Genomic DNA, 144,179 nt, shown 5'->3' with positions numbered 1-144,179 from the left:
AATTGCCATACTCTACCATGAAGAAACAATCCACTTCTTGGTTGATAGCAAGGAGAACTGTAGGATGTTGTATGTCTGTCTGTCCCTGTGTATACTACACTGCTGCTGCCTTGTGTTTATTTTCATCATAACTTTTAGAAAGGAGCTCAGAACATAGCAATCCAGGTACTCAAAACGACAGGAATAGGTCTGGTCTACAAGGTAGCATGGACAGAATTGCAAAAAAACGTCTTTCTTTGGCTGAAAACGCAACTTTTAGGTCGCGACTCATAAAACCTCTATTTTTGGATCTCCACTACTTTTTCAACTTATTTTAAGCCTACCCATTCATTTTAAGCTAAAACACATAAATATAAAACACTGATGTTAATAAAAATCTCAATTTTACTATTCATAGACAGCCTATCTGTTATTCATTAATCTTTATCAAATACGTCTTTAGTGTATTATTTGGAAAAAAGAATATATGTTCTCTGTTAATATCTCAAACTCATTCATATAAGCTCTATTTAATAAACTATTCAACAATCTTTCAAATCGTGCTAAACGAAAGATATGCCCTACTACATTCTTTACTACATTCTTTTCGACTTTAAGAACTTCAAAGATTAGTCCTATTACACCCCCGGCCTGCGCGAATGCTTCTTTCCCTGCGCAGCTGCTCAGTGCCTTCGCCATCGCCATGCTTTTCTTCTTTTGCTTCACACTTCTTCCCTTAATTTACCCATTGGGCGGCCTTTATCTCATAAGGTTTTGGGCGGATGGCCCTTATCTCATAAGGGCATACATGCCGGCCAAGGCAATGCGGTAGGCATTAAATTTGGCGTACATATTGATTAGGGAATCGCCAAGCAGTATAGCTTCTTTCATTGGTGGCCACATTAGTGGACGACCTTTAGGTTGGCCTATGGTGGCTGGCATTATCAAAGGCACCACACTTGGCATACAATTCGCCAGGCAATGCTAAGCAGCAAATAAAAGGCATCATGTTTGGTACACATGTCGGCCAAGCAATGTCAAGCAACAAATAAAAGGCATCATGTTTGGTACATATGTAGTCCAAGCACAATATTTTTCTCCAGTAAGCCTTGACTAACAATATCTTCGAGAATCTTATTGTCCATAACAGCATCCCGAATAATGCAAAACTTACCAAGCTCAGCGTGTCAACAACTGACACCGGACTTTGCCTGCCAAGCCGTAAATCCCATTAGACTTCTTAAAATTCATAAAATGCATACAAACCCTGTTGAGGTTGTAAAATTGCCATGTGGCACTCCGATCAAGGTGATCAAACTGGTACGGAGCCGGACCCCGTTGAATCTTTAACGGGCTAATATCTTGGCGACCAGAACTCCGATCACCGATCTGAAAAGACCGACGCGCTCCACAAAGTGAGCACTTCAAGCCCATGCATTCATTTTATTTTTTTCACCTCAGCTGTTGCAGCTGCCCAATCCGGTACGGATCTGCAACAATCGACTCAAACTTCGAACTGCCATAACTTCTTCACCATAGCTCCAATCGACGAGCCGTAAAGACAGACTGATAGAGCACTTCAATCACTACAGTTCTACATCATAAGCTCACATATTTGATTACTACAAGAATTCTCCTTTTTGGCATCATTAACACTAGGTTTGTAATGGGACACTTTTATGTCCTGTTAAGTGACCATTTTCCTTGAATTATGTCAAGAGTTTCAAAATGGATTTTGAGGTGCTATCTATCTAGAAAGTTGTCTCATGAGCTGAAAAAAATTCGACATTTTTTTGGAATATCAATTCCATCTTTAACATTGTCCTTGCACAACATTTCACAGCCTACACTGTGTGAAAAAACGGGTCCTGTTTTTGGCTTTTTTCAACTTTTTGCAGCTATACCACTCTAGAATTCATGTTTGTGAGGTCTATAATTCTAGGGAACTATCTTTAGTATTCCTCAACATGTCCTGATGCTTCTAGGGAGAAATAAATATTAAAGTTGTAAGTTATGACCAGATTACAAAAATTGTCAAATCCTGTTTTTTAGCCAATTTTAGCTCTTCTATGATTTTTTTGGTGGATTTGATGATATCCAAATGCATTTTTTATTTTCTATGTCACATATTGTAACAGAAAGCTAACATTCCTTGAGTTTTGGGGCACCTAATACCCTATTTTTCATAGTACACAACGATGGTTGATTTTTTCAATTATAGAAGAAAACAAAAAATTTTAGTATATCAAGTATAGCTTTTTCAATATTGTTAGTTTCTTGTGACAACTACATGCATTTTGTAGGTAGTAACCATATCTAGTCATAAGGATCAAACTTGGCTAGATATTGAATAGTTTCAATGGGATTCTACAACTCATAATGTTGAACCCAATTTTTTCATGTTTGTTGTAATAAACACTTCATCTTTGTCTCCTAGATTCCCCTTGGTAAGAGATGTATTATTCTTTTGACATGCTCCATGGATCCTTATGAACATAAAGGAAAATAGGGAACTAAGAAAACATGCATATATTATTTGTATTGAACGTGGCTATAGAAAATTTGATGATATGTTTGCAGAATGGTAAAAATTCAACTTTTTGTACCTATTTATTTTGGCAAAACCAAAAATAGTGAGTGGAAAGCAATCATATGTTTTGATAACCAACCCATTGAAGTTAACTAGGGAATTTATCTCAAGTCCTACAAAAATCCCTAATCTTATTTTTATGCAACAAAACGTAAGAAATGACAGTTTTGATGAAAATGCATTGGTCCATCAACTTTGGAGGCTTGGTGTGACCAAAAAATGAGAAATTTTACAAGTTTCTTATTTTTTCCATGTGTAGTAGGCCTTGAGCTATAATCTCATGAAAGGATTTTACAAAATGAGTGGATCTACTATGGTTTTGGAGGTTTTTTTCAAAACCCTGAAAGGACACTTTTATGTCTTGTTAGGTTACCAACCTAGTGTTAAGGTATCAATTGGCCCTTTAAAGCCGCATCTGGCATACATTAATCATTAAACTTGGCCTGTTAACAAGCCCTGATCATTGCTCACTAAATGTCTAGGCTTCAAAGAAGCTTAGCTTGCATTTATCTGCTCGTTTTCTATTCATGCCAGTGGAGCTGCACAACATCCACCCCCTCTTAACTTGCACAGCCTCCGGTGTGTGCCAACTGCACTTCAATCTGTATCTGCTAAAGTTACCTTAAGTTCTTTCCATCATCAGACTCACGTAACTAGGAAACTTACCCAGAAAAAATGAAATAAGGCTTATACCGTATCATCAATGTTCTAGCTTAAGCATTAGGTAGCTCCCCATAAAAAATCTTTGAACTGTATGTGCCGTATCTTCAAAACATTTAATCATGGATAACTTGTTTAGTGAACCCTGCTAGACTCAAGTGCTCCAGTTAATGATGCACAAGACTTGACCATTAAGATCTCTTTAAAGAACCCTGTCAAGCTCAAGTATGCCTTACTTTGTCTGCACACGGAATGGCTATCAAGTCCTTTACTTCAAGTTCTGGTAGCAGAACCAACTCAAAAGATGTGAAGACACTTCATCAATTGTCCAAAGAAGTCAGTTGGAAGCCAGTCATATAATCTTATTAAATGCATAACCAAACACTCTTCTAACTTCGCATAATCTAGAAAACAAAATCTTGCATCATGCAGCCTGCTACATCAGGCATCTGGTATCCTCTGCATCTGCAACTTGCACTTTAGTAACCCCCACGATCAAATGGGATAATAAGGAATTGCCCACACATTGGGGCAACATAATATCCACATGAGCATACATTGCCTGTATCAATTAGCATCAAGCATTTCTGGTGAAAATATGCTACCTCTGGTTCAAATAGTACGCAATTGCTATGCATACTTAACAGTACCCATCCATATTGAATCTGCTTACGAACATCCTTAGAATCTCCTGGATCAAACACCATCGAGATCACATAACATTGATGGGCTCCGCAATATACTAGAGCTTCACCTGAAGCATAGTGCAACACCCACATACTGTAAACTGTTGGCAGCTTAAGCTCGTTACCAGAAAGCATTAAAGAAATTTGACTCCCTTTTACTGGTAGCCAAGACATCAATGACATAAGCATCAATAGGAATAGCATCCAAATCCAGCCACATTTGGTACATTGTCCAAGCAAATGAAAAATCCTGTGCATTTTATGCCGTATCAAGGATGATTCATCATCATCACCCCCTCTAGCTTCATAGCCATCAAGAAAAACTTTGGGAGTCTCTCGACCTGTATCATAAGATGAATTTTCACCTGTTGGGACTTCAGCTTGATCATGAAAAACAGCTTTATCCTGTAGATCTTCATACATAGCATTCTCGGGAAAATCACCCTTGGAAGTCTCAACGTTCATCAAAATTTTAGGAGTTATCTCCTCATGCAATCCATCTACAATCATAGATGTAAAATCCCTGTCGATAACCTGTTCACAATCAATATGATCCAAGCAATCTTCATACTCATCGATATCATCCTCTGCTTCCTCATATGCATCCATGTTACTTAGCAATACATTATAGAGCTATAAAGGCTCATGTGGCACCCCCTCTGAAGAGGTATATGCATCAGAAAGCTCTTCTATACTGTCATAAACATCTCTTTCAGATCTAGACAGAAATTCATCGGTTATAGCATCCTCTTCTGTGATAGCATCATCTGTAAGCATATTGTTAGTAGCAATCATAGGTTCATTGACATCCTCAGGCTCATCCTGTGCTGGGTCCACAATCTTAGTCACTTCATCACCTACTATGTATATAATAGCTTTGTTTATGCAATCATCTGCAACAAACATGTTAACCTACTCGGCTATAGTGTTGATAGTTTTAGAAATATCCTGTAGAGGCGCATCTGCTTGATGAACTCCTTCGGAATAGCCCATGTCAAGGTCAACAACTTGTGAACCACTTGCTGTACAGTCTATGTCTTCACTGGAACCGTTATTAGAGGTAGTGTCCATGGGAGAAATCTTTGAAAAAAAATCATATAAGCCTGCTCCAGCATCAAACTCATCGTTTACCTTTTCTTCGTTGCTCGAAATAAGCTCCTCTTAAACTGAATCTGCTACTTCGAGCTCAACATTTTCTTTGGCTTTACTTCTTGCAGAAATATGCTCCCAGAATTCATCATAGTTGAGGATCTGCATCTAATCCCCTTCACCTTTACTGAAGACAATCTTATCTCGTTCAGTAATCTCCTTTATTTTCTGATCTAGAATCTTTGAGCTTTCGTAAATAAATTCCTCTGCAAAATACTCCCACCGTGTGGGATATTCTTCTGCCAGTTCTTGAACCTGCTTTTTAAAATCCGAGTTTACAACCTCCTCAAAAGATGCAATCATCCGATCTTCTGGAACATTTCGGCTCTTCATCTCAACATTTGGCATGGCAAATAAAGAATCAATCCTTCAAAAACTGACACCCGATATGAGAGAATGGTCTAGGGTGGAGATGACTGTGGAGGCAAGGTACTACCATGGTGCTGCACCATGGTACAACACTCCATGTGGATTGATATCTCAACTTGTGTGGAAGGTGATACCTACTCTACATGTTGGGTAATTAATGTAAAATTTTATTATGGTTTCAATACAGTGTTTTGTATTAGGATGAGTTCACTGCATTTATGTCCAAAGAAAGAGCAAAGCTAGATGCACTTGGACTAAATGATGTTGAGAAGAAGAAGAGACTGGACAAGGCCACAAAAGTAGAAGAGGAATGGTTGAAAGATAGGGGCTACAAGTACTTGTCAATCTCCAATACTCTTAATGGTGATGAGTTCTTCAAGTTGCTTTTTAGCATTAAATGGGATGAACCTGGAATGCTAACGATCACTAGAGATAAGCTCTATTGTTTGACAAGCTCTAAAATCACTCCTGAGAGGTATTGAAGCTATTAGTTTCTCATTTTTAATTGTATTCATTCAATTTTGTTTTTCTATATGATTAAGTGGTATGTTGTTCTTATTGCTTGTAGAAAGAAGATAATTTTGCACCTCATGAGCCTCACTAAGTCTAAGGATCCACAATATCTTCATTTTGGTGATTACAAGCTTTTTAGAAGTTACATGAAAAAGGTGACTTATTGGGCTCACTTGCATGGGGAGGCTACACTTATGATTGAAAGGATGCAAGTAGAAGGTCCACAACTTCCTAATTCTTTTGACCTATTCTACAAGATGAGCATGAAGAATCATATTTTGCAGGTAGACGTTTGACCATTGTTTTTAAAATAATATAGACATGTTTTAATTTACACAAGATCAAGTTGAGTGTGCTTTTTGATTGTTACTATGTATGTAGGCTTTTATGTATCTAATGGATGTGGTGAAGTCTTCCGACTCTAGTGAAAAGATGCCGGAGCTTGTGTTGTCGGCTAAGAGAGTGATTTACATGTTTGCATCTTCCACTTGCACTTTTTGCAAAAAAAGAGCATTTCATTTTTTTGTCATGGTTTGGTGACAGTGGGTCATTTTGAGAATGATGAAATTTCATTTTGTGTTTACAAAAAATCCTTAAATTCCTTTTGGAAGCCCTGAATATGGGGTGGATGGTTCTTTTGACAATATGCATGTGTATAATGTCTATGTTGAAAACACTTAAAATCCCTTGTGGGAGCCCAAGATAGGGTTTATGGTTTATTTTGAAAAAGTATTCTCCATACAAAGGAGACTGCCATTTTTTTTTGGATACATGACATATATTATGCCATTGCGTTTATATGCTTTTCAAAGTGGATGATGCTCTAAAAATTGTGTAGATGGGTTATGCAATGCGTTGAGGCACAGGAATTGAATGAAGCCCCATTATTCACTAGAGAGTGGATTGATGTACATGATGAGAATACAATGTTCTCTCCCTCTTTGATTGAAAGGAATCTGACAACATGGGAAGCCAGGGTTTGTCCTTGGTGGTTGGATTATCCACTAGGAGTTATTCCAAAGCAAGCGTTGGAATTACGTAGGAGTAATTATCTTAACACTAGTGGCTCTTTTATTTTGAGAATGTATATATCTTAATTTAGTACTAATTTATGTGATATTGTGCTATATGGTTGTTGAGTGAAGGGTTTCAAAATGAGAGTGATCAGTAATTACAGGAGACACAAGAAGAGTCTCTCCCTCCCGTTTCTCAAGGAGTTACTCAAAACACTATTGAGAGTGGCTCTCAAGGTACTCCACTAGCAAGCAATGTACTCAAGAAAGGTAAAGGGAAAATGGAGCCTCCAAGTACATCAAGGAAATCCACTCCTTATTCAATGCCTCCCATTGTGCCATCTGCAGAGCCCAGCATGTCCTCTTTGGGAACCACTATACCCCATATGGCACCCTCTTCTATTGTGCCCACTACATCCTCATTGGTGCACACTACTTCGTTTGTTGCAGAGTCTTCACTTGGGCGAGAGGCTTGGGAGAGAAGGCCGATCACACGATTTGTTGGTAAGTTTAAGAATATTGTTAGCATATCTGTCTTCCATATTTCCTAATTCAAAGCTAATTTGAATAATGCTTGCAGGGTTCCATTACCAAACTATTGTAGATTTTTTGCTTGTGGATATATCACAAATTGATAAGTTTGCCCTTGATAGGTAGATATCACAAATGAACATAATTCATGTTTGGTTTTCTTATAGCATCACAAATTTTTTGCGACACAGAATACAAATCTATATAGCAAAGATGGTGTGCCATGTCGTGAGGTTGCTAGGCTTATCTTTGCAGATTTTCCTACAAGTTTGCTTGTGGATAGTCTAGGACCAATCCCATTGGGTAAGTAAATTTTCTTTGGACTAGTACCTACAACTAACTATGGTATGCTTACATTTCATCATTCACTTTTGTAGAGGGCATGAGTGTTCCCAAGTGGAACACATTTTCCAGGGGTCTAGTGACAGGGTGCATGGATGTTGCTCGTGAGTTTTTGGCCGATGAGGGGTTTTTAGTGACCATGTGCATGGCCGAGCATATTGGATATTTTATTGCAGATGCAACTAGGGTAGGACTTGTGCTCTTACGTACATGGACTCTCATGTGTAATAAGAAGGAATATCGGCATCCACTCACTAGAGAGGCAGTAAGATAACAAACTTAGTTTCATAGTTTAATTTCCTAACTAAAAACATTGTAGCTATGCCATTCATTCTTTGAGTTTTTTATTCATGCAGGTACTTGATCTTACCATGTGTCTTTGGTATCATATTGGCCATCCTGTGCCACACTATGATAGAGAGGCAGGGGAGAAAATTGCTGAGAGATTGTTTCCAGCAGATTGTAGCTACATGACAGATGATGTAGTCTTTCCCATTGAGATTGATGGTCTTATTCTTAGAGGCAGGGCAAAGCGGTCTTCTTTGTTCTTTCGGTAAGACTAGTCCAAAGTATGATACTAGTGAATGTTATGGTATATGTGTGTTTGCATTCAGTTTCTAATTTATTTTTTATATGGTTAGGTGGTTGCTGGCAACATTTATTGAGCCTCATGACTATTTTTTGGACTTGTTTGCGGGGTGTGGTGGTTTGGGCCGAGCTGCTGCGGAAGATATGAGGCATTGCATGTGTCTAGAGCTAGATCATGTGCTCTATGAAAGATGTTTGACCGATATTGCATGTGGACCTGTGAAATGTTGATTGCGGATGCACATTTGATTGAGGAAACTCTATTCTGATAGTACACATCTTCATGTTTTGATTTATGTTTTTATGTACATGGCAGCCATATGACATTGACATGGCATTTTGGTATGCTCCATACATTTCATTTGGATACTTCATTTGTATTTTTTTGGTACATGACCGCCACATGATGTGGAGATGACTTTGATTGGAGCTTTCTTTTGTAGTTAGATTATGTTGACACCATTAGCTTGTGTGTTGATTTTTGTGAGATAACAAAATCATTAACACTAGAATGGTAACCTAACAGGACATAAAAGTGTCCTTTCAGGGTTTTGGGAAAAAATTCCAAAACCATAGTAGATCCACTCATTTTAAAGAATCCTTTCATGAGCTTATAGTTCAATAACTACTACATATGGAAAAAATGAGAAACTTGTAATTTTTCTCATCACTTGGTCACTACAAGCCTCCAAAGTTGATGGACCAGTGCATTTTCCCCAAAACAACAATTTCTTACAGTTGATTGCATATAAATAAGAGTGGGGATTTTTGTAGGACATGAGAGAAAATGCCCCGTTAACTTCAATGGGTAAGTGACCAAAACATATGGTTGCTTTTACCTCACTAATTTCTTTTTGGGCAAAAAAAATAGGTACCAAAAAGGTGCATTTTTGCCATTCTGCGGACCTATCATCAAAGTTTCTATAGTCACGCTCAATACAGATACTATATACATGTTTTCTTGGTTCCCTTTGCGACTTTGGATTCAAACGGAGCCATGGAGCATGTCAAAAGGATAATGGATATCTTAGAATTGGAACCTTGGGGGCAATGATAAAGTGCTAAATACAGCAAACATGAAAAAACTGGGTTTATCATTATGACCTCTAGAAACCCATAGAAACTACTCAATATCTACCCAAGTTTGTAGTCTATGATTAGATTTGGTTACTACCTACAAAATACACACAATTGGCCTAAGAAACTAGCAATATTGAGAAAGTTATACTTGCTACTCTAAAATGTATCGTATTCTTCAACAATCAAAAAACTCAACCATCATCATATACTATGCTAGATAGAATATTAGGTCTTCCAAAACTCAAGGAAGATTAGCTTTATGTTATACATTACACATACACAATCAAAATTGAATTTGGATATCACGAAAGCCACCAAAAAAATCATAAAAGTGCTAGTTTTGGCCAAAAAACAGGATTAAATTGGTCATAACTTTCAATTTGAACACTTAGCTCTCCCTACGAGCATCAAAACATGTTGATAACTATGAAGGCCCAACCTCTAGCCATCTAAACCTCACAAACATGAAGTTTAGAGTGGTATAGTTGCCGAAAATTGCTAAAAACCAAAAACAGGACCCATTTTTTCATAGAGTTTAGGTTCAAAAAGGTTGTGCAAGAGTAAGGTTAACGGTGAGATCGATACTCCAAAAAAAATTCTAAGTTTTTTTCAGCTCATGAGGAAACTTTGTGGATATATAGCACCTAGAAATTCATTTTCATACTCTTCAAATAATTCATGCAAAATGGTCACTTAACAGGACACAAAAGTGTCCAAGGACATAAAAATCTCTTGTTACCATTCTAGTGTTAAAGTGATGGAAATAAGAGTTTATGTGAAAGAAATCCCATGTGGGAGCCCACATTTTCAGTACAGCCTCAAAAATACATACAAATGGTGCTTTTTGTAAAGTTTCATTTTGCATAAGCATAGACATGCTTCCATATTTCTTAAAAGTGTTTGGTATTAAAGGATTGTAATGTAAGGTTTTGAGTTTTTCCACTATACAATGATATTTAAAGATATCATTGGTGTAAAATTTGGGTTTAAAAGCTTCAAAAAACAGTTCCAATTGTAAAAGCTCGAAACTGAAAGCTCGCAAAAATAAAACCCCCTGCTGCATCCATACGCACACCTAGCACTCAAATTTTTCCAATAATGCATCCCGCCACCACGTGCAGTGGCCCCAAAATATGGTCCTCATGATGACCTTTCTGCATAATTATCACAAGGAAACACCCACGTTGTGTCCTTACTTCTCCACGTGCAAGTATTGACCCCATTCGCCCTCCTGACTCCACTAGATGCCATCTGACGCACCTGCTTACCTCATGTCGTCGGCCCGCGGATAGCTTCCTCGAGAATTTTTACGTGCTAAAAACTCCTCCTTATTGTAGAAAAAACACACTGGTACTGGTGATAGTGAAAATCGATGCACTATGTACATGTTGTCCTACTTGTACACATGTGGGCCCCACGTAACCACCTGGCTATGGAAAATGGGCAATACTTTATTCGATGCACCATGCATGTGTATGTACATATGTGCAATCCCTTGCTCCAAAAAACTCCTGACATAATTTGCCCATCCCCTAGCCTGCTAGAGCATTCATGCTCAGCAGAAAGCTGCAACACTAGTAGATACTCATTCCACCTGGATCCCACACAAAAACACTTTGCATTCCTTGCCTCAAAAATTTAATCAAGCTTCCACCTCGTTCCCAAAGAAAACTTGTAGAGATGCTATATATCAACCTTGTATCAACAAAACCATCAATTACTTTGGCATAGACCTGCATTTGCAAATATATCTCCTTCTCCATAGCTGAGAGGTCTCCACTGATCATTTGTGTCATCAATTCCTACTTCTTCGACAATTCATCCTTGGTTTGTATCAGCCCTTCGGTCACTTCATAAGTCCCTTCACTTTCATCTTCAACCTCATTTGCAAATGCAACTAAACTAGACTCCTGGATTCCTTTTTCCATCAAAAGAAATGAAACATCAGCATCCTCATCACTGCTGGTAGTGCTATCACTGTCCTCATCAGACACTGTGGAATAGTCTTCATCACTAGACTCATCCTCATCTTCATAAAGCTCCTCCAATCATTTACTTGTGTCCATATTATATAGCTTCTTGGCACCTGTCTTCCCATAGAGACTAATTGTACCACGTCTCCAATCTTGAACAGCTCCAATTGCACGCAACCATGGTCTGCCCAATATAATAGGATATGCTCCCAATCCCACTGGCATCACATGAAAATCAACCACTGCCTTTGCATCATATGCCTCCACTTCTAATCTCTTTACAACATCCAAACATTTTACTTTTTGATGGTTTGCCAATCTTATCCGGAAACTTGACACCCCAGTCACTGTCAGACCCATCTTCTCAACGCATGAGTGTGTTATCACACATATTTGGGCTCCGCCATCAACATAACCTTGTCCCATATTTTTTCTTTTGTGCCACACATCTACTATTGGGCAAATGTCTGGTAGCTCATCCATCGCCAACACCTTCATTGAGCCTCTCTCTGGTTCTTTCTCCATTGGGTTAACCATCCTCTTCCACTGTCGCTTTAGCTTAGGCACCATCTCTATAAGCTACCCAAAAGTAACATCTGCCTTCCTGCGTCAGATCCTCCTTCAAGTCATAGCTTAATTGCCCATCCCCTAGTGGAAAATCTGAAACATCCTCCTTTTCCTCTTGGCCTTGACATCCTCGCCTTCATGGCTCTTTCCTTTCTTCTTACTAGGACCTGGGACACTTCTTCCTTCCTTTTCCTCGGTGGTCCTCTTCCCAATAGGCATCACTAATGTATCCTCTAGCTTTGATGCCTTCTCCAAGGTGACTACACTTAACACTTTTGTGTTTCCCTTTTCCTCTTGGGTTAATCCACTGGTTCCTTCATCTCCTTTAATTTCGATGCCATAATCATTTGACCTAGTTAACACCTGTCTTGGCAATGGGTACATGTCTCCCCCCATCCTTGGTGGCTTATCACATTGCGGGCTGATGTGACCCAACTCTCCACAATTATAACATGTGGGCGTCTGCTTCCAGTACCTACCATTGCTTTGTCTAGCACCATTCCTAGGTCTTTCTTCACCTCCTGGATGATTTGCAAACCTCCCTCGACCTCGATTATTTCCCACTTGACCTAGCATGTTTAGGCTGATATTCTTCATCAAATCTACCACTTGCCTCATGTCTTGCCTTAGCCCATCATCTTGCACTGCTGTAGTGACCACTGTTGGCAGAACCTGAGGAGTAACAGCAACCACTGGTTCATCATGAACCCCTGGCATGAGACCTTGTAAAGACTCTATAGGCTGAAATTCAGACCTCATGGGCAAAGACTCTACTCCTAGCTGGCTCATTTTCCTCAGCTTCCACTCTTTGTTCCTTGCTACCTCCAATGCATCTTCATATGTCCTAGGCTTCTTTAGCTCCACTCTCCAACGTATATTCTCCCAAAGACCAGCCAAGAACCTGTCCTTCTTTATCATGTCAGGTGGAGGTACCTGTGGTGCTAAGGCCTTGCACATCCTCTCCCATGCCAATGAGAACTTACGTATGTACGCATCTACTGGCTCACCTTCCTTTTGCACCAAACCTTGTAGTTCTTGCCACGCTTTGTCACGATCTTCTATCTTCACAAACTCCACTTCCAATCATGCCTTAGATTGTCCCAACTCAATCTTACAAGTGGATCAGCCACACACAACTCCTCTTCAAATGCTTTGGACCAAACTCGTGCATCACTCTTCAAATAGATTTGGAGAAGGCATAAAATCTGTGTAGGGTCATGAATCTGGTTGCTAATGCAGGCAACATCCATCTTTCCCAAAAAGTCTTCCACATCTTCATCACTTCTTCCATGAAATTCCGGCTACCCAAGTTACGATGCTTTGAGAATGCCTTCGAACACACGTGCAAGAACCCAAAAGTTTTTACTGACTCAATTCCCAGAAACTTCAACGAAGCTCAACCTTAGATAAGGACAAACACATGCACATCAAATGAGTTTTCATAGTTAATCAACATTGGAATTACAACAGACAAAGGGCATTCCAGTATCTCTCTTAATCTTCTTGGCCCTAACATAAAGACTATGCGCTGCTAGTATATCACTGTACTCCAGCTACCTGTACCTGTGTGAATCACTTGTACCTGTACCTGTACCTGTGCCTGTAACCTGTAACCTGTAGTCTGCAACCTGTAATACCGAATCTCGAAGCTTGAAGCCCGAAGTAGAAGGTACTCGAAGAAGATCGTCACTGAGGGTACCAAAAGAATGTGAGTGGGATGGAAACACACAGAACGCCTCTATAACAACTCGACACACACTCTTGGGAAGATACACACACACACACACTATGGGGCACCACTCGGCTTACACAATCCACCAGGCCGAGACAGAGAATACACCAATGGAGTGAGAGAAGAGAGACTTCCCAATCAACACAGAGACGCACACACACGCACACACCCAAAAAACTCAGTTTAAAAGAGGATAATTTCTAATGTTTAGATACAAATGATCTTGAGCCAACACCAATGGGGCAAATAGTTTACACAGTATTGAAGAAATACACCAGATACAACCACAAAGTTAAGTAGAGGCTTCACTCACTGGAGAAGATTACACAGTAAAAACAGCAGAAAAATAGTGAGAAATTTGGCAAAATGGATAGCTCCAACGCGTCCAGAACGGCCCAAAACCCTAGTCTACAATGTCAAAGTGCTCAAATCCGACGTCGGATGAGTAGTTTACAGCCAAAACAGGCTCCAAAAACCCTAAAAACAAAGTTGCGGCTGTTTCTCCTCTCTTCTCCACGTTTTTTCTGGTCTTCTCTCTAGTTTTTCAGTTCCCACACTTAGCTTTTTTAGTTGGGCACCCTTGGCCTTTTAGATGACCTCAAACGGACCCCGAACAGTCCAAAAACTGACCTCGCAGTGCATAGTTATCACCCTGCTGCATTCATGTCACACCTAGCACTCAAATTTTACCAATAATGCATCCCGCCACCACATGAAGTGGTCCCAAAATATGGTCCTCATGATGACCTTTCTGCATAATTATTACAAAGAAACACCCACGTTGTGTCCGTACTTATCCACGTGCAAGTATTGACCCCATTCGCCCTCCTGACGCCACTAGATGCCATCTGACACACCTGCTTACCTCATTTCATCGGCCCGCGGATAGCTTCCTCAAGAATTTTTACGCGCTACCAACTCCTCCTAATTGTAGAAATAGCACACTGGTACTAGTGATAGTGAAAATCGATGCACTATGTACATGTTGTCCTACCTGTACACATATGGGCCCCACGTAACCACCTGGCTATGGAAAATGGGCAATCCTTTATTCGATGCACCATGCAAGTGTATGTACATATGCGCAATCCATTGCTCCAAAAAACTCGTGGCAATGCCATTGTAATTTCCAATTATGGTAGAGAGAGGTTACCCTCTCTCCTTATTGCCTTACAGCTCCCTTATCTTGCTGCTTAACCTCAGGCTCCTTGAATGCTTTCCGATTACGACGTCTCAGCTTGCCGACCTCCAGCCTTTGCCCTTGCCGGATTCCCCTCTCCTTATCTTTCCCTTGCGGAGATCTGCTTACTCTCAAGTGAGAGAGTTTCTCTTTATTTATGCTCGTCCGAGAGAGAAACACTTCATGTTGCTTTCTTGCTTACCAAGGATGAGAGAGATTCAAAGAGAGAATACTCTTTGCTTTGTTCTTATTCAAGATCGAGAGAGAAAAATCAAAGCTCTTTGTTCAAGCTCGAAAGAGAGAGAGCTCGAGCCTCTCTTGCTTTTGTTCAAGCTTGACCGAGCCTCTCTTGCCTAGTTCCGAGAGCGAGAGACTTTCCTTGCCTCGGCTTCAGAGAGAGAGAGCCGAAAACCTTCTTCCTCTCGTGAATCTCTACTCCTTGCTTGCTTCCTAGATATCCGAGAGAGAGAGCGCAAAAAAAAACCCCTCCCTTTGCTTCTCCCCTCAAGCTCCTCAAATGTAATGTCCTCCTCTTTGCTTTGCTTGGAGTTCTCCTCTCCAGTCTCCCTCGTTATCTCTTGCCTTCGGGCGTCTAACCCCCTTCGTTCAGCTTCCTTCGTTTCATCGCATGCAATGGCCCCTTTTCTCATGAGAAAAAAAAACGCTATTAATAGCACCCTCCCTCCCTTAGCAACAACAGCGCCGTCGTTGCAAGGGAGGCGTAAAAACCTCCTCCTGATGACATGGCAGCGGTTTTTCCTACTGCTCCGTTCGCGGAAAAATTGGGCCCAAATATTTTTGCCACAGCCTCCTGAGGGAATGCCGTTTCTTAGTCGACGTCATCATTTGACTCCCCCGGCCTGTATGAATGCTTCTTTCCTACGTAGCTGCTTGCTGCCTTCGCCATCGCCATGCTTTTCTTCTTTTGCTTCACACTTCTTCCCTCAATTTACTCATTGGGCGGCCTTTATCTCATAAGGTTATGGGCGGGCGGCCCTTATCTCATAAGGGCACCACATTAGGGCAAGCCTTGTTCAGCGATCTGCTCAGCACAAATCAAGTTCTATGTAATATTGGGTACATGCAATACATCAGCTATGTACTTTAGTTTACGATCATTCATCGACAATTGTACATTTCTTGTATGCATAATGAGATATGCAGTATCATCCCCAGTCTATACGTAACTAGAAATTTGCAAAATCTACATTTCCTTAAACCACACATGATGAGTGGTCATGTGTTTGATGCACTAGAATCCACATGCTAGATTGTCCCTTGCTTTTTCCACATTTGTAGACATAGTGTTTGGCTTTTGCTACACCACATTGATCTACATTCTTGCTATGGTTTTGATAGTTATTTTGTTGCCTCATATCTGGACATTCACAATCAAAGTGACCATGGTCAGGTTCAAAGTGATCATGTCTCCCATAACCCTAGCATTATGCTACATTTCTGTGTTGACCTATATTTCTACTCTGTGCATTTCCAGGAACTCTTGGACTCCCCCTATCTTGAAAGTTTTCTCAACCACCCCTATTCTATCTCTGATTGTTATTCTATTGTTGTGCATGCGGCTGCCTCTTCCTCGACCTCCTCCATGACATGTACCATGTCCTATTCCTCTTATTTTGTTGTTGAGAAGAACCTCTTCAACCTACGTAGAGGAGTCTTCCTCAAGTTCCTCCTCTTCCACAATCAGTAATAAGAACACCTAATCTCTAAATGAGGGGATGTTCTCTCAAAGATGGATACGAGTTTTAAACTGTTTGTATTTTGGACACAAATCTTACAATAAGTTCTTTATCTTCAATGTGTAGTCATTGATAATAAACAAGTTTTTCTTCTGCATTGTATTCATCTTAGTCTTCAAATGTAGCTTCCTTACCTTTGTGTTGGTAACATCCAATGGATTTAAGGTGTCCCCCTCCTTAAGGGTGTGAGAATCTTGTATGTGCCCAATCATAGTGTCCAACACACCCACAAAAAGCCACTACATGACCTTATGATCTCCCTGGTTTCAATATTTAAGCATCTTTATCTATGCAACAATTGCACCTTCCTCTGGTAATGGTGGTGTTGTCTCATGCTCTTCATCAATGTACTCCCAATAACTTTTACCCATGAGTCATTTTGAACTTCCAATCATGGAAGTTGTTCTTGTCCATGTTCTTGGTTAAGTCCATCATTGTTGGATGACATGTTTTTAAACCTTCACCAAGTCTTTGAGTAGCCTACTAAAAATAGTTAGTTACCACCTGTAATAACCACAATATGTGTACATACACTTGTTTCTGCACCACCAATATGCAGATATATAAAATTTTGAACCTTAGCTCTTCTCCATGCAGACACACTCTAACTCCAAAATGGGGATCAAAATGCGCCTGAAATGGAGTTCAGACTGCATAGTGGTCGTCCAAAGCACTATTTTGATCCTTGATATACACATTCTCTAAAGAAATCTCCTCAATTGGAGATCATTTTTGACAATGGCTCCCAAGAATCTCGAGACCGCTTTCTTTGCTGCACTTGCTTGATGCTCCAAGCCCTCAAACACAACCAAGCTTTGATACCATTTTAAGAGAGAAAAGGAGAGAGAAGTCTTAAGGTCTTGCAAGCACACACACACACACACACACACACACACACACACACACACACACAAATGGAGGAATTTTTTTGTTCTTCTTCTTTGGTAACTCAAGATAATAGGTCTACATACAAACACAAGGAAAAATAACAATATAAAAGGAAGCTAATACAACGGTCTAATGTGAACGGCTTGTTAAGGAGGTGAATGGAAAAGTGTGCACTCCACTACGTAACTTGGTGTAGTACAATTGTAATATCATCGCCGAAGATATGCGTACGCACCAAGTAATGCTAGTGATGATGACTTTCATTGATAGTCATCCAAGAGTCGTACATGTTGAGCTTGACATCTCCACAATTGTTGTGGACGACATGTTTTCAACACTTCACAATATCTCTAAGTAGCTTGCTAAAAATATTTAGTTAGTACTTGTTGCCACAATATGCATACATACACTTGTTTCACAATATTAAATAGTATCTCTAAATTCTACAAACAAACTAGATTTTTTTGCACCACTGAACAATATATCTGCAAGAAGCCTAAAACTCAAGGTTCTTGTATGAGAACACAATCCAACTCCATAATGGGGGTCAAAACATTCCAAACATGCATGGAATGAAAATGTTTATAAATAGATGTAGTCCAAAGGACTGTATGTAAATCGTGGACACACAATCTTCCAAAATGAGCACCTCAATTAGACATGGTTGGAAGATTGTGGACACACAATCTTCCAAAATGAGCACCTCAATTAGACATGGTTGGAAGATTGTGGACACAAAAATATTCCAAAATGAGCACCTCAATTAGACATGGTTTGATGATGGCTCCCGTGAATCCCAAGATCACTTCTTCGATGGGTCCTGCTTTCTACTTCAAGATCCTCGCTTACTTAGAATAAGAAGTATGCAATGCACAAAAGAGAAAAATCCAACATAAGTGGAAACTAGTACAACAGTTTAGTGTGAACCACTAGTGAGTGAGCTCGATGGGAAAAACATGCTATCACTCTAGTAGGTAGATCAGGTGAGTGTAGACCAACAGTAGTATCACTAGAGAAGATATGTGTATTTGCCAAGGTACACCCGTGATGAGAGTAATTTAGGAGTAATGCATGATAGTAATTTAGGAGTAGTGCATGTTGAGCTTGATATCTCAACGAAGTTGCCACACTTATAATTGTTAGTCTCAAGAGAGATCAAGAGGTATAAATTAAGGTTTTTTCATCAATGAGAATAAAATTATCTTTTCCATGAGTGATGTTCACAAAAGACATAGCAAGATCTTCTACCAATAAAAAGAAGCCTTTTGGATAAGTAATCTAATCCCTCCAATATCAATCAACCTTCAAAAGGCTGCAAAGGGCTATCTAAGATTAGCCTCAGTGAGGAGGACAAAAATTGGCACTTCTATGAGACTAATAAAGAATGAGTTCACAAGAGAGATAGGAAGCTAAGAAACTAATAGCATAAGGGTTATTGGATGTGAGGGTTCACCCAAAGTCTGATGTTAATGGATCTTGACTATTCTATCTAGACACATGCATTGAAGAGGAGCTTGAAATTGAGCTCAATGAGGATGAACCAGCCTTACTAAGAGGGAAAACAAGGTTTCATTGTGAAAAATGTAAGACATCTACAGGGGACGGGCGCTTGTCCCCTCCCCCCCCCGCTCCTCGGCCACGGAGCCCTTTCTCGACACAGCGGCACTGGCCACGCCCCGGCCGCAGAAGCCGATCCCTGCGGAGGGCGTACCTCGTACTCGGGGAGCATAACCACCCTTGCAGCGGGGGTCGTCGCACGGTGCCATCAATGCATTTCAGCCGACCGCGGCGACGCGCTCGCCCCTCGGCTGTCACCCCCCCGCGAGGGGAGGCGACGCGTCGCGGGAGGCGCGCTCGGACGGCCATCTCCGCCGCACGCCCCCCGCCATCCCGAGAGTGGGATGGGGGGGAGGTGTCGGCGTGGGGGTCGTGTGGACGCTCAGGCAGACATGCCCTTGGAGTTTCAAGGAATAAGAGGTCCCCTTTTATAGGTGAAGGAAAACCCCAAGGGTTTACACAAGAAGAGAAGATCCAGTGTAAACAGAAATTGGAAAAGTTTGAAATGGGCTATCCTTGCATGATGTCGGCAGACTGGGGTCCACCATTTTGATGATAGCTCGTCAATCGTGGCTCCAAATAAGAAAGTAAAAATATGTGCATAAAATTCACCTGATAAGCTAAAACTCCCATTTTATATACTTTTTCCAAATCAGATTAGAATCTTGTGTAGAAATAATCAAAATAGGGTCCATTTTTGGCAGGAACAGTCTTCATGTGGTCCCCTTAGCCTAGACTTTCATTTGATTCCAAAGGACACCTCATGCAATACAAAAGCTTGGCATTTTTCTTTGACAAAAGGTTTGTAATCATCCTTGCAATAATGCAGTAAAATAGGTGTATCTTTGAATCATGACACTTAATGTCCCACTAGGATATGATTTCTTCCTAGTAGCTATTAAAAAGAAACATAAGGAATATATGAAAACTACATAGAATATATATATATATATATTAGAAGTTATCCTAGATATAGGATCTAGCTAGGGTGTGAGATGATGTTGAGATAGTAGAAACAAAGAACCAGTGCTTTTTTCCCCAAGTTGAAGAGGTGGAGCTATTAATGCTTTTCCCATAGTATTTTTTGATAGTAAATTAAAGTAAGAATATATTACCATTGAGATAAATAATAAGATGAGATAGAAATCGTATTATTATACTTAGATATGCATATGTACATTATAGGAAATATATTTATGTATCTAAAAAGTTGCAAAATAGACCTTGTAGCATTCGTTCCCAATAAATATGTGTAAGATCACGACAACGTTGATTGCTCCTGCTTTAGTGAAGAGAAATATGTTTTCACATTGGTAAAAATGACATCCCAGAGCTATGGTCCGATACTTACAGGTAAAGAGAGTCCTAATGAATGGATGGTGGATTTCAAGCTATATACATTGTCACTACAGATGCCAAACAAGGACAGAAAGATGAAAACTTTTCTATTGGTGCGCGACAAGGAGAAAGTGTGGTATGGAGCATTGGATTGTGAGCCATGAATTTCTTCGCCGGCTCTAAGAGCCCATTTATTACATGATTTTGGAAGGGAATCCCCAGTTAAAATGGATGTCAAACTAAAGGAGCTAAAGCAAGATTTAGGTGAGGATCTTGGTCTGTTTTATCATTTTGAAGCTTGTTGGACAACGTTGGTGGTAGCCATGCAGTTGCCGAACAGATTCATGGCACGTTTACATCCTAAGGTGAGGGAAAAGGTAGATTTTGAAATTCCGAAGAACTATAATGGTGCAGTAGCAATTGCGGAGGCAAAGACCAAGAAAATTAAAAACAAAATTGAGCAAGGAGTGTCCGACTATAAAACAATGTCTCCTACTCAACCGCAGGGTCCGAGGGATGCCTATCATGAGGAGAACCATCGAAATCGAGATGTAGTGGTGGTTGTGCCATAGACTTGGTGTGAACTGTGCAGGATTTGTCCAAAAAAAATGTAGGAACTGCGGTTTAGCATGATGGATAGAGGGTAGCCAAGAGGGGCAAGGGGCAAGGAAAGGCTGCTGCCTATAAAGTGCTATAATTGCATTGATGCAGGGAAAGACTGCTGCCTAGAAAGTGCTATATATTGCATTGAATAAGTATCTACCCATTGTTTGGTAAGGGAGAGGTCACGAACAGTGTAAGCTAGCTCGTACTCATGACCAACACCTCAAAGTCACCAACTTGAAAGAAAAAGAGTAAACATAATAACAATAGATTTCGGATTTAAAAAAATAAAATAAAAATAAAAATTGGGACAAATCGCAGCACTGAAGTATATCCACGTGACATTTTTGGTTGATGACTTGGAAACAGGGACTTAGCCAATGCATAAGAAATTAGCATTTTCCTTCAAAAAAAATTGTAAAGAAAAAAATAAGGATGAGGATAAAGGGAAGATAAGGATAAGATAAGTAAGAACTTATTGAAGAAGTTTTGAAGGGTATGAAAACTTATCTTGATACGGTTGAAAAGCTATCAATGATAAACTAAAGCACTTATCAAAAAATCATAAAAGGAAGCCTTTGTCCACTCTTCCACTACTTTCTCTCTTTTATTTTTTGGGAGAAACGCTTGAGAGTAATCTTGGAGAAATTCATAGAGTTAAGCCTTCTTACACATACACCATCTACACACACTCTTCCCTCCATTAGTTACCATGGCCAGAAATCATAATTGAACTTGTCATTACGCTCTCCCACTTATCTCCCCTAACATTCAAGATTTCCATAGCTTGAATCTCCCTTATCTTCTGTCCTCGTCTCATTCCAAGTAGAGAATTGGTGGTCTTCATCAAGAGAAGGAAAGAAGTGGAGAGAGCCATATACAACAAACATACTTCTTCAAATACTCCCCACAATCAAGGAGAAGACTATCGCACACACCGAAGTAATTTTTTGCATATTGTCTTCATTAATTGAGTTATTTCTCATTCTAAATCAATTTATGCTTAAGATATTGAATTTCCTAAGCAAGATTTCTCTTTGTTTTGAAGAATAAATTACAAAATAACCACATTGCTATTCGGAAATAATCCAATGTTATTTCAAGTTTTGTTCTCTAGATTACCAGACTAATATGGCATAAAGAGAGTAGCAAGCACTCTCTTTAACCATATGTGACTGGGGATCACACTTATATTTCAAGTTCTCTAGATTACCACATTCATATAGCATAGAGAGAGTAGAAAGCACTCTCTTTAACCATATGTGATTGGAGATCATACTTATATTTCAAGTTTCATTGTCTCAAGTTCTGTAGATTACCAGACTACTATGACATTAAAAGAGTAGAAAGAACTCTCTTTAACCATAGGTGACTGGAGATCATACTTATATTTCAAGTTCCGTTGTTTCAAGCTCACTAGTTTACCATACTAATATGGCATAGAGATAGTATAAATCACTCTCTTTAACCATAGGTGTAGCATGCATGTTGGATGATGATTAATATATATGCGTACCCTTAAATCCCACCAAAAATATATATTTCTATATTATGATGCAGGAGGTAATTGCCACATAATCACGAGCAATTAAGTATCGGAAATTTTTGAAACTAACCATTATATTCAAAGTGGCATTACAATTTACTCTAAAAATAATTCTCTAACGAAAGTTTCACAAGTTTGTCTTTAAATTTAAGAAATAGGATTTTTCTTCTTTCAAAGAGAAAAAGAGCATGTGTGTAAGATTTTTTTAGTGATACAAAAAAGTTAATACTAATTCTCTAAAAGAGAGTTCAGTTTCAAATGGTAGCTCTATCTTAATCAAAGGAGTTTTCCGTTGGAAAGATGAATTTCCTTCCAATTAAGGCTATCACACCCTCTTATCAATTGGAAAGTCCTGAACCATAAGCCTCTTCTAGCTATGTCATTGATCCTCTCCACAAAAACAAAGGTAATCCTAAATCCCATCGTATAAGAGTACTTTTTAAGCTTCCATAACATGCACATTTTTCCCTACACACTCCTAGGAATGTCTCATTTTCTTGTCTTACACTATTACTCATAAAAAGGGTCTTGTTGATGCATGAGCACTCATCATCTCTTGCATAATCTATCAAAGAAAGTTTAAGATTATTTCTGTTAAGAATTAAAGTCGTGCATTTTAGATTTGAGTATCAACAACTCAAGAAAGGATCAATGTAGAAAGCATATGCATTGTTCATGTCAAGTTTATTTACTTTCAAGTTTGTTTTGCGATTGGGAAGGGGGGAGTAATGGGATAGCGTCAGTGATGACCGTATTGCTTAAACATAAAACTCACGGATTCCATGGAGATTCCCCATAGATTGCAAATGATGTAAAGAAAACCAATGGGACCCGTCCAAGATGGGGTTAACTTGAAACTTACGCCAACACAAAACTCTAACTCTCAAGAGACTAGGCATTTTTTAAATGATATTTTTTATTAGACATTAAAAGGATATAGAACCAAAGGATTTTAATGCAAAGAACCTACTCTAAATTTCACCTAGGACTAAGAATTTACCAAAAAGGTTAGAGGTGGATATCCCTAGCATAACATAGAAGTTTACGTGTATAATATCTTTTATTAGTTGGTTAAAAGGCTATCAAAGGTGTTTACCCGTGGGATACAACAAGAAATGGTCCTTTCCAGATAGGATTGAGAACCGTTGGTTTATATTTTGAGCTCAGGATCATTCAATGCCCTGAATTGGAACTGAATGGGAGTGAGTCCTAGGCAGGTCATAGGGACCCTTATATACGTGCTTGATGCCGATGAGATAAGGAAAGAAGGAAAGGATTCTAGAAATGGATCAGATAAAGAAGGGAGTTGTGACTAGTTAAAGAACACTTCTTTTAAAATTTGCTTGGTAAAAATGAACCTTGGAAAGGTTAGGAACCTTAATGGGCTATCTCGCACTCATCCACATCAGCAAGACAGTGCTCTACTTCTCAAACATTTTTCAAAAAGGAACCTAAAGTAGATTGGTTTAAAGACTTTGCCAAACAAAACAACTAAATGGAAATTGTGTGAAGGCACCGCCTCAACATGTGGTGGAGGAGAGAGGATACCCGAGTACTGGGACGAGGATTAGAATATTCTTAAGAAACTATATGTGATTGCTTGGAAAAAAAACTAAATATCCTTATTACTGCTAAAGGAAGAAGGAAATAAAAATATTCAAAATGGTAAAAAGGTGGGAACAACCTAATAAATGCACACTTGCAAAGGTATGCAACAGTTTGCATGTTACTTTCAATTACTTGAAATGTATTCTTTCATTGACATGACTGGCATATTGGTTTCTAGTATCATAGTACTACCTTCAAAAAGTGCATTTATCTAACAATTCAGTGGGTGGGTGAATTCCGAAGGGTAATTTGTTGTGGCTGAAAAGTTGAACCCAATTTTATGTTGTCCAGTAAGTTGAGTCAAGTATGGGGAAAGGGAATCCAACCTACGGAGTGAGAACCAAACTTGGAAATGAGGGATTCATGTAGCTAGTAGTTACAGTCATCTTAGGGGAATGCACTAATAGCTGTGCTTGGTCCTAATCGGAGGAAAAGAGTCAGTGATCTTGAACCAAGGGTGAATTAGAGAAATCTCACCAATTCACCCTAGAAGGTTGATGTTCTAATTTAGTCTGATGACTTTGAATGGTAAGTGGAACCAATAAGGAAAGGGGTTTCTAGGTTAAGGGATCCAAATGACAAAAGGGAATGTTTACACACCCTTGAGTTGGCATTGGCAAGCAGGGGGAATTTTGTCTTGGTGTTAGTCTCAAGTGGGAGGGATGTCAAGAATCGTGATGTAGTTGGTTGGTGATAACTAGCATGGCCCTTACAAGTGGTATCAGAGCGCGGTTTCTTTCCTTGGATAGATAAAGGTTTTATATGGCTCTTTGAAGAGAAAAAAGAATGAGGTATTGAAAGGAAAGTTCTTAAAGTACATGAAATTTTTATAGTGCAAGAGTGAATGGAATTTTCTCCTTTAGAAAAAAGAGAGACCACGCTGAAACACTTTTTCCACCTCATTTTTCCTAAGAAAGGGGCAACTGGAGCTGAGGAAATGTGGGAAACCCAGTGTAACATAACTAACATGGGCCATGAGCACATTTAAAATAATCGTTGTTTGGCAATGATAAGGGAGAAGTTGGGACTAGGTCCCAAGTGCTATTATATTTTTATTTCTTATGCCTTGGAATATGAAGAAAACTTCTTGTGTTAATAACCAATATCCCCCATGATAAGATGTTTATCTACCCATGAAAGAGGACACCACTTACTTGACCCTTTACACATAACCCTTGGAAACAAGTTGGTGAGGCTATATGGGCTCACAAGTCACTTTCTTCCAGAGTCCACAGACTTGTAATTTTTGTCATTGGTAACCTTAGGGCTTTAAAGTCAGTTCTGTCAAATGAAGAGATGTAAGAACTTGATGTTTAGTAAATACTAAAGATGTGAGAGCCTACATCAATAATTATTCCCTCTAGATGTTAATTTTTTTTTGACATAATAGAAAAGAAAGAAGTTTTAAAAAAGAAAAAAATAAATAACAAAGATTCTACCTTTGAAATGCCTATCTTTAAAAGAATCTAAGTCTAATCTTATATATCTAAAGGGTTTTTTACTTGATCTCGCTAAGAAGAAAAAAGAGGGATTTTTTTTGCCACACAATGCCACGTCATCTCCCAAGGGATATGGCTAGCCAAGATTCGCCAGCAGCTAACACTTCAGATTCAGTGCTCCTTGATGTGCAAGTGCCGCTAGCACCTCAAGTTGTCCCTGTACAAAACCCAAATCAGATGCCTCTTACTGTAGTCCTTGTAGAGAATTTTGGACGTCACAAGGATCTCAAGGCCCTTCTCAAAATTGCTCAACCACATCCATTCTAGGTACGGATGATGATGTGCATACTTTACTAGAAGAATGGATAGTTTAGATGGAAGAATACTTTGCTCTTCATAGCTACAAATTAGTAGCTCAAGGGATAATGGGGAGAGACAAACTAGAAGGACCAGCAAAAACATGGTGGAAGCTCAACTGCCAGTCTTGCCAAGTAGCAGAGGTGAGACAAACTTGGGATGAGCTATGACATCATCTCAAGGAGAAATATCTCCCTCTCAACTATTCTACCACTAAGATGAATGATTTTCTTTCTTGCAAGCTACAAAATAGGACTCCCGAAGCTTATTATTAGAAGTTTGTCTGACTATCCTGATATGCTTCTATCATGATTGAGGGACAAAAGATCAATTGCTTTTATCCTTGGCTTGGAAAAGATTTGGCTCTTGAAGTAAATTCCATTGGACCTATCTCACTTGTAGATGCTCTAATCCGGTCCAAGTCAAAGCATAAGAGCCTTTTCAAGAGAGGCACTACAGAGCCTTCTACCCAACCCCAATCACCACTGCGTTTTTTCATGTGAATGCCCTTCTAGTCACTCAGAGTGGAAGGAAAATCCAGTGATATAAGTGCCTGGAATTTGTTCATAAGAAGTCTTCGTGCCTTAAAGGAGATAATCCTAGTAATCCAAGCCCGCATGTTAACCTTTAGACTCCACCTAGATAGGCAGGACAATTGAGAAACCTCCGGGCAAGAGGAAGAAATCTAGCACAAGAAAGATCCCCTCCTACAACTCATTCTTGTGGTCAAAAGCCAGCCAAAAACCCACGTGGAACATCCACTCTGAACGTTGTTCCAGTAAAGGGATGAGATAGAGGAATAAGCTCACATTTATGCTGCCTTGCATCCCAATGGCCAAAATCAACAATTCTCCATTCTTGAGACCAAGAGATAATCGAAGGACAAACCTCTTTCTTTTCTTATTGATTCTGGTAGCTCACATTTGATTTTGCCACCTAACACTGTAGAAAGATTGCAAGTCACCTCTCAATTCACAGGCCGTAAGCTACGGGGTTCTTTAGCAACGCAATCCACCATCTTGACAAATGAACAAACGGTAGATCTATCCTTTTAGCTAGATGTTTATTCAGCCCCGCAGAGATTTAGAATCCTAAAGATTGGCCAACTTGAAGGAATCCTAGGGATGGATTGGCTATATATAAAAAATGTAAACATACATTGTAGTGAAGAAAGCATATCTTTTTCAAATTCAAACGGCGAACAAGTTTTTGTGCCATGCAGAGCAAGGGAAGGTCCCTTGAAGGTGGTTAAAGCCAATCATTTAGTTGAATCATTAAAGAAAGGATTGCCCATCTATGTTATAAAACTCAATAAAAAACAAGAAATAGAATCAAAAGGATCAGAACCTAAATTGCTAAATGAGTATCAAGATATATTACCTTAAGAATTGAAAAATCTTCTCCCATCTAGAGAACTAGAGCACGAGATTGAGATAATTCTTGGTGCCCAGTAAATAGCCATGGCCCCCTACAAGATGTTGCCTTCAGAATCCATAGAGCTGAAGAACCAGCTGACTTAGTTTATAGACAAAGTCTTCATTAGACCCAATGTCTCTCCTTGGGAAGCTCCTGTGATATTCTAGAAAAAGAAAGATGGGACGTGCAGACTTTGCATATATTTTCGAGGTTTGAATTAGTCTACTGTCAAGGACAAGTACCCCTTTCCTCGCATAGATGAGCTACTTGATCAACTTGGTGGTGTCATGTATTTCATCAAGATCGATCTCAAATCAAGTTATTACCAAGTAGGAATCATAAAATGTGATATTCCTAAAGTAGTTTTCAATACAAGGTTTGGACATTATGAGTTCATCGTCATGTTCTTTGGCGTGACCAATACCCCTTCCACATTAAACCGTCTCATGACTGATCTTTTTAGGACAAAGCTAGATGATTTTTTCTAGCCTTATTTGATGACATCCTTGTGTATTCAAAGGCCAAAGAAGACCATGAACGGCATGTCTTGGAAATTCTTAAAAAAGCCCAACTCTACGCCAAGCGGAGTAAATGCTCTTTCTTTGTAGAGAAGGTTGCATATTTTGGATTTATAGTCTCTAGAGAAGGTTCTCTCTCCAAACCTAGCTAAGGTGGAAGCTATAGTGCAGTGGCCCATTACCAAGGCTAATTTTGATGTTTGGGGATTTCTCAGCCTCACATTATGGTCTAGAGTATTTATAAAAGACTATGCACTCATCGTATGCCCTCTCACAGAACTCATCAATAAAGAGGAAACATTTATTTGGTCTGATAAAAGAGATACGAGCTTCAACAAATGAAAGGAAACCTTGGCTAGTGAACTTGTCCTCAAACTCCCAAATTTTCAAAAAACTTTTGAGGTGATAGTGGATGCTACCATACACGGAATAGGTGGAGTCCTCTAGCAAGAAGGATATCCCATAGCTTATGAATCACCATAGCTTAGGATTCGTGAGAAGAATTATCCCACCCATGACCTTGACTTACTAGTTGTGGTTCATGCCCTCAAGAAGTGGCGACACTATCTTTTAGGTCGGATGTTCAAGCTTGTTTCTAACCACAAAAGCCTTATGTGTATTTTCACCCAATCAGATCTCAATATGTGATAAAGGAGATGGGTTGGATTTTTACAAGAATTCACTTTTGAAATAAAATTTAGACTAGGCAAGGAAAATCAAGCTACAGATGCTCTCTGTCGGGTAGTGGCTCTTCCCATTTCACTAGCTCAATCAACCGTGCCAGAAGAAGTTCAAAATGGCCTCGAGACTGATGAGCAATTTGATCCGTTGATTCAAGAAGTTCAAAAAAGATACCAAGAATATTATTCTATTCAAAATAGACTCTTATTCTTCAAGAAACGACTATGCAAACCTACATGCTTAAGGATGTAAATTCTAAAAGAAGCTCATGAATCTCCTCTTGCAGCTCACCCAAGTTATCACAAAATGTTTGCTTCCCTTAAAAAAAGAAAATAATGCCCTGAGATGAAGAACGATACCTTAGATTATGTCAAGAAGTGATTTATATTCCAAAAGGTGAAAGCTAAAAGAGACACAATATGTGGGAAGCTACAACCATTAGATATACTTGCAATGAAGTGGGAATGCATGATTGCGGATTTTGCAACAGGATTACCCAGGACTACTGGAAATTTTCATTCAATTTTTATGGTGGTGGGGGACAAACTCACCAAAGTAGCTGACCTTATCCCAATCAAAAAATTGCAAAAAATTATATTTCTCAGATCTTTGTTAATAAAATTATCATATTACATGGAATTCTTGTTGGGATAATTAGCGATCGTGATGCCAAGTTTACCTCTAAGTTTTGGAAGGCCATGTTCCAATCCTTAGGGACTCAAAAAACCTAAGTTCAGCCTATCATCCAGAGACAGATGGACAGACTAAAAGAGTTAATCAAGTTATAGAAGATATATACTGAGATCATATTGCAGTCAACAGTAGCCTCACCTTTGGATCAAATATCTACTTTTAGTGGAGTTTGCCTATAATTTTTCTTCCCATGAAAGTTGGGAATGTCCCCCTTCAAAGCTCTTTATAGACAAGATTATCTCATTCCTCTCAGGATGGCTGATCCAAGTCTCCCTGTGTTTGCAGGAAAGAAAACCCTTGAAGAAATGGATCTCCCAATCAAAATAATGAGGGAGAACCTTAACACTAGAATGGTAACGTAACAAGACATAAAAGTGTCATTTTAAGTTTTTGGGAAAAATTTCCAAAACCATAGTAGATCCACTCATTTTGAAAAATCCTTTCATGATCTTATAGTTCAAGGACTACTACATATGGGAAAAATGAGAAACTTGTAAGATTTCTCATCCCTTGGTCACTACAAGCCTCCAAAGTTGATGGACCAGTGCATTTTGCCCAAAACAACAATTTCTTACGGCCGATTGCATATAAATAAGAGTGGAGATGTTTGTAGGACATGAGATAAAATGCCCCATTAGCTTCAATGGGTTGGTGATCAAAACATATGGTTGCTTTAACCTCACCAATTTTTTTTTGGGCACAAACAATAGTTACAAAAAAGTTGCATTTTTGCCATTCTGCGGACCTATCATCAAAGTTTCTATAGTCACGCTCAATACAGATAATCCTATACATGTTTTCTTAGTTCCTCTTGGGCATTTGGATCCAAAAGTAGCCATGGAGCATGTCAAAAGGATAATGGGTCTCTTATTAAGTGGAACCTTGGGGGCAATGATAAAGTGCTAAATACAGCAAACATGAAAAAACTAGGTTTAGCATTATGGCCTCTAGAAACCAATTGAAACTACTCAATATCTAGCCAAGTTTGTAGTTTATGATTGGATATGGTTACTACCTACAAAATACACGCAATTGGCCTAAGAAACTAGCAATATTGAGAAAGTTATACTTGGTACTCTAAAATGTTTCGTATTCTTCAGCAATCAAAAAACTCAACCATCATCATATAATATTCTATATAGCATATTAGGTCCCCCAAAACTCAAGGAAGATTAGCTTTATGTTATACATTACACTTACGCAATCAAAATTGAATTTGGATATCAAGAAAGCCACCAAAAAAATCATAAAAAGTGCTAATTTTGGCCAAAAGACAGGATTATGCAATTCTTGTAAGTTGGTCATAAGTTTCAATTTTAACACTTAGCTCCAACTACAAGCATCAAAACATATTGAGAACTATGAAGGCTTATCCTCTAGCAATCTAAACCTCACAAATATGAAGTTTAGAGTGGTATTGTTGCAAAACATTGAAAAAAAAGCCAAAAACAGGACCTGTTTTTTCACACAGTTTAGGTTCAAAAATGTTGTGCAAGAGTAAATTTAGTGGTGAAATCGATACTCGAAAAGAAATGTCAAATTTTTTCAGCTCATAAGGCAACTTTGTGGATATATAGCACGTAGAAATTCATTTTCATACTCTTCAAATAATTCATGCAAAATGGTCACTTAACAGGACACAAAAGTGTCCAAGGACATAAAAGTGTCATGTTACCATTCTAGTGTTAAGAGAGCAATTGATAGGCAAAAGAGTTATGTTGAACTGCATAGATCTCTCAGGATCTTCAAGGCAGGAGATAAAGTTTTTCTTAGGGTCAAGCCAAAGAGACGTTCGATTAAATTGGGAAAATACAAGAAGCTAGCAAATAGATAGTGTGGACCCTTTGAGATTTTGACAAGGATAGGGGACCAATCTTACAAACTTTATCTACCCCCTCATTTGCATGTGCACAATGTCTTTCATGTTATCTTGCTAAAGGAACATGTTGCAAATCCTCTTCATATCTTAAATGATAAGGATACTATTCTTATCACACAAGACGAATTCCAGATGGAGCCTGAGCAGATTTTAGACATAAGGGAGCGAACACTACGCCAATAAACAATTCAAGAATTTTTTATCCATTGAAAGCGTTATCCTATTGAAAATGCCTATTGGGAAGACTGGGAACGTCTTATTTCCTAGTTTCCTCACCTTTTTTCGATAAGAACTTTCCTCTTTTTTTCTCCAAACTAAATCTTGCTAGCCCATGTAAATACAACTACAAGCTCTACCTTACTAAACTTTTGGTATCACTCAAGCAATGTAGACTTACCGTTTTATTAGCGACAAGATTAATTCTATCATTAATCTTGTAACTGAGAATCACTCTATAGAATTGAAAAATAAATATATATCTTATATCTTCTTGTCCTTATCTTGAGTTTTTCTTTCTTACTGACTTCATATGATGAATACAACTCATGATTACAAGGAAAAACTATAACAAGCAGAGCCTTGGTAATCACAAAAGCTAAGAAATAAAAGAATAGGAGAACAAAGGGAGTTACTTGGATAGCCTTCTACAGCAAAGAACTGAAAATTAAACCATATTCTTTAAATTCATATTAAGAAGGAGGACAGACTCGAAAATCAGTAGTACCTTTCATTGCATGGTCACAATAGCAAGAGTCACAAACTAGACACATGTTAGGTCTTTCTTCAACCATCAAAATGACCCGACAAGACATGACTTCACTAATCTCTCTAGTATGAGGAGAGAAGACAAAGGGACATCTAAGGGGTAAACCAAAATGCGGATACAACTATATCGTAGAAGAAGGGATAACTTGTGTCAACAAGAATAACCTTTTTGAGAAGCCAGGATCGAGCGATCTAATTACACAATAAAAATTGGTGACCAAGGCCGAAAGCTTCAGCAACCTTGAACAAGTAGACGTTGTTGAGAAAGTGTTCTCAACCCTAGAGAGTTACGCTTATGCTATTTCTCCAAGGCCTTCATATCATCTATCCAGACAAAGAACTGTGCTCTGGGAAGAGTAGATGTTTGTAACTCTCTAAGAATTCCATCTTGATAGCTTTGCCTGCATTTTGCAAGTGTGAAATGCTTAAGGATAAGACCAAATCGTGTTTCCAGGATGCCGTAAAAACAAGGGTAAAGGAAGTAACAAAAGGATGGGGTTGCAAGGAGATAAATTCTACAAGGAAGTTGTAGACTGTTTAAAGAAAGAGCAGATATATCGTAACTTTTATAGGATGATGGCTGATTGATAAAGCCAAACCAAGACCAAATATTTTATATCAAATAGTGGTAGTTTGTGGGAGAAGCCTAAACGCCTTCATTTAATGTTACAAGCTGAGGGAAGCTCTTTCTTTTTGTTGGGGAGTTTGTAAGGGCCTCCTTCTAGCTTGTACGCATGACCACACCTCAAAGTCACCAAGTCAAAAGAAAAAGAGTAAACATAATAATAATATATATTCGGATTTATTAAAAAAAAACAGGCCATCACGGCACAAAAGTATATTCATGTGACATTTTTGGTTTACGCCGTGGAAACATAGACTTAACCAATGCATAATAAATTAGCATTTTTCTTCAAGAAAATTTGTAAAGAAAAAAATAAAGATGAGTATAAAGGGAAGATAAGGATAAGATGAATAATTAAGTAGCTTATTGAAGAAGTTTTGAAAAGTATAAAAACTTATCTTGATAAGGTTGAAAAGCTATCAAATGATAAACTAAAGCACTTATCAAAAAAGCATTAAAAGAAGACTTTCTCCCCTCTTACACTACTTTCTCTCTTTCATTTTTTGCAAGAGTAAGTTTAGAGAAATCCATAGAGTAAAGACTTCATACACATACACCCTCTATACACACTTTCCTCTCCATGAGTAACCATGGCCAAAACCATAGTTGAGCTTGTCATTATGCTCTCCCTCTTATTACCCCTAACATTCAAGCTTCCCATAGCTTGAATCGCCCTTATCTCCTTTCCTCCTCTCATTTAAAGTAAATACTTGGTGGTCTTCAAGAAAAGGAAATAAGTGGATAGAGTCATGTACAAAAAACCTACTTAGATTTCTCTTTGTTTGGGATAGTAAATTATAAAGTAACACGTTGCTAACCGGCACTAATCCTATGTTATTTCATGTTGGGTTCTCTAGATTACCAGAATAATATGGCATAGAGAGAGTAGAAAGCACTGCAAAACGTCGCGTAAAAATCGGCTCAAGTACCGAAAAAATAAAGTTATTTTTAAAACTAAAAAGCGTTGAAATAGGCCTCGGAAGAGATGCCGGTATCGTAGCGTTGGAATACTTAACGTCGGAATAATCCTTTAAATAGCATCGGAATAGAATACAAAATAAGCATTGGTATTTCTATAGTATATTCGAACGCTTATTTAGAAGTCTGTACCGACACTCATATCGTAGTCTGTACCGACGACCAAACCTGTAATTTTTTTTTGGGCAGAGAGGGCTGGGAACTAATGATGCATGTACTGCAGCAAAATAAAATAGCTCTCTCTGCCCAAAGGAAGAGTGCACAAACAACCTCACTCCACCTACAAGCTGACGCTAAAGAACTAGTGTATGGCAATTAGCAAAATTGTAAGAATAACATAACCTGTGTGCCATACCATAACTTGTTACCATAATTAAAACATGAGTTGAAAATTGTAAAAACCATAAACATAACCTTTTTGCCATACCATAACCATTACCATAACTTGCTTGTCATACCATAACCATAAGAGCCATACCATCATTGCACAACCATAACCATAACCATCACATAATTGCTATACCATCATAGCAAAACCATAACCATCACATGATAGCCATACCATCATTGCACAACCATAACCAGAACCAAAACCACAAACATCACATGATTGCCATACCATCATAGAAAAACCATAATCTTAAGTTGACTGTCAAACCTTAACCATAACATTTGTGCCATACCATAAACATAACCATAAACCATAAACAAAAGCACTGCAAAACTGTACATATGCAAACAATCACTGAGTGACGTCCTCTCCCTCCTCCTACAGCTGGGTCAAAAGGGACACAAGTCCATGCTTGTACCCATACTTCTCCTAGTAGCGTGTTGGAAGGCGCTTCACGGCAACTTCCTACAAAATTATGGTTTGATCAGTAGTAGATAAATGTTTGCATAACATATATATTATCAATAATTTAAAGCATATGTATAACACTTACAAACTCATGTCGAAGCATATCGTAGCCTCCACTCCCAAGATGTGATACTCGAGGAGACTCCAAACGTGCTCTGGTTGCATCTCTCAGTAGCATCTCTCATGATTGTCTTGTGTCTCTCGTGCATCCCCACCCACTCCTCTGCGTCCAACCATGTCTATATCAATCTGTACTTCTACGAAATCTACTTCTTTGTCGCTCTCCGCATCAACTTCAGTGTTTGACACCTCATCTCTAGCTTCAGCCAATTGCTCAATGCTGACATCCACCTCAAAATCTAAACTTAAAGTTGGATTCATTCTTGCGCTTTGTTCATGGATCACCTCTTCAACCTCAATATCCAATCCTTCACACACTTGCTTGCTACATGGAGCAACTTGAACGACATAGAGCCAGCATAGTTTAGACAGATCTTTCTCAGCATTTTTTGTCCATAGTGGATTGTGTATGAACACAACTTGTTCACAATGCTACGGAATTATGAATTTATCACGCACATCAGTCCACACCCGCCTAGAGTTCACTTGAATCAATCTACTCTTGTCTTTACGCACAGTTGCATTAGGGCCGCTGGTAATAACTTTGAACCACTTGACATCAAAGATAAACATATCAAACTTTCTACAACTAATCTTCAAGATGTCTTCGATGTAGCCAATGTATTCAAGCTGGCTAATCTCTGTATTCTCATCCCTCGCACTACTCCTACTTTCTTGGACAAAGCTTACCCTAACACCACTATCGAAAGTGACTTGAACATGCTCTTTATTCTTGGAATGATAGGAAAGTGTCAAAGGACCTTTGTAAAGATAAATTTTCCTTGTGTGTCCTCCTTCTACCTGTTTGATCCACAATTGGGACACTGCTCCAGGTTTGTATACTCATTGTGAAAAAGTATACAATCATTAGGACATGCATGTATGGATTCTATGTTGGAAGCCATGTCAAAGAACGATGGAGAGGGGGAATAGGGAAAGCACCCAGCACACAAAATATTTGGCTCTCTATAGCCCTGGGATTCCACAACACCCCTAACCTCTTAAATAACACCTTCAAATTGGCTAATTTGCACTAACAACTCCACTTTAGCATACAAAACAACTATCTCACACCTTACAAAAAACACCCCACAGCACAAATGCACCCACACTGCTCACCTCACCCTTTTCGACTCACAAAACACTCCTAATCTGCCCTCTTGGTAGCACCTTTTGAGCTGCAGGCAAACCCTTTGCAAGCAATGGACAATACACGAAGAGCGAGAGAAAAGGAGGGGAATGGGAAGAAGCAACACAAGAGATTGGGGCAAATAAGTGGTGTTATTGCATAGGGAGTAGTACAATCAAGTATGCAGCTTCAATGGAAAGCTTCGAAACACGCAAGCTTCGAGCTTCCACTCACACACTCAGGCAAAAAAGCCCTCAAATTTTCGCATTTAAAACCTTTTATAGGGGTGCCCCTAGGAGGTCCAAAAAAGAAAAAAAGATGAGTTTCTCCTCCCGTGGCTTCCCCTTAAAGCTTCTTTTAGAATTTGTTGGCATTGCTAGCACTTGGCACATTTGATTTTTGGAAACATTTGCATGGTGTACACCTTGGTTCTTTGTCCCTCCCATTTGGCCGCCCGGAGTTCCCCTTAGGCCTTTGAGTATTCTTGGCTCTCCCTTTAAGTGTCCCCTCATCACCTCTTGGCAACAAGACCACTCCCTTCCTCAAGCAATAGCGATGTCGCTATTGGGAGGGGGGTACACCCCTTTCCTAAAACATTTGGACCCTTAGCGGGCGTGGGCACCGGCCCTTAACTGCCATGTCATCACTGTGAAATTCAACCCCACGCAGGCGCCGCAGGCGCGCTACCATCTCTACACCGCCAAAAACACCACAAAACCGCCACGCAGCGCGCCTTGCAGGACCGCTTACACGCACGCCATAGCCAACGTGAGGAGAGCTCCCCTCTCTCTCCCCTCTTGTGAACACTATAGAGCTCACGCTCTAGAATATATATCGCGGACCTCGGTCCATCCCTTGCGTATGTGGGATATCTGCGCGGCGACGTGGCAGCCCCTCACTGACTTGCACCCCCAAGGGCCACAAACCCCTTCCAAAATATTTAGAAAATAACTTTTTTTTTTGGTTCTCTTCCCCTAGCTCCCATTCTCTGCTCCAAGGTTGGACTGCCAAGACGTAACAACCTACTGAAACTCCATATTCTCGGCTCCAACCACACTCTCTCTCTCTACATTTTCATTCCTGGCCACCCTCGAACCAAGGCCCTCAAAAAATGAAGAATCATCTGCGACTAACTTTGGACAAAGGCACCCCATTTTCCGACTGCTGTAACTTCTTGCTCCGGACTCCGTTTGACATGCAGTCACTTCCTTCTAGCTCCGTATGATGCACACCCTGCTCCACAACTTTGTCTGTGCTCAAAAGATGTCAGATGGCACATTCTCTAATGTGGTCAAGTGGGCTCAGACCTAGCCGTCGCCTTCACACATACACAATATCACTCTAAACACAAGATTAGGTGGCGATTCCGCACACCTCACATGGGCAAAACATTGCAAGAAAACATACTCACAAAACCTCAAGATTTATTTAGAGAATAAAGCGATGAAATGGGGAGCATAGGGTAGGGGAATGAGAAGGGAGAGAGTGATAGAGCACATGGTGGATAGGTGGGAGTTGATGGCGAAGACTCGCACGAGGGTTATGGCCATCATCCTTCATTTAGTTGCCGTCATCTTTCATAGCCAAGGGTGTAGAGGTCATTCTCAAGACAAGCATGGTGATTGCGGTGATGGTGATGGTGTGGGTGTGTGTGTGTGTGCACTAGGCACACACAGTGCATAGTGTACTCTTTGGTGATGGTTTGTGTGTATTTAGTGTGATGGTGACCCCTCTTTATAGGAGGGGGGAGAAATTCTAGAATTTAGAAATGAAGAAATCATTATCTACATAGGCCATGTGACTGTGGGCCCCACTTGTCTCGTTGTGTGTGTATGTGCCAGAACAGTAGTCTCATGAGAGAGAGACTAAGAGAGAGAGATGGGTTGATGAAAAAAAGTGAGAGGTGACATGGAGAATAAAGTAATTACAAGAGGGGAGAGAGGGGAGTGTGTTTAGAGGTGAATCTGTGTGCAGATGTGTGTGAACACAAGAAAAATCAGGTAACCACCGGGTGGGGATGGGTCTGTGGGCACCTTTTTCAGTGAAACTGAGTGTGGGAGAGGTTATTTAGCTACAAGACAAGAGACATGGCGCCCTTTAGAGAGAGAGGGGAATATTTGGGTCATGGGATATGATAGGAGAGAGAAAGAGGGGGTGGGGTATACTATTTTGGAAGATAGGGTAAGTTGCATGTCAGTTAGGGTGCATTATTGGTGAGTTATAATGCATTATTGGTGAGAGGTGGGGTAGCTTGAGGGGAGAGAGAAAGGAGAAAGGACAAGGGGAAGAGAGAGGGGGTTGACCTTTTGAGTGGAGGAGAGGAAAAGGGACACCCGGCGGGGCAACAGTGAAGAAAAAGGAGGCAAGGTGGGGATCTCCAAAAGGAACATACGGAACCCTGTGATCCTATTTCCATAGGGCCATATGTTCATTTTTGAGATCCTATGGCTTGAGGACCATAGGATCTTCAAAAGGAACATAGGGCCACACTATGGCCCTTGGGCCACAAGGTCTCCAATAGGTCACCCTTTGATCCTATGGACGTAGGTTCTTTATGTTTCTTTTGGAGATTCTATGGCCCTAGTGCCACCCTATTTCCAAAATGAACATAGGGAACCCTATGGCCCTTGAGATTGTACATTGCCACCCTAAGGCCCTTGGGCCACAAGGTCTGTAGATTGGACATAGAGAACCATGTGATCCTATGGCCATAGTGCCATATATATGTTTTGGAGATCCTATGGCCGTATGGCCATAGGATCTTCAAATGGAACATAGGGAACCCTATGACCCTTGAGATTGTACATTGGCACCCTATGGCCAGATGGGACATTGGTCACCCTATAGTATGATGTGAGACCACCCTATGGCTTTATGGTCATAGGGTGCCTTAGGGCCATATGTTACTCTTTAGTATAAGGTGAAAACCTATGTAGCCACACCCTGTCTGCCCTTCTAAAGATTCAATGTCTAGTTTTATATTAGTGACTACAAATGAATTTAAAGAAACTATATTACACCATATCTTACAAGCACATATAGTGTACACTTTCTTTCCCACCTTCTTGCCTCCTTTTTTTTCCGATCCTCCTGCAACTGAACCCTAATCCATCCTCATACAACAGTGTGCTCTACTCGTCCTCTTACAACGTGTGCCCAACTCCCCACAACCCAATTACACGTATCCATAGTTTCAGCATTTTTTGTAGTTATTGTCTTTTGCATTTGCAGGTTTATAATTTTTTGTTGTAATTAGAGATTTTTGCAGTTAGAGTTTTACAATTTTACAGTATTAGGTCACTTATGAGGAGTTTTCTGTTTTACAGATTTAGGTCCCTAATAAGAGTTTTTCGTTTTACAAATTTAGGTCCCTAATTAGTGTCTTCTGTTTTATATTCTTAGGTCTCTAATTAGAGTATTCTGTATTACAGTTTTAGATCTCTAATTAGAGATTTTTCTGTTTTATAGTTCTACAGTGTACAGTTTTACAGTTTTAGAGATGTAATTAATGATTTTTGTTTATTGTTCTAGAGAGAGGTGATTCACAACTAAGCTAAAAACGTAATTAGATTAAGAACAGTTAAAACCGAATTAAGCAAAAAGATTAGGGTTTCTGCAGGTTACCTCTGAGTAAATCTGTGTTTGATGAAAACCGGCTGCAGCAGTAGCAAGCAGTAACTTAGGTGTGTTGAGGCCGCGATGATGATGGTAACAGATCTGTGTTTGGGAGGTCGCGACAGCAGTCCTTCTGTTAAAGGTTGTGGCGATGGCTTCACGTAGATCTGTGTGCGCATCGCAACTATGGCGTAGAACTGTATGCGTAGGGAGAGAGGGAGAGAGAGACAAAGAAAGACAAGCTCTCTGCAGGTTTCTGTGTAGGTTTCGAGCAAGAAACGAGAGAGAGAAATAGAGCGACAACACGGAAAAAATTGTGGTAGAGAGAGAAAGAGAGAGATAAGGCTAGTTACGTTAGGTTAGAAATTCAAAATTCGAATTTTGAATGTAGGGGTTGTTATCACGGGTTTGCAGTCGAGATTACTAGAGTTCTAAGCTTTGTAGTACGAGTGGAACGACACCCATGAAGCAAAATTTGACTTAAGAATCAAAATCTACATAGTAAAAATACACTAAAACTAGCTAAATTTTAAAAAATTATCCCGAAAGTTGTGCGCTATTTTTTTGTCCGATATCAATAAGTATATTGGAAAACCCATTATGAAAAACTTTGTCATAGCAAAAAAAAAAAAAAAATTTTTTAAATTACTTTTTAATTATTATTATTTATTTATGCCACTTGCGGATATCCCTTGAATGGCGGAAATTATTATGAAGACACCTCAGCCACCCCTAGGCTCACACCATAGGACGGCAATGTTGGAGGTCAAGGATCAAAGCGTGCACTCATTTCCGTTTGAAAATCCTTGCGGCCCTACGGTGGCAATGTGAAAGCTTGTGGACCTAGGGCCATAGGGTGGCAATGTATAAGCTCAAGAGCATAAGTTGCCCTATATTCCATTTGGAAATCCTAAGGCCCTAGGGTTTAGGGGCGACAATAGATAAGCTCCAATACATAGCCCTATGTTCCAGTTGGAGATCCTATGGCCCTAGGGTCATGGGGTGGCAATATGTAAGCTCAAGGTCCATAGGGTGCCACATGTCCCATATGGAGATTCTACAGCCCTAGGGCCATGGGGTGGCAATGTATAAGCTCAATGGCCATACATTGCCTATGTTCCATTCGGAAATCCTATGGCCCTAGGGTAATGGGGTGGCAATGTATAAGCTAAAGGGCCATACATTGCCTATGTTCCATTTGGAAATCCTATGGCCCTAGGGTCATGGGGTGCCACATGTCCCATATAGAGATCCTATGGCCCTAGGGCCATGGGGCTTCATTGATATCTTGGCCACCCTTGAACCCGCACCCTTGAGCTTAGGGGCCTTAGGTTCTCTTATTGTATGTTGTGAGATGTTAGAAGTGGCTAACGGCTAAACCAATTATGCACCAAGCAATGGAAATGTGCCATAGTGTACAATATTAACTTTTCATTGTATAGGGCTTGGGTTCATTTAGGAGTTCCAAAATTGTATGAGTCTAGGCTAGAGAGCTCACTTTATCCCATAGTTGAAGGGTTTGAGGTCCTAAGCTATAAAAGAGCCCTATGCTTAATGAGAGGGCACTCTTGAGTGGTCCTTTTGAGAACTCTCTCCCTAGAGGAGGTCTTGATGGCCTAGCCTTTGAGCTTAATGCCCGTGCTTAGAAGGCTAGTGCTAATCACATGTAATTAGTGTAATCCTCTCTTAATTAATCTAGTATTCATTATGTTGTCAATCATGTTTATCTACTTTAATTCATTGTTTTGAAGTGTTGATCTTCTCTTATCTAACGCTTACTTATGCTAAGCTACTCCGATTAGTGGAGTCCTTATCTAACTCTCTCGATTAAGCGGAGTGGGCGTACTCATGATTGAGGGATTAGAGTTGTCCTCTAATGGTTTGCTTGTGTGTGTGTAGGTTTAAGAAGCCTTGAGCTTAATTTGATTATGTGTGACTTGATTTGGACACCATGATGGACATGGTTGGGGTGGCCGACTTGAATGCGATCTTGTGTGCTTAATCGTCAAAGCATGTAATTAGAGTTGTACTTGAGAGATTCCAAGATTAGTGTGTTTCACTTCGTTGCTTGATGTGTGTAGATGATTGCTTGAAATTGATGCTTGATGTGCGATTAGCATTAGTTGATTTGGGATGATTTCTATTTGCATTGGAGGATGCACGCTCTTGAATCCTCTCAATCTTTACATCCGATGACGCTCTCGCACATTCTTTGTGTGATGCCTCCAACAAGCCCTAGCCGGGTCATGCTCTTTCTACCCGGATTGATAGATTTTGTGGGAGATTGCCTATGCTATGGCGAGCCTCCAACATTAGCGCCGCTGCCGGGGACGGGTTGCCTATGCTAGTGGAGTTGAGGTTGCAAAAGATAAGAGTAATTTGATTACAGATTTCTTGTAATTAGGTAGGATTTGATTTGTGTGTAGTGTAATTAGGTTTAATTAGATGTGTATAGATTCATTTCACCCCAAAACCCCCTAAAATCTCTTTTGATTTTGCTAATTTTTCACTAACCTTCACTAATTTTGCATCCCATTCATGCTAATTTCGTGCGAATTGTACTAATTTCAGGCTAATTGTGCTAACCTAACCACTAATTTTGATTTGGAATGTATGCTAAATCCCCTTAATCGAGGAGGATCATCACTCTTAGATGCTCTAATCTATGCCTAATCATGTGATTGAGTGTTGATTTTGGTCAATTTTTTGATCAATTTTGGACCGAATCGGAGTGGCACACATGTGTGTGTGCAATGGAGTGTCTACGCGAGGAGCAAGGACTAAGCGAGCAAGCAATCAATTGTAAGTGGATTGACCTACTCCGTTCAATTTTTTATTGATTAAGTTGATCCCATTGAGTTGCTAAATCATCGCTAAAATTGGGTGTGTGTGCCTAATTGATGGGATTTATGCCTAATTTGATGAAATTGGAATGAATTGGATGCCTAGATGCTTGAGGAATGGTAGTTTTGCATAAATTGTGTGTGCAAATCACTAAATTGATGTGTATGTGAGGCTATTCCGATCATGGAGGAGGCCTAATTGCCAAAATTAGGGCAAGATTTGAATGTATGTGCCCATTTTAACTAACTTTGATGAGAATATTTATGGTCAAATTGAACACCTAAATGCTTGTAGATTGATGATTTTGCAAGAAATGTGTGCAAACATTAGGAATTGGCCTAATTTCGTTGCTAATTGAGCAAAAAATTGGATTTGTGTGTGTGCAATGCTAAATTGAGATAAAATTTGATCAATTTTTTATAAAAATTGAGTTAATTTAGCATGTATATACTCATGTATGGGTGATCAAGTGTGCAATTAATGAAATGCAATGAGTGTTTAATGAAATTTTTGCACAAATCTACGGCCTAAATTTAGGTGTGTGTGCTTAATTAATGGCCAGTTATGCCTAAATTGTGGATGATTAATTGGTATTTTACCAATTATGATGATTAATTTGGCCCAAAATATCGGTGTGTATTTGATTGATTGACTTTGGATTATTCAATTGGTACTCAATTGAAGATGATTTATGTGATTACCATTATGATCGGTGTGCCAATTTGATTGAAAATATCCAAAAATTCAATGATTTGTGCATGTGCAAATGCCGTAATCAATTGTGTGTGACCGTACGAACCAAATGACAAATCCGATTTGATTTGGATGATTAGGGCTTTGGGATATGAGCAATTCAAAATTGCAATGATTGAAATTGGATACAAATTCACATTTCAGAAGTAATGCACTACATTCATGTGTGTATGCAATGCTTGATGTAAACCGCCTTGATAACAAATTTTTGATATTGCATGATGAATCAATTGAGGAATGTATGTCCTAATTGAATGTATGCGTACTATGCTTTGGATTGAATTAGCTTTCGGATTGGTCATCAAAATTCATGCTTAAATCGTTTGAACACAAAGAAATCAGGAACATTTGCGTACACAATTGTGATGAATCAATCAATTGACCAATTTTTGGTCCATATGTCCTATGCGCAAAAAGACATTATTGAAATTACATTATAAAGATGGAATCGAACACCAACTTTGATCATGTGTTCTTTTTGAGTGAGGATCAACGAAGAATTTAGTATTCATGAGACTGTTTTTAGTAGGGAAGCCATGTCGCATGATGTGTTTGTGGGAACGGACCCATAATGGATTTTTTCAAAAAAAATAAAAATACAAAAACATTACTTCTCGTTGGCTGCGCTTTGGCTTGTAGCTCTCAAACACCACAAAAAATCACACACACGTGCCATGTCTGGCTTGCCCCCGTGATTGGCGCTCCTGGCGTGCGACACTTGCTCGAGATTCTCTCTCTACTCTCTCTCGCCAAGCAAGCGGACACATTACCCATACGTTCTCTGTCTCTCACACACCACCTATTTACACTTGCAACTTTAGTTGGCCGATGCTTTCGCCCACCCCGCCCTTGTTGCACACATCTGCTTAACGCCTCGACTTCAGTCAATAACCCCACGACGCCTTTATGATGACCACGCTTTTCCAGGACTCTTCAACTGCAGCCTTTGTTTCTCTCATGCCCACTTGCCCGGGGCGTAATAGCTCTTAGCCAACTGCTATCATGCTATGATGACAAAGAAAGGGCCCGCCTCGGATGCGTTAATAACTCCAGTTGCTTGCAAACGTCGAGACCATTAACATGGTGATATCATTATCAATTGGCTTGGCAATGAGTGCAAGGACACAATTGAAAATCTAATTTAGGGCTCAACTACGAGTTTGTGACATTTCCAAGCCCTCGACTTGCCTCAACTCTCTCTGTTTGTGCATGCTGTTAGGGCTTCTTCTGGTGTTCAACTGCTTGTGATTGGAGGAATAATTTCGCCAAGGGGCTACAGAGCAGAAGCACTCAAAACCGAATCCCATTGAAATGAGTGGCGCTTGCTACGTGCTTGCAAGTTGCACACCAAGCATCCTAGCCCAGATCCAAGTAAGAAGATGCCCGCCATGTCCCAGTGTCACCTACTTGGCTCGGCACATCATAGACATTCACATCATATAGCACATACACACAAACACCAACTCATTACCTTAGCTCGCCCCAGCTCCCTCTTGTTCAAACATTGTCGTCAGCATGCCGGCCTGCATTGGTTTCAAGTACAAATTCTACATCTCTACTGCATTGTGGGCCATCAGAATCCATACTGATACCCCACAAACACACACACACTGCCCTTCCCACCGCTCGACTGCCACTACAACGCTGACCGGCTCTGTCCAAACACACACACACACAGGTTTTTGATAACGCCGAAGCCCCAAACCAGGCCTCAATGCTGCTTGCGAGTTCCCAGCTGCCGTCGATGGCAAGACCAACCAATACCAATGCATCTTCATACATTTCCATCAATTGCAAACTTGTTGAGCCCACGTCTCTTTCTTGTTGACCCCACCCACTGAATTCCCCATGCTCCGGCTTTGTCTCCCATGATCCCTTTGCTTCGGAATCCTAGCTAGCTCTCGCCCGAGGCTCATCACCCTCTCGAGTCCCGAGCCCAACGATAGGCAGTCTTTTGTAATCCATTGATTTGGCATGCCAGATTTTCTCTTGCTGCTACACAACAACTGTTATCAACTCGCGACATTGGCCTCACGGTGCTACTTGCCTCATCAATCCTTGCATCTCACCTAAGTCACTCTCTCTCTCACACACGCAGGTTGCAGACGTGCCATGGCATTGAATTTATGTTTTTTAAAGTAATAACAACAAAAATGAATAAATAAAAGAATTTAATGAGGCTTGTTCCTACCTCTTGCACTCACACACACGCTCATGAGCCTCACCCACGTACCCTACCCCTCGAACTCGCTTTTTTGGTTGTATCACCTCAAGAGACATGAGATTATACAAAGAGAACAAAATCATTAAAATTTTATGAAGACTCATAAAAAGGGTTCGCATCTCTCTAATCACTTCACGATGCCCAAAGATGATGTATATTTCAAAGTTCAAAAACTTAAAATGTTCAAGACAATACCTTCAGCCCTGTGATTGATTTTTGGCAATGACGATTGAGTCGTTTGAGGTGATGACAATAATATCCAAAGAGGGATCCATATGGCAGCATATTTTTAGCGATCGGAGAGTTGTTGTGCATGGGTGCCTTGATTATATTTCTTTGTATGTCAAAATATGATACATGACAGTATGTGATGCACATAAATTCAATATTTGTGCGATGGGTGCCCAGTTTCAAGGAGTTACATAAAATATGCCAAATTTGTGGTGAATGCGATAGATTTTAGTGCCTGGTTTGATTGAAATTCTCATTGCACTAAATGAATAATTTCTTGTGACATGCATAAGGGTTTGCGAGAGTTGTTCTTGCTTGGTCGTACGTTGTGCTTAAACTTAACATTGCTTGTGCATTTTTAATGCTTGAATTGAATGAGAAATTATTTGAAAGCATTAAAATTGCACTTGTTTTGATGGACAAGAGTGTGCGTAAAAATTTGAACTTGGCTTTGTGAATTTTTTAGTGCTTTTATTGGATGTTCAAAAGCTAAAGAGCACCAATGATTTGAGTCTTTTGTGAAGAGATGTGGCAGGTGAGTGATTCCAAATGATCCAAGAAGGGGTCACCATTGCAAAATTTGCAAAATTTGGCTAATTAGAGCCATTCCATGTTTGGATTAAAGTTGTAATGCTAGCTCATAGCTTGGTCTAAAAATGTAAATTTTTTTATTTGAGCTAGTGTTTAGCCAACTTTTTGAGCTTTTAAAGTACAAATTTGGCTAGTAAGGGCCATTCATTTTCATTTCATCAAGTTGCAGTCATCTCTAGCTCATAGATTGCGCTAAAAAAATATATATGTAAAATTTCACATGAGCTAGTTGTTAGCCAACTTTTTGGAAAGCTTTAAGTTGTAAAATCTGGCTTTCGAGAGCCACTTCATTTTTTATAAGTTGCATTATTTTTAGCTCTTGGCTTGTTTTTTAATTCCATATTTCAAGTGAGCTAACACTTAATCGACTTTTTGAATCATGCATGAGAAGTGGTAAAAATTGTAAAATTTGCTTATGTAGAAGCTCATTATCTCTCTCATTGTTGTTGTGTATGCATAAATTTGCTACGTTAGAGCATTATGTGCATAACCAAAGGCATTTTTTTCCCTTGGGTTTTTTCCCTTTGGCAAATTTGGGTATGCAATACCCTAGCATTAGGTTTTCAGTAATGGTTCTTGTGTGCTTTTGGCTTTCAATAATTGGCTTTTGTAGCTTGTGTTTACACTTAGCTTCAAAAGGCTTCCTTCTGCAAATAAAAATATCAAGAGGCTTCTCTACACAAAGGATTCTTGCTCAAGGATGCACAAAGAGCATGAATAGGTGTAATCCTTCCATGATTTGGCTCTTTGTTCATCTCTCCATTCTCTTGCTTGGTTTAAGTGAAATTTTGCTTCTAAGCTATGGTTTTTTTTTATGTTCAAAAGCTAGGTATCGTAAAGTTTCAACACTTTACTTTGTGAAAATTAAACTCACCAAAAAATTAGGTTTTATGTATGCTAATCATAGGAAATTAGGGATTGACCTTAGGTTAATGTAGGTTCATTTTTTGCTTGTCCTAGATTCTTAGTGATAGTCTTAATACTACATTATCTTTTAACATGACCTAGGGCTATGAATAGGCTTTAGTCTTTTTTAGTCCAATTGCCACTAGTATCTCATAAAGGAAGCAATAAAAATGTGCTAAAAAATGAACAATGAAGCAAAGAAGTTCCCCAAAAAAAAAGGGTAGAAAAAATGCTACTAAGGCACATAAAAATAAAAATTCTATGCTGTGTTGTGTCTATGTGAGGCCTAGTGCCTTATTGGCACTTGGTAGGTGAGGGCAATCACCTTGGATTGCTTGGTCAAGGCCCTAAACCGATGCCCTAGGTTGATAAGGGTTAGCCGTCGCCTTGGTAAGCGAGTAGGCTTTTGGAACACCTTCTTGAGGGTTCAAGGAGCCGAGAGCCGCACCTAGACTTGCCTTGTGGTGGTAGCCTTGTGATTGTGCTTTAAGTTTTCAACGAATGACTAAATCAAAACTTCCATGAGCTTCAAAAAACGTTGACAGTGTACTAATAGATTAGGAGCTTTTTATAGGCCATAGACATGATAGATTTGAATGATTTATTAAGATTGTTCACATAGTTTCTAGGCTAGTAGGTGTATGAACTTGCATTAGCCTACAGTCATAATTGATTGCTTGTGTTTCATGCATAAAACTGAAATTTCAAGTGGTTTAATCTTCACAATAGTTTGAGTATTTTTTTGCTTTATGTTATCTAGTTTTTAACTATGATTGACCCATCTTTTAGAAGCAAAAAATCACTTTTCATGATTGTTCATTTGTGCTTTATGTTTTATTCATTCTTGGTGGTCTTTGTTCTCATTACTTGTTCTTATTTTTTACAGCTTAACATTTCTTCCAAGGACTTTCTTTCTACCATGTCATCGTGTCTTGCTTCACCAGCACATGAGGACGTGCGCCAAATTACGAAAGGTGGAGTGTTAGCAGCGGCTAACCGCTACACCAATTATGCACAATATTTACTTCTCATTGTATAGGACTTGGACTCATTTAGGAGTTCCAAAGTTGTATGAGTCTAGGCTACAAAGCTCACTTTATCCTATAGTTGAAGGGTTGTAGGCCCAAAACTATAAAAGAGCCTTGTCCTTAATGAGAGGTCATTCTAGAGTGGTCCTTTTGAGAACACTCTCCCTAGAGTAGCTCTTGATGGCTTAGCCTTTGAGCTTAATGCCCTTGCTTAGAAGGCTAGTGCTAACCACATGTAATTAGTGTAATCTTCTCTTAATCAATCTAGTCTTCATTATGTTGTCAATCATGTTTCTCTACTTTCCTTCATTGTTTTGAAGTGTTGATCTTTTCTAATCTAACTCTTACTTATGCTAAGATACTCCGATTAGTGGAGTCCTTATCTAACTCTCTCGATTAAGTGGAGTGGGCGTACTCGTGATTGCGGGATTAGAGTTGTCCTCTAATGGTGTGCTTGTGTGTGTGTATGTTTAAAAAGCCTTGAGCTTAATTTGATTATGTGTGACTTGATTTGGACACCATCATTGGCATGGTTGGGATAGCCGACTTGAATGCGATCTTGTGTGCTTAATCGTCAATGCATGTAATTAGAGTTGTGCTTGAGAGACTCCAAGATTAGTGTGTTTCACTTCGTTGCTTGATGTGTGTAGATGATTTCTTGTATTGATGCTTGATGTGCGATTAGCATTAGCTGATTTGGGATGATTTCTAATTGCATTGGAGGATGCACGCTCTTGAATCCTCTCAATCTTTGCATCCGATGATGCTCTCACACATTCTTTGTGTGATGCCTCCAAGCTCTCTCTCTCCGGATTGATAGATTTGTGGGAGATTGCCTATGCTATGGCGAGCCTCCAACATGAGATCTTGTGGCCCTAGGGCCCTAGGGTGGCAATGTATAAGCTCAAGGGCCATACATTGCCTATGTTCCATTTGGAAATCCTATGGCTCTAGGGTCATGGGGTGGCAATGTATAAGCTCAAGGGCCATAGGGTGCCACATGTTCCATATAGAGATCCTATGGCCCTAGGGCCATGGGTCTGCATTGATATCTTGGACACCTTTGACATCGTGGAAATAGGTTGTCTTTTTGTATGTTTTGAAGTCTTCTGGCCCTAGGGCCATAGGGTGTCAATGCTCACACCCTTGGGCTTACGGCCATAGGTTGTCTTTTTGTATGTTTTTAAGTCTTCTGGCCCTAGGGCCATAGGGTGTCAATGCTCACGCCCTTGGGCTTAGTGCCATAGGTTGTCTTTTGTTATGTTTTTAAGTATTGTGGCCCTAGGGCCATATGGTGTCAATGTATAAGCTCAAGGGCCATACGTTTCCCTATGTTCCATTTGGAAATCCTATAGCCCTAGGGTCATGGTGTTGCAATGTATAAGCTCAAGGGCCATACATTGTCGTATGTTTCATTTGGAGATCTTATGGCCCTAGGGTCATGGGGTGCCATAGGATGTATATATACTTGACAAGAAACTCCCTATGGCCCTAAGGCCATAGGATGTATATATACTTGACATGAAACTCCGTGAGGTGATCTTGAGGACAACCCTATGGCCTTCAGGTCTTAGGGATCTAATATAGAGCAAATATGCTTTATACTGGCATAAAGAGCTATGGCCCTGGGGCCATAGCAAAACAATGAGGGTTTTTTGGAAATAATGAGGGCACCTTGTGGTCTAGAGGCCATAGAAAGTCAATATAGATGATAGAGCATAGGGCACACAGAGATTCTTAGTAGAATAGAGGGAACCCTATGACCTTCAGGCCACAGGGTGCTTCTCATGAAACACCCACATACATACTTGTTATGCTTTATGCTACGTAAATCAATATACTCTGCAAGCGGTTTGTTTAACAATTATTCTTGCAATCTTCTTGCAGGTATGGATAATTTTAATCATGGTGATAGAGTGTGCATGTTTGTAGCGACACAAAAGGTTGCCAGTGGGACTGTATTTGAAATAAATCCAAGTGAATATTTCTATGGCATGCTTATTGGGAAAGGCAATGTATCGGTGTCAGTTGATTTGTGTTTTGAAAAGAAAGCACTCATCTCTTTTCCAACAATGGATGCATTGTCAGTGGGAGATGCTTTTCATAGTATTGAGAAATGGAGTAGTGCGTTGTTGCAACATATAAATGAGATGCAGTACAAAGGGGCTTCTATGCATGGGGCTGACAAAGCAGAAGGAGCATTGGATGCACAATGTACTGGAATGAGCTACAGAGAGGTTTGGAAGGATAAGAGGGTTCAACTTTGGGATGAAACCAAAACACATGTATTAGCCGAAGGAGTTTTCTTGTACGTGTGTCCATTTGACTCTGTAAACTTTGGTGAGCTAGGTGAAGATAACATTGGTATTGGTATCGAAACATCCTATGCATATGAGGCTACTATTTCTGTAGAAGCTAGTGTATGCAGCATTAATCTAGTTTGTTGGCCTATCAAGAGAGTGACAACTATGGATGGAAAAGAATTGTTATGCTACGAGGATCTACATGCTATGCATGCGTTACAAGACACATGCATTGAATCAGCTTATTTGGTAGATCCTATTTCAAAAAAAGCAGAAATATTTCTTTGTAAATAGGAAGCCAAAAATGTCAGTGAAAGCTTCTAAGAGATCCAATCAAGCATCTCTAGAATCTGTCCAGATTGTTTCAACCATAGATTGTGGTTCCAAAAGGTGTTGTCAATATGCCAATCGAGATAAGTTCATGGCTATGCGCAATGAATTTTGGGGACAGAGTTTGCAAAATAGAACAAACTATGTGTATGATACAATGTTGACTGCATGCGTGACAACAAAACAACTACAAAGACATGCTCTGTGTTTTCTTTTAATGGCAGTGAGGTTTGCAGTAGAGCTTGGTACGAAATTCATGGCATTCCAAAAACTTCATTTTATCGTTACCGTGAACATTTTGAGAATGGGGTTAGACGCTCAGTGCATGGTAATGATGGTGTCATGAGAAAAGGAAGAGACCATACAGAAATGGGAAGGTCATTGATGCGCTCTTTTGTTGATGAAAACTCAGAGAGAATGCCACATAAGAGTAGAACCATGGAAGATGATACTAGAGAAACTTTGCTTGCAATACCAAACACGTACAAGCAAGTAGACATTTTACATGATGTCAATAAAACACTTGATAGTATGAGTCTCAAGCCAATGTCTAGCACGACATTCAGTAGGATTTGGAATACAGAGTTTGCTAATGTGACATTGTCAAAAAACAAGTGAGTTCTCCAAATGTGTTGTGTGTAGTCGGATAAAGTCTCAACTAGAGTCAACAAAGGATGACGAGATGATTGCACGTTTGAAGGATGAACGTCAAATTCACATGTTGCAACAACAAAGTTGTAGGAATGTGTCCTACATTTGGCATAAGTTCTCCCAGTTGCAAAAGGATAAGTATTTATGCATTATACATGATAAAACGGATCAAAAAAAGACAGCAATACCTAGGTTGTGTGTGAACTCAAAAGATTATGCGAATGCATACCAATTGTAAGTATCATTAACAGGTATGATAACACATGGACATGGTCATGGAATGTATGGTCACTTCTCACTTAATGGTCTATGGCCTTCAGATCCCAATGCTACAATTGGTTCCCTTGTATTATGCTTACTGAATCTGGAAAGAACAGAAAACCATGGACAAGGAAATTTATGACATGACGGTATGCCACACAGCAATGTAACGTTATTCAATGCATTGAACTCAAGGAGAGCTCTAGACCTCCAAAACAAAATGAAGCAAGAGGGTGAGAGGAATGCATCAACAATGACACCACCGTTGGCCATCCATGGATGTAATGAAGAGATTGTACACATACAATCAACTTCCTCTTAATGTGTTGTGGATTGAGTTGTGGAAAAAAGATGACCAGGGAAAACCAAAATTACCAATAGGTTGTCCAGATGTGGTACCTATAGCAGACTATGTGAGAGATAGTCCGCTTGTTATTCAAGGGATTAAGTCATATCTAAATTTTTTGGAAAAGATGTTCTCTATTAAAGGGAAAAGACCATGACTCCACAAAATACATGGAGCCTATTATCACTTATTGGCAAAAAATAATCAATGAGCTTGAACAACCAACCAATAAACACATTGGTGAATATACAACATTTTGGCCAAAGACTATAGGGAGTCATAGAATGCAAGAGATAGAGGAAGACAGAGATGAGTTTCAAGGGTATTAAGAATTGAATGATCACTATGTTGGTCCTCAAAGTGCAAGGCCACAAGAGGCCTTTAGGCCTCAAATTGATGTAAGAAAAGGGGATCTTGTTCTTGTGAGACCCGCAGATCCTGAATATCCGATATGGCTAGGAGTGGCAGAGTCAAACGTTGATGTAGACAAATCATCTCCTAACTACAAGAAAGTTCTGATTCAGTATTGGGCACCAAAACATCAAAAACGAAATCCCACAATCCAAGAACAGTATGAGGATTGTTGGAAAAAGAGTTGGTGCTGCAATCTTGCTGACCCAAAGCGCTGGGAGTGTGTTGATACAATTTTATGTTCATGGACTCCAAGGGGTGGAAGAATTGCGAAAACAATTAAGATCCCATTAAATGTCATGGAGAAGGCACAGGCTAGCTTAATAGGAGAAATTGAATAGCATTTCATATCTTGCTCATTGTTCTATTTCCCCAGCTTATGTATGATTTTATGAAGTATTTTTAAACACCCACATAAAAATAAAAATTCTAAAAGGTTTTTCTCAACATCACCATTTTCTTGGGAATCTATCTCTTTTATGAAGTGTTTTGAAACACCCACATAAAAATAAAAATTTTAAAACGTGTTTCTCAACACCACCATTTTCTTGAGAATCTATCTCTTTTATGAAGTGTTTTGAAACACACACATAAAAATAAAAATTTTAAAAGGTGTTTCTCAACACCACCATTTTCTTGAGAATCTATCTCTTTGTCACATTTCCAAATTAAATGAATTTTTTCCAAATTTAATGTGAAATAGGAATCCATAGGCGTTGAAATTAGTCCCAAAGTTGTGGGATTTTCCCATTTCATCTAAAATGGTGTTGTTTCAAGAACTGGCAGAAGAATATTCCACACGGTGGGAGTATTTTGCAGAGGAATTTATTTACAAAAGCTCAAGGATTCTAGATCAGGACATAAAGGAGATTACTGAACGAAATAAGGTTGTCTTCAATAAAGGTACTGAAGGGGATCAGATGCAGATCCTCAACTATGATGAATTCTAGGAGCATATTTCTGCAAGAAGTAAAGCCAAAGAGAATGCTAAGCTGGAAGTAGCAGATTCAATTTTAGAGGAGCTTATTTTGAGCAACGAAGACAAGGTAAACGATGAAATTAATGCTGGAACATATTTATATGAATTTTTTTCAAAGATTGCTTGCATGGACGCTACCTCTAATAATGGTTCAAGCAAAGACATAGACTGTACAGCAAGTGGTTCACAAGCTTCTGACCTTGACATGGTTTCTTGTGAAGGAGTTCATCAAGCAGATGAGCCTTTACAGAAAATTTCTAAAACTATCAGCACTATAGCCGAGCAAGACAACATGTTTGGTACAGATGGTTGCATATATAAAGCTGTTATATACATAGTAGTAGCTGATGAAGTGACCAAGATTGTGGACCCAGCACAGGATGAGCCTCAGGATGTCAATGAACCTATGATTGCGACTAACAATATGCTTGCAGATGCTGCTATCATGGAAGAAGATGCCATAATCAATGACTTCTTGTCTAGATCTGAAGGAGATGTTTATGGCAGTATAGAAGATCTTTCTGATGCGTATACCTCTTCAGAGGGGGTGCCAGATGAGCCTTTACAATCCTATAATGTATTGCTAAGTGCAAATGAGGAATTAGAGGATGATATGGATGAGTATGAAAATTTCTCAGAACATGCTGATTGTGAACAGATTATAGACTGGTATTTTCAATCTATGCTTGTACAGGGGCTGCATGAGGAGATAACTCCAACAGTCTTGATTAATGTTGAGGCTTCCAAGGGTGATTTTCCTGAGGATGTTATGGATGAAGATCTACATGATAAATTTGTTTTTCATGATCAAGCTGAAATCCCAACAGGTGAAAACTCATTTGATGATACAGGTCGAGAAACTCCCAAGGTTTTTCGTGATGGCTATGAAGCTAGAGGGGGTGATGATGCTAAATCATCCTTGATACTATATAAAGTACACATGGTTTTTCATTTTCTTGGACAATGAGCCAGATGTGGCTGGATTTGGATGCTATTCCTATTGATTCTTATGTCAATGATGTCTTGACTGCCAGTAAAAGGGAGTCAAGTTTCTTTAATTCTTTTTGGTAATGAGCTTAAGTTGCCAACAGTTTATGGGATGTGGGTGCTGCACTATGATTCAGGTGAAGCTCTAGTATATTGCGGAGCCCATCAATTCTATGTGATCTCAATGGTGTTTGATCCAGGAGATTCTAAGGATATTCATAAGCAGATTCAATATGGATGGATACTGATCAGTATGCATAGTAATTGCATGCTATTTGAACCAGGGGTAGCATATCTGCACCAGAAATGCTTGATGTTGATTGATACACGAAATGTATGCTCATGTGGATATTATGATGCTCTAGTGTGTGGAAAATTCCTTATTATTCCATTTGATCCTTGGAGTTACTAAAGTGCAAGTTGTAGATGCAGAGGATACCATATGCCTGATGTAGCAGGCTCCATGATGCAAGATTTTTTTTTCTAGATTATGCTAAGTTAGAAGAGTGTTTGGTTATGCATTCAATAAGATAACATGGCTGGCTTCTAGCTAACTTCTTTGGAAAATTAATGAATTATCTTCACATCTTTTGAGTTGGTTCTGCTAACAGAACTTGAAGTAAAGGACTTGACGACCATTCCGTGTGCAGACAGAGTAAGGCATACTTGAGCTTGACATGGTTCCTTAAAGAGAGCTTAATGGTCAAGTCGTGTGCATCATTAACTGGAGCACTTGAGTCTGGCGGGGTTCACTAAACATGTTTTTATAATTGGATGCTTCGAAGATACGGCAGATACAGTTCAGAGATTTTTGATGGACAGCTACCTAATGATTAAGCTAGAACATCAATGATAGGGTATAAGCCTTATTTCATTTTTCATACGTTTACCAATTATGTGAAGCTGATGATGGAAAAGAGCTTAAGGTACCTAAAGAAGATGCAAATTGAAGTGCAATTGGCATAGACTGGAGGCTCTATAGGTTCAGAGGGGGTGGATGTCGTGCAGCTCGGCTACCATGTAGAGAAAAAGAGAAGAGAAATGCAAGCTAAGATTCTTTGAGGCCTACATATTAGTAGTGATCAGGGCTTGATAACAGGCCAAGCTTAATGATTAATGTATGCTAGATGCGGCTTAAAAGGGCCAACAGATGTCTCAATGATGCCAAAAATGAGTATGCTTGCAGTGACCACAGATGAGAGATTATGATCTATAACTGTAGTGCTTAATGTGCTCTACCGGCTTGTCTTTACAGCTTGTCGATTGGAGCTATAGTAAAGAAGTTATGGCATGTTAAGGTTTGAGTCAATAGCAGACCTGTACCAGATTGGCCAACTGCAGCTAAGGCGACAAAAATGAAATGAATGCATGAGCTTGAAGTGCTCACTTTGTGGAGCGCGTCGGTCTTTTTGGATCAGTGATGATCGGAGTTCTGGCTGCCGTTAAAGATTCACCAGAGGCCGGTTCCGTACTATTTCGGTCGGCTTGGATGGTGTCTCAGCTCTGGGAGCTTTTGTCTTTCATCCAGGATTTGGAATGCATGAGTAATAATTTCTTTGAGGAGTCTCGCTTTCGGAATGTGGTCTCTTGGAATGCATTGACTGCGGGATATACCCAACAAGGCAGGGTTAAGAAGATACTTGCATCTTGAAGGTTGTGGTGGCATTCCACACACAAGGTGGCTGCAAAATTCATGGTGATATTACTAGTCAGGGAATGTTGGGAAATGGTGTCATGCAAGGCATTGCGATATGTATGCCAAATGTGATGCCATTCAAATGGCTACCTGAGGGCCGCTAGGCTGGTTGGTTAAAGCGGTCCATGTTAGGTCGGGATTGTGAGGTCAAATCCAAATCCTCCTAGCCTTTGACGTCCAAATCCCTTCTACCAGAGTAGAAAAGGGGCACTGGGGTGGTGATGGGGACTCAAGGTTCACCAAGGTCGTACTGAGAACACTAGTCTTAGTGCACACAAGGGCCAAATAATAAGGCCTATCTAAAAGCCATTAAAAAGGCTGCCCAAAATTCACTGTAAAGGATGGCCGCCCATTAGGCAAAATTAGGAGGGCTTAAGTGGAAAAAAAGAAAAAAAAAAGGGAATATGGCGAGGAAGGTGATGCAGGCAAAGGCGAAAGGGAGGGAGGAGCTTACGCTCGATGCAGTGGTGCTCTGATGACGACACAGAAGAAGGAATAAATGATGAGAAGGCTGTTGCGCTCTGTTTCGGCTCCAAGATCGGTTTGTTGCCACTTGGTCACTCTACAAGTGCTACGTCATCAAGAGCGCTCCCACGCCACGTCAGTCACTGCCCCGTGACTGCGTGGTGGGGCAAAATTTTTAAAGGGCTATTTTTAGGGTGTTTTGTCGACAACGAGAAGAGGGGAGGAGGACCAAGGCGAGGAGGAAGGGAGCAAAGGCGAGGTCTCTCTCTCTCTATCACTCCATCTCCAATCAAAGAAAGAATATTTCTCGCTCTCGTCCTTCACTAACCAAGCAATCTCTCTCTCGGTCGTAATCAAGAGAGGAGCATGTAAGGGAAACGATGAGCAATCGAGGGGCTACAAAGAATCAAGGCAGGACAAGAAAACCAAGGGAAGGCAAAGCTCGCTCTTTCTTTCTCTCTTTTGAAGTCGGTTACCAAAGAAAGAAGAAGTAAGGAAAATCAAAGGGCTCTATCTCTCTTGGCCTTCTGGTAAACTGGAGGAGACTTGCTCTCGAGTAAGAAAGGACAGAGGATAAACTCTCTCTACTGTATTTGAAAGATACAAGGGTATCAAGCCCCGGGGCGGTCATTCTTAGAATGTGTATGATATCACGTGAGTTAACCGGAGAGGATTATTAAAAGACCAAAATGTATAAAAATGTATAGTTTTATGTATACATTAGAGGGAGGTGGGGGTTTTTTAAATAGGCTCACAATGTAAGTATAGTATGTATATTGGGGTATTATTAATTACCTCTTGAACACACGCGATATACGGATCTTTTGATAAGTTGCTGCCCCGGGTATCAAGCAGGGGATTTTGTCGGAGACTTACCTCCTAATTAGTTTATAAAGACTCTAATGGCGAGTATAAGTGGAAATTTTATAGTCTTGATCTAATTCGAGAGCATTAAACTCTCCTAACTCCATCAGTGCCGTTAACGGCACACATTTGTAATCGAATTCCACTTTGGCTAATCATTAGCAGTTTAAACCATTTCGATTGTCGAGTTTTAAGTATTTAAAGTGTTGACAAGATCTGTTGCCTTGTGCCGTGCATCTTGTCTCTCTTATTTCCCACAGCAAGCAGCTCGGTGCTGACACGGCTCACCTCGTGAACCCATATCCCCCGACAACGTAACCTGCTTTGATACCAATTGTTGAAATTAGGGTTGCAGAGAAATGCACACAGCTTGGAGAACACGAAGGAAGCTCAAGGCACACAATAGAGAGTGTGTTACTTAGTGTGTAATGGAAATATAGATAGCCCTAGATTGATGGGGGTATATATAATGCTCGGGGGGGAAAACCTCCTAAAGAGGGAAAAAATGCCCCGGCGGTCCTAGTGTGTTCACACACATCACTACCACATCTATATGGTAACAGGATCATGATCCATGATCCCCCTGAGATAATTTGGACAGAAACTGATACCGGAGGGTTATATGGGGTTCGAAATATTCAGATACACACCTTTGGTGGAAGATTCACACCCTACTCATCCAAATCACGAAAATGGGCAGAAAGTACACAAACCTTGGAAATAGACAAAAAATGGGCCTTTTGAATTTTTAGTGTCCAAACTAAATATTAAGTGAAAAACTAACATCCACACGGAACATCCATGTAGCTGAACAAATTTCATGACCAAATGAGGTGGAACATGGACTGCAATCCGTGACTTCTGTAGGCATGTGAGGTTGAGATTTAGGTAGTGAGTGGAGGACATCACTTGGGAGAAATTTTGTTAAGGTCATCATAGCAAGAAACAACCAAAAATTTCCCAAAACATCAAGATACAAGCTTCAAGTCAAAAATTGCAAGCAGCCACCAAAAATTGCTTTTGGCAAAGAGAAAGGTTTTTAAATCCAAAAATAAGTGGATAGATAGACTCCATAGACTTCCAGTAACCACCAAACCAAAACAAGTTTGGGATTCAGACATGATGGAACATGGATCACGATCCATGTTCCTTGCTAGATTTTGGGATTGTGACCTTACAATCTTGTAACAAAGATCAACACAAACGACTTATCCAAAAACAAGAGTACGAAAAAACTTCAAGAAGAGGGTCAAACAAGGCCAAAGTCAATCAAGATTAAAAACTATAAAACAGACATACAAAGTGACTTTTGGGAGACCTAAGGGGGATCAAACCACCTAAAAATCATATAACCAAGATCAAGATATTGTGAGAGACATGTGTGCCAAGTTTCAAGTTATTTTGACAGTAGGGTACATGGATCACGATACATGACCCCCTCTCATAGAAAAATCCTGGAGTGGTACTATAGTTAACACTAGTCCCTTGTAGCATAATGGTGTTTTGAAAATTTAGTTTAGAGATGAATTGTGCAGGCTATAAGAAAAATAGGATTTTGTATCAAAAGTTTGATAAAATCATGATTCCAGTAGAATTTGACTAACTTAGCGGCGGCTGTAAAGCTATAGCCACTAAGTGAGTTTTGTACATGTTGTGGGAGTCAGAGTGGCAGTATTTTGATTTTGATTAGAGAACTAAATGCACCATAAAAGGTAGTAGGTAAGGGTTCTGCAAGCTTCATTTTCTTGATGTATTTGCGATTAACTAAGTTTTACCGAAATAGAAACCCTTTTGTTAGAGACCAATCGAGCCATATTTCAATGGAGGGTAGTGTCAATCAATGGAACATACCAACCTTAGAGCCAATATTGGAGGAAAGTCATTCTAATACTTCTTCAGAAATATCATATACTATATGGCTAAGGGATCCCAAAGTGTGAGTTTCAAGGAAGAAACCAAAATGGGAGCAAGAATGTTGCAACCTGCACCAAACCTGAAAGTTTTTCACCGGCAATATCAGTTTTAAAATGAATAGGGTGCTCAAATATTTAAAGACAATATGGATGGTTACTGTCAAAAATGAAGAGATGACTACTGAGCTTAAATGAGGCTTAAATTCATAGTGGCCGTAGATTATAGTGGCCATCAATATTTGGATGAAGAGGGAAACATGTATGCAGTTGTGCCAAATTCCTTACTGTGGGCAGGTGGGGATTAACAAGCACAAACAAAAAGGTTGATGTAGATCCTGAGGAGAAGCCATCAAGACTAGATATTCACTAATGCCAAGCTTAGACGAGTAAATGTGGCTACTCTTGTCAACATCGACAATACACATGTGGACTTATATAAGTATGATAATCGAGAGAAGATTCTATATAACAGGAGTGAGGAGCTCGATGTGAGGGAGTTAACTGAGAAAAAATGCTTCTATGCATTTACATTTGAAGTAGAGAGAGATACACAGATAGTCATGTTAGTAGACAATTATGCTTGGAAGTATTTGGTGGTGATTCAGAATGAGCTTGAGGGATATGTGTACTTTGGGGGTCCACTCCATTAATAGTATGTCACCTCTAGCATGCACATACCTATTGTCTTAGAAACAAGACAACCAAAAACTACGAGAGTGAGTCCTCTAAAATCTCGTGTGGGAGATCAACCACATCTCTCTGACACAAGACCAATGGGATCGAAGGATTCTCGGGTTCCTATGTGTACACATTTAGGTAGTGAAATCTCAGACATAATTTTGAACACAAGGGTATCGAATATCAAAACCAAAACTCTAGATGAAAGATCGGAGGAAAGGATGATTGACCAAACCCCTTCTAGAGCACTGGTTAGTGGCTACAAGACAAGAGATGTAATGGTAGGAGAACCTAGAATGATGAGAATGGTAGCACAAACTCAAATAATGCAACCTTCTTAGGTGGAAAATTGCAAAACTTATGGGCAGGTAACAGAATACATAGAGACAAGCACCAGCAATGCCTCTATGACCACCAATGAGTCAACTACAAAACATAGTTCTCCTACTTTAATCACACAAAATGTAGACCATCTAGTCAAAGAAGTGGTCCATAGGATAAATCAAACCTACATACAAAACCCCATCATGAGTCCATAGCAACCACAATCCATCAATGGTCCAAGAGTGTTGAAGTGGTGTGCCATTAAGAAAAAATACACAAACCATGACACTAGTGAGTGCTTCTATAACCATAATTATGTGAAAGAAAGTCCATATGGACTAGCGGTGGTACAATAATTGCCACCACCTCCAAGGTATCAGACCCGACCCAACAATGCACTCCAAGGAGGAGATAAACCACAACCTTTGTTGGGACAATAGCCACATTTTTCTCATGATAATAGGGCCATTGTGCATTATGTGCAACCAATAGAGTCACTCATAGCTCACTCGATGATGCCACCAATTGTTTGCTATGAGAATGAGTCAGATGCCATATGAGGGAGACAGAGGGTGTATCTTATGCCCCTGAATAAATTCAATTTTGGGCTAGCATTGATGAAGCTATTTAACCTTCATATGTGGCTGAAACTTCTATAAATCAATTCACGATGGATGAAAATATGCTCATGTTCATGGAAAGCCAGAACTACAAGCCTAGAGGATATCCGCTAGGGCAAGCCAACCAATGAGGGCACCACCAGCAACCCAAGGAGAGGACCCAGGCTATGAATATGGAGGCAACCACTGGGCATGATAGTGTCCACATAAATTTTACCGAACTAAAATTGTCGGATTTTGTGTATGACGGATGTGGGAGACATCATTTAATTCAAAACTGTACAAAGAATCCTGACAACCTGGGAAAACCAATTGTCAATCTCACTGGAATTTTATAGTGCATGAGTGGATCCGATTCTGAGCCAACATTTTCATCCAAAGTGGTGACTTAAGCTCAAGCTCCAAAAGCAACAAAAAATTAGCCTATGGTGGATGATTCAGAACTTCTCAAACAAACCAAATTTGAAAATGGGTTAGTTAGGACTCAAAGAAATTGAAGGGAAGCCAAATGGAACAAAATGAAAGAAAAAATGTTGAAGGGAAAAAAAGCTTTGGAAATGGAATTGAACCAAACAAAGGAAAAACTTCCACACGAACAAGAGAGTAAGAAAAATGCAAAAGGGTTGGAAAAGTCGAAGACCGATTCTAGCGGATCGGTTTTAGTGGAAAAGGTAATGGAGCATTTTGATGGTATGTTGTAAGGCAAGGAGGATAGACTAAAGAACAACCAAACATTAAAACAAAGACTTTTGACCTATCCGCATCCTGAATTAAAACCAAAAAAATGGACTAGTGCAAAAAAATCATAGAAGTTTCTCACGCTCTGATAGAGCTAGAAAGTTTAAAAACTCTTGAGCCAGTAAATCTTGACCTAGAAAAGGTAAACATGAACGTATGTAAGGAAACTAGCACATGCAAACAACTTAAAATCCAAGGATTTTGTGATCGTTGTGGAAGGGATCAATTGCTCATACATTGTGCTTGACAACAAAATCAAACCTACGAAAGTAGAAAAGGAAGAACCATGGACTATGGGGGTTAGCTGGAATACAATAAATGAGGCTTAATCCATGGAGATGTAACCAGTTCCTGAAGTAGACAAAGTGTGGCCACACTCACTATGAGAGACAATTAGAAATAGAAAAAAAGGAAATGCCACATATTTGTGAGCACCATTCCGATACAAATAAAGGAGGATTGCATCGTGAAGTGCTCAGTAGAATATAATTACTATGTTAAGGGACCATTTCGAGAGGGGTTGTTTGAATTACCCTTTGAATGGGAGAAAATACTAGCGATGCTAGATGTCTGTGTAAATGAGTTAGCCACTATGATGTTTTGTGATAAGGATGAATGGTTATTGCTATCCTGAATTTAGAGGATGTAGCCAAAACAACGCAAATAGTAGAGACAATTGATTGCAAATTGATAGTGGACAAAGTTTCTGTATGGAATTGTCCACACAGTATGAAGATAAATACCATGATTCTAGGAGCAATGATTTAGGGAACGATATGAAAGACAAACTTTCAGGTGGCTTTGGAAACAAAAATACAACAAAACAAGATGAGCCAACCTTCTATGAATTTACCAACGAAAAAATGCGGAGATAAAAGAGATATCGAATGAGATGAACAAAAAAAAAAAAAAAAACCAATTCAAGAAACCAATGCCCAACTTGATAAACAAAACACAATATCTCATGCTCATGGAAGTAGATGATTGCGTCCAAGACAAAATCACCAGAAAACCCTTGAAGTTGAACAGTTTTTGGGTGGACTCAAAGAAATAAAGCAAAAAACAATTGAAAGAAAAGACTAAAACAGACACTGAAGGAGGTTTGGACAACAAAAACGAGAAGTGAAAAATGCATCGTCCATAATCCAAAGGCTAATGAGTCATGCTTTCAAGGAGTATCTAAGACAATTCTTATAAAATTTTATGGATGACATGTGTGTACATTCTCTCCAAAGGAATGAACATGTAGAACACCTAAAGGTCTTTGAGAAATGAAAAATGTATTGCATTTGTCTAAATCATGAAAAAGTGTTTTCATGGTAGGACAAGGCAAGATTATGGGACATATTGTGTCCAAAAATGACATTACTACTGATCTTGAGAAGATACAAGTGATTGTTTCTCTTGTGAGACCCACCAAAAGCTTTTATGAGCCATTGTGGATATTAGATTTATTTAGATGTACGTGATTGCTACAAAACTCTCTATGCACTCATCACTAAGTTTGAATAGAAAGAGAAATGTAAAAAAGTGTTCTAACAATTGAAACAAAGACTTATTTTTGCTCTGATTTTGAAAGTTGTTTATTGAAACAAGATTTCCATGTGCATGTAGATACATCGGCTTAGGCTATTGGATGTACCTTGGCTCAACCTCGAAAAAAAAATAGATTTTCCAATCTGTTACTCTAATACAAAGATGAGCAGTGTGGAATGGAATTACAAAACCATAGAAAGAGTGGGCTTGAGAATGATATATTTTGTGAATAAGTTTAGACATTACCTTCTCGCAAACAAGCTCATATTCTCTGTGGACCATCACACGCTATTGTATTTAGTGAACAAACCATGCAACACATGCTACATAGTTGATGGTTTTGTAAGGACATGGTTCCTACGGGCAAGCCCACGGCATGGCTGGACAATATGTACGCTAGTGGGAGGCTATAAGAAAGCACGGTTGGGTGGAGACTAGCACACGCATTACCATCACCCTTTCACTGGTATTCGAGATTTTTTGCGGAGGAGAGGAAAAGCGGGTTGCATGCGCATATGACGTGCTGCTTTGCTCCCGTGTTCCGTAGACAGTGATGTCTACGCTGTGAAGCAGAAAGAAACACAGCTTTTTGTGCACAAATAGCTACAGCCGACCGCCCTCCATAATGGGAAACCAATGCAAACTCGATCGGCAACTCAACAGCATCGAGGCTTCAAAGCTTCCGTTGGCGTCATTGGTTGTGTGTGTAGGAAGTCCCGCTTAACCCTTGCATGAAGGAGGATTGAACCCACCCCATGAGGGTAAGAGGCCAACAATTTACCATCAAGCTATTGAGCCTTGTTGTACTTGTTGTGTATAACAAGGAAAGATAGCATACTTGTGTTGAAAGGAAAGCTAGAAGGAAAGGGGAAGCTTCAAACTTCAAGGAAGTAGTTTCACCCTTCCTTTTGACTTCTTGAAGGAAGGCAAGTTTTCCTCCAAAAACTGTTTTTTCCTCAAGGGAGGTAGCTTCAAAGTGATCAAAAGCCTTCACAAAAATAACGAGTTTTTGTCAAGAGTCAACAAAGGTGTTCTTACGGACAAGCGACACGTGAAGTGCTACAATTCTCACAAGGCGAGGTTTGCATGCAACTTAAATCGTGGAGCACACAAAGACTTCAATTTCACAAGGTACAAGTTGACATTTTTTCTCTCTTTATATTAGTGTGTGTTTACCATTGTCATAATAATCAATATCTAATTCTCCTAAATGATTTTCTCATATTAAACTGATCAATTAATGTGGGGAAGTGCCAAGGGAGAAAAAGCTAGAATATTGGTTAAGCTAGCAGACCGGCCACAGTAGGGATCCAAAGGAGGGAAAATAGGGATCCAAAGGGGGGGGGCATCTACAAAAGATCCATGTGCAACAATGGGCTAAAAAGACCCTAAGGTTCAACCCATTAAGACTTCCAAAATGCTAAGGTTCCAAAATTCAAAGGTTGTGTCCAAAGGTCAACCCTAGGGAAAATTGGATGCTTTGTGTGTGCCCTAAAAGTCTTTGCACATCCCTACATGGGAGAGGGCGAGCCCCAAAGGTAGGGGATGAGAGAGAAAGCCACACACACACACACACACACACAGGCTCCCTTTACACAAAGGGAATGAGGGACATATGTCAGCTCCCTAGGCCAGATGCCCACAAGGTGTGCCCAATTCCTATTGGAAGACCCTTGAAGTGGACCAATGAGAATTAATCTAGAGTAAATGTAGTTTAATTAATTTAAAAACATTTAATAAAAGGAACCAATGAGAATTAAGGCTCCTAGAAGACTATTGGGCAGTCTCCCAAAGGGTCCAATGAGCATTCAGAAGCCCCGTGGCTTGCCTGATTTCTATTGGCCAGGAGACAAAGGGGCCCAATGAGAGTTTAGTTTAATTATTTAATTACCTAAAGCTCTCACAAAAGGGGAAAGGGGGACACATGTCAGAAGACTATCACTTATGCTGCTTAATACCTATTGGCTTGACTTGGGGAGGTCCAATGAGGCAAAAGCCAGACCTAATTAGCAGCTAGGGCTCGCCCAAGAGAGAGAGGGGGCTGATTTTTGCTTGGCATTGACACACACACACTCACACTTGACCATGTGTGAAGGAAGAATACTCTATCTCCTCCCAAGCTTTAATGGAGAGCTCATCACCTACTCCAAGCTTGTGAGATAGAAGCCTACATCAACACTCTCTTGGCATGTGGATGCAAATCCAACCAAGAGCCAAGCTTCAATGCATGCTCACCTCCTCTACCAAGCTAATTACTAAGCTAAGCTATGCTAATATGAGTGATTATGTGAGGAGATGTACATCTTTCTCGTAAGATACTCCTTTTTCCTCTCAATCTACTCTCATACCCTGCTAGCTCTCACCATCTTCGAAGGTGTGTGAGGTCTTGGGTCTCAGAACGGGGATAATTCAAGTTGTGTTTGATTAAGTGTTCTGCTTGGTGTATGAAGCTTCCATCTTCATTGCACTATCTAGTCTTGAAGGAACACAAAGAATTGTATTGTACAATGTCTCTCTTGATGGGAGAAACCATAATGCAAAGCCTTTTGGAGGGGGGACCGGCTCCATGCAAATCCGGTCCTCAACTGTTGTCAATAGCTTAATTTCTCTCTCTTTTGAAAGTATTGTCAATGCTATATAACTAGGTGTTATGCTTTTTGTTGCTCCCTCCACCCAAGCACTCTTGTAATTATCATTAGGAATCTATTCTAATGAAATGCCCACTATGTTCATGCTAATTTCCGCTACACATAAAGTTATTAGGCCATTAAATGTTACATTGGTATCAGAGCTCAAGGTTTCTCTTTTCTTGCTTAAGAAGGGAGGTCCTCAAGCTAGCTACAAATGGTTGGTATTATTAATTGCATGTGAGTAAGTAGAATAGGGATTTTTCAGCCTTGCAGTGCGCCTGCCTTTGTGCAGTTAACGGGGCATCACCGTCAAGAGCTATGGTCTTAATAGTGGAGTCCTACGGGGCTTGCCTACGGCTTAACCACTATTGAGCTATTAGAAGCTTGACAGGAGCCGGTGTTGTTTTGGTGACGAAAGACACTCTCTTCTATTCCTTGCAATTAATGGTATTCGAGCCGCGGGTATAGTAGCTTGAGTGCTTTTTCTAAAGGGGTAAAGAGGAGTAGCAACTAGGGCTTGAAGTGCCAAAGTATACCTAAAAAGTTTACACCTAAAAGTTGTTAGAATGGCTGACAATAGTAAAGAGAGTGAAATTAATGTTGATAACTTTGATTTTGCTCATGAGCAAGCTACTAATGATCCTTCAATGCTTGTTAACTATCTTGTTTCTAGGCTTCAACAAGCCATGGGCAATCCATCTCTCCAAAGTGAAGTGCAATGGCAGCTCCGTGCTCACGGGATTCTCCAAGCTCATCACCATGACGAGAGAACACCTAGGAAGCCTCCTTGTGAGACTACCAAAAGAGGTCTCTCTCCGATTCGGGAAGAAGAAGAGAATCCATATGAAGGGCTCAAGAATTTACTTCTTGATGATGCATCTCCTTCCCAAAGGAGAACTCAAGAGCCTCCACCGAAGGAACGAGAAAGAAGCTAGTCTCCCGCCACCTCGGCGGAGATGGCTCCACGAAGACGGCGGGCTAAACACTCTCCATCACCACCAAAGCGGAGAAGACCATCGTATTCTTCTCCTCACCACAATTCAAAGAGGGATGATAAAAACCAAGAGAAGAAAAAGGCGAGAAAGAGGACACCCTCTTCTCCATCTTCTTCATCCTCTTCCTCTTATGAAAGCTATGGTGAAGACGACAAAGATCAAGACAAGAAAAAGGCGAGAAAGAGGTCACCTTCTTCTCCACCTTCTTCAAATTCTTCACCTTTTGAAGAAAGTGATGGTGCAACTTTTGAACCATCAAAAAGAAGAGGCCATAGGAAATCCTATGCCGCATGGAAGAGGTCGTCCAAGCTGAAGAAATTCAAAGAGGGAGGGAAGAGCATCTCTTTCCTTACCTATGATGGCACCTTCGGTGCTACGGACAAATTCTTGGCCTTTATCCAACAATTCGATGCGGCGTTTGGAGATGAGGGCTTCACGGAGTCCTCTAAGCTACGCCATGTAGCTATGCACTTTCAAAAGTCCGCCAGAAAATGGTGGTCTAGCTTACGAGCCAACGGTGAAGCTCCACGAACATGGAAGGCTTTAAGAGCTTCCATTATGAAGCAGTTTTTGGCCACCGATGCCAAAGACAAAGTACTCACCGAATGGCGAAGCTTAAAGCTCTCTCCCAATGAATCCATCCACAAATATGTAGACAATTTTTGGGACCTACAACTCAAAGCCACTGTCTTCAAAAGGTTGGATTTTGGAGAGCAAAAGCAACAATTTTGTGCGGGCTTAACCGAAGAAATGGCAGAGTATGTCCACTCCCAAAGGCCACGTACCATATCAGCAGTAATACACCATACTATGGTGGCCTCTCGAATCAATTTCCAAACGGGGGGTAAAAGAAATAATAAGCCCCCGGAAAACAAGGGTTCCAATGAGCCTAAGGGGAAGGACAATGTCCAAAAGTCTCCTAAGGGCAATTCCAACAAAGCTAAAGAGAAGGGAGTTTACAAAGGAAAGAATAAACTCTCTCCTGAAGAGCTTGAGCGTTATCGTAAGGATAACCGGTGTTTCAAGTGCGGCGAACAAGGGCATGCGTACCGCGCTTGTCCCCAAAAGAACAACCGCCAAGATCCTCCTAGAGCTTCTTTGGTTGAAATCCAAGAGGAGGAGATTCACCAAACTCACCACAAAGGATCTCCTCTATGCCATGCTTGGGGAAAGGTAAGAGAACATGATGCTTTTATTCTCTTTGACCCTGGTTCTACTCACAATTTCATATCTATGGAGTTAGCCACCAAGCTAGGCATACAATCCTACGAGATGGGAGATATCCTACCCGCAGACAGTGCCTTCAAGGGGCAAGAAGCTTCAATCACTCCCTTAATCGGGAAATTGAGGCTTCATGTCCAAGGCTATGTGGGCAAAGAGGACTTCTTTATCTCTCCTCTCAAGCATGAGGATGTAATCCTAGGGGCACCATGGTTTGACCGCCTGGGTGCCGATGTTAAATTTCTTGAAAGGAGAATCTCCTTTAAGTTCAGGGGAAAAGACATGTATATAGATGCTAAGGAGATGGGTAATACCATCCCCATTGTACATACACCAGCTTTCAACAAGTCAATAAAGAGCTCTATTTCCGTGTACATGATTTTTGTTAAAGATTCTCAAAATGAACCTAATGCTTTAGCAAAAGAAAATAAAAGCAACCAAAAGGAATTAGAGTTATCCAATTTTCTCAAGGGGTTTCAAGATGTTTTTATTGACGACATCCCTTGTGAGCTACCTCCTAAACGAGGTAATGATGACCATGCAATTGAACTTCTTCCAGGAAGTTCACCACCTAACAAACCTCCTTATAGAGTTTCTCAAGCTCAACAAGAGGAGATTATGCGGCAAGTGCATGAGTTAGTTGAGAAGGGCATGGTTAGGCCTAGCTCATCTCCATTTTGCTCACCTATGCTATTAGTGCAAAAGAAAGACGGCACATATCGTATGTGTGTCGACTATAGAGCACTAAATAGGATCACTATCAAGAATAGGTTTCCCGTTCCACGGGTAGAAGACCTATTTGATAAGCTACAAGGATCGACCTACTTCAGTAGGATTGACCTAAAAAGTGGCTATCATCAAATAAGGATAGTAGATCAAGACATTGTAAAGACCGCATTTCGTACTACATTTGGTCTTTATGAATACATTGTCATGCCTTTTGGCTTGACCAATGCACCAGCCACATTCAACCGCTTGATGGAGAAGCTGTTCAGGCCTCATCAAACCTTCACTGGAGTGTTCTTTGATGATATTATCATCTACTCTAATTCATTGGAGGAACACAAGCAACATCTCAAGGTAATATTTCAAGTTTTAAGAGAGAATAAACTTTATGTTAATCGAAAGAAAAGTGAATTTTTCTTGCAAGAGATTCAGTATTTAGGTCACATTATCTCTCAAGATGGCATCCAAATGGATCCATCCAAGTTAGAGGTAATAAAAGGATGGCCTAAACCAAGGAATCTTCATGAACTAAGAATCTTTATAGGTATGTGTGCATACTATAGACGCTTCATAGAAAAGTTCTCACAAATTGCGGGACCATTACATGACCTAACAAAGAAAAGTGTTAGGTATACATGGTCTGCTAAGGAGAACAATGCTTTCGAAAAGCTTAAAGAAAAGCTTATCTCTCAACCTGTGCTTACATTACCGGATCTCTCAAAACCATTTGAGGTCTAATGTGATGCTTGTGGTGATTGCCTTGGGGCTGTTTTGCTCCAAGAAGGGCACGCCATAGGCTATGAGAGTCGAAGGCTTGATCCTGTTGAGCAAGCTCTAGGCATATACGAAAAAGAACTCCTTGCAGTTCTACATGCCTTAGACTCATGGAAGCACTATTTATTGGGGACTCCTTTCATTCTGCGAACGGACCACCAAAGTCTTAAGTACTTCATGACGCAGACCAAGATCTCCGACAAACAAATGAGGTGGGCAAATTTCCTTTCTCAATTTCATTTTCATATTGCTCACATTGCTAGCAAGCATAATCAAGTAGCCGATGCACTCTCAAGACGACGAGAGTGAATGCGGTTTCCATAGCAACTCACAATGATCTATCTTCAATGATAGATGAGTATGCTATTGATCCCGATTTTAGAGATGTGATTTCAGCCCTTGCATTAGGGAAGAAAGAAGAACCATTTACTTTACAAGATGGTTATCTTCTCTATGGCAATAGACTATGCGTTACTAACTCACTACGTGAGAAAGTAATGTATGAATCTCATGCTCCCCCATATGCGGGGCATAGAGGGATTCAGTCTACCTTAAAGGGAATTGAAACATATTTCTATTGGCCTACCATGAAAGTGAACATACAAGAGTATGTTTCCAAATGTGTGGTATGTCAAAAGACAAAATTTGATAGAGGGAAGCAACCCGGATTGCTTCAACCCTTGCCAATCCCTAATTCACCTTGGGAGAGCATATCCATGGATTTTATCTTTGGATTGCCTAAGTCTATCCATGGGAATACGGGGATATGGACAATAGTAGACAGGTTCAGTAAACAAGCTCATTTTATACCTGTCAAAAAGACTATCAAAGCCCATCAAATGGCAACCCTCTTCATTTCACAAATTTTCAAGTACCATGGCTTGCCAATGTCCATAGTGTCAGATAGAGATCCTAGAATGACCAGTAATTTCTGGAAGGGTCTCTTTGAGAATTTAGGAACAAGACTAAATTTCTCTTCGGCCTATCATCCACAAACTGATGGCCAAAGTGAAATAGCTAACCTAACCATTCTCGATCTACTAAAAGCCTATGTAACGGAAGTAGATCAAAGATCCCAAAGGGAGAAGTACTTACCCTTAGTGAAGTATGCTTACAATAACACTGTACATACTTCCACAGGAAAAGCACCTTTCGAGGTAATTGAGGGAAGATCAAAAAGTCCCTTGATACTTAAGGTATATGGGAAGATCTTCGCTGCAGATGAGTATAGCCGAGACCTACAAGAATCTTTCCAAAAGATTAAGGATGCTATCTCTATCTCACAGCAAAGGCAAAAGGCTGCTGCTGACAAGCACAGAAGAGCCCAAGCCTTTAAAGAAAACGATTGGGTCTTGTTAAAGTTTCCCAAGGCTCGATTAAGGCACACGACGGGCAAGAATCCTACGGGCCACCAAAAGTACTATGCTAAACTAGCAAAAAGGTACTATGGTCCCTTCCAGATTCTTAGGCCAATCAATGATATGGCCTATCAACTTAAGTTTCCCAATCATTGGCTCATACACAATGCTTTTCATGTGAGCCTATTAAAGCCTTACAAAGGAGAGCCACCTCAAGAACCAACTATTGAAGACCCACCGGAGATCGACGACCAAGAGGAGGTGCTGCAGCCCGAGTCCATTCTCCGGCATGAAGACAAGGTATTAAGAGGTGGTAAGACTATCCGACGATATCTTATTAAGTTTAAGAATTATCCTTTCGAAGATGCTAGATGGATGCAAGGCACACAATTAAAGGATAACCTAAACCTTGTCAATGCTTACAATGCTTCCCAAGAGTAAGCAAATGTACAAAATGTTAAAAATGAACAAAATTTTTGTATTATAAGACTCTCTTTTTCTTTATTTGTGAACAAAAATGAAGTAGTATCCATGCTTAGATCAAGTTTGCGGAGACGACGTCTCCCAAACACCAAGTAGAGCTTGTCACTCTACTATGGAAGACTGATAGGACTAATGTGCAGACATGCTTGCGGCAGCCTCAGGCTCTCAAGCGCCAAATGGACTAGTCATCCATTATGGAATGATGTCGTAGGGTAACATAGGGATCCTCTACCCGCTAAGAAAAGGACTCATGAATATGATTTATCTCCTCTACACCATAGTCGAGGACGACTATGATTTCAAGAGAGAGGTAATGTCATAATAATCAATATCTAATTCTCCTAAATGATTTTCTCATATTAAACTGATCATTTAATGTGGGAAAGTGCCAAGGGAGAAAAAGCTAGAATATTGGTTAAGCTAGCAGACCGGCCACAGTAGGGATCCAAAGGGGGGGGCCATCTGCAAAAGATCCATGTGCAACAATGGGCTAAAAAGACCCTAAGGTTCAACCCATTAAGACTTCCAAAATGCTAAGGTTCCAAAATTCAAAGGTTGTGTCCAAAGGTCAACCCTAGGGAAAATTGGATGCTTTGTGTGTGCCATAAAAGTCTTTGCACATCCCTACCTGGGAGGGGGCGAGCCCCAAACGTAGGGGATGAGAGAGAAAGCCACACACACACACACACACACACACACACACACACACACATAGGCTCCCTTTACACAAAGGGAATGAGGGACACATGTCAGCTCCCTAGGCCAGATGCCCACAAGGTGTGCCCAATTCCTATTGGAAGACCCTTGAAGTGGACCAATGAGAATTAAGCTAGAGTAAATGTAGTTTAATTAATTTAAAAACATTTAATAAAAGAAACCAATGAGAATTAAGGCTCCTAGAAGACTATTGGGCAGTCTCCCAAAGGGTCCAATGAGCATTCAGAAGCCCCGTGGCTTGCATGATTTCTATTGGCCAGGAGACAAAGGGGTCCAATGAGATTTTAGTTTAATTATTTAATTACCTAAAACTCTCACAAAAGGGGAAAGGGGGACACATGTCAGAAGACTATCACTTATGCTGCTTAATACCTATTGGCTTGACTTGGGGAGGTCCAATGAGGCAAAAGCGAGACCTAATTAGCAGCTAGGGCTCGCCCAAGAGAGAGAGGGGGCTGATTTTTGCTTGGCATTGACACACACACACTCACACTTGACCATGTGTGAAGGAAGAATACTCTATCTCCTCCCAAGCTTTAATGGAGAGCTCATCACCTACTCCAAGCTTGTGAGATAGAAGCCTACATCAACACTCTCTTGGCATGTGGATGCAAATCCAACCAAGAGCCAAGCTTCAATGCATGCTCACCTCCTCTACCAAGCTAATTACTAAGCTAAGCTATGCTAATATGAGTGTTTATGTGAGGAGATGTACATCTTTCTCGTAAGATACTCCTTTTTCCTCTCAATCTACTCTCATACCCTGCTAGCTCTCACCATCTTCGAAGGTGTGTGAGGTCTTGGGTCTGAGAACGGGGATAATTCAAGTTGTGTTTGATTAAGTGTTTTTCTTGGTGTATGAAGCTTCCATCTTCATTGCACTAGCTAGTCTTGAAGGAACACAAAGAATTGTATTGTACAATGTCTCTCTTGATGGGAGAAACCATAATGCAAAGCCTTTTGGAGGGGGGACCGGATCCATGCAAATCCGGTCCTCAACTGTTGTCAATAGCTTAATTTCTCTCTCTTTTGAAAGTATTGTCAATGCTATCTAACTAGGTGTTATGCTTTTTGTTGCTCCCTCCACCCAAGCACTCTTGTAATTATCATTAGGAATCTATTCTAATGAAATGCCCACTATGTTCATGCTAATTTCCGCTACACATAAAGTTATTAGGCCATTAAATGTTACAACCATGGCCAGTGACGATATCCCACCTACACACACTTTTGATTTTGAGCACATAGATCAAAATTAGGGCACCATGGATGCTACTGACACCCATGCATGGGGATGATGATCTAGGAGATCATGGGCTTGTAGATATGGCTACTTTCAAGAATTTGGAACATCACCAAAGCATACTTGAAAGCAACCTCTCTGCACTCAATGCAAACATTACGAATCTTATGGAGTTACTTGTGAAATTTATGATTTCACAGACGGCTCAAGGAGCTACAAGTGACACGGTTGAAGGGAACCAAGCTCGCATGACTCAAGGAGTCCAAGAGACAAGTGCTGCAGAAGATGCACAAGGTAGAAATGCATTACTTAATAATATCACCATTTTGGAGTTTCACGGGGAAGAGCGTGATCGTGACAAGGATGCGGTCAATACGTTCTTACACAAATGGAGTGATATTCATAGATTGAGACACACCCCGAATATAAAGACAGCTATGGAAACAAGTCTATATCTTAATACAAAGCCTATAAGTGGTGGATGACATTATTAATAAATGCTTGCCCTCCATCTTGGGCTGCGTTTGAAGCTTCTTTCTCCAAAGAGTTTTTGGACTCCAATGAAGAAGATAAGAATTGGTCATCATGGGATGCATGCCGCATGTCTACCTCTCTCTCACACAATACCTTTCAAAGTATCAAGAAATCATATTAAAACTAGAAGGTCTAGATGAATTCCAAAAGATACCGGGTTTTAATAGGGGTCTTGACAAAGACTAGTGTCTTCATGTCAAGACCCAACATCCAAAAACTTTGGAAGAATCCATCAGTCATGCCCAAAGTTATGATGATGACCAAGAGAGGAAAGGAAACATTCTCTGCTCTAAGAATAATTTTTCTAAGAGCAACGTGGCTAAAATCCAATGCCGAGGTAGATCTCCCACACGTTCCAAGAGGAATAGGAGACAATCTACCTCTCCACGCCCACAAGAGGCTAAGAAGCCTAAGCACTTACGAGATACTCCACGTGGGTCTCTCAGCACTGCCAATTTTGAGCATGCAAAGAAATACAATTTGTGTTTTAGATGTCTTTCGGACCAACATAACAAGAAATATTGTCCTCTTTTTCAAAGCAAAGAAAAGGCTATGCACACGGTGCAACGCCCCACATTAGATTCATCTCCTAAATATTGTGATGTAGAGGTTATTTATATGGAAGAAAGCTCAAGTGTTGTGTGCCTGCTTCAATGTGGCAGCCCACCTTTGTCCCCCATGATCTGATTTGCATGCATGGCAGTATTAACAGACAACGTGTTCGTATTTTAGTGGATGATGGTGCAACTCATAACTTCTTGAACTATAAGATAGTCAAGAAATTGAACCTTACACAAACTCCCTCTTCTCACAAGTATGGGGTGGAGAAGATGCCTGTGAATGATAAAGAAGTATGGGACATGCACCGTGCTCATGTAGTTTTAGGACGGGAGTGGCTGCATGGTTTAGGAAACACATTGCACACTAAGTATGAACACAACTCCTTATCCATCATGGTCAATGGTAAACATGTGCTTTTTCTTGGTGAGAAAAATATACCATCTGCACCTCTTATATATACAACCGAGCTTTCTATTTTGCAAAAAGTAGATTTAATACATGAAGTCTTTTTGTGTTACTGCTTGTCTCCAAGTCTTGTGAATTCTCAAGAGCAAAGTTTAGTGAATTCTAGTAATGGTATGCAAAGTGCAAAGAATTCTAATGATAAGAAAAGTGTTAACAAATCTAACGAGAAAAGTGCTCTCAATTTTAATTTTATGGAGCAATGTACAACTGTTGTAAGACAAACATTACAGGAATTACAAGATTCTCCATCCCAGTGTAACTCTAGTTTACTTTCTCCTTTTGCACGGAAAAAGCTAACTCACTTACTCATGGAGTACAGTGATGTGTTCTCAAGTGATCTACCACCGGGTTTACCCCCTATAGGTGATGTACAACATAGCATAGATGTCTTGCGAGGCACTAAACCGGTGAGTAAACGACCTTATCGTATGAGTGATAAAGAAGTGAAGGAGGTTGAGAGTCAACTGGTAGTTTCATTAGACCTAGCACTTTGCCTTGGGCATCACCAATTCTATTGGTAAAAAAGAAAGATGGTACTTTGCGCATGTGGGTAGATTATCGTGGATTAAATGCGATAACCATCAAGAACAAGTGTCCTTTGCCTCGAGTGGATGAGTTGTTTGATCAACTCCATGGGGAAAGATACTATACAAATATAGATCTTCATTCAGGATACGACCAGGTACGTATCCTTTTGCAAGATATCTCCAAAACTACCTTTAGAACACAGTTCGAGCATTTTGAATTTTTGGTTATGCCTTTTGTTCTAACCAATGCTGCAGATACATTTAAGGCATTCATGGATAGTGTCTTACGTCCCTATCTTGGAAATTTGTTGTGGTTTTCCTTGATGGCATTCTCATTTATAGTAAGACTGAAGATGGACACATAGAACACTTACGAGATTAGTGTTCGAACAACTACGAGCTCACGTGTTGTATGCTAATAAAAGCAAGTGCGATATCTTTAAAACAGAGATACAGTATCTCCCTGATGTGATCTTTTATTCTGGCATCAAAATGGGAACTGAGAAGGTCACTACCATTCTTCGATGGCCACATCCCAACATGGTTTAGGAGATTCAAATATTTTTAGGCATGGCTGGATTCTATCAAGAGTATATCCATGATTATGCCAAAATTGTTTTTCTTATGATGGATAAACTTAAGCAAAAGGTAAGACTTTTTCTTGGGAAGAAGCCCAAAAATGAAATTTCCAATAGCTCAAGGTAGCTATAGCCACTGCTCCCATCCTAGCAATCACCGACCCACTTAAGACATTTTTGGTAAAGACTCACACTAGTGATAAAGAAGTTGGTGTGGTACTTCTCCAGGAGGGAATACCTATATCCTTTGAAAGTAAAAAGTTAGATAGAGCTCAACAAAATTATTTTGTCTATGAGAGAGACATCTATGCCGTAATTCACGCTTTACAAAAGTGACGACACTATTTATATGGCTCCGAGTTTGAAGTAGTTTTTGGCCATGAGAGTATCAAATGGTTTACTACTCAAACGGACTTGAAGGGCCGTAAAGCTAGATGGGCTAAAATCCTTCAACATTATGATTGTAAGCTACGATATCGCAAGGGGCAATATAATGTAGTAGCGGAGGCACTAAGTCGAATGCCTCAGATTAATTCACTTGCTTTCACGGGAATAAACAGTGGATTTTTAGAGTCATTATGTGGCAACTGTGCACAAGATCAATCATATAATAAAGTGTGGAATGCAGTTTAAAAAAGGGATCCCTCACACTCGCATGTATCTGTACAACCAGATCAAAAAGTCTCTGTATGCACAAATAACAAATCCAACACACAGAGATCCACCCCTATTGAGGAAGAGCTTAAGCAATGGAAGAATTTCTCCATTGATGATGGCTACTTACTCCACAAGGGTAGAGGACTCAAACACGAGGGGCCAAATCTTATTTGAGTTTCACAATAGTCCAAGTGCTGGTCATCCATGTATTCGTAAAACGTATTCCTTAGCTCGATGGAAATTTTATTGGTTGGGCTTACATCATGATGTTCAAGAGTACGTACTAAACTACCAAGTCTAAGTTAATCAGGCAGAGCGCCTCAAGGTAGGTGGCCTTTTACATCCTTTAGAGATTCCACAAGGTAACTGGGAGAGTATCTCTATGGATTTTGTAGTAGGACTACCTACTACAAATCATGGCCATAATTCCATATGGGTAATTGCAGATCATCTCACCAAGATGGGTCAATTCATTCCCAGTAAGACTACAAGACACCGAAATTATCATGGATATTTATGGAGCATATATATAAACTCTACGGTCTTCCAACTAGTATCATTAGTGACAGAGATCAAAAGTTCGATAATCACTTCTAGGAGTTGTGTTCCAAAAGTTGGAAACTAAACTTAATCTAAGTACCGTTGATCATCTAGAAATGTATGATCAAGTAGAAAGAGTTAATCAAGTGCTGGAGGATATGGTATGAGCGTACGTTAGCAAGAAGCAAAACAATTTGGAAGACTACTTACCTATATTGGAATTTGCTTATAATAGTTCAAAGCATGTGACTACAAGGTTTAGTCCATTTATGCTTTTGTATGGATTTCAACCTAGATCACCCATTACGGTGGGGTTGGCTAAGGAGAAGATACAATGAGCAAAAGATTTTCTCCAAGACCATTTTGACATGCTTCGAGTTTCTCCAACAGAATGTTAAGCAAGCTCAAGATCGATATAATAAGTACACAGATGAGAATCATCGTCTTGCTATTTTTGAAGAAGGAGACAAGGTTTTCCTCAAATTTCCGGAGCATTCAAAAAGTTTGAAGATGGGAAAATTTGCTAAACTTTCACCATGCTATTGTGGACCGTTTACCATTCTCACACATATAGGTCAAGTGGTCTACAAGTTAGATCTTCCAAAGCACTCACGAGTTCATCCTGTTTTTCATGTTACCCATTTACGAAAGCAGCTAGGACATAATGATAAGGTCGTCGACACAAGTTTGTTAGTTGACCTATTTGAACCTCCAAGCATCCCTCATGAGCCCAAAAAGATTTTGGATTCTCATGAGCTTTGCACTGGACATCATGTCAGATGACATGTGTTGGTAAAATGGCTAGATAGACCTGGAGAAGGTTCTACATGGGAGATTGTCTCCGCACTTAAGAAATGTTTTCCTACATTTGTTTTTGAGGATGAAAACGATTCTCAGAGGGGGGGGGGGGGGGGGGGGGGGGGGTAATGTAAGGACATGGGTCCTATGGGCAAGGCCATCGGCACGACCGGGTAGTGTGTACGCTAGGAGGAGGCTATAAGATAGCACGGTTGGGTGGAGATTAGCACACACATTACCACCACCCTTTCGGGTTCCTTATATTACTAGAGTTTGATTTCACTATGGTAGTGAAGAAAGGAATACAAACTAGAGGGCAAACCATTTATTGCAAATGATACATGGGAAAGCACCTTTAGTGATTGAGGAGTATTTTCTTGACACGTATTTGTTCAATATCCAAATGCTACCAAGGTGGAGCGAACATGTTACACCACTCACCATTGGTTCTTTGCAGATCAAATGACAACCATAAATCATTGAACAATATTTCTCCTTATTGCTCATAGCTGGGCAGTTATATAAGCAAGGAAACGATGACATACTTAGGTTATGCATCAAGCTCTCTAAGAAAGAAATGTATCTGAATCAATATCATGTACAAACTATGGGTATTCATAATGCCAAAATGTAAACATAACATAGACTGGTGCTACTTTGGGTGTATCGGCCGCACATGCACAAAAATGTTGATGACTATGCTAGTTCATGTGGTGCTTGTGCAATCTGGAAGCCAATTGAGCATGCTACACTATTTGGGATAGCACAAGCACCCATGTGGGGCAAGTGCATTGTGGAGTATTTGAAGCAAGGAGTATTTTTAGAAAACTTAAGCAAATGCACACTACGCTCAATCCAACAAGAAGCAAAAAACTATGCTATCATCAAAAATCCGTTTTATCAAAGAGGGATAGATGACAATTTGAGAATTTGTGCAGTAGAGCACGAGTATCTTCCAATACTTGAACAAGCGTAAGTACGAGGACACTTTTCAACTAAAAAAACCGCAAAAGTGATACTCCTTGCAAGAATAGTGGCCTACCCTATTAATGGATGCATAGCACTATATCAAACAATGTGATGCTTTCCAATAAGTTCTCATGCAATGTGATAAAATGTCTCTAAGTCCAATGATGGGAGCTTGGGAGTTTGCCAAATGGGGACTAGACTTTGTTGGGCCTATCTTGCCATCGACATATCAAATGCATGCTCAATACACTATAATGACCACAAATTATTTGACCAAATGAGTGGAGGCCAAAGAAGCACAAAAGAATGATGTCATTCCATAACGCAGTTCTTATATGAGAATATTTTCACAAGATATGGCCTACTAATTGAGATCATGAGCAATTGAGAAACTCCTTTTCTCAATGACATGATTGATTATTTGCTGCATGATTTTATGGTGCTTCTTTTTTAATTAGCTCTATACCACCCTTAAGTAAAAAGACAAGCCGAGAGAACAAACAAAAGTTTATGCATAGTGGTCACAAAATTTTTCAATGAATCTAGAACAAACTGGGATCAAAAACTACATTCAGTTTTATGGGCATATTGGGTAGCATACAAAACACCACATAACACAACACCTTTCAATTTTAGTGTTTGATGCCATACTACCTCTAGAGTTCTTGATTCCTACACTACGTGTAGCGTAAGACTTGGGATGGAAGGGGCATGAATTGTCTGATTGATTGGACCAACTAATACAATTGGACAAAACAAGACTCAAATCGGTCGTAGCAATGTATGCATAGAAAAGACAAATGAAACAATTGCATGACCAACATGTTATAAACAAGGACTTTCAAAAGGGAGACTACATTTTAGTCTACAACCTTAAGAAACATTCCAAGAAACTCAAAAAGTGAGGCAGTGGCCTATTTGTGATCAATGACATATCACCAAATGGTGCCGTCCAACTTGAAACATTGGAGGGAGAGGTAATTTCAAACTAGTGATAGCCGTTTTTCGGCTCTTTGTAATTTCCATAGCGAGTTACCTCACCCTATCAAATCACTCAAACACTGTGGTTACCCTCACCCTTTCACTGTATATAGGTGTGTGTGAGTTAGGGGACTTTTCCCATATCTTCTTAAAAAATTAAATAAATAAAAATTATAAGTATATTATGGCCCATTTGTGTGTAAATATTCCATTGTATATAGGGCCTAAATAAAAGGATTTTTCATAGTTATTTTGGTATTTATTTAATTATTTCTACCTATGGTGTGTCATTTATGCTATGTACATTGACTCACCATTACCATATTTTTTCTTATCATTTTGGATACTCTCTATTCCATACAAAAATAATTTCATGCAAGCTTCTTTTATTTTTGGTGTAACTCCATTCCAAAAAAAATCCAAAAAAACTAGTTCTATTTATGTGTATATTTTTTCACTATTGTGATTTTTTTCTTCCTACATCTATTCTTTGTTGCTCTCATAAATTAGACCACCAAAAATATTCATCTTTTTATGGTAGACTTATAATGAGAGATATTATTTTGACCCCTTTATATTTTTTCTACCTATATTATTTATATTTGACATGTACATATTTTTTTAGATCCCTCAATATTTGATTTTCTTAGTTGTACTATTCACTTATATCATGATCTCAACAATATCTTCAATTATAGACCTACCAAATAAGGTCAAGGGTATGTGGCATGCATGCATGCACTATGGGGGGCTCACTCTTGGAGGTATTCAAAAGAATTATCCAAAGAAGGACCTCACAAGGACTTTGTGCAGTGCAAAAAAATAGTCGGTTTTGCTGAATTTTTAAAGATCGCATGCTCCCCGAATTTGAAAAGCTGATACAGATGAAAGTTGTAGCTCGTGGGCTGAAATTTTACCTCAGAATTTTCATATTTTTTTGAGCTACGACTTGTGACATATGATTTTATTGGTGGACCCTAGTTTGCCCATGCTATGCAGCCACACTTCCTCTTCCACTTTATCATTTTTCTCTTTCACACACACTTCTCCACTCATCATCCCCACCTCTCTCACCACTCCTCTCTGCACCCTACTCACCTTCTTCTCAACCTTGAAGAATAAGAGAAATCATGGTGAACTCATGTCTCCTACACACACTTCCATTTCAAAATTGACCACCTAGTCTCATTTTTCCTCATCCATACTACCCATATCTATCAAAAAACCACAAAATTCAGCCTCTTCTCTTGAAAGACAGCATCATGGTGATTGATTACTCATGTTCACTTACCTTGGCTCCCAAGGGAGGTCAAGAGTGGAGAAAAAACGTACCAACAAAGCTAGTGGACCGTCAACAAGCGTCAAAATTGACCCTACTCAAGACACTTGGAGCATCAACATTGTAAGAAATTCATATTTTCTTACCTATTAAGAGTTTTTTCTTCCTTATTTGTATCCTACTTGGATACTCCCATTGTAAATATCCAATTCCATTTGTAAATCAATAAAATACTAACTCTACTAATTTACTAACACTAACCTACTATGAAAAGTCCTATCACCTCCACTTCTCTCCTCTCTCTCTTCTTCATCTATCCACACCAACTTCTTGATAATTCCAAGCAAAAGAAATTAGATAAGTGCTGAAAATCTAACCCAACCAGGGTTAGAGGAGTAACCCTAGCCCTCAAAATTGCTATAAAAGGAGGGTGTAGCTAGCACAAAAGGGGGGAGCCATAAGCAAGAGCACTATGCTATAGCTTGAGAACCCAAGCTTAACCTCTCTAGAAGGATCTCTTGAGTGGAAGCTCATTGTCTTATGCATATGCATGTATTGTATTAGGGGTGATTAGAAAGGGAGCTCTATGACATTGTAAGATAGAGTGATCATTCAATTGAGAGTAGGAAATCTATCATGTCTCCTACTAGTGTAAGCCCAACATTTTCTGAATCAAGGAGGGTGGATTTAGACTGAGCTTGGATAGTTTGTCTCTCTTCCAACGTGAAGTAATGGACAACAATGATGTCTAAGTGTCTTGGTGTTTTCTTTTAGTTCTTGATAGCTTGTCTCTGGGTGTTGTCATCAATTTAGCCTTAAATCCCACATACAGTAAGAGGGCGACAGGGTGGAGAGGACTCCCCTAGCCTTAAGAAAGTGATTGGTGTGGCTTTTCTTGTGATTTTTTGTGGTGTAATTTACTCAAGCTATGTTGAACAAATACTAATCTCACTTCGATTGGTCATGACAGATTTGTAAGACGGTATTAATGCAACAAGCACCCCCTCCCCCATCTCTCTCTTTCTTACATATATAATTGTGTTTGCTTGATCATTGCCGATACATTTCAAAGCAGCCTGAGTACTATCTCTCTCTCTCTCTCTCTCTCTCTCTCTCTCTCTCTCTCTCTCTCTCTCTCTCTCTCTCTCTATGCATCCGAGTTTGCATCCAAAACTAGGTGGTGCCCCAAATTTTTGTAGGGTTAGGTTGCGGGTTTGTGTGTGTGTTGGTTGTTTTTTCCAACCCCAACCCAATTGAGCAGCACGGGAGCCTAGAAGGGTGCTCAGAAGCCACTCTTGTTGTTGCGCGCCCCGGACCGCCTCAAATTGGTGCCCCCATGGAGGAACCAACTTGTGTATGTTTTTTGTGTAGGATCAATCTTTAGAATATTCAAGTAGGTTGCATGAATCACGAGAATTTGTATGATCCTTTCATTCTGATTGCAAGGCAAAAGGTACACATAATTGCTAGTACTAAGTTGAAATTTCAATGCATAATTCGTAGAGTTTTAGGTTCTCTTAGGTTAGCCGAAATAAACGCTTCGGTAAATCCTTTTATTTTGCCTCTCATTAGGTACGATCTTAGTTTCTATGTATATATCTTTGTTCTGTTTTAGGCATTAGGTTATGCATAGAGCATGGATAATGGCCCAAAAATTTTCCCTTTTTACTTCACACCACATATTAGGATAAATATTGCACTCAGTAGAAAGATACATTTTCAGCAGCGTATGGTGTTTATGTTTGGGGCTGAAAGAACACAGGAAATTCTTGCATCTCCACAACCTGTCATTCTACCTCTCATCAACTACCATACTTCTTTTGATGTACATGTGTTCAAAATGATTTAAACTGCTAATGGTTAGACGAAGTGGAATTCGATTACAAATCTGTGCCGTGAATGGCACTGATGTAGTTAGGAGAGTTTAATGCCCTCGAATTAGATCAAGACTGTAAAATTTCCACTTATACTCGCCATTAGAGTCTTTATAAACTGATTAGGAGGTAAGTATCCGACAAAATCCTCTGCTTGATACCCTTGTATCTTTCAAATACAGTAGAGAGATTTTATCCTCTGTCCTTGCTTACTCGAGAGCGAGTCTCCTCCAGTTTACCAGAAGGCCAAGAGAGATAGAGCCCTTTGATTTGCCTTACTTCTTCCTTCTTTGGTAACTGACTTCAAAAGAGAGAAAGAAAGAGCGATCTTTGACTTCCCTTGGTTTGCTTGTCCCGCCTTACTTCTTTGTAGCCCCTCGATTGCTCATCGTCTCCCTTACATGCTCCTCTCTTGATTACGGCCAAATGAGATGATTTCTTGGTTAGCGAAGGACGAGAGAGAGAAAGATTCTTGCTTTGATTGGAGATGGAGAGAGAGAGAGAGACCTCGCCTTGGCTCCCTTCCTCCTCGCCTTGGCTCCCTTCCTCCTCGCCTTGGTCCTCCTCCCCTCTCCTCGTTGTCGACAAAACACCCTAAAAATAGCCCTTTAAAAATTTTTCCCCACCACGCACTCACGGCGCTGTGACTGACGTGGCGTGGGAGTGGTCTTGATGACGTGGCACCTGGAGCGTGACCAAGCAAAAACAAACTAATCTTGGAGCCGAAACAGAGCGCAGCAGACTTCTCATCATTTATTGCTTCTTCTGTGTCGTCATCAGAGCACCACAGCATCGAGCGTGAGCTCTCCCTCCCTTTCGCCTCTGCCTGCGTCGCCTTCCTCGCCATGTTCTCTTTTTTTTTCTTTTTTTCCACTTAAGCCCTCCTAATTTTTCCTAATGGGCGGCCATCCTTTACGGTGAATTTTGGGCGGCCTTTTTAATGGCTTTTGGATAGGCCTTACTTTTTGGCCCTTGTGTGCAGTAAGACTAGTGTTCTCAGGACGACCTTGGCGAACCTTGAGTCCCCATCGCCACCCCAGTGCCCCTTTTCTACTTTGGTAGAAGGGATTTGGACGTCAAAGACTGGGAGGATTTGGATTTGACCTCACGATCCCGACGTCACATGGATCGCTTTTACCAACCGGCCTAGCGGCCCTCGAGTAGCCATTTGAAGGGCATCACATTTGGCATACATATCTCAATGCCTTGCATGACACCATTTCCCAACATTCCCTGACTAGTAATATCATTGTGAATTCTGCAGCCACCTTGTGTGTCGAATGCCACCACAACCTTCAAGATGGAAGTATCTTCTTAACCCTGCCTTCTTGGGTATATCCCGCATTCAATGCATTCCAAGAGACCACATTCCAAACACGAGACTCCTCAAAGCAATTATTGCTCATGCATTCCAAAACCTGGACAAAAGACAAAAGCTCCCAGAGCTGAGACACCAACCAAGTCGACCGGAGTAGTACAGAACCGGCCCCCTGGTGAATCTTTAACGGCCAATAACTTGGCAACCGAAACTCCGATCTCGCTGATCTAAACAGACCGACGCACTCAACAAAGTGAGCACTTCAAGCTCATGCATTCCTTTCATTCCTTAGCTGCAATTGCCCAATTTGGTACAGGTCTGCAAACAATTGACTGAAACTTCAACATGCCATAACTTCTTCACTATAGCTCCAAACGACGAGCCGTTGTCAGGAGTTTTTTGGAGCAAGGGATTGCACATATATACATACACATGCATGGTGCATCCAATAAAGGATTGCCCATATTCCATAGCCAGGTTGTGACGGGAGCAAAGCGAACCCGGAACCCCGATGGTTTCTAAGACACCAGGGACCGAATGGCGCGCCTCGAGCCTGCCATTGTAAAGCAAACATGGGGCACCACCTAGCCTCAGCGGCTAGGAAGAAAACAACACACCACCATAGCAAAGTTTTCATCCAAGAGAGATGAATGCTTGGGAGCAATGATGAAGAGGAAAGGGAATGAGATCAAGTGAGAGAGAGAGAGAGAGAGAGAGTGAGGGAGGGGGTATAGCGGCTTAGTACTTAGGCACCACAAAAGGATGGCGAATCCGCTCACCTTTCACTCATACACAAGCTCACTCCAAACACAAGACTAGGTGGCGATTCCACACACTTTACATGGGCAAAACATTGCAAGAAAACATACTCACAAAACCTCAAGTTTTCTTTAGAGAATAAGGCGATGAAATGGGGAGCATAGGGTAGGGGAATGAGAAGGGAGAGATTGGTAGAGCACATGGCGGATAGGTGGGAGTTGATGGAGAAGACTCGCACGAGGGTTATGGCCATCATCCTTCATTTAGTTGCCCTTCATCTTCCATAGCCAAGGGTGTAGAGGTCATGCTCAAGACAAGCATTGTGATTTCAGTGATGGTGATGGTGTGTGTGTGTGTGTGTGCATTAGGCACACACAGTGCATAGTGTGTTCTTTGGTGATGTTGTGTGTGTCCTTAGTGTGATGGTGACCCCTCTTTATATAGGGGAGGAAGGGGGAGAAATTCTAGAATTTAGAAATGAAGAAATCATTATCTACATAGGCCATGTGACTGTGGGCCCCACTTGTCTGGCTGTGTGTATATGTGCGAGAATAGCAGTCTCATGAGAGAGAGACTAAGACAGAGAGATGGGTTGATGAAAAAAAGTGAGAGGTGACATGGAGAATAAAGTAATTACAAGAGGGGAGAGAGGGGAGTGTGTTCAGAGGTGAATCTGTGTGCAGATGTGTGTGAACACAAGAAAAATCAGGTAACCACCGGGTGGGGATGGGTCTGTGGACACCTTTTTCAGTGAAACTGAGTGTGTGAGAGTGTGGGGGAGGTTATTTAGCTACAAGAAAAGAGACATGGTGCCCTTTAGAGAGAGAAGGGGGGTATTTGGGTCATGGGATATGATAGGAGAGAGAAAGAGGGGGTGGGGTATACTATTTTGGAAGATAGGGTAAGTTGCATATGAGTTAGGGTGCATTATTGGTGAGTTATAATTCATTATTGGTGAGAGGTGGGGTAGCTTGAGGGGAGAGAGAAAGGAGAAAGGACAAGGGGAAGAGAGAGGGGGTTGACCTTTTGAGTGGAGGAGAGGAAAAGGGACACCCGGCGGGGGAACAATGAAGAAAAAGGAGGCAAGGTGGGGATGGGCTACCCCGCAGGCATGAGGTAGCCTATTTTACCTTTCTTATATATTTACATAATCATAATTTATTTTTTTCTTAATTTTTCCAATGCCTTTTATCACTACCTCCCTAAGAGGGGGTTTTCATGGGGTGGGGACGAGAGAAGAGGGGTATGGGAGCTTGGCTTGTGGAAAGCCCCTATCATTAGCCCTCCCCTTTTGGCTAGAGGCATTCATGTCTCTATCTCATCTGTTTGATCATTATCGTCGGAGGTGGCGGCTGATGGTGTGTCCTCATCTAGAATGTCAATTGGTGGAGCCTGGTCAAATCGAAGAAAATAAGGTTTAAGTCGCCAACCATTTACCCTGGTTTTATGAAGTTTTCCATCAGCCTCCATAAGGTGGTAGCTTCCATTGGCATACTTTTTCCTGATGATGAAAGGGCCTTCCCATCGGAGTAGGAGTTTCTTATCCTTGCGCGTGTCGAAGCGATTGTCGTAGCGGAGCACCAACATTCCTTTTATCAATTCTTTTTTCCGGAGATGCTCGTTAAAGCTAAGCCGTCTATGCTCTTCTTGTGCTGCATAATAATTTATTGCTTCTTCTCTGTCCAGCTGCAGTCTTTCCAAGTTGATGATGTGATCTCTCAAATGCATGTTGGGTTGTTGAAGTTGGCTTGCCATTACTCTGAGACTTTGTAGTTGCACTTCAATGGGCAAGATTGCTTCCTTACCAAATACTAGATGATACGGTGTGAGTCCCAAGGATGTACGAAATGAAGTTTTGTAGGCCCATAAAGCTGGTAGTAGATACTTATCCCGGTCTCCGGGATGATTGTTTACCTGCATGGTAATAGTTTTAGAAACCATTCCATTTACCTTTTCAACTAGGCCATTACATTGAGGGTAATATGGTGAAGAGTGCCTCCTTGTAATGCCCGGTTTTCGCATTAATTCTCCTACCAAGTCTGCTTTGAAACCTGACCCTCTATCAGAGATGATCTCTAAAGGTGTGCCAAACCTACAGCATATGTGCTCGTAGATAAATTTAGCTACCTCTACTGCTGTGATTCTAGTGGTGGTTGTAGCCTCTGCCCATCTAGTCATGTAGTCGACCCCCATGATAATGTAGAATTTTCCTGAGTTGGCCCTAGGTAATGGCCCAATGGCATCGATACCCCATTTTTCAAATGGGCCATATGAGAGAATAGGTGTCTGTGGTTCAGGCATAAGTGACCTAGTGCTTGCCTTTTGACACAACTTACATGTTTTGCACCAGTGGTGTACATCACGGTTGAGGCTAGGCCATACGAAGCCTGCCTGCAAGATTTTCCTACTTGTTATGTCTAGGGCAAAGTGAGCACCACAAACCCCGTCATGACAACTAGAAATTACTCCCGTGATTTCTTGAGAGAGAGGGACCTTCCTGAGTATTTGGTCCTTACCCTTACAGTACAAACCGTCATTGATGAGTCGATACCTTGTGGCCTTCCGCGTCAGCCATTGCTTCTGTCCCTTTGTTAAATCTGTTTTTAGCTGATCTTACAAGGCTATGCGTATTTGAAAGTATCCTGAATAACCATCACAGATGGTATAGCATTCAAAACCCGCTACTTCATTCAGAATTTCATCCAAGAAAGGGAGAGGAAAGTGGTCTCTCTTTGTAGCTGCATTTAGTGGTTTGTAGTCAACACAGACCCTCCACTTACCATTCTTTTTTAGGCGTCACCACTACGGGTGACACCCATTCTGAGTTTTCTACAGGATAGATGAATCCCGCCTCCAGCAGTTTCCTTACCTCGGCCAAGAGTGCCTTTTCTTGTATGACCCCTAGTTGTCGTAGCTTTTGCACAACTGGTTTTACCCCTTCCTTCAACTTAATATGATGTTCCACCACTGTAATGCCTGTGATTCTTTCATTGTTTTCAATGAACAACTTAGGAAATCCCATCAACATTTGCAAAAAACTATCTTTCTCCTCAAGTGTTAATTCCGTAGACAACATACCCTTCAACCTACTTCCTCCTAGGCCAGGTGATTTGCTCTCCTCTTCATTGGGTTGCCCTTCTGGTGATGGATCACCAGTTGTGCTTACCCTTTGTGGATCCTTCATAATGATACCCATCACATCAATGGAACTGTCACTTTTGTCGGTGGATGTGGTCTCCTCCTCAGAACTAGAAGATTCGCTAGTGGTTTCATCTGCCGATGTTTCCAGATTCATTTGCTTCTGCTTGCCAATCCTCATGTCGTAGTAGATTGTCTCCCCTTTCTTACCGGTCATGCGTAGAAGGCTAGTAACCCAGTCCTCTTTTGCTTTCATGGCCATCAACCATGGCCTTCCCAAAATTAGTGGATAGCCCTCCCCCTTAGTAGGCATTACAAAAACATCTACCTCTACCTCAGTGTTAAAAGCTTTGATTTTCACGGCCTTACCACACCCACACACTTTACTTTTGCGTTGTTTGCCATCTTTGCCTTGCATGGAGAAGACCTGTCAACCTCGAGTCCTAATCGAAGCATCATAGCTTCGCTCATTACACGGATTTGTGCACCTCCATCAATGTAGGTTTTTCCAAAACTCTTTCCTTTTATGTTTACGTCGACAATTGGAAGGATGTCATCCATGTTGCATCCCGAAATTGCTCCGGCTACCTTTGTTTTGGAGTGTCTTGTACTTACCATTTTAGACCATTGTCTCCTTACTTTAGGTACAAGATGTAGCAGTTGTGGCCATGTAATCTTCGGTCCTTGCTCTGCCACATCCAATGTTAGATCATAGGGCTTAGAAATTTCCCCTAGCTGGAAGTCGGTGATGCCCAATTTCCGTCGTGGCTTGGATGGCCTCTTGCTAGTTTCTCCTCTCATGCTTTTCTCATCATCTGATTGTGTAGCCTTCTCCCTCCTAGCTCTTTTCACAGTCATGGCCTCAAGTGGTTATAAAAAGGTTACCTTCTCCTTACCCTTGTCCCTCTCCTTTGCTCTGGGTGGATCCACTACTACGGCTTTTCCTTTCTCTTCTAGCCTTATGATGTTTACAAGGCGATCAGGTGGTCGGGCTGGTGGAAGAGGTGGGATGGATGCTTGTAGTGGTGTCTGGGGTGGACGTAGAATTTGTGTTGGTGGGGGTGGTGCTCGGGGTGGGGGTGTCCTTTCTCTAGGGGGTGACAATTGGTTCCTCCTACCTCCTCTATTATAGTTTTGTCGTGGTTTGGGACAGTAGTACATACCATGACCGTCTTCTCCACAGTTGTAGCAATGATACTCCCTATTTTGTCGTCATGCTCTTGCAGGGTCTTGATCTCTTTCTTGAATCCTCCCTTGCTGTATTAAGTGGACAGACAAATTCTACAGTTGGTCAGTAATATAGGCCAACATATCTTGTTGGTCATCTCTTACCCCAAGAGCCGGTGGTGGTGGCATGGTGGTTGTCGTAGTTGCTAGTCGACGCGATGTTCGTGCTTCTGTTGACTCGGTTTCTTTGGCTTTCATTCGCATCTTCTTGTCCTTAAGGTGAGCAATCTCAACGGCTAACTCGTACGTAGCTGGGAATCTACCTTTCACCTTCTCCTTGAGAAGCGGCCATAAGCCATGCCTGAACCAATCTTTTTTTAGGAAATCGGGTGCAGCTTCCCCCCTTGTTAGTGACTCAACCCACCGTTCCCACAAATCCACAAATTTGGACTCATAGGTGGCATATTCTAAAAGACCCTCCTGCTTCAAGTCTCTCAACTTGTCCCACAACTTTTCTGAAGTGGTACCTCCCCCAAAGCGCCTCTTAAAAGCGGTTTTTAAGGGTTCCCAGTCATCCTTGGTTGCTTGTGGAAGTGCATTGTACCATGATCTAGCTTCTAGCTTCATGAGATGCTTAAAGATTCTAACCCGGGACTCATCCGTATCTTTGTTGCTCACTACACATGCTACTTCAAAGTCATCTAGGAAGTTTGATACCAAATCCTCCCCCTTCTTTCCTTTAAATATTGGAAATGCTACACTTGCCATGATTACTGAGAGAGAGATAGAAAGACACACTTCTTAACTTGTAAAAGTTTTTTTTTCTTCTTTACAAGGAGGCGTGTATACCCTCTTATACTAGGACATAGATTAAAACTTCAAACGGTACATTGCCTTGTACCAAAGGTAAGACAAATGGTTGATCTGATGCCAGAACCTCAAAAAACCGCTCCCCACCCAGCATGGTGTCAATGACGTGCTCGTAGTGAGCCTTCAAGTCTAGTATTACCTTGATTGAGCGTACACGTGTTGGTATGTGTGATCTGTCTTGAGGTAGGTTGTACTGATTCATGTGAAGCTTAGAGGTGCTTAGTCACTGTCCAAGCGTGTGGGAGAGGGTGGTGTTCTTTCCTGAAACAAACTCAGTGGATCCCTAGTTTCTCTAGTGACAGTGTGAGCCAATGATTCCATTATCTGTGCTGCAGCATCACGTGCGACTTGAAAACTGACTGTGATAATTACCTCGGTGACTTGAGTTACCCGATTCTCAAAGTAGAATAGTGTTGACAAAGTATTGTGTAGAGCTCCTTCCATTTTGTTGTTGTGGGTTGGTTGTAGGTTGCGGACATGGTTTCGACCTTCTCCTTCTTCTTCTTGGCACTTGGCCTATGTATATCCACTCGGTTTGGCGTGTTGGTTGACTCTCCCACTGCAAATCGATTACCATTACGCCTGGCACTCGAGCTTCCATGCAGATGCGGAGTTCGTATAGTTGTTCTTGGAGCTCTTCTTCTTCTGTCGTCCAATTAGCAAATCCGGCTAGCCATTCATCCATTCACAATAGTTTAGGGGTTTCAGTCTTGCAAACTGAAGGGTTTCATGAAAAGATCCTTAGTGGGGGCACCAAATGACGGGAGCAAAGCGAACCCTGAACCTCGACGGCCTCTAAACCACCGGGGACCGAATGGCGCGCCTCGAGCCTGTCATGGTAAAGCAAACACGGGGCACCACCTAGCTTGAGCGGCTAGGACGCAAACAACACACCACCATAACAAAGTTTTCATCAAGAGAGATGGATGCTTGGGAGCAATGATGAAGAGAAAAGGGAATGAGATCAAGTGAGAGAGAGAGAGAGAGTGAGGGAGGGGGTATAGCGGCTTAGTACTTAGGCACCACAAAAGGATGGCGAATCCGCACACCCTTCACACATACACAATCTCACTCCAAACACAAGACTATTTGGCGATTCCGCACACCTCACATGGGAAAAACATTGCAAGAAAACATACTCACAAAACCTCAAGTTTTATTTAGAGAATAAGGCTATGAAATGGGGAGCATAGGGTAGGGGAATGAGAAGGGAGAGAGTGGTAGAGCACGTGGCGGATAGGTGGGAGTTGATGGCGAAGACTCGCACGAGGGTTATGGCCATCATCCTTCATTTAGTTGCCCTTCATCTTCCATAGCCAAGGGTGTAGAGGTCATGCTCAAGACAAGCATGGGGACTGCAGTGATGGTGATGGTGTGGGTGTGTGTGTGTGCACTAGGCACACACAGTGAATAGTGTGTTCTTTGGTGATGTTGTGTGTGTCCTTAGTGTGATGGTGACCCCTCTTTATATAGGGGAGGAGGTGGAAGAAATTTTAGAATTTAGAAATGAAGAAATCATTATCTACATAGGCCATGTGAGTGTGGGCCCCACTTGTCTGGCTGTGTGTATATGTGCCAGAACAGCAGTCTCATGAGAGAGAGACTAAGAGAGAGAGATGGGTTGATGAAAAAAAGTGAGAGGTGACATGGAGAATAAAGTAATTACAAGAGGGGAGAGAGGGGAGTGTGTTCAGAGGTGAATCTGTGTGCAGATGTGTGTGAACACAAGAAAAATCAGGTAACCACCGGGTGGGGATGGGTTTGTGGGCACCTTTTTCAGTGAAACTGAGTGTGGGGGAGGTTATTTAGCTACAAGACAAGAGACATGGTGCCCTTTAGAGAGAGAGGGGGGTGTTTGGGTCATGGGATATGATAGGAGAGAGAAAGAGGGGGTGGGGTATACTATTATGGAAGATAGGGTAAGTTGCATGTGAGTTAGGGTGCATTATTGGTGAGTTATAATGCATTATTGGTGAGAGGTGGGGTAGCTTGAGGGGAGAGAGAAAGGAGAAAGGACAAGGGGAAGAGAGAGGGGGTTGAACTTTTGAGTGGAGGAGAGAAAAAGGGACACCCGGCAGGGCAACAGTGAAGAAAAAGGAGGCGAGGTGGGGATGGGCTACCTCGCAGGCATGAGGTGGCCTATTTTACCTTTCTTATATATTTACATAATCATAATTTATTTTATTCTTACTTTTTCCAATGACTTTTATCACTACCTCCCGTTTTCATGGGGTAGGGACGAGAGAAGAGGGGTATGGGAGCTTGGCTTGTGAAATGCCCCCATCAGTGGTTACGTGGGGCCCACATTTGTACATGTAGGACTGCATGTATATAGTGCATCGATTTTCACTATCGCTAGTACGAGTGTGTTTTTTTTACAATAAGGAGGAGTTGGTAGCGCGTAAAACTTCTTGAGGAATCTATCCGCGGGCCGACGACATGAGATAAGCAGGTCCGTCAGATGGCATCTAGTCGTGTCAGGAGGGCGAATGGGGTCAATACTTGAACATGGAGAATTACGGACACAATGTGGGTGTTTCTTTGTGATAATTATGCAGAAAGGTCATCATGAGTACCATATTTTGGGGCCACTTCACGTGGTGGTGGGATGCATTATTGGAAAAATTTGAGTGTCACGTGTGCGCATGGATGCAGCAGGGTGAAAACTATGCACTACGAGGTCAGTTTTTGGCCTGTTCGGGGTCCATTTGAGGTCATCTAATAGGCCAAGGGTTCCCAACTATAAAAGCTAAGTGTGGGAACTGAAAAACTAGAGACAAGATTAGAAAAAACGTGGAGAAGAGAGGAGTAACAGCCGCAATTGTGTTTTTGGGATTTTTGGAGCCTGTTTTGACCGTAAACTGCTCATCCGAGGTCGGATTTGAGCACTTTGACATTGTAGACTGGGGTTTTGGGTCGTTCCAGACGCGTTGGTGCTATCCATTTTGCCAAATTTCTCACTCTTTTTCAACTATTTTTTCTATGTAATCTTCTCCGGTGAGTGAAGCCTCTACTTAACTTTGTGGTTGTATCTGGTGTATTTCTTCAATACTGTGTAAACTATTTTCCCCATTGGTGTTGGCCCAAGCTCATTTGTATCTAAACATCAGAAATTCTCCTCTTTTGAGCTGAGGTTTTTGGGTGTGCGTGTGTGTGTGTGTGTCTCTCCTTTTTTGAGTTGAGTTTTTTGGGTGTGTGCATGTGTGTGTGTTGAGTCTCTCTCCTCTCACTCCATTGGTGTATTCCCTGTCTCGGCCAAGTGGATTGTGTAAGCCGAGTGGTGCCCCATAGTGTGTGTGTATCTTCCCGAGAGTGTGTGTCGGGTTGTTATAGAGGCGTTCTGTGTGTTTCCATCCCGCTCACATCGTAAAGACAAGATGGTAGAGCACATTAAGCACTACAATTATAGATCATAATCTCTCATCTGTGGTCACTGCAAGCATACTCATTTTTGGCATCATTGAGACATCTGTTGGCCCTTTTAAGCCGCATCTAGAATACATTAATCATTAAGCTTGGCCTGTTATCAAGCCCTGATCACTGCTCACTTAATATGTAGGCTTCAAAGAAGCTTAGCTTGCATTTCTCTGCTCTTTTTCTCTACATGGCAGCAGAGCTGCACGACAACGTCCTCCCAGGCTTAGTCGCCAACTGCTCCAAAAACGCCTGCTCACTTTCTCCGATTACAGTGAGGTTTGGCAAGCGTTCGCAGGTAGACAAATATTTCGGGAGCTCTTGCTGAGCTGAGTCTGCTCAGATTTTTGATTTGGGCTCATTTTGGCCTCCGTTTCCACTACAAGCAGGTCTACACATACAAATTGGTCATTTTGTGCTAAATTAATAGGTGCCTTACAGTCTTCTACGGTTTGTGCTATATAGCACGTGTTGTTCCCGCTCCATTTCTCTAATTTTTGGGCAGCTTTCACATCAGGTGTAGCATTTACCATGGCTGAAAACAACACAGATGTGTTCAAGATGTTTGCTGCTGAGGACAGGTTGGATGGGGAAAATTATCCTATGTGGGCTTACATGGTGCAACATGTTCTTGTGTCAAAGGGCGTATAGAATATTGTGTAGGGCATTGATGTACGTCCTGTTTTTCAGGATGTAGGCGATGTTGAGGATGTTGCAGGTCTTTGCTACAAGGATTTCTACTATTAGAGTTGTTTTGCCTACGATAGAACAAGCTCTTTGGGATGTAGATGATGCGCATGCTCATGCATTGATTACGTTATCTGTGACGCGCACCATTGTTCCTCACATACGTTCAAAAAAATCTGCAAAACGGGCTTGGGATATTCTAGCAGGTCTTTATGCAAGCTGCACTTTCCTTGCTAGTGTCAAGGATATCAATGAGCAACTTATTTCTGCAAGGGAAGTCATTTTAGACAGTTCCCTTGTGCAAACTGTTCTTGATGCCTTACCAGATTCTTATGAGACTTTTGTTAGTACTTGGAGACTTATGACCCAAGGAAATCCAGAAGTTGTGAAGTTTGATGCATTATGCACATTGTTGTTGCAAGAGTCACTTTCAAGTTTGATGCATTATGCACATTGCTCTTGCAAGAGTCACTTTCCAAAAAAAACAGGACTAGATAGCGACGTGCAGTTGAACAGGCTTTTATTGCTTCTCAAAGAAAGGGTGGTAACAATAATGCAGCCACTTCTTATGGTTCTGTTGCAAGTGGCAAAACTTCTGTTCCTAATGATTCTGCTGGCAACAATTCATCTGGAAATTCTGGTGATAAGGGAAAAAAGAAGATGCGTTGCCATTATTATAAAGCTAATGATGTGCTTTACTCGTGATGTGCTTAACAACTTTGGCTTTCGCCACCTGGATAGATAGTCAACAATAGTAAGTATGTATCATTTGCCTCTAGCTATCATAGGTAGAGAACCTATTGCATCAATACACCACTTTTCAAACACATCATAAGACACAATAGTGCCTCTATTCCCTTATTTGAAAGCCCTATTTTCCATGCTTTGGCACTCTTTACAAGACTTGCACCATTTATGCACATCATGTTGAATGCTTGGCCACACATACCCCTCCTGCAAGACTTTATGCAAAGTGATCTTTGAAGCAAAGTGAACACCACAAGAACCCTCATGATTTTCCTCTAAAATTTTGTAACTTTCCTCTTTCCAATGCACTTTTCTCATCACAAGATCAACCCCCTTCATATACAAGGCATCACCAAGCAACACATACATTTTGGCATGACGTAGGAATCCATACTTTTTTTACTTCTCTAACTTTAATGGAAGCCTAACTATTTGCAGAAACTCTTACTCCCTCTCCAAAGCTTATATTCCCAAATAAAGAGGAGATTCAATCCTTATCACATACAATTTTCCAATTGAAGCTTGTGTTGCACCATGTGCTTCTTCATTTTGAGACATGTCCACATGCCTTTAACTCCAAGGTTCAAAATGCTTGAGCAGTTTCTTCACTTGAAAACACATATTTTTTATCCTTGGATACTTACTTTTCCACACCCAAATCAGCCATAAGGTGTCTGAGCCATACACACTCAACCGTAGGTGTGAATATTGCCATGTACTCAGCCTCACAACTTGAAATGCCAACAAAAGGTTGCTTCTTGCTCAACCATGATATACATGAGCTGTCAAGTATGAAACCAAAACCACTTGTGGACACTTGCATGTCAAAACAACCAGCCCAAATGAGTCCAAAAAAGCATATAAGTTTGGTGGAAATGATCCCCCCTTGGGATAAAACAAGCCAAGATGTAAAGTACCACTAAGGTAGCAAAAAATCTTCTTGACAGCCTGCCAATTCTTAGACCCTAGGATATGCATAAATCTACTAACCTGTGAGACTGCAAATTGAATATCTCGCCTTGTGCTGCATACATACATGAGGAATCCAACAATAGTTTGATAATGAGTGACATCAGCAGGATCACCAGCATCATGAAAACTCAATTTTAAACCTGTTTCCATGGGAGTGGCAATAGGTTTGCAATCCTCAAGTCCAAATTTACATAGCAATATCTCTATGTAACTTTTTTGACACGAGGCAATACCACCATCACGCTGCTTAAAATTGTATGCCCAAGTAATGATGCAACAACCCCAAATCTTTCATCTTGAAAGTAGAATTCAAATCAACCTTAAATTCAGCAATATGTCTCTCATTTGGTCCAATGATCAGCAAATCATCTACATAAAGAACCACAATAAGAGGTACATCACCCTCATGCTTTACATACAATGTGCTTTCTACTGGACTATTTCAAAAGCCTTGTTTGAACAAATGAGTGTCAGCTTTCTTATACCAAGCACACGGAGATTGCTTCAACCCATACAAAGCCTTGTTACATCTGCACACTTTGTCTTCTTGTCCTTTCTTGGCAAAACCGCGACTGCATTACATAAACTTCCTCAAATATGTCACCATTCAAAAAAGCACTAACAATATCTGATTGATGTACATCCCAACCAAAATGACCTGCCAATGCACATAGAAAATGGAGAGTAGTCATATGACAAGTGGGAGCAAAAGTCTCTTCATAATCTATGCCTTTTTGTTCTGCATAACCCTTTGCAACAAGTTGAGCCTTATGGCGATTGATCTCACCATTCAACTTGTGTTTCAACTTGTAAACCCACTTCATACTAATGGCCTTTTTTCTAGGAGGCAAATCACATAAAGTCTATTTATCATTTTGTATAAGTGCATCATATTATGATTACATGGCAGTCAGTAATTTTTTGAATTATGATCTTCATCAAAAGACAGAGGTTACTCAACATCAAAAGCATAACAATTTGATGCATAATATGCATGCCGATATCCTGAACGAGTACGACTAGACAAAGGTTCATCCAATTTATTGTCACGCAATGTATGCACCAACCAGTTTGGCATACCTCTAGCCTGCTCATTTTTAGCCCTTTCCTCATCAAGTACATCATGTACATCTACATCAATAATAAGCTGATTTGTAACGTTTTCAGAAACCACCAAGGGCTGTACATTTGCCTCATTGGAATCTACATTCGAACTTGATGCAACAATTTCATCACCAAAAGTAAGATCATCAATTGTATATCTGCCATCCACAAATTTGACTATAAGTACAAGTCTAGCAAGTGCAGATACAGACAAAAGAGTCCTCTTGATCCCAGGTACATAGAGTGCATCAACAAGTGTGAAAGAACTACCATTTGCAGCAATAAGCACAATCTTTCCAACTACCTAAACCGGATAAGAGGCATTGTTGGCACAAGTGATTGAATTCCCATGAGGGACAGACTTGAGAGAGGTGAACAATTCACAATGTGAGGTAATGTGCTTTGTAGCACCACTGTCAAAATACATGTGAATCTACAACAATGACGTACATCAATGCCATGCACAATATTCTAGACGCCTTTTGACACAAGGACATGTTGTATCATGTAAGCCCACATAGGGTAATTGTCCCCATCCAACCTGTCCTTAGAAGCAAACGTTTTGAACACATTTGTGTTGTTGTGAGCCATGGTAAATGCTGCACTGAATGTGAAAACTATCCAGAAAGAGGAGAAATGAAGCGGGAACAATACGTGCTATACAGCACAAACCATAGAAGACTCTAAGAAACCTGTTATGCAGAAAACAGTAGTGACAAAAATTCTACACAAAATGACAAAATTACATATACAAACCTGCCTGTAATGAGAACGGAGGCCGAAATGAGCCCGAATAAAAAATTTGAGCAGAGTAAGCCATACGAGCACTCCCAAATTTATTTATCGACGTGGGAACACTCGCCAAACCTCACTGAAATCGAAGAAAGTGAGCAGGCATGTGCTAGAGCAGCTGGCAGCAAAGCCCAGGAGGATGCAACCCGCTCTGATACCAATTGTTGGAATTAGGATTGCTGAGAAACAAACAGGGCTTGGAGAACACGAAGGAAGCTCAAGGCACACAACCAAGAGTGTATTACTTAGTGTGCAATGGAAAGATAAATAGCCCTAGAGTGATGGGCATATATAGAATGCACGGGGGGAAAAACATCCTAAAGAGGGAAAAAATGCCCCGATGGTCCTAGTGTGTTCACACACATGACTACCACATGTATATAGTAACAATTGTTTTTTTTTTTGGTTAAAATATAGAACTGTTTTCATCAAGCCTTGTTTGAATTCTTTTGGTATCGTTTGAAGGATTGTATAAAAGAACATGTGCCCAAAATTAATAAAAAAACAATGTTTATATATGTAAAACAATGTTGTAGTAATTAGAAAACAAGAAGAGCAGGTGAGTGTGGTGTGCAAAGTGGGCGACTAGTATCCTAATGTATCTATGTCTACAGACGGGTGAACTCGCTTATTTGGGTGCTTTTCACAAGATTATTAGCTAGTTAACACTAGAATGGTAGAAGGACACTTTTATGTCCTTGGACACTTTTGTGTCCTGTTAAGTGACCATTTTCCTTGAATTATTTGAAGAGTATGAAAATGAATTTCTAGGTGCTATATATCCACAAAGTTGCCTTATGAGCTGAAAAGAACTTAGCATTTTTTTTGGAGTATCGATCTCACCATTAACCTTACTCTTGCACAACATTTTTGAACCTAAACTGTGTGAAAAAACGGGTCCTGTTTTTGGCTTTTTTTCAATTTTTGGCAGTTATACCACTCTAAACTTCATGTTTGTGAGGTTTAGATGGCTAGAGGTCAGGCCTTCATAGTTCTCAACATGTTTTGATGCTTGTAGGGAGAGCTAAGTGTTAAAATTGAAAGTTATGACCAATTTACAAGAACTGCATAATCCTGTTTTTTGGCCAAAATTAGCACTTTTATGATTTTTTTGGTGGCTTTCTTGATATCGAAATTCAATTTTGATTGTGTAAGTGTAATGTATAACATAAAGCTAATCTTCCTTGAGTTTTGGGGGACCTAATATTCTATATAGCATAGTATATGATGATAGTTTAGTTTTTTGATTGCTGAAGAATACGATACATTTTAGAGTAGCAAGTATAACTTTCTTAATATTGCTAGTTTCTTAGGAAAATTGTGTGTATTTTGTAGGTAGTAACCATATCTAATCATAGACTACAAACTTGGCTAGATATTGGGTAGTTTCTATGGGTTTCTAGAGGTCATAATGCTAAACCTAGTTTTTTCATGTTTGCTGTATTTAGCACTTTATTATTGCCGCCAAGGTTCCAATTCTAAGACATCCATTATCCTTTTGACATGCTCCATGGCTCCTTTTGAATACATAGGCCCAAAGGGAACCAACAAAACATGTATATAGTATCTATATTGAGCGTGACTATAGAAACTTTGATGATAGGTCTGTAGAATGGCAAAAATGCAACTTTTTTGTACCTATTTTTTTTGCCCAAAAAAAATTTATTGAGGTAAAAGCAACCATATGTTTTGGTCACCAACCCATTGAAGTTAACGGGGTGTTTTATCTCATGTCCTACAAAAATCCCCACTCTTATTTATATGCAATCAACCGTAAGAAATTGTTGTTTTGGGAAAAATGCACTGGTCCATCAACTTTGGAGGCTTGTAGTGACCAAGTGATGAGAAAAATTACAAGTTTCTCATTTTTTCCATATGTAGTAGTTATTGAACTATAAGCTCATGAAAGGATTTTTCAAAATGGTTTTGGAATTTTTTCCCAAAACCCTAAAAGGATGTCCTATTAGTTTACCATTCTAGTGTTAAGTATAAATCTCATGTCACATTTACACTTTATGAATGGAAATTGTCCCTCTTAAATGTGGAAAATTGTTTATAGATCCTAAGTATGTTAATGAGATTTTATCTTTGTGATACAAGAACTAGCTCCCATCAAAACCCCTAGACTATCGACCTCGCTTGTGGTGTATGACCATTATGTCCATGATCTGAATGGATAGATGCTTTCCTCTCTTTTGTTTCTCTACTTTGTGGAAATGGAGTAGGGTGTCATCAACGGAACTTGAGAATAAAGGAAAGGCCCTCTATCCAGTCAACCCAATCTTCTGGGGTTAAGGACCTCACAATTGGTATCAAAGCTTTAGGATAAAAAAATTCATTGGTTACCTAGAGCTTCATTGTGTGTATTGTTTTCTAGACCTATTACTCGACTCATAGAGATATTACAACATGCTAAATCGATGTGTATCACAGTTATGGTTGAAACCTCTATAGTGTTTTGTCATTGAGAGAATTTTAGAGATATCTTTATGATATTTTGATGCCTTTATGAATAGAAGATTGAGTTGTTTTTTTTTTATTTTTTAAATTGACTCGTTAAGTCATGTAAGTGAGTTTTTGGTGGATTGGATAAGCCACGATTGGTTGACACTAGGTTTGTGTTTGAGCCACTTAAGTGGCTTGGAGCCTCATCTATAAAATTGGCTCTAAGACTATCTATTTCTCAAAAAACCATGATCATAGGATATCATTGAGCTCCTATTACATAGAGGAAAACTCTAGCATATCATTTAGCCCAAAAAAGACTAAAATGAAAAAAGTTAATTCTCTTAAATATTAAGAAGCCACAAAATTGGATTTTAAATTGAACATCATACATGGTTTTGAAGCATAAAAGAAAGACAGTTTTTCTTATAGCCACAAAAGTGGCTCATGTTCACACAACCCTAGTGTTGAGTCATGTGATTGAGACAAGTCATGACTAGTTAAGTCATGTGATTGAGTTTTAATGGATTGGATAAGTCATGACTGGTTAAGTCATGTCATTGAGGTTTAATGGACTGGATAAGTCATGTGATTGATTTTTAATGGACTAGATGAGTAATGATTGGTTAGATCGTACAATTTAGCCTTTTATAGATTAGATAAGTCTAAGTTTGGGAGTTAGCTTAGTATTTTGGGTTATTATAATATATGCTTACACTCACAGGAGCCCTCAAAACACTCCTATATAGGCAAAGTGATGCTATTTACACAAAGATTTAGGCGAAGAAATTGTTGCTGAAACAAATGCAACCACCTTCTTTTAAAGGGGGGGGGAGGGTGTTGATATTGAAAAGGACGCGGGAGTATGGATTGAAGATATGGATGATTACTTTTTTGTTGTAAGGACCACACCTACAAATCAAGTGATGCTAGGGATATTTTTCCTCTCGAGAAAAGAAAAATTATGTTGGAAATAACATTTTCGTGACATGGGAGTGTTGGAGAACTTCCAGAGTTGGTGGAAAATCAAATAAACGATGAAGAAAAGATACGTACCTCCTGTTAATGAAGTATTAAGGGTGGATGCGTTCTTTAACTTGAGACAATACATCTTATCCCTGAAAGAGTATTACTCAAAGTTTGTAAGGCTTAGGCGTTACGCTCTGCCAATGACAATAGAGTAGCAGGTACCCTGTTTCCGCCAAGGTTTAAGAGAACCAATTAGCTCATGAGTGGAAGCTCATAAACCTTTGTTCAAGATACTTTACTACAAGAGAAACCTTTAATGAAAGAGTAAGGGATTACAAGAAGAATTAAATAGAATCATAATTTCAATGATAGACAACCACAAAGATCTTATTCCACTAATGTGCAAGATCCTCCATGCTTGAATGTCTATATGCTTGAATGTGCAGAGTTGGGACATTATTGAAACATTTTCTCACCTCTAACTAATGGAGTAGTCGTAATAACTGATGCAAACTGAGAAAACCATCCCTTTTGGAGGAGATGATGGTCGAGCTAGTAATCATAGTAGGAGTACCTTTGATTTTTCTTGAGATTAGGACATCTCGAATCCCTAAGTTGAGAAGATTGTAATGAACACAACAGTTTTCAATATAAACTATTTCATTTACTTTGCAAAAGTGTTTAAGGTTCGCATTTTGTTAAGTAATAGAGAGTTTTATCGGAACAATCAAATCTAAAATTAGACTCTAGAGATATTAATTATGGACCTTATTCACTTGGAAATAATAGGTTGATATGGAAAACTCAAGCCTCAAGACTATATCTAAAGATAACAATTGACCCTTAAGAAAGAGAGAGTAATTATAGCAAAGAGAGAGTTATTTTAGAAAAGTAAAAGTATTTTAACACCATTTTAGATAATTTGGGAAAATCCCGTTTCGCAAATTCTAAATGTGTATGCTAGGATTGTGTTATTTAATGATTTCTAAGCTCTAGTTGCCTTTAATTTAGATAAATTATCATGTTGTATGAGTCTATTTTAATTTCTCTACTATAAAATTTAAGAATAAACCTCCAATATAGTTTTTGGAAAGAGGATTTGTATGACATCAGTGCTTTTCAAAATTCAAAAAATGCTTCTAGAAGTAGCTTCTCAAAAAATGAGGTGTCAAAAAAACCAATTGATATGATTTTAAAGCAGCATATAGATTGATTACAGTAAATAAAAAAGATAATATGTAAAGGCAAATACTGTTAAACACTCTTGTCATAATTTAGTGACCTTAATCCATGTATAACAAAATACTTGGTCATGGTTTTGGAGCATGCTATCAAGTTTTAAATACACGATAATTTAAACAACATTCAAACTAATATTTCACACTTAAAAAGTCAAAACAATACTATATAGTATCCTATGGCTATAAGACCATGAGATGCCATCTATTGCACCTATGGCTTTAAGGCCATATGGTGCTCTTTGTAGACATTTCTATGACTTTAATATGTCTCTTTATGACCTCAAGGCCATAGGGTTAGGATTGTTAGCTGGTCCCAACGTTTAAAGAGGTCGAGTCCTTCAAAGCCATATAGGACTTTATTTATGTGCCACCCTATGTTCCTAAGGCTGTAGGTTTTCTTAGGGCCACAAGATGTTGTTTATGCCAATTAGAAACCCTTCTATGCTCTATGTTGGCTCACTATGTCCCCAGGCGCACAAGGTGTTCCTGGTATGCTAGTTAGAAACCCTTTATTCTATATGTTGTTACCATATGTCCTTAGACCATAGGGTGCCCTCTGTGCTAGTAAGAAATCCTCTATACTCTGTGTTTTCACCCTATGGACCTAGGGCCACAAGGTACCCTCTATGCTAGTAAGAAATCCTCTACGCTCAATATTGAGACCATGTGGCCCCAAAGCCATAGGATATCCTCTATGGTAGTGAGAAAAACCCTCTATGATCTATGTTCACAAACAATTAAAAAATCTAAACAATACTATAGAGTATCCTATGGCCCGAAGACCATAAGATGTCATCTATTGCACCTATAATTCCATTTGGTATTTTATTTAACTATACAAAGTTAGATGAGGCACTTACTTAGGTAAACTATCATAATTCTAACTTTGAAATTATTTCTTAACATAAAACTACAATATAAAAACTCATAATATAAGTTTGTGTCAAAGAATCAATGTTAAGACGAAGATTTTTTACATCAAGTACATGCTTTAAAACCTCACTCAAAGGTTTTAGAGATGGTGTCTCAAAAAGGAGGTGTTTAAAAACACCATTTGATGTGAATAATATGAATTGTATACATTGACTATGTCAAAATAGTATAAAGTATAAACATAAAGATTACCACCAACTTGACAGTTTCATAAAAATGATGGTCTTCATCACATGTACAGTAAAAGACTAACTAGAAAGAGTATGATATCTCCAAGATTGAGGGTGTTCAAAAAACACCGTTTTGTAACAGTACCAAATGTCAAGAAATTCTGATTGTTTGGATCACTTAATAAGAAGAAAAAGTTAACAATACCATAGAAGCATCAAACAATGAAACCAAAGAACTTGAATGAGAGAAGTCTCATGACAATAGGATGCATTCCATTAAAAAAACAGCTTAAAGATGTTTGAAGATATCCCACAACATTTCATCAAGTTTAAATTTTTAAAAGTACACATTGCCAAATACTTGGTAGATGCTATTTAGAATACTTAACTAGTACACTTAAAATGGCCTCCTTCTCTTGAGATTTTAAGTACTTTGAGACATATAACATTGCATTACATAGTGAGTCTCAGGATCAGGATGGAACATTACAAAATTTCTTATGGTATAGTCTCTCTTGTCTTTAGCATACAACCATCCACATAACCATGGAACAATTTCATCTTATAAAAAACTTTGAAGCAATTGAGTAGGTTGGTTCCAAAACTTTGGAAAAATCATATAAGTTCCTTGCATATTCCACATCACTCGATATGGACTATCATCAAATATTATAGTGTTGCCCCCATCTAAATAATCAAATAGCTTCCATATGGTTGAAAGATTTTTGTGATAGGCTCTTTTGTAACTGATCATGAAATTTGAATTTTGGGAGCACCGGTTATCCATAATCATCTTGAATTTGTGACTTTGTGTAGGAAAACAGGTCTTGATTATGTGTTGAGCTTTTTGTAAACGATGGCAGCTCCAAATCCAAACCTCAAAGAACTCAAAGCAAAATCTTAAGAAATACTCTACATCTAGACGCACCGCATACACCTCATTGTTATCTTCTACAATGCACATGTACTTGGTCCAAGTTGGCCTTGATTGAAGCTCAAATGTTGCAAGAAGCACGCCCTCTAAATCCAAGATAAGCGTTCTTTTGTCCTGTTTGAAAGATGTTGGTAGATAATGAAACCATTGCTCTTGGTTTGAATGTGATATTTGATGTAATATGAAAGGGAGATCCTCTATTTTGTGATAATCTAACAGCAAAACATTTTTTCTTAGAAGCCCTCAAATGATTTAAAAAAAAAGTTAATATAGAGATCTTAAGTGTGTTGAAGACCTTAGGGACATAGGGTGCTAATTTGTGGTTACACTTTGTAAGTCCTATGAAAGAACACATGCCAAACTATGACCCTCTGGCCTTAGATTCATAGGGTGTTGAGACCATAAAGTGAAATTCCCCCAAGGACATATAGGGTGAGATTTGACCTTATGAGCATGTAGATTGTCCTTGATGGCACAGTGAACTCGAATTTCAAAGCAAACAACTATAAAATATTTTAAAAAAAAGAGCATTTGGCACATGAAACTCAGAAGTTACTTATAGTATTGAAAGACAATTTTAAAAACTATTAATCATTTACATCTTCATATATCTTGAAACCCTAAGCACTCTAACAAAGTCTCTGAGTACATAAAGATCTTTGTAAATGAAAAAATGTTACAAAACATTGCTCCATCATTTCTTGATATAGGGCTATTTGAGATCATACTGAATTTTTAGATGCTTTATATAATTCATGGCTTCATGTACTTTGATCACAGGCTCCTTGTATCCCAATTTTTGGGCAAGCATGATTGCTTCTGTACCTTTCAAGGCTGATAATGATTTGATATTCTTTAAGACCCTTACTTTTTCTCGATCATGTGCTGAAAGTTTCTTGTCTTGACTTCGAGTGGACATTCCACTAGTGCTAGATGTTGTAACTTTCTCATCGTGAAGAGGACGAGAAACTTCCGGTAGCCTTCCCATGGAGTAGGTTTTTCCTGGAAAAATTAGATTTCTCTCCTCCCACTCTGCAATAACCTTGTGTATACGGTTATAAAGCTCATGACCTTGATCAATGGGTGCTTGTCCATATAAATGAGACCCTGTAACTGTGCGAATGTCATTAACATGATTGAGAGCTTAGATATATGGTAGGAGCTCCCCGAGGAGGATATTATCCTCCTCATCATCAACATTAAATGATGGTGGAAAAATACAATTCAATGCAGGATTCACACATCCCTTTAATGGTTCATCATCTATAAGAAGCAATCTTCTTACATCAAGCCCAAATTTGATTTTGCAATAGCCAGCGGTTTGAAAAGGGCTTCTACTCCTGGATTATCTAAGCGAGTGATCCTTGATCCTACGCATGGTTGACATTGGATTTGCTGCCAGATCATAAATAATGGAAATTTATGTTTAGCTTCCTTTTCTAAAATCTTGATGATGTCCACAACATGCATGTCATTAGCAGTTGACCATATCCCTACATTGAAATTTCTAAATAGAGCCTTTAAAAACTCAATGCATCCTGGGCGAAGAACAATATGCTCATGTCCAAACTTTAAGCTCTTCATTTTCTTGGACTTTTGCCAGCATCTCCTTAGAAACAATCCACACAAGCTCACTATTATAGTGAGCATTGGATTGTTGGTGGATGGAAGGTCTGACTCACCATGCACATCGATTTCCAAATCCTGGGGTGCTAAAATATTTGTGTTGGATTCTCCTTCTGGCGTTGCACATGTTCTAGAACTTCCATTGCCTTCTATTTCCATTGTGGTGTCATGCAATCCAATTCCCAACTCTTGGGCTACTAGAATATTTTCATTGGATTCTTCTTCTTCCCTTGCACATGTTCTAGAACTTTCACTATCTTCTTCCATTGGATTACTCTTTAAATTTATCTCCAGTCGTTGTAGCATTTGACCTTCGAAGACTTGTAGATTCTTGTCATCTTCGTCGGAAACTCTTTGGTTGACATGGATATTGATACAATCTTTCTCAGTAGGGTCAATGTCATTAGCATCCTCTATACCAACAATCTCGAGTAAAACTTTGTCAGCCGCAATATCTTGTTGAAGGACTGCAAGTTTAAAGAACACCTAATTTTAGATTCCAAAGTATCTACATTTTGATAACTCTTTTGTGTCACACTCTTAGAAAAAACTAATCGCAAAACGCAAATTTACTAACTGTCAACACATCTACAATGAATTTATTTTTATGCTCCTTATTGTCTAGAGATTCTTAATCTTTATCTAGCTACATTAGTTCTTTGTCCATGATGGTGGCGCCTAGAAGTATACTTGGAGAAACATTTATGCCTTTAAGCTCTAGAGAAGAAGTCTCATTTTCTATTGCCATGCTCTTCTTGCATTGGATGATTTCTTTGACTAAGTTTCTTATGGCCTTCAGGCCATACAATTCTCTTTGTAGATATCTCTATGACTTTAAGATAATCCAAAATATGTATGTTTATGGCCTCAAGGCCATAGGGTTAGGATTGTTGGGAGGTCTCAACATATAAATAGATATATGTCTTCAAATCCATATGGTACTTTATTTATGTGTAACCATATGGCCCTAAGGCCATGGGTTGTCATAGGGCCACAAGATGCCCTCTATGAGCACTAGTAGGAGACCATATATGCTTTATGTTGGCACCCTATGACCCGAGGGCCACAAGGTCTGCCTTTTATGCTAATAAGAAACCCTTTATGCTACATGTTATCACTCTATGGCGTTTGGACCATAGGGTTCCCTATGTGCTAGTAACAAATCCTCTATGCTCTATGTTTGCACCCTATGGACCTAGGGCCACAAGGTACCCTCTATGATAGTAAGAAATCCTCTATTATCTATGTTTGCACCCTATGGACCTAGGGCCACGAGGTAGCCTCTATGCTAGTAAGAAATCCTCTATGCTCAATATTGAAACCCTATGGCCCCAAGGCCATAGGATGTCCTCTATGCTAGTAAGAAAAACCCTCTACACTCTATGTTGGCACCCTATGGAGACTTGAGGGCCACAAGGTACCCTTTATAATGCTACAAAGAAACCTTTTATGCTCTAGGGGAGCACCAAATAGCCCCTAGGCCATAAGGTTCCCTCTTTGCTAGAAAGAAAACCTCTACAGTCTACATTGGCAACCTACAGCCCTCGGGCCATAGGGTGCATCAAGTGGCTCCTAGGCCACATGGTGCCCTCTATGCTAGAGAGGAAACCTCTGCGCTCTACATTGACACTCTATGGCCCGAAGGCCATAGGGTGCCCCTTACGCCTAGTATGAAGACATTGAAACTCTATATTAGAATCTAAAGACCGTAGGTCACAAGGTGAGCTCTATGTTAGTAAGAAACCATTTAAACTCTATGTTGGTAGCCAAAGGCCATAGGATAGCCAAGGAACCCTTTAGAAGCATTCCCCACAAAGACCACCTTATGGCCCCATGGTGATTTAGTGGCCTAGGTTCCTTTCTTAAGACTATTTTATTTTTGTATCATATGGCCCCAGGGAAATAAGCTATCCTCTATGCTATCAAAAAACCATTTATACTCTTTGTTGGAATCATATGGCCCCAAGTCCATAGGGATCCCATAGGGTGCTCTCTATGCTAGCAAGAAACCCTCCATGCTACATGTTTGCACCCTATGGCACCAAGGAAACAGGGTGTCCTCCATGATAGCAAGAAACCCTCTATGCTCTAAGTTTACACCCCATTTGACTATGTTGACACCCTATGGCCCCGGGGCCATAGGGTGCTCCCTAGGGCCACAAGGTGCCCTTCAACCTAGGAAGATAACCTTTATGCCCTAAATTGGTACTCTTTGGCCTCACGGTCATAGGGTGCCTTCTATGCTAGTAGGATACATTATACGGTCTAGGTTTCCCCTCTATTGTGTAGGGCTAAAAGGTTTTCTCTATGAAGAAACATGTATACTATAGGTTGGCAGTGTATGGCCCTAGGGATAGAAGGAAACCCTAGGGCTATAGGGTGTCCTCTATGCTACTATCATATGGTCCAAGGTCCACATAGTGTCCTCTATGCTACTATCATATGGTCCAAGGTCCAGATAGTCCAGATAGGGCCATAGGATGTCCTCTATGCTAGCAAAATGTGTAAGTTAATACTCCAAAATTGAAAGAGCTTCTAAGAAAAAAAAGAAAAAAAAACCTTCTACTTCCATTGTGGTGTCATGCAATCCAATTCCCAACTCTTGGGCTACTAGAATCTTTGTCAGAAACACTTTGGTTGACATGGAGATTGATAGAATCTTTCTCAGTAGGGTCAACGACATTTGCATCCTCTATACCAACAATCTCGAGTAAAACTTTGTCAGTTGCAATATCTTGTTGAAGGACTGCAAGTTTAAAGAACACCTAATTTTAGATTCCAAAGTATCTACATTTTGATAACTCTTTTTTTTAAAACTCTTAGAAAAAACTAATCGCAAATAGCAAATTTACTAAGTGACAACACATCTACAATGAATTTATTTTTATGCTCATTATTGTCTAGAGATTCCTAATCTTTATCTAGCTACATTAGTTCTTTGTCGATGATGGTGGCGCCTAGAAGTATACTTGGAGAAACATTTATGCCTTTAAGCTCTAGAGCAAAAGTCTCATTTTCTATTGCCATGATCTTCTTGCATTGGATGATTTCCTTGACTAAGTTTCTTATGGCCTTCAGGCCATAGAGTTCTCTTTGTAGATATCTCTATGACTTTAAGATAATCCAAAATATGTCTGTTTATGGCCTCAAGGCCATAGGGTTAGGATTGTTGGGAGGTTTCAGCATACAAATAGATATATGGCTTCAAAGCCATATGGTACTTTATTTATGTATCACCTTATGGCTCTAAGGCCATGGGTTGTCATAGGGCCAGAAGATGCTCTCTATGAGCACTAGTAAGAAACCATATATGCTTTATGTTGGCACCCTATGACCCGAGGGCCACAAGGTCTTCCTCTTATGCTAGTAAGAAACCCTTTATGGTACATGTTGTCACTCTATGTCCTTTGGGCCATAGGGTGCCCTCTGTGCTAGTAACAAATCCTCTATGTTCTATGTTTGCACCCTATGGACCTAGGGCCACAAGGTACCCTCTATGATAGTAAGAAATCCTCTATTATCTATGTTTGCACCCTATGGACCTAGGGCCACAAGATAGCCTCTATGATAGTAAGAAATCCTCTATAATCAATATTGAAACCCTATGGCACCAAGGCCATAGGATGTCCTCTATTCTAGTAAGAAAAACCCTCTACGCTCTATGTTGGCACCCTATGGAGATTTTTGGGCTAGAAGGTACCCTTTATAATGCTACTAAGAAACCTTGTCTACATTGGCAACCTACAACCCTCAGGCCATTGGGTGCATCAAATGGCTCCTAGGCCACATGGTGCCCTCTATGCTAGAACGGAAACCTCTGCACTCTACATTGACACTCTATGGCCCCAAGGACATAGGGTGCCCCTTACGCGCCTAGTATGAAACCATTGAAACTCTATATTAGAATCTAAAGACCGTAGGTCACAAGGTGAGCTCTATGTTAGTAAGAAACCATCTAAACTCTATGTTGGTAGCCAAAGGCCATAGGATAGCCAAGGAACCCTTTAGGAGCATTCCCCACAAAGACCACCTTATGGCCCCATGGTGATTTAGTGGCCTAGGTTCCCTTCTTAAGACTATTTTATTTTTGTATCATATGGCCCCAGGGAAATAATCTATCCTCTATGCTATCAAAAAACATTTATGCTCTTTGTTGGAATCATATGGCCCCAAGTCCATAGGGATCCCATAGGGTGCTCTTTATGCTAGCAAGAAACCCTCCATGCTATATTTTTGCACCCTATGGCACCAAGGACACAAGGTGTCCTCCATGATAGTAAGAAACCCTCTATGCTCTTAGTTTACACCCCATTTGACTATGTTGACACCCTATGGCCACAAGGTGCCCTTCAACTTAGGAAGAGACCCTTTATGCCCTAAATTGGTACTCTTTGGCCTCACGGTCATAGCGTGCCTTCTATGCTAGTAGGATACATTATATGGTCTAGGTTTCCACTCTACAGTGTAGGACTAAAAGGTTTTCTCTATGAAGAAACCATATATACTATATGTTGGCAGTGTATGGCCCTAAGGATAGAAGGAAACCCTAGGGCTATAGGGTGTCCTCTATGCTACTATCATATGGTCCAAGGGCTAGATAGTGACCAAGGTATCATGTGTGTGAGAATTTTACACTATATATACAAAAACCACTTTATGGCACTATGGCGTCCCAAGGGCAACAAGGTGCTAATAAAAGCCCCTCTATTCTCTATGTTGGCACCCTATGGTCCCAAGGCCATAGGGAGGTCTTTATGCTAGTAAAATTCCCTCTATGCACTATGTTTCCGTGTATACTTATAAGAAGCCATTTATGCACTATGTTGGCGTCTTATGACCCTAGATCCATAAGATGTCCTCTATGGTAAAAGAGAAATTGTACATGGGATATGATGGAATCCTATGGTCCTAGGGCCATAGGGTGTCCTCTATGCTAGCAAAATGTGTAAGCTAAAAAATGCGATAAATATGCAACACGATATACAAAATTGAATCATTATCATACATCATACATTTGTTGATTTACCACACAGTTGAAGGGGTCTTTGCCTTCAAATATCATCATAACATTCAAACATTTAAATCAAAATTTCAAGTACTTTAGTTCACAAATGCATTGATCTGTTGGTGGATGGAAGGTCCGGCTCACCATGCACTTTGATTTACAAATCCTGAGGGGCAAAAGTATTTGTGTTGGATTCTCCTTATGGCATTGCACATGTTTTGGAACTTGCATTTCCTTCTACTTCCAATTTACAAACTTAAACAATGGTTATACATTATACAATCATTTCTTTGCAATAAACCTTGATACAATGTTCCAATTGCTACATGACAAGCCAAAAAATTCTACTAGTCCTAGCTTCTCTCTATTGAAAAAAATTCAAGATATAAATTCCAATTCTCTGCATCATCTAGAAGATAAACAAAATCATAGTTTGGAACAAAATACTCGCACTTTATATCTTTGAATAAAATCTTGTTACAATCAAAGAACTAGATCTTCACATAATCCAAAGGACAAATGCTTCAATAACCATTTATACGCGATGTTTAATATCTAAGCACATAATTGGCATTTACAAAAAATGTTGAATATATGTTTAATCTAGTTAGTTGCAATACAAAGATAATTATTTCAAATGCTTACACCATCAATTCACAATAGAAGAACTTACACCCAACAAAAAACGATCATACATCAATTGTTCAAACTCTCATTTTGGAATTTTGAGGACTAAATACTTTTTAGTTTTTTCTAGCTTATTCATTCTCAATAGAATATTAAACCTTAATCACAACATAAGAAATATATGTCCCTAATGTATATGGACACAAGATATAAGGCCAACGAAAAATGTTCTTGAAACACTTAAAGAGTCTTTAGGTGACCTAGAATAACCAACCTATGGTCTAAAGACCATAGGGTGTCATGTGATGTTTTATAAGATGTGTCCATAAGAGCAGGGTGATTTGCATCCATGGGATGATTAAAGTGCCCCTATGGAGATTCTATGTCACCACCCTATGGCTCTAAGGCCTTAGGGTATCCCAAATTCTCTTGGATAACTTATGTTTCCTTCTAGAATAGCCCAAATACTCATGTCCCCGTTTAGAGACTTTATGTAATCTCTGTATATACATAAGATTGTAGGATTGTTGTGTTGACACCCTATGGCCTTCAGGCTGTAGACTAGCCCAAATGCTTAAGGCTGTAGACTAGCCCAAATGCTTATGTTCCCTTTTAAAGACTCTATGTAATCACTCTATATCCGTAAGATTGTAGGGTAGCCAAATGCTTTTGGGGGATTCTATGTTGACACCCTATGGGCCTAAGGCTAAAGAGTAACCCAGATGCTTATGTGCCCTTTTAGAGACTCGGTGTGATCACCCTACATCTCTAAGGTTTTTGGGTATCTTATTTTCTTTTGGGGGATTCTATGGCCCTAGGGCCATAGGGTGTCATGTCTACAAAGAACTCTATGATCCTCAAGTCATAGTGTATTCTTCCCAAACCTCAAATGATCAATTAAATGTAATGTATTACATAATATATATCTTATGACCATATATAAATGTAGAATTCTATTTACCAAAACATGTCCATAAAATATCATGCACTTAAGTCTAATTCATTTATTGTGAAAAAACTCAAACTCACAAGTTCACATTTTTTCAAAGAAAATAAATTGAGAACAATAACCAGCCAAACATCAATGTTTTTAACATCATGGGCAGATTTGAGATGGGACAAATAAAATAAAATGACAATAATAATAATCTAAATATCAGTAATGTAATATCATGGGTGGCTAGCTTAACCTGTTTCCTGTAGACTTTCTAGAATGGCCTCAGCACTTGCATCCAATGGTTCTTCAATTTCTTCTTCATGTGAATCCTTGGTATTGACTTTGTCTGTGTTATCCACACCTGCCCACCTTCTAAGATCAAGGTCTTCTTTCACTATGGAATGGCAAAGAGATTCCAATTGCGTCATTTGATCACTACTACATGCAACTGATATCACCTTTCTCTGTTGTTGTAGTGCCTCTTTAGTCCCATAGCCTAATGAAAAGATGTCTATCACTTGATCATCTTCTTTGAGACATATGAATTTGATTGCAGGACGTACAAAAAAGGATTTGGCCGTGGTCACAGCATCATACTCATCGTCATTGATGCAGATAGTATGCATTGGCTCCAACAATGACTCTTTAGCACTAGAGTAGTTGGTGTACTGCTCTCCTTGACTGAAAAATACCCAAACCCCAAAAACTACTTCACAAAGAGCACATGTTTGGATGGTCTCTTATCCCATTAAGAGCTCAAAGGTAGAACGTGCATTTCATACCATCTAGCTTTTTCAGAAATTGCCTTCTCTAGGGAAGCAACATGATGATACTTGACTAAGCCGGTAATTAAAAACTCTGATGGTTGATGTGCTACCCCACATACTCCATCAATTACTTTACCAAATTGGGCAGCACTCCAACCACTAGATGTAAGACTTTTGTGTGTTGTGTCTGATGATGCAAACACCAACACGAATTTTAGAGCTATTCTCACTACTGTAGAGAAACTCAATGCCTTCCAAATTCTTTCCAACACACTTGATTGTCCATGGTAAAATGAATTGCAAACTAGAAGTGCCATTATTTTGTGCAATGATCCACTGCACATATCCCCTAGTGATCTCAGGAATTGGCTCTTTCTCCTTTCCTTTTTGTAGTAGGAGATTTAGCCATTGCGTACAACTCGTGAAGAGAGATTTGTAAATCTCATCTGTAATGTTATAATGAGACTTACATTTATCCCATGAAGTAACTGCTATTGTTGATGGATCTATCTCTTTAAATTCCATCAACATTTGAGGCTCAAAAACCCTGGTCTTCTTTAAGACCGTTGCACGTGCAGTGAGGTCGAGCATGCCCGCTTGTTGACGTGGTTGCTTCACTAAGCAAATTTTCTCATCTTCCAGCTCTTGTTGTAGTAGCTTGAAATCATTATCTTATAAACCATCTAGGCATCTAAAGGTTGTTATGCTTGGTTGTCGCCCACGAGAAGTTGATGTCTGATGCTTCTCCAAGATGTGTATCCACTGATTATATATTTCAGCATCGTACATGACCATGTGTGCTTCTTTGTGGGAAAATGATTTATGGTTGAGCACAATGTTAGCCACATTTACAAAGGCCTTCAAAATAAAGAAAAGAAAATTAACTTTATCTCAAGACATATTTGTAACAAAAACAAGCATAGGGAAGTGGAACTTACATCCCAACCTGCTCGACTTGGATGATCGACAGGAACACCTTCCTTGGGTTTTGTTGGTTTAGAATATGCAAGACATTGACTACGGCCATGCTTCAAGAACTCCACATAAGGCTGGTGTTTCATTGTTGTTATTCTCTCCAAGTTCTCCATTCTAGAAATTCGAACAGCAACCTCTTTCGAAGCGTCTACCACTATCCTTGAAGTTCTAAACTTGTAGAACTCTTTTATCAAAGCATACTTAGTGGTGTTGTTACGAAGAAAAGCTCTAGCCTCTATGATGGAATGCTGACCAGCTAGAATCCAGTAGTGGTATGTTGATAGCTTGTCTCCATGCACTTCAGCTGTTTGTAAAGGCATTTTTGTAATTGGGTTATACGGCATCAAGTCTGCTGCACTAGAGACTGGACTAGAGTGCCGTGCAAATTGCTTCAAGAGATATTTCACATATACATCTGACAATGGTCTGCATCTATAGCCTTCTGGTGCAAGGTTTCATTGCTCAACTAGGATCAATTGGGTAAATTGTACACCAAATTTAAAATAGTGGTCAATTCCGACGTATCCATCTAGACCACTCTTAGAAGTTTTGGCAACTTCTTTATCAATATCTTTTTCTTTGCACTGTATAATAGAGTCCAACACAGCTAAGGATGCTGAGTCCACAACCACTGCCACTGAGGGGGTTCCAACTGTTAGGGTTGCAAGTCCACTAGAATCTCCTACTTCTTGAGTTTGTAGGGGTATAACTGAAAGATTTTCTTCGGACACATTTCCACTATTTTCTCCAAGTGAGGGAGTGTGACTCTCCTTGAGCGTCTTAGATTGATTTGTTGTACCTGTGTCTTCATTCTTTCGCTTTTTATTCTTCTTTGTGCTGCTCAATTTACCTAAGTATTGATTGAATTTCTTAAAGCCCAGAATATATAAGTCTATAAAGTTCTCACCTGGAGTGTCGTCTTGAAGCTCCACCCACCCTGCTTTTGTCATTGTCACTCCTTCATAATCAACCTTCACCAATTTTTGAGCAAAGGCCACAGGCTCCAACAAGTAGGAGTCACCATTGAGTAGTTTTACTCCAAGGCATGGAGACATTTCAAGATCTGAACAATCTTTCTTTATCTCCTTGACAATACCACAGTCCTTGAAGGGCAATTTCTCTTTTTCTTGAAAGAACAAGTGGACTTTCTCATCACTTCCACCATTTGGTAAGTGAAAATCTAGATACCAAGAACTTGGTGTTGAGCCTGTTGCATCAACTGACTTTGACTTTCTCTTCTGAGATATATTTAGACAAGATGGATATTATTACATCCATATGGACCTAGGGCCATAGAGTCACCTCTATGTTAAACCATGTGGTCCTAGGTCCAAAGGGTGCCAACAAAATGTTTCTACAAGTGTACCTAGGCCACTCTATGGTAGTGTGATCACATGTTCCCTTATGACATTAGAGGACCCTCAAAGAAGTATCCCTTGAATGACCTAAATACCCCTTTAGAGCCTCTACACCAACACCATATGGAAATCTGTGGCCTGAAGCACTACAAGAGGTTATGTGCTCTTGTGACGCTCTTAGCGACGGAAATACACTGGGTTTTTATAACCCCCGGCGTCGCTATAAGCGTCGCTATGAGCGTCGCTATAGGCGTCGCTATAGGCGTCGCTATAGACGTCGCTATATAGCGACGCTCATAGCGACGCCTATAGCGACGCTTATAGCGACGCTTTCACAGAAGAATATAGCGACGCATATAGCGACGCTACAGAGCCATAAATAGCGACGCATATAGCGACGCCTGAGAGAATATTTTTTTGGTGGCAGGGCATTGAATGCCTGCCACCCATCAACCATATTGTACTTGATTCACTTTTTAAAAAAAGTGCAAAGGTAAATAATAGACCCAAAATAGTCACCCACAAGACGCATTGTTTGCAAAATTGACAATTGTACACATCATAGACAAACTGAATTGATTGGCAAATGTAATAATGACAATTGTACAACATCATAGGCATAAAGAATTGATTGGCAAAAGGAATTGCGGTGACAAATGTAATAATATACATGGTTCAAAAAGACGTATAAAATCCGTCTCATGATACATAAGCTATGAGAAACCCTAAACTAATGCTATCTAGATACGGCTAAACTGACGTCATCTAATCAGACGTCTCATCGCGTCCAAGCGGCGTATCTGTCGGATTCTGCAAAAAAAGAAAATAAGACAGTTTTCAGTAAGTATAAACATATAACGACATTTATAAAACAATACAAAAAATAAAAAAGAGTAAACCCTAATACTAACCATGCCGCTGCGAGAACTGAGAATGTCCATCAGGGCGTTTAAGCCCTTCCTGCCTGCGTACTCGCGCTCGTACGGTGTGGGATCACGTCCTGTCATCGACCACTGTCAAAACATACAAAGATTTCATTATGTTAGAACTAAAAAACTCATAAACCCTAAACTATCGAACATGCATAAAGAGCAATGTGAAAAGACTTACAAAATCGGCCTCAAATGATGCCCATCCACCGCTCCCCAAGTGGTGCGAGCTCCCTGCCTCTACTCGCGCTCTGGCTGCATCCTTTTGTTGCTTCCACTTGTCGGGATTCTCGCGCGTTGCTTTCTTCGCATTCTTCCAATCTTCTTTGGCCAGCCAATCTGGCCTATTCCACCCATTCTTGATTGCTTTTTGCACTTCGGAACGCTTGTGTTTGCAGTATTCGCGCATTCGAATCTTCATCAGGTCTTCATTGAAGCGCTGATCCCGTGTTGGAACGGGAAACTCATCATGAAGTATGCTGATGACTCTGTTTTTTAAATCACTTGGTACTTCACTCCATTTGTTTAGTATATAGTGTCTAAACAGCTGAGAGCAAAGACCACGCATGCGCGAGATCACCTTCTTGCCGTCATCATCCATGATGATGCCGCCGCTGATGTCGACGGAGTAAGGCAAGCCCTCTGGCCGGTGACGCGTGAACCTGGGTGTCCCGGCAGGGGTCTCTAGCGGCGTGTCGATGGGGGTACGGACGTCAGGTGTCTCCACCGGCATCTGGGCCCCGAAGTGAGGAGTGTCGAGTGGGGTGGCTCCTGGCGGAGTAGGTAGAGGTGTGTAGCTTCTAGGAACAGTCAGCCGTGCAAAACCTGGCGTAGACGGCGATGCTGTGGCTGGTGTGGGGGCGGGCAAAGAAGGGGAGGGGAAAGAGCCTCGTCGAACACGAGGCGGTGTGGAGGCATCGGTGGCGGAATCCCCACAACAACCGCCACCGCCACCACTAGAGCGCCGGTGTCTAGAAGAGTGTGACGCTCGTCTCGTCGACGCCGAAGCTTCGGAGCGTGCCGAATGCTCCGAAAGAGAGGGAGATGCGGATGGTGTAGGAACGCGCGATGATGCGCGAGAGCGATGACGCTCCACGTACCACTGTCTCTGCTGCGGTGACAAAGAAGAAAGAAACTCCTCATCATCCATACCTGCATTAAACACACGAATATTTAAACTTAATATTGAATGAATAGAGTAGACAATGACGCAAAGACCATTAAATACAATGACGTAATGACGCATATAAATACAATGACGCAATGAATCGAGTGGTAGAAGAGGCAAGTCGAAAACTCAGAAATTTCAATCAAAAGATGTGAGCGCGAGTAGAAAAGAGCGTTACACAGCATGGAAGCTACTTAGAGAGCTAGAGCTTTTACAGCACGGAGCAAAATTGTTCAAATACAATATTTGTGGCTTTAAGAGATCTCTCTCTCATCCTCGCATAACTCAGCATAACTTCCTATATCTATATAGAGCTCTCCGTTTAAACACATATCCTCTGTTTCATTTTGTAGCTCCTCTGCATGCACCCCATATAGAGCAGTAGCATCTTGATGCTCGTCTGGCACCACCGCAGCGGCTTCTGATTGAGCATCTTCTCTGATCTCCTCCATTGATGTCGTTGTGATTGGCACATGGTAGCCTTCATACGTCCTTGCACTACGAGGGGCTAACTCTATGACGTACCACCAGTTTAATGTAGACTTTGTAGGATGAAATACTACCTGCCAAAGCCACATAACTTACATGAGAGCTTTCAAGCACATAACTTGTAAAAGGGGGATGTTAACTATTTATATACTTACTTGTTCACAATGCTCGGGTAGTACGAAAGTGTCTCTTAGGTCAGTCCATTTCTTAGTAGAATCCACCTCAAGAAAACCAGACTCTCCTCTACGCACAGTAGCGTTTCGACCCTCCATGATTATCTTGAACCATTGCACGTCGAACAAGTCGACAAAAAATCCTCTGTAATCGATCCTCAAAATCTCTTGCAGCGTGCCGAAGTAAGTGAGTTCCGCCACCACGGGATCTGCATCAGAGGAACGTCGTCGACTAGACTGTTCAAATTTTGCCATGATTCCACAATCTTGAGTAAAACGCTTTTTGTCGATTCGTTCCACCCTAAAATGTCGACCTTTACACCATGCTGCTGTGTATGACTTATACTACAACGAACAAAGATTATGAGTGGCCGTTCAAACGTTTATAAATAAAGTCACTTGCTAGTCGTACATTGCAAACTTACCTTGGTCGCGCAACCCCGAGAGTACTCCCACTCTTCTTCAGTCACTTCGTCACCGCATTGTTGTGCGCTTTTCAATTGGTTGTGCAACCATCTTAAGCTCATGAAGGTTGGTAGGCTCTCCAGAACCGCTGGATAGTGCATCGGTGGTCGTCTTCCCCGTCTCCACTCGATTCGTGCCCTTTGTCACTCTTGCTTTGCATCCTCATATTGTGAAATCCACTTTTGCATCACTGGATTGTGAAGCATGCAAAATCGGTTGATTTTAGCCTCTAGATCTTCCGTCATCTTCTTCTCAACACCGAGATTGCACATGACAATCCCAGATATGCGCTCATCATCTATGGTTCGCCATAGCGTGTCCCGGGATTTATCAAATCCGTCTAGCCACTCTCCAATGTACACTAGGGACTCTGATACCAACCAACCTTCTGCCATGCTACCCTCCGGACGTGCCTTTTGACGCACATATCCCTTAAGCGTTTTCATGAAACGCTCTAAGAAGAACATCCATCTGGAATGAACTGTGCCAGCTATTTCCACCTCATCAACTATGTGAATAAGAAGATGCACCTGAATGGTTAGCATTGTAGTAGGAAAATGTTTCTCAAACATGCACACAAGCTCCGCAGCATTTAGTTTGGCGAATGGTATGGAGTCTACGTCGATCTCCTTTTGTGAGATCCATTGCAGCAGCTTTGCAAGTTTGTAGATTGTGTTACGGATGTCGAGAGACAAACATCCCTCAATGGCAACCGGTAAAATAAACTGTAAAGTATGTGCAGCAATGATATTAAAGTCTACATTTTATGCAATGATATTAAAGTCCACTATGAACGTACCTGACACATTTTATGCCAATCATGTGACTTCAAACCGGTAAGCTTTCCTTCTTTAGTAAAACACGTTCGGAGCGAGTGCATTACGCCAGTGGGGGTCCGCAAAGATCGAATGGCCTCTTTTACTTTGCGTTCTTGGGCTCCTGTGAAAATCCATGGTGCTTTAGGAAGTTTTATCGATCCATCAGACGCTGTTTGCGGCCAATATTGCTCCATACGATCCACATTTCTAAGGTCAACTCTGGCTCCCAAAGTATCTTTCTTGCCGGTCAAATGGTCCCATAGTAGATTACCCACATTCTTGAATATGTGCATTGGATCGAGCAAGTGATTGATCACGAGTCGAGGCCAGTATGGTAACTCGTACCATAGAGATAGTCTCTTCATCCCTGGAGGCAATCCGTCATCGCACATCTCCTTCTGCTCTAACCATGCTTGTGCAGACATCCTTGGTGGCTCTCTTCCCAAAAAGCCGTCGCGTAACACATGATTCTCCGGAAGATACGCTTGATGACCTTCGTAGATTTGCTTCTTCAGTGAGGGTGCCCTACGTGCATTCAGTCTAGGTCCACATGTGACACATGCTCTGTATCCGCTTGTTTGAAGCCCTGCATGTATACACATGATAATAGATCAACTATGGGGAAAAACCAGATTTACAGTGTCTGAGAGAGGAGTGTCAATAGATCACCTGAGCATTCTGTTAGCCCGGGATAGTCATGCATGGTCCACATTAGAATACCTCTGATCAAAGCATTCCGTCGTCCTGTGTGTCGGCTCATATCCACCACCTCTATGCCAATCCACAATTGTTGTAGCTCTTCCAATAGTGGACGAAGATACACATCCATATTCCCCACTTTATATCGCCCTGGCACAATCAAGCTTAGCCATAGGTGCCCCTTCTTCGTAGTCAACCACGGGGGAATGTTGTAGTTGACGATGACAACGGGCCATACACTGTAAGATGTTGATCTTTGACCAAATGGATTTACGCCATCCATAGCCAGGCCTAAGCGCAAATTTCGAGCTTCCCTGGCAAAATCCGACCATGTTCCATCTATATGTTTCCAGGCTGCGCAATCTGCAGGAATTCGTAGCACACCATCCGAAGATTTATTCTCCTCATGCCATGATGCTAGGGCGGCCATGGACTTACATTCGAAGAAATGCTTGATGCGAGGAAGCAAAGGAAAATGTCGCAAAACCTTTTGTGGAATTTTTGTCCCGTGGAGATCTACTCGATATCTTTCGGAATCACATTTCGGACACTTCTCCATGTCTGTGTATTCCCCTCTGAAAAGAATGCAGTCATTAGGACAAGCGTGGATAGAATTGTAATCCATCCCCAAGTTTCGCAAAATCTTTCTTGCTTCATCTCGGGAATCTGGCATCACATTGTCAGCTGGTAGAATGTGCTCTTTCAGCAATCTACACAACATAAAAATATGATACAGTCGTGTAAAAATCTATCAGATCATTATACACCATGAGTTCTATTAAAGTAAACTAATTGTAATAGATCACCTGAAAAGCGCTGTGACGCTAGTGTCACTCCATCCAAACTTTGCCTGCATGTTGAGAAGAACCAGGAGTGCTTTCAATCTAGACATACGTGCTCCATTATACAATGATGTATCGGCTTCACTTTTCATATCATCATAGATAAGCCTTTCTGAATCCATGATCGTCTCGATCATTTCATCAATCTCGGGCTCAAACATTGCCTCGTTGGGAATGTGCTCTGCATGATCATCCCCCGAGCTGTCAGAGGCTACATCTTGTGGCCTCACATATGCTGCTTGACCAAAGCGCCTGCGAATACGTCTATTGGGTTGCAAGATTGCTGCTTGTTGGCCAGCGTCAGAGTCCGACGAGTTATAATTGGCAACAACTCGATCTATAATAGATGGATCGAACTCGCCAAATTCACGAACGTGCTGCAAAGAAACACGTCTTGTCCGTCGCACAGCATGCTTGCATTGATTACAAGGACATAAGACCCTCGTTGAGAGATAGGTGTTTCGGTTGGACGGTCCCACATCCTCGTCGCTACTCATAATGAGGATAAAAAACTTATAACCTAGACAACAAATTTAATATTCTATTGGCATTCTTCGTCTTATCTCTCTCTCTCTCTCTCTCTCTCTCTCTCTCTCTCTCTCTCTCTCTCTCTCTCTCTTTACCTCACATTCTCTAGTCATGTCCAATCCCCGCACACCTCGGTCTAGAGGTGCACGGAGATCAGAACCACCGGGTTATAATCTCGTCTTTATTGGTCAATACCTATATTTGTGGGTACAAGAAATCTAGACACCCACGTCTACATGATACTGCATGTAGTGGACAAAATCCCTTTGCCTCTTCTCTAGCTGTAGCACTTCACTTCATCTTAACATCTTTTCACAGTAGATCTTTTCACTGTTCGTCTAACTCTAAACCCTAAACCGTAAGTAATTCTTGCGTGGACTCGATCTAACGTAAATAAGCGTAAATCTAAATAAACGTAAATCTAACTAAAAATAAAGCTAAATCTAATTTAACGTAAGTCTAATGACTAGAGGTTGTCTAGATGGTCATTGTGTCGGGGATGTAGTGACTCTTGCCGCCCTGAAGATCCACCTTCTTCCCTATCTTCTGAAGACATTTCACCAGTACTTTTGGATCGACGGAGCCCACTATGAGAGAAGGCAGCAATACCCTATATTCCATTGAGGGCTTTCTTCACCCGCTTCATGCAGGCATCGCAGTCTATGGAGACCCGCATCTAATCTAATATAACATAAATCTAAATCTAGCTTAAATAAATGTAAATCTAGTTAAAAATAAACCTAAATCTAATTTAATGTAAGTCTACATATAACCTAATCTTTAACGTCTTTTAAAATAGTTTCCTACGACGTTATAACTCTCTTCTTCCTGTGTGTGTGCGCGTGTGTGGATGTGTGTGCCAATAAAAAGAGATAAATGGTATAACCTTTCTATCACCCATGCCAAGTATGATAGATTGATTATGCCATTTCTCTTTTGAATAATAGGTCTTCAGTTCAACTCTTCGTCGGCTAGATCTTTAGGTCTTTTAATTTTAATTAGTTTCTTACGACGCTCCCTTAGTTTCTCTTTCTTTCTCTTTCAATGTGTGTGCGTTTTTTTGGATCGTATGCATGTTTTCTTTCTCTTTTCCTCTCTCAATGTGTGCGTTTTTTGTTTATGCATGTTCTCTCTCTCTTTTCCTCTCTCAATGCGTGCGTTTTTTGTTTATGCATGCTCTCTCTCTCTTTTTCTCTCTCAATGTGTGTGTGCATTCTTTGTTTATGTATGTGTGTGCGTTTTTGCACTCTCTCTCTCTCTCTCTCTCTCTCTCTCTCTCTCTCTCAAAAACACTATATGTGTGTGTGTATGTGTGTGTGTGTGAGAGAGAGAGCGAGGGAGAGAGAAAGAAAGGAAGGGAACATGAGAATGAGGAGAGGGAAGGAGCATACCTGTCTCTCCTTCCTCTCCTCGTGCGTGTGTGTGTGTGTGTGTGTGTAAAAGAAAAAGAGAGAGAGAGAGAGAGAGAGTGAGGGAGAGCGTTACCTGCTCTTTGCTTGAGGGCGCCGAAAAACTCAGATCTGAGATCTAAGTTTTTGGGCGCGCTCGGTTATTTTTTTTACCCCAGCTGGCGTCGCTATGAGCGTCGCAAATTTACAAAGAAATTTGCGACGCTCATAGCGACGCTTATAGCGACGCTCATAGGGACGCCGGGAATTTTTTTTTTGAGCGTCGCTGTGTGAGCGTCGCTAATGTGAAGAGCCTCTTGTAGTGAAGGCCATAGGGTCCCCTGCATGCTACTAAGAACCTCTCTATGCTCGACATTGGCATCCTATGGCCCCAAGGCCACAAGGTGGCCACAATGTTTTAAAGAAACACTTCATGAGGGTTTTCTCGTAACCTATGACCCCAGGGCCATATGGTGCTCTCCATGCAAGTAAAAACAACTATTTTCTCTATATTAAGGATACCTTGTGGGATGAAGTCCATAGGGTCCCCTCTATGCTAGTAAGAACCTCTGTTTACTCTATAATGGCACCTTGTGGCCTGAAGGTCATAGGGTTCCCTCTATGTTACTAAGAATCTCCTTGTGCTTTATGATCTATTATCTATATCGACTTCCTATGGCCCCAAGACCACAAGGTGCCCTCATCGTTTCCAAAAACACCTCATTGTTTTGCTATGGCCCTAGGGCCATAGCTCTCTATGCCGATATAAAGCACCATGCTCTATATTAGCTCCCTAAGGCCTGAAGGCCATAGGGTTGGCCTCAAGGGCCCCAAGGGTGCTCTCTATGCCAATGAAAAATACTATTCGCTCTATATTGAGAAGACCTTGTGGGCTAAAGGCCATAGGAACCCTTCTATGATGGATTTTTGACAACCAAACCCCCTAGGTCAAGATGTTCTATATGCTAGTAAAAACACTATTTGCTCTATATTGGCACCATGCGACTTGAAAGCCATATGGTCCCCTATATTCTAGTAAGAGACTCTCCATGCTCTATATTGGCACCCTTTGGCCTGAAGGCCATAGGGTCCGATCTTTGCTAGTAAGAACCGATCTATGCTCTATATTGGCACCCTATGGCCTTCAGGCCATAGGGTCCCCTGTATGCTAGTAAGAACCTCTCTATGCTTTACACATCTGATGACCCTAAGGCCACAAGTTTCCCTCTATGTTTTGAAGAAACCCTTCAGGAGGGTCTTTTGGCAACCTATGGACCCAGGTCCATAGGGAGCTCTCTATGCCATTCAACAACCCTCATTGTTTTGGTACCCTATGGCCCAAGGTATAAAGCCGTATTTGGTCTCTATATGCTACTAAGAACTGATATTTGTTCTATATTGGCACCCTTTGTCCTGAAGACCATAGGGTCCGCTCTGTGCTAGTAAGAACCGATCTACTCTCTATATTCTCTATATTCAGGCCATAGGGTCCCTTGTATGTTAGTAAGAACCTCTCTATGCTCTACACATACTATGACCCCAAGGGCACAAGGTGCCCCATTAGGCAAAATTTGGACTCACAAAGGGGCCCTTTAAGGAGTTAGACTTTACCTCTCTCTACCAAAACGGGTGCATGGATAAATTTTTGCAAACAAACTCCAAAGTTGGCGGAGGTTTGGAAACTAGAATGTCCTCTGCAAGCTCTATCTACTGATATATAGTACGCCATGAGATTCCTCATATTTTAGAAGATTATTTTTTTGATTCACCTATGATGTGACAACTCTGTCGAAATCTAAGTGAATCAAAAAAAGAATCTTCTAAAATATGAGGAATCTCGTGGCATGCTATATATGAGTAGATAGAGCTTAAAGAGGACATTCTAACTGTCAAACCTCCGCCAACTTTGGAGTTTGTTTGCAAACATTTATCCACGCGCCTGTTTTGGTAGAGAGAGGTAAAGTCAAACTCCTTAAAGGGCCCCTTTGTGAGTCCAGCTCTCTCTATGTTAGTAAGAACCGCTCTATGCTCTATATTGGCACAATTTAATGGAATGAGCTACAGAGAGGTTTGGAAGGATAAGAGGGTTCAACTTTGGGATGAAAGCAAAACACATGTAGTAGCCGAAGGGGTTGTCATGTCCGTGTGTCCGTTTGACTCTGTAAACTTTGGTGAGCTAGGTGAAGATAACATTGGTATTGGTATCGAAACATCCTATGCAGATGAGGCTACTATTTCTGCAGAAGCTAGTGTATGCAGCATTAATCTAGTTTGTTGGCCTATCAAGAGAGTGACAACTATGGATGGAAAATAATTGTTATGCTATGATGATCGACATGCTATGCATGCATTACAAGACACATGCATTGAATTAGCTTATTTGGTAGAGCCTATTTCAAAAAAGCGGAAATATACGTTTGTAAATATGAAGCCAAAAATGTCAGTGAAAGTTTCTAAGAGATCCAATCAAGCATCTCTAGCATCTATCCAGATTGTTTCAACCATAGATTGTTGTTCCAAAAGGTGTTGTCAATATGCCAATCGAGATAAGGTCATGGCTATGCGCAATGAATTTTGGGGATAGAGTTTGCAAAATAGAACAAACTATGTGTATGATACAATGTTGACTGCATGGCGTGAGAACAAAAAAACTACAAAGACATGCTATGTGTTTTCTTTTAATGGCAGTGAGGTTTGCAGTAAATCTTGGTACGAAATTCATGGCATTCCAAAAAATTCATTTTATCGTTACCGTGAACATTTTGAGAATGGGGTTAGACGCTCAATGCATGGTAATGATAGTGTCATGAGAAAAGAAAGAGACCATACATAAATGGGAAGGGCATTGATGCGCTCTTTCGTTGATGAAAACTCGAAGAGAATGCCACATAAGAGTAGAACCATGGAAGATGGTACTAGGGAAACTTTGCTTGCAATACCAAGCACGTACAAGCAAGTAGACATTTTACATGATGTCAATAAAACACTTGACAGTATGAGTCTCAAGCCAATGTCTAGCACGACATTCAATAGGATTTGGAATACAGAGTTTGCTAATGTGACATTGTCAAAAACAAGTGAGTTCTCCAAATGTGTTGTGTGTAGTCGGATAAAGTCTCAACTAGAGTCAACAAAGGATGACGAGATGATTACACGTTTGAAGAATGAACGTGGAATTCACATGTTGCAACAACAAAGTTGTAGGAATGTGCACTACACCTGGCGTAATTTCTCCCAGATGCAAAAGGATAAGTATTTATCCATTATACATGATAAAATGGATCAAAAAAAGATAGCAATACCTAGGTTGCGTGTGAACTCAAAAGATAATCCGAATGCATATCAATTGCAAGTATCATTAATAGGTATGATAACACATGGACATGGTCATGGAATGTATGGTCACTTCTCACTTAATGGTCTATGGCCTTCAAATCCCAATGCTACAATTGGTTCCCTTGCATTATGCTTACAAAATCTGGAAAGAACAGAAAACCATGCACAAGGAGATTTATGCCATCATGGTATGCCACGTAGCTGTAACGTTATTCAATGCATTGAACTCAAGGAGAGCTCTAGACCTCCAAAACAAAATGAAGCAAGAGCGTGAGAGGAATGCATCAACAATGACACCACCGTTGGCCATCCAGGGATGTAATGAAGAGATTGTACACATACAATCAACTTCCTCTCAATGTGTTGTGGATACCATATCCACTCTTGTATTTCAAAAATTGCCTGAGAATCTTTTGCTACAGCTAGATAATTGTGCAGGAGAGAATAAAAATCGATATTTGTTTGCATACTTATCCTTGTTAGTAGCAAAAGGAGTTTTCAAAACCGTGCATTTGGGATTCTTAATGGTGGGTCATACACATGAGTACATAGATGCAATGTTTAGTAGGTTCTCAGAAAGATTGCGAACAGGAATGACATTAACTTTTCCACATCTGATGGAACATTTTCAAAAATGTGAAAGGTCAGCTCCAGCACCATTTTTGATGACACAAGTTCCCGACATTAAATCCTTTGTGCAAGGGTACATGTGTGACGGACAAGATGCTCTAGTTGGACACTCTAAGCCACTTCAATTTCGTTTCTATATGCAAGGTGAAGTCCCAGTAATGTAGTACAAAATTCATCCCAAATCATGCGATTGGATGCCAAAGGAGTCGGGAATTGAGTTGTGGAAAAAAGATGACCAGGGAAAACCAAAATTACCAATAGGCTGTCCAGATGTGGTACCTATAGCAGACTATGTGAGAGATAGTCCGCTTGTTATTCAAGGGATTAAGTCATATCTTGAATTTTGGAAAAGATGTTCTCTATTGAATGGAAAGGACCACGACTCCACAAAATACATGGAGCCTGTTATCACTTATTGGCAAAACATAATCAATGAGCTTGAACAACCAACCAATAAACACATTGGTGAATATACAACATTCTGGCCAAAGACTATAGGGAGTCATAGAATGCAAGAGATAGAGGAAGACAAAGATGAGTTTCAAGGATATGAAGAATTGAATGATCACTATGTTGGTCCTCAAAGTGCAAGGACACAAGAGGAGTTTAGGCCTCAAATTGATGTAAGAAAAGGGGATCTTGTTCTTGTGAGACCCGCAGATCCTGAATATCCGATATGGCTAGGAGTGGCAGAGTCAAACGTTGATGTAGACAAATCATCTCCTAACTACAAGAAAGTTTTGATTCAGTATTGGGCACCAAAACATCGAAAAGCAGATCCCACAATCCAAGAACAGTATGAGGATTGTTGGAAAAAGAGTTGGTGTTGCAATCTTGCTGACCCAAAGCGTTGGAAGTGTGTTGATACAATTGTATGGTCATGGACTCCAAGGGGTGGAAGAATTGCGGAAACAATCAAGATCCCATCAAATGTCATGGAGAAGGCACAAGCTAGCTTAATAGGAGAAATTGAATAGCATTTCATATCTTGCTCATTGTTTTATTTCCCCAGCTAATGTATGATTTTATGAAGTATTTTTTAACACCCACGTAAAAATAAAAATTCTAAAAGGTGTTTCTCAACACCACCATTTTCTTGGGAATCTATCTCTTTTATAAAGTGTTTTGAAACACCCACATAAAATTAAAAATTTTAAAAGGTGTTTCTCAACACCACCATTTTCTTGAGAATCTATCTCTTTTATGAAGTGTTTTGAAACACCCACATTAAAATAAAATTTTTAAAAGGTGTTTCTCAACACCACCATTTTCTTGAGAATCTATCTCTTTGTCACATTCCCAAATTAAATGAATTTTTTCCAAATTTAATGGTAAATAGGAATCCATACGCGTTGAAATTAGTCCCAAAGTTGTGGGATTTTCCCATTTCATCTAAAAAGGTGTTTTTTTATGGAAGAGGGAGTAGAAAGAGTAGTTTTAGGAAAGAATGAGTATTTTTAGCGAAGCAAGTCAAGTATAGAGTTTCTTTCTTGGAAGCCAAGCTTCTCTTAAAATAAGAGTCTAAAAATTACGCATCAATATGCATGTCTGTATATATATATATATATTAACAGCCCATGAAAGTATGCAAACTTATCTCTCTACTTTTTTCTATTCTTAGCTCGTGCTTTTGGATCTTGAGATCCTATATAAAGACCCATCTTCCCTCATTTTCAACACACATAAGTTCTTAGAAGCCGAAGCTCTCTTGCCTTAATGCCAAAGTTACCTTCTCTACCTCAACCTCTCACCCTCAATCCATATCCATCTCCAACTCCATCTTTACCACCATCGTGTTGTCCCTTGGACTATTGAGTTCTCTTTCTCTTTCTCTTTCCATCTTCCAAGCAAGCAAAGAAGCCATAAATCTGCTTTTCACAACGAAGATTTTTCCTCTTATCTTTTGTGAAATGATATCCCTAAAGAAAGTGACTTGAAGCTCCAAGGATGCTCCTCTCAATTCACCTCCAAGGAAGGTGAAAATGAAGGTATCATATATTCCAATCATAACTCAAGTGGAGGTATCGACTCCCAAAGAAGTTAAAGCAGTCTAACCTCAAACACGGGAGGTAATCATACATGTAGATAATCTGGTAAGACAAATTTTTAATTTTTTATTGTTATGCATGCTGACCTAGCAAGTCAAAACAAAGAATTTTCTTAAGTTGTTTGAAAAAATGTGATTCTATCACAAGAAACAAGCATATGCTTGTGTAAAATTGTGAAAGAATTGTTTGATAAATTCTTATTGGTTGGTAGATTGTTGTTATTTGATAAGTTATTTTTGTTGATATAAAGAGTTGGTTGATCATGTTTGAAGAATCATTGAAGGAGAAGAATTCTTGAAAGAATATCCTCTATTTCTTGTGGGTAGCAAGATGCCTTGCGTTTAGCGAAATGATCCCGCGATTAGCAGAGTTTAAGCTAAGGTTAACGACTCTCTTTTTATCCTCCGCAATTAGTGAGATGCCTGGTGATTAGCAAGATGCCTCGTGGTTAGCAAGATGGGAAGGTTGCATAATTCATGGTTAGTGAATAAATAAATCATTTTCCATGGCTTTGTTGGTTAGACAGAGAAATTCTGCAGGTAGTGGAAACTCATAAGAGAAATTGCATATTTCTTTTTTGTGAAAATATAGGACTTATATTTTCATCAGGCCTCTTTTGATTTTTTTTGGTATTGTTTGAAGGACTGTATGAACGTGTGCCCATAATTAATAAAGGAATATTGTTTGTATATGTAAAACAATGTGGTGGTAATTAGAAAACAAGGAGAACGGGTGAGTGTGGTGTGAAAAGTGGAGACTAGTTTCCTAAGAGATCTATGTCTACGGAGGGTGGACTCGATTAGTTCAGTAATTTTCACAAGATTATTAGCTAGTAAAGTAACAGTTTTATGTCACATTAATGCTTTATGAATGGCGATCATGCCTCCTAAACGTGAAAAAAAAGGTGTTTATAGATCCTTAGTATGTCAATGAGATTTTATCTTTGTGATACAAGAATTAGCTCCCATTGAAATCCCTTGACTATCGACCTAGTCTGTGGTTTATGACCCTTATGTCCATGATCACAATGGATAGAGGACCTCCTCTCTTTTGTTTCTCGTATCTCTACTTTGTGAAAACGGAGTAGGTGTCATCATTAAAACTTGAGAATGATGGAAGGCCATCTATCAAGTCCTCCCAATCTTCTGGGGTTGGGGATATCACACCTCCACCCAAACAAAATTTGCATACCATCCAAAAAAAAAGAAGCAAGGTTTTGGATACTAAAATAAAATAAAAAATGAGACTACTTTGTGCCCTAGGTGAAAAAAATCTCAAGCAAACCATACTTGTACATAAAGAATGCTCCATATGCAAACAAAATATTCTACTAATATGAGAGACTAATGCAAAATATAAAATGAAACAATCTCTTTACATACTTGTAATTTGTGATGTGTCTTGTTATGTAATGTGTGATGTTGCTTTCACCGCAAGCTAGAGTAAATACGTTATTGAATTTCATCAACACCACTTAAAATGATTAGTGGTTCTTCTCTATCGTGCTCGTAAGTCCCATGAGCTTGAACATTCTGTAAAAGGTTGCACATATTTACTTTTTCTTGTTTGTAAGCTTAGAATTTGAGCCGCTATCAGTATTGGCTTTGCATAATTCTTTTCAAAGATCCCAAAAGGTTAGCTACACTATGGTTGGTACTATTTTGAGGTTCCTCTTTGCATGAATTTCCCAAATCATCTTTTTTCAAGAAGTTTTTTGCATTTTTCCATCGATGGACACTTTTTGGGAGCATTTTCATGGGCCTTTCTTGTCTTCTTTGAACCAACAATTGAGAAACTTGCATTATGACCGCTAATTGAGTTGAGAAGCTCCTTCACCATGGTGATCATCTCCACGGACTTCTACAAAGGCTTCATCATAAAATCATAGTCAATGTGGCACGGGAAGGTATGCATGTATGTAAATGCACATTTGATAGAGAAAATGGAAAGATGGAGTTCTATGTCTTTTCATTCAGTAAACAATCTGGTGCATTGAGTGTTGAGATGTCAAGCTGAATATGTACAACTCTTGGATGACTAACAGTAGAAGTCATCATCACTGACATTACATATCCTTATTAGTGATACTACAATTATATTACATTGACTTGGTATACCTACTAAATTGATGGCACACATATCCACATGGCTCACTCATTAGTAGTTTACAATAGACCATTGTACTAATCCTCCCCTGAGTTGTATCTTCTCTTTTATCCACAATAGAGTTGTTAACTTGAGCTAGAAGGAGAAGAAGAAGAAAGTTTTTCCTCCATCTATGTGTGTGTGTGTGTGCATGTGTGCAGGTGTGTGTACATGGGATGCTTACAAGAGATCAATATCTCTCCTTCTCTATCTCATAACATTGAGCACGAGGAATCTTAAGATGGACACTTCCCATTCTTTTTCTTCATCCCCAAAAGCAAAACCATCAGTATCTTCTACTCCACCCTCTTGTCATGGAAGCCTTGGACCACCCTTTGTAGAGGTCTTCTGTGACTTTTTATTCCTTGGATTGTATGCTTGTGTGAAAATGGACAAGGGTAGAGAAATTAATCTTTTTGCTTGCACCCAAGAAAACAATTTATGGGTCTATGTCCAAGTGTCATTCCATGTTAAGGATACTCTGACACTCAGCCTAAAACATAGTTGGGAGTGTACTACTTCCATGATCCATGGAAGTAACTTATGGAGTTCAAACCGATGAAAGCACCCCATTGGTCTCTTTGGGTACTTCAATAGCATCCATCCACCATATGTCCTTGTTTGATTGTTCATTAAAGAATAGGGTAGGAGATGGTGTCATCAGGTTCCTTTACCTTGTTTGCAATAGGGATTTATTCATTAGAGTGATGCTCAACCTCTCAAGACTTTGAAATTTCATTGCTTTAGACTCAATCTACATTCATCAAGTTTTAGTAAAAAAGTAATTTTTGTACCAATCACTGCATAATATGTAGGGAGAGGAACTCAGCCCATCACTATCCATCTTTACAAGAATATAGCCAGAATGAAAATGCAAAATATGCTACATTCTGGAGGTAACTCATAGAATTGATGTAGTGTATCTGAATTTTTATCAATAGAATTTGCTTCCACTCAAGATCCTTATTCTAAGTTCTAGAGAAATTTAAAGTATATTAATAATTAAGGATTTGTTCAAGACAATCGGTTCTAAAATCAAACATTCAATTAGCAAGTGTATGTTAATTTTTTGTTTTATATCCTAAGGAATATAGAGAAGGTTCTAAAATCCTTACTTTGTGGGCATTGAATATTGTGTGTCTTTGGATAACCAAGAGAAAAGGACTCCAAAAACAAAGGTCGATGTGAACTCAAAGCTAAATACATAGGTTACCCATAGTTGACTATGCACAGAGTAGTGATGCCAGAGACTTGCAACATAAAATACTGATACATGAAACAGGGATCTAAAAAGCATGCGTCAAGAATAGCGCACCCCAAAATCCTATAGAATAAGAGAAAGGGTGAGCATAAAGCCGATAGAGAGCAAGAGATATCCCAACACTACCCCCTTCACCTATTCCCCTCCTAGACTCCCTACTTGGCATACTTTGCAAAACGTTTATTAAGGATTTTTTAGCACCATTGGTTAGACATAAGGGACAACCAATTACCAAAACTCAAAACTTCAGGAGGTCACCCGTTCCAGTACTTTTTCAATCAAAGAGCACCTAACCACGGGGTAATTAACCACTGAGTTAAAACTTCTTGTTGTATATATCCTCAAAAGAGTATGAAATTAAGATTGAGTTTTATTTATACCTACGCTAAACCATGTGCAAAATAAGCATATAACGAGACATCTAGGATTAGCTAAGCATGCATGTATGTGGCTATACTATGGGTGCATGCACTAATAACTAAAGAGTAGAATCCATTATTTTTGTGTGATTTTCTTAAACTCAATCACCTACACATTGATATTATTCCTCCTTAAATTCCCTTTCCTTGATCACTTGAATGTGGAGATTGGACATCATATTTGTATATTATTTGCAAATATTTTATGAATATATATCCTTGTTGTAACTAACATCCATGTGGTTTTTATTGATTCTAGTATTACACCCTTTTATCTTCCTTGTGTACTACATGAGAGATGGCCCACCGAGGAGGATAGTACTAGCAAGAAGTTGGTGTGCTTGCTAGGCTCGGGGGGTTCACTATGTGTAAAACTACCATATCACGTGCGTTCAAGACATGTTTGTAAAACCCCTTATTTGTAAATTTTGTTAAGAATATAACGTACCCTTTTCTTTTGAGATCTGTAAGTTTTTTTCAAATTTGAAAAAATATTGCCCTTTTGTATATATATTTCTGTAAGTTTCAAGAATTTTAAATACCCTTCTGTTGAACTCATGTGATAGGTTATATTTTTATTAGGTGACCTACCCGGGTTGCTAGGAAGGCAACAGAGCTCTGGTTGTTAGAGCTTGTGAGGAGGTAGCAAAGAACTCTAAGTGCAGCCATCAAGTCTCTCTCTCACACTCTCATATACACAAAGGACTCTCAAAATAAGACAAATATGAAAACAATCAATCTTAGATAATATCTAATCAAGGGTAAGATGAAAGGGTTTACTAATGCATTTATAGTGGCTAACCTTTGTCGCCCAAACAAATCCCAAATTGTTCAAGATTGAAACTGTAATTTTGTGCTCACAGTGATGTATATATTTTTTCTTGTGATTGGAATGAGTTTTGTATATAAGTTTTCTTGGTTCAAGACAAATTAAGAAAAACTCACCCTCTAGAGCAAAATAAATATGTGCACATCGAATGAATTAGAATGATCTAGGAGTGGTAGAATAATGGGACATGGAGAGAGAAGAATTTCCTATAGTTTTTTAGGTTTAAAAAAGAAACAATTCTCTAAGAGACTTCAAAAAATGAAAATCGTGAAAGTCGGAATTATGTGGGTTATTCATCTTAGATACAACAAGCATAAAGGAAAGAATCTAGTTACGATTGGTAGTTAGGATATGAGGAAGACAAAGATAGGGAATCTTAGTGTTCTTGTATGCAAATGCACTTACTTGAAGACAAGGACCAAAATTGGCTACACAATCATAGTTCAAATAACTATACATAAACCAAAGATTCACAATTGTCAAAAACATTATTTCAATAAGAGACCGTTTGGTGATTGTTAGTTGAAGACTGGCGGCCACACTCAACTGAAGACTGACGAAATGAGAAAAGAAGGAAATCCTATGTAGTCATTCTCTGATTAAGAAAACCTGTAATTTCACTTGTAAATACTTGGGGCTTGCAGAAGTTTCCAATTTTGTATATTATTTTTTTCCATTAGACTAAGTAGGATTTCACTTTGGAACATGATTTTTTGTATTGAAAAGGTATATATACCAAGTTTTAACCTTAATAAAAAAAACCCTTGTTCATTCTATGAAGTGTCTGTGAGAAGCGTATTCTGTGTATGAGAGAGAGCGAGAGCTTATCTTGATGCTATGCACACACTGGTTGCCGGAATCGAGTACGGAGAAGTGCCGCGTGCTGCCCCCGAAGAGAGCTACGTGCCAATACCCACATTGCACGTGTATGACCCTTCTTCGCGAGATTGACTTGCGAGCTATTTCTAGGGATTCGGTAAGCGAACGGTGTCTATTTTTGCATTTCAGCATATCCACGCGTTTGTATGGAGTAGATCTACACATTAGGAACCTTGTTTTTCAGAAACATTGACCTGCAAAAACATGTCATGCAGCCTATGTGATTCTGCATCGAGTGTTTTTGGGTAGGTTTTGGGTCAGAGCCTTAGGGAGAGTGGCCTATTGGCGTTACTAGCATATCCCTCAAGTTTCGTAGCGTTTCGAGAACGTCTAATGGGTATTTGGCTCATGGAAGCGTCGTAGGAAATCTCCTCTTGTGCACAATTGTAGGTTGTCACTTAAACATTGGGTAGAGACCTCTATAGGAAGTAGTCAATAGTCGATCGAGTGTAGGTTGACACCCTATGATTGCTTCCACACGCCTGCGGGCCGAGCTTCTTCCTCAGCTGACAGTTCTTGTTAGGTGAGTTCTCGTTGTGCTGACGTCCGTCGCAGCATATCCGCCAACATTGGTGTCGCTGTCGGGGACGAAAACCCTAGGGAGGTGACCAAGACTAGTCCTTGCGGATAGGGATTCTTTGGCTTGTCAGAGGCTTATTTTACATTTAGATAGGATCGGAGGGTGGTGGACTCTCTAGGTCTTAGGAGGAGTCTAGGGATCGTCCGTCTTGGGTAGTGTTAGATAGGAGTTAGGTTGTGGAGTGGAGAGTAGGAGTTGGAGTGGTAGTGATAGCCGTTTTTTGGCTCTTCGTAATTGCCATAGTGAGTTAACCCACCCTACCAAAATCATCCAAACACTGTGGCTATCCCTACCATTTCACTGTATATAGGTGTGTGTGAGTTAGGGGACTTTTCCCATATCTTCTTAAAAACCCTCAATTAGCTAGTCACTACGCTAGTTAAGCCAAAAAAAAATAAAATTATAAGTATACTATGGCCCATTTGTGTGTAAATATTTTATTTTATATAGGGCCTAAATAGAAGGATTTTTCATAATTATTTTGGTATTTTTTTAAATATTTTTACCTATGGTGTGTTATTTATGCTATGTACATTGACTCACCATTACCATATTTTTTCTTACCATTTTTCATACTCTTTATTCCATATAAAAATAATTTCATTCAAGCTTCTCTTATTTTTGGTATAACTCCATCCCAACAAAAATCCAAAAAAACTAGTTCTATATTTTTTCACTATTGTGATTTTTTCCTTCATACTTCTGTTCTCTATTACTCTCATAAATTAGACCACCAAAAATATTTATCTTTTTATGGAAGATTTATAATGAGAGAGATTTATTTTGACCCCTTTATATTTTTTCCACCTATATTATTTATATTTGATATGTACATATTTTTTTAGACCCCTCAATATTTGATTTTCTTAGTTGTACTATTCACTTATATCATGATCTCAACAATATCTTCAATTAGACCTACCAAATAAGGTTAAGGGTATGTGGCATGCATGCATGCACTATGGGGGGCTCACTCTTGGAGGTATTCAAAGAATCATCCAAAGAAGGACCTCAAATTTTTTCATATTTTTTTGAGCTATGAGCTCTGAGCTATGATTTTATTGGTGGACCCTAGTTTGTCCATGCTATGCAGCCACACTCCCTCTTCCACTTTATCATTCACACACACTTCTCCACTCATCATCCCCACCTCTCTCACCACTCCTCTCTCCACCCTACTCACCTTCTTCTCAACTTTGAAGAATAAGAGAAACCATGGTGAGATCATGTCTCCTACACACACTTCCATTCCAAAATTGACCACCTAGTCTCATTTTTCCTCTTCCATATTACCCATATCTATTAAGAAAACCACAAAATTCAGCCTCTTCTCTTGAAAGACAGCACCATGTTGATTGATTACTCATATTCAATCACCTTGGCTCTCATGGAAGGTCAAGAGTGGAGAAAAAACGTACCGTCAAAGCTAGTGGACCGTCAACAAGCGTCAAAATTGACCCTACTCAAGATAGTTGGAGCATCAACATTGTAAGAAATCAATATTTTCTTACCTATTAAGAGTTTTTTCTTCCTTATTTGTATCCTATATGGATACTTCCATTGTAAATATCCAATTCCATTTGTAAATTAATAAAAATACTAACTCTACTAATTTACTAACACTAACCTACTATGAAAAGTCCTATCACCTCCACTTCTCTCCTCTCTCTCTTCTTCATCTATCCCCACCAACTTCTTGATAATTCCAAGCAAAAGAAATTAGATTAGTGCGAAAAATCTAACCCAACCATGGTTAGAGGAGTAACCCTATCCCTCAAAATTGCTATAAAAGGAGGGTGTAGCTAGCACAGAAAGGGGGATCCATAAGCAAGAGCACTATGCTATAGCTTGAGAAGCCAAGCTCAACCTGTCTAGAAGGAGATCTTGAGTGGAAGCTCATTGCCTTATGCATATGCATGTGTTGTATTAGGGGTGATTAGCAAGGAAACTCTATGCCATTGTAAGAGAGTGTGATCATTCAATTGAGAGTAGGAAATCTATCATTTCTCCTACTAGTGTAAGCCCAGCATTTGCTGAATCAAGGAGGGTGGATTTGGACTAAGCTTTGATACTTTGTGTCTCTTCCAACATGAAGTAATGGACAAAAATGATGTGTAAGTGTCTTGGTGTTTTTTTAAGTTCTTGATATCTTGTCTCTGGGTGTTGTCATCAATTCAGCCATAAATTCCACATACTCTAAGAGGGCAACAGGGTGGAGAGGACTCCCCTGGCCTTAAGACAGTGATTGGGGTGTCTTTTCTTGTGATGTGTTGTGGTATAATTTACTCAAGCTATGTTGAAACAATACTAATCTCACTTTTATTGGTCGTGACAGATTTGTAAGAAGCTATTAATGCAACAAGCATCCCCTCCCTCTTCTCTCTCTTTCTTACATATATAATTGTGTTTGCTTGATCACGATCGATACATGTCAAACCAGCCCGAGCACTCTCTCTCTCTCTCTCTCTCTCTCTCTCTCTCTCTCTCTCTCTCTCTCTCTCTCTCTCTCTCTCTTTACGCGTCCTAGTTTGCATCCAAAACTAGGTGGTGCCCCAAATTTTTGTAGGGTTAGGTTGCGGGTTTGTGTGTGTGTTTGTTGTTTTTTCCAACCCCAACCCAATTGAGGAGCACAGGAGCCTAGAAGGGTTCTTAGAGGCCAGTCTTCTTGTTGCCCACCCCGGACCGCCTCAGTAGATGCGATGAGAAGATAGCTTGAGAGTCCATGGGAGGGCAGGAAGCAACCGAGACACCAAAATCACCATCTCACATGATGAGTAGGATTAGGATAAGTAGGACATCATGATTTATGATCTAGAGCACTTCATGCATGTTATATCTGCTGTTATGCTCATCGAAGAACTATAAAAGACAATGAATTGTGTTTAGAACCTGAATTGAAGTCCAAAAGTTTCTGTGATTATTGCTGAGAGATCTATAGAGCATAGAGAATCCCACAGGCAGAGAAAAATTAAATTCTAAGACAGTAGACATCCTACACGTAGTATGTCTACAGGGTGATGTGGCAGGAATTTTGATAATCTTGTTGAGCAGAGTGTTTAGAAGGGAGGTTTTACCCTATTTTCACCTGGAAAGTGGAAGATTGACCATATCTTGAGAGATTGTGGCCAAAAGAAAGGAATTTCCAGACATCCTACCCAAATTGTGCCAAGGCATAATTTTGAGACCAAAAGTATAGGATGTCTTCATGTGCGTGATCTACATGATTTATTGAGCGCATGTGAAAGGTTTCATCTCAATTGGGTGAGAAAAATGGGGTTTAAGCAGACTTTAGAATTTTTGACAGAAAAAAGGCCAGAATAGCTAAGTTTGGGGTCTTTTGACATTCAAACACAAATCTAAACCCACCAAAGAGCTCATCACATCAAGGAAAAGTTGTGGGCCAAGTTGGGGTAAATTTTGATGCAAAAGACATCCTACACGTAGTATGTCTAATGCATGATTACAAGGTCAAAATTATATTTGAGACATACCAGGCTCTCATATAGCCTTGGACAAACCTCCTAGTCAAGTTTGGTCCAATTTGGAGTTGATTTGATTGGTGAATTCATCAGAACGAGCATTAGGCTTCTAGAATAGATTTTTGATCGGTTGACCAGCTTATAGGTGTCCAAACCAAAAAGTGAGAATAGTTGTGAGCTAAGCACATCAAGGGAAAGCTACCTTGCAACTTTTATCTGAAACAAAGCAAAAAGACATCCTACGTGTAGAATGTCTACAGGGTCATTTTTAGGACAATATTAAACTGTGGATATACAAGGAGATTCTAATTGACTTAAGGGTTCCAAAACTTCTTTCAAAGGTAAAATTGGACTTTGTTTGACCTATTTATGGAGCAAAGACGAGAATTAAGACATTACCTCTAGACTGACAAACATGTAGGTGGTGTACAGTTCAAGATTAGTGGACCTAATTAAGAACATCAGAAGTGTATAGGGGTGAAAGCATGTTAACCTGTCGCACTTTTTGTGCTAGTTAGCAGTTTCAAGTTAGCACATCTTCAAAAAGTTGGGCGTCCGGTAAATTTTTTACAAATAATATAAAAATTTGTCGGAGGTTGTACATTTGGATTCCTTGTTTCAAGTGCTTTCTATTCATATATCATATGTCATAGATCTTGGAGATGTAGCTCAAGTTATTGTACTAGTTAGCATATGTCAAAATTGTGCTAGTTAGCATTGTCCGGGACATGAAAAAGCATGACAGGTTAATATGCTTTCACCCATAGAGTACAATAGTGGTTAGTATTAACACTCCAATTATACCAATCATTACTAAGACCACCTCTAGCGGTTAAATTCGGCATAAGGTATGCACCAACGGTAAACAAACCATAAGAGAAGTATTTAGTACCCATGCATGCATATTACAAAGATCCCAATGGATATGCAGTAAATCCTGTCTATTATCCACATGAAGAATCTAAGACGCAAGAACCTTAGATCATGATTGGAAGTACGGGACCACCAACAGCTGTCCAGGCTGCATGAGAAGGAAGATACAACTTGGATGAACGAACACTATTTTTCATAGCCAATGGAGGCATGGGTGGGCAGAGGCATGCTTACCAATAGAGAGGATCTCAAGGAGCACCTCAACAGCCTAAGGGACCCTGCTACAAGTGTGGCGGAGATCATGGCTAAGGGAATGTCCTCACGATGAAATCATTTGATTCAATGCGTATTGCACTGAGTGTGAAATTACTCATTTGATTCCTCGTTGCCCTAAGAACACAAGCAAAGGAGAAAAAACTACTTTAAACATGTTGGAAGTAGTGCCATCTAGTGGGGGGTCAGAAAATGAAATAGTAATATCTATTCAGGCAGTCACATGGACACAAGCTCAAAGAAGGACAAACGAACCCATAATTGAAGAGCCAAAGACCGATGCCCCTAGTGCAGAAATAAAAAATCAACGAAGCACTTGGAAAGATAGAAAGGATCGTATGAAAGCAAGGAAGGAACGAGAGAAAACAGCTCTATCCGAGGAGCTTAAACACACAAAGGATATATTGGAGCGATTAGAGGATCTAGCTAGTTTTATTTCACACAATGGTGCAACCATAGGGCCCAAGGAGATAGTGGAACCCAAAAGTGTAGGATCTAGAGGATCAGTACTGGTAGAAAAAGTATATGAGCAGCTAGACGCACTTCTAAAAGCATACAAAGCCAGACTCAAAAACAACCAAAACCAAGAGCAACAATGGATGACTTATCCATATGCGGAACTAGAAAAATAGACGTTGGAAATGTGTAGGAAGATGATTGAAACAACCCAATCTTTGATAGAAAACCCACTTAGTAAACAGGCAAGTTGGCACGAGGTGCTAGCTCCAACCCCTATCACACCAACTCTAGAGAAACAAGCGGACACAATGGAGGGACTCACGACTGCCTCAGAGTCTAAGCGGGAACCTATCATAGTGCCAAATACAAGTGATGAGACATTTGATGGTTTCCAACCTAAAACATCGATAGGGATGGATAAAGAGTGTGACAGTCTAGATGACTTGTGGAAGCAAATCCGGGAAGCAAATGAAGCTAACAGGGTGAACCACCAACTAAATTGCGCTGAGAAGGAGAAAAATGAGACCTTACCTCCATTGAAGAATTTGAGGCAAGATCACAAATGAACTTTGATACGCATTCAAAAGAGGGGGATCAGGCCTAGTCAATTAGCTCGGAGCACAGCCAACCTGACTCGCTAAAAACTCTACCCTCTTACCTAGGGGAGTATGAAGCTAAGTCTGGAGTGAGAGCAATCCCATCTCAAAGACTTTCTCCCAAAAGAGTAATGGATTCACAACGGTTGATTGAGTTACTGTCCACCCGGGTGGCATGCACAATCACGTTAGTTGAACTCCTGAGGTTACGACCAAACATGTGGACCACAGTAGGCAAATGCTTAGAGAAATTTGGAGTAAAAAATGGGAGAGGGAGCGGGAGTCTCTATCGCCACAAAAGAAATCTAAAAAAAATGGGGAAAATCAACTTTAAGGGAAAACCAGAATGAAATTACAACTGGAAGATGGGTTCATGGAAAAGCCTCTAGGACTTTTAGCAAATGTAATTATCACCTCTTGCGGAATTGTGTATGAGCATACATTTGCAATAGTTTATTTCGGCAAAAAGAACAATTGGGAGATCATCTTGGGAAGACCGTTCATGAGACAATTAAAGATCGTACATGGTTGGAGTTATGACTACATATACCTCAGACGTGGGGAGATTACAACCAAAATATACATAAAAGACCATAGTTACAAAGATGTGAAACAGACACCAGTGGAAGAGTTTGATTTGACTACGTTGGCAGGCTCCGAACTCCTAGCATGGTTAGGGTAGAAAAAAGAGCTACTGATGTGTGGAGCTTCACATTGTGAGAGCTTGAAAAGAGAGGAATGCATCTTAGAAAGAGCTATTGAAAGCAAGGATTACATTTCGGAACCTTTTCCCAAAGATGCATTAGAACCTATGGAATGGGAACACATTCTAGAAACGTTGGACGTCTGTGCCATTACAGATAGCCCAACGACAAAATTTTGCGATAAGGACGGCTATGATGTGCTACCCTATTACATGGTAAACCTTGTACTAGTAGGAGATGAGAATGTATACTCACTAGAACAAGAAGTGTTTTATGACTCCTCTGAGCATTTGGAATTAAGTAACAATGCAGATAACGAGTGTTCAGACAACTCAAGCGAGAGTAGGGAAACAACCACAGATATCAAGTTTTATGATTTTGCAAATCAACACCCTAGACGCCAGGAACGCTATAGAAAAAAAGAGCAGAAAACAAGGTTAGAGAAAACCCAATGCCCAGGATAAAAGACAAAATGCACTATCTAATGCTAGTCAAGGCTGAGGATTGTGTAAAAGACAAAATATCAAGGAGATTCTCAAGAGTTCAAGGGAAAAGGCCACATGAGGACATAAAACAAGCACGGAAAACTAAACGGAAACAAATTCAAGAAGATCTCAACAATCAAAATCTAAAAAGATAAAAGAGTCTGAGTCGACCAAAATGGAGCGTAAGAAGAAATACCAAGAACTTAAACGGACGTTATGAGAGGTATGGAATACTGACGTAGAAAGTGAAGGTAAGGAGGATTCAGAAAAAGAAAACATAGATGTACCATCCCACTATCGAAAATTCACCATTCAAGACAGAAAAATCATAATGACACCACCAATAAGGGAAATAATAAACCAGGAATCTTACGATGGGCCAGAAAATACAGAACGAATTGACCTCACTGTGCCAGGCGATGAGCGTCAGCCTATCTATATAGCAATTGATTTAAGGCTTGAAGAAGAAGAAATGCTAACACAGCTTCTCAAGAAGTATAAAGATGTGTTTTCATGGTTTTACAAAGACCTCAAGGGAGTTTATCCATCGATATGCCAACATAAAATTTCGTTCAAGTCAGATGCCAAACCAAGCAAACAACATCCTTACACATATAATGACACATTTGCTAAACGAATCAAAGAAGAGATTGACAAGCTGATGGATGTTGAATTCATCTATGAAATCAAGCATACATATTGGGTGTCACCCATTGTGGTTGTCCCCAAAAAGAATGGAAGCTGCGTGTGTGTGTGTGAACCTGAAAAAGGTAAACACAGCAACAATAAGGGATAATTATCCCTTGCTAATCACAGAACATGTACTTGACAGGGTAGTGGGAAAACATGCCTATTCATTTCTAGATGGGTTTTTGGGGTACAACCAATTGGCAATTGCAATAGAGGATCAACACAAAACCGCATTTGCCACAGAATGGGACATATATGCGTATAAAGTTATGCCTTTTGGCCTAACCAATGCACCAGCCACCTTCCAAAGGTTAATGACTCATGCATTCAAAGAATACCTAAGAATATTCTTAGAAGTATATATAGATGATCTCTGTGTCCACACTCTTATTCGAGAAGAACACATTGACCATTTACAAAAGGTATTTGAGAAGTGCAGAACATATCGAATCTGTCTCAACCCAAAAAAGTGCATTTTTATGGTAAGACAAGGCCGCATCTTAGGACATATTGTCTCAAGAAATTGCATAAGTACTGACCTAGACAAAATTAGAGTCATAGTAGACTTGCCTAAGCCTACTAATGCCAAACAAGTACAATCTTTCATGGGACACTGTGGATATTATCAAAAATTCGTATATATGTTTGCGATCATTGTACAACTACTATATCGCTTATTAGTCAGTTTCAACTGGACTCAGCAGTGTGAAACTTCATTCAAAAAGCTTAAGCAAAACCTTGTATCAACACCTATACTTAAAGCACCGGATTGGGAAAAGATATTCCATGTTCACATTGATGCCTCTCCATGCGCAATTGGGAGTATTTTGGCTCAGCCGGGAGACGGAACATGGATTTTCCAGTTTGTTATGTGAGCCGACAGCTAAATAGTGCAGAAAAGAACTGCACCACCACTGAAAGAGAGGGATTAGGAATGACATATGCTGTAAAGAAATTTTCGCATTATCTGCTTGCAAACAAATATGTGTTCTTCACAAATCATCAAGCTCTTCTGTATCTAGTAAATAAACCATGCAATACTGGGAGAATTTTGCGTTGGTTTATAATATTTCTAGAGTTTGACTTCACAGTGGTAGTAAAAAAGGGTAAAACGCATCCACGAGAGG

Source organism: Adiantum capillus-veneris, chromosome 14 (assembly GCF_014529385.1).
Source record: "Adiantum capillus-veneris isolate H3 chromosome 14, ASM1452938v2, whole genome shotgun sequence".
Lineage (NCBI taxonomy): Eukaryota > Viridiplantae > Streptophyta > Polypodiopsida > Polypodiales > Pteridaceae > Adiantum > Adiantum capillus-veneris.
This window is presented reverse-complemented; position numbering follows the sequence as displayed.